The following is a 116650-nucleotide window of genomic DNA, read 5'->3' on the forward strand; positions in this document are numbered from 1 at the left end:
GTTTTTCTTTTTTTTTTCGTTTTAAAAAAAATGTAATGGAGGCTAACAGATAGGGTTTTATTTTTAACCCTTATGTGATGAGAAACGACGCCGTATTGTCTGATTCAGTGGCTTTTAAACGGCACCGTTTTAGGTTGCGACCCGATAACTCGACCCATATTGCGGCTAGACCCGCGTGTTTTGAAAGGGGAGGGTTATTTGCACTCCAGGTCCTCCTTTTTTAAAGTTAGTTTATGCTGCTTCTTTTAAATTTGGCCTATCATTTTATTTTTGTTTCATTTTGGCCCAGGTTGTACGCAGCGTTTAGGAGGGCTGGGAATATTTCCGAATTGGCCCTCCATGTTATTCGCGCACTGTATATTGGACCCTATTTTGTTTATTTATGTTTTTTCTGTTTAATTTTGTTTTAGTTGTAATTTAATTCCCCTTGTGTAATTTGTTTCTTTTAAATTCGTTTAATAGCTCCATTATTATTATTATTATTATTATTCCTATATATATATTCATTCACATGCACTATTTTTATATTATATTATATATATATATATATATATATATATATATATATATGCAAATTTTTTGTGTCTTGTATCCGCCTACCTATATACACATTTTACGTATGCTTTTTTTCTTTATTTTTTCCCTAACTTCAATATATATATATACTTTTATATTTTAGTTTCAAAATCTTTTTTTTTACTTTTGTACATATGTATACGTATGTTACTTTCTTCTTTTCTTCATAAATTTTTACAAACATATATGCATTTTTATTTTGTTTTGTTGATATATTCCATTCCTTCCCTTTTTACATGTATACTTGTAGATGTGTGTTAAATATGTGCATACACATATTTACAAATTTACTTGTATCTTGTGCTTATATTTTGTAAATACCTATACATATATAATTTAAATTAAAGTATTTGTTTCATGTTATACATTAATTTTTCTAGCATATCTTTCAAAAAGTATATGTTTTGGTTTCGTCTAAACATTAAAATCATCGTATTTTATAAATTTTCGAAATATTTGGCATTTATGATTCTCGAGGAAGATCGTGTCCTAACTTACTGGATTGCGATTATTTTTCGATGGATTTAGAAAGCCAAGTATTCATTTTGTAATGAATTCATAAATTTCAAATAAAAAACTCATTCTCGGGAATTCGACACGTTGTGTCCTAACGCATTGGATATGACATGTTATTTTCTCGAGACGTGGACTTTAAAAATAAAGGCAATGTTTGATATTTAGGAATTTTGTAAAATCGAACCCTAACTTATTGGGTTTTGATTTTCTCATTTGACCCAAATAACCGGATATCCTTCTCAAAATGCATAGGTTTTAAAAATCAAAGAATAAGCTTAATTTTGAGGATTTGAAATGTTGCACTCTAACTTACTGAGTGTAACAATTTATTTCTTTAAAATAAATGAGCTTTATCTTCCAATTCATTTTATTCAAAATAAAATGATCGTATTTTAAAATATTTTCAAAATTTCGACACTAAGACATTAAACAATCGATTCGGTACCAATTTTGGGCGTTACGAGGGTGCTAACCCTTCCTCGTGCGTAACCGACTCCCGAGCCTGTTTTCTCAAATCTCGCCGACCTAAAATTTATTTTTGATGGTGAACCGATCACACCTCAATAAATGATCGGTGGCGACTCCCATTTCTATTTTCAAAATCGATACCCATTTTTCAAATTTCAAAAAAATGGTTTCGACACATGTTATATACATTAAGGATGTGGAATGGAGAGGAGGAGGAAAATATATAATTATTCAACTAGCATGAGTTTTCATTAAAAATGACTAATTTGCATGTTTTAGGTTCAGGGACTAAATTGAATAAAAGTAAAATTTTAAGGGTAAATTTGTAAAAATGTCAAAAAGTGACCAAATTGCATGAAATGAATTGTTTTATTATTTAAATTAATAAATTGAGTGAAATATTAATTTAGATCAAGTTGGGTGAAAATTCAAGGAAAATAGAATATTACCAAAATGTCCCTAAATTTTGGTATTTACGCAATTTAGCTTTGGTAAGTTCGTATGAACTATATTCGTATAATTTTAATTAAAGTGAATGTTATTTGGTGATGAATATTATATAAATATGTGTTTTATTATTGGTAATATGTATAATTATTAAATGCATTGAAATGATTATCGAAAGCTCGATTGGATTGGAAGCTTATCGAAGATATATCACACTATCCATTGGTTCTATCAATAATTTTGGATGATTTGATTCTAGTTATAATGGCATGAATAAGTTAAATTGGCCAACGTTAGCTCATTAATGTTTTGATTTTGATTGGTTATAAATATGAATGCTTGATGAAATGAAATGTTTGTAAGTTAATTTATAAACTCTGGTAATGCTCTATAACCCTATTCTGGCGATGGATATGGGTTAGGGGTGTTACATAAGGACATGAGGCAGCTGAATTTCTTCCTAGGCATTGAAGTGCAGCGCACGTCGCTAGGGGTGTTTCTTAGTTAGAAAAAATGCATCTTGGAGGTTCTTGCTAAGACTGACATGACAGGAGCTGCAGGTACTCCTACACTTATGGTAAATACTCTAAAATTGACTACTTCAGATGGCAGCTCTCTTTTCAATGATGTTCATTTATATCACAATATAATGGGAATGCTTCAGTATCTGTGTATCACACGTCCAAAATTATCATTTTGTGTCAACAAGTTGAGTCAATATATGAACCTTTCGAGTGAGATTCATTGGAGAGCAGTGAAACGAGTGCTAAGGTATCTTATTGGGACTGGTGATCATGGTTTATATTTCTCCAAAGGGCGAGTTGAGGTTGTTGGTTACTCGGATGCTGACTGGGCCTCTTCTGTTGAAGATTGACGTTCCACCACAGGGTATGTTGTGTACCTGGGACCAAACCTTGTTGCGTGGTGTTCCAAGAAACAAAATGTTGTGTCCAGGTCATCATCTGAAGCAGAGTATCGAAGCCTCGCCAACTGCGTATCGGAGCTTTTGTAGGTTAAACAACTGATAGATGAGATTGGTTTGTCAAATTGTCCGCCACTTGTGACCTGGTGCGATAATACTTTTACGGTATCTATAGTTGCAAATCCCACACATCATGCACCAATAAAGCATGTAGAGATAGATCACCACTTTGTTCGGGAAAAGGTTCTCGATGGAACCTTGCAGGTGAACTTTGTCCCGTCATCAGAACAAATCGCTGATGTCCTTACCAAGCCTATTACACCTAAGCAATTTGAATCATTTTGGCAAGCTCTTCGAGTTCTCACACAAAATGATGCTCTCAAATGTTCAGACAACAAAGAAATCGGGAGAATGTTAGAATAATAGCTTATCTAGGGACTAGCTTATGTTATTATCATGTTAAGTTTGTTGTTAGTTGATATTGGTTGTTGATAACTGTTAGTAGTTACTGTTAGTTGTTATTAGCAGTTATTGGCTACATGCTTTTCCATATAAGCATGCACAGTCTCTACTCAAGAAGAGAGAACTTTGATTTATCTCTTTTGAAGTAATACAAGAATTATTCAGGTTATCGTCTATTTGTCAAACTTAACAAATGCAATCTATGATCAAGAGAGCATGCAAAGATTAATATAAAATTATTTGGGTTAGGGTTTAGGGTATACCATGCTTATTTCTAACTATATATAATTATTTTCAAGAAAAATATGTTATAAATGAACAAAAATTTGACTTCCACTTTTTCTTTTTCTTTTTTCTCTTTTTAAATTCACTTTCACGTGTAAGTTTACTGCAAGAAACAGCGTTATGCATGTAAACCAAACACGTGTTTTTCTCAAAGTGCAATTCAGTAAATTTACCTGAAATTAGAGCTATACATGAATTAGAAATCCAAAACCTGATTGGGGACTTAAATAGGGGCATGATCGGAAATTTGTATCTTTAAATTATTATTTACGTCCACTTTAAGAATCCAACTCCGGCCGCTAGGAATTTGAAACCGTGAAGCGTTTTTCGTTCATTTAACAAGTGAAGAACTAGAGGAGAGCTCGAAACCAAAAATAACAAGACAGAGAGAGAAGGGTGTCATACATGAGAATGGAGATTATGTTTTGAGAAAATTAAGAAAGGTATCAAAGTTAGTGTGCTCAGCTAAATTAAGAGGTAAATTGATCTCGTTCTTCACGCATTCTTTTTTATTGTGTCTGTAAAGTTTTAATGCTTCTAAATAGTTTTTGACTTTATTCCTACTTTTTTCCTTTAAGTCCTTCGGTTTGATTCTTTGCCTGCTAACGTTGATTTTCATTAAGGGAATCTCTCCCCTGGAAGCCAATTTTTTCTCCTTTTCCTACCAAATGTATTCTGCTTGCCCCTGTTTTTTTGGTGATCTCTGTATTTTCATGTAGAATCTGTATTCGGTATTTTTTTTTTTTAAGTCTGAACTTTAGATCGTGTTTTATTTATTTTTTTCATTTTGTAAGATTCTATTAATTTTGTTTAATGTTGAATGATCTACTTGAAATTTGGCTACAATCTATCCAAAGCTTCAGTTAATTTCTTTGTTAAATTTGAGACTGTTCAATGTTTTGAAAGGTATAAAATTGGGGTCTTTCCTTTGGAGAAGACAAGGTATATCTATCCTCCTTTAAGTTGTTTCCAAACAACTGGTTTCTCTTTGTACCTCTGAAATTGTATTGAACTTTTGACTACAATTTTACGGAATTTTTTTAGCACAGTATCTCAATCATACAGGCGCTTTTTTTCTCTGGCTCGTTCACTTTACAAGAAATAGGTGCTTCCTCGTTGTGTGGTTTAGGATGAATTAAATTAAATTTTATTGTTTGATTATAAATTACAATTACCTTATATAATCTAGAATTGTATTTGGTTTGTTTGCTGTTTTATTTCTATAAATTCTTTGTTAGATTAAGAATTCGTTTGGAATTGTATATCGAATTAAATTCTCACATTGCTCACTGATTTCGTAATTCTCTAGCTTTCTGTATTATCAGGGTTTGCAGCTCTGCTTTCTCACATGGCTTCGCTAAGTGAATTGCCAGCTTTGAGAAATTATAGCAAGCCTTTTGGAATTCGTTTCCTAGAATACATTAAGAAAGGAAAGCTTTCCTATAAAACTCATCAAGCAATTGTGTTGATCGTAACATTTTTGGCTTACACTTGCTACCATGCGACAAGGAAAACAACAAGCATTGTGAAGAGTGCTCTCGATCCTCAATCACCTGATGTAGGCTTGAGGTTCCCATGGAGGATGACATACCTCAGTTCACCTGCTGAAAAAAAAAGATTTTCTTGGGTTTTAGGAGACGGTTGGGCACCATTTAATGGATCCGATGGTTCGGCCTTGCTCGGTGAACTAGACGTGGCTTTCCTCTCGGTATATGCTTTAGGAATGTACTTTTCCGGTCACTTAGGTGACAGGATGAATTTAAGGGTCTTTTTGACAGTAGGAATGGTTGGAACTGGCTTGTTTACTTCACTATTTGGTGTTGGGTACTGGGCTAAAATCCACAGTTTTTACTATTTCCTTATAGTACAAATGATTGCTGGTTTATTTCAATCAACGGGATGGCCCTCAGTTGTTGCAGTGGTGGGTAACTGGTTTGGGAAGAAAAAGAGAGGTTTGATTATGGGCATATGGAATGCTCACACATCTGTTGGGAACATTGCTGGTTCATTGATTGCTTCAGCACTGTTGAGTTATGGATGGGGTTGGTCCTTTGTTGTGCCTGGTCTGCTCATTGCTTTCGTGGGCTTGTTGGTTTTCCTTTTTCTGCCTGTCAGCCCCGAATCGGTCGGAGCTGATAAAGAAGAAGATGAAGTGGGTTCTCCTAGGAAGATCGGAGAGGGAGTAACAGAGCCTCTATTAGGCTCAGATGCTGAGATCAAGGAAACAGCCGTGGGGTTCATTGAAGCTTGGAAAATCCCTGGGGTTGCTCCTTTTGCTTTTTGCCTCTTCTTTGCCAAATTGGTCGCTTACACATTTCTCTATTGGCTCCCATACTACATTAGCCATACAGGTATTCTAATATATCTTTTTGACTTACAATTCTGACATTTTTTGTAACTATGTTCGTTTCTAAATCTCTTGTATATTCATCGATCTTGCAGCGATCGAGGGAAAATATTTATCGAGTGAGACAGCAGGAAACTTGTCAACATTCTTTGATATTGGAGGGGTTCTCGGAGGAATCTTAGCCGGACACATTTCGGATCGCCTAGATGCCAGAGCCATAACAGCAGCAACTTTCATGTACTGCGCGATCCCTGCTCTCTATTTCTATCGTACTTACGGGCACATTTCCTTGGTAATGAACATAGCCCTCATGTTCATTTGCGGCATGTTTGTAAATGGTCCCTATGCTCTCATAACAACCGCTGTGTCGGCCGACCTGGGAACGCACAGTTCGTTAAGGGGGAACTCAAAGGCATTGGCAACCGTGACAGCAATCATAGATGGAACAGGTTCAGTTGGTGCTGCAATTGGACCACTTCTAACTGGCTACATTTCTGCCAAGAGCTGGAGTGCGGTTTTCATGATGCTCATGGGAGCAGCTCTAGTTGCAGGGCTGTTGTTGACAAGGTTATTGGTGGCTGAGGTGGTTGCAAGGATTTCTGAATCAAGGTCCCAAGCAGGAGGATCCCAACCAACATCTCAAGATGAAGAACTGGGTGTATGATTTTATTTGTAGAAGCTCCAACTGTATAAAGCGTGTGTGATTTTTCATAATCAGTCTTTGCTCATGGATAGAACATGAAGGGGGAAGATCCTTTGATTATGGCCTTGGGGAAGCCAAGGTTTTTGTGGCAATTCTCCGTGATTAACATGGGCGATAAAAGAAAGGGCAGGGAGAGAGGAAGCTCCGTGCCCAATTTGTATATGTACATTTTGAACGCTGTGCCTTGTTTTAAGCAGTCATCATCATTGCTTATTCACAGCTTCTATTTCTATCTGAACGAGGAAGAGGCACTTACGGTTAAAAATAGTAAAAATAACTAAATAAGGGTAAATTACACCATTAGTCGCTAAATTATAAGTAAGTTTTCATTTAGTCACTTAATTAAAGAAAGTTATAATTTGATCACTGAACTATTTAAATAGATGTTAAGTTGTTGTTTTTTTTTTAAATTCTGCCAATGAGCTTGAAGTGACAATTCGACAACCGATACAGTGGAGTAGTACCCATCGACGAATAGAAAAACAAACTTTAGATCTAAGTCGATCTAATGATTATTGTTGGAGATCGAAGAAAAGAGATGTTTGAATTGTGATTAGCAAATTCGTGAAGCCCAAAGTTATTGCATAAAAAATTAATTATAGAATGGAATAGGAAAGTGAGTTTCCACTTGGTGCTCGCAGTGTGAACAAAGAAAACCATATTACATCGAGTTTAGCAACTCAATTATTTAAATAAAAACTTTGAATAGTTCAACAGTCAAATTGCAACTTTCTTTAGTTAAATTATCAAGACAAAAACTTATCAATAATTTAATGACTAATGGTATAATTTACCCTAAGAAATAATATCCACTGATAATGTAATTTAACTATAAATATCGATAAACGTGGATGAAATATTAAAACATATTTTATATATTTAAAAAAACACACAAATTCAAAGAAGTTATTAAAACAACAACTACAAATCAACCACGTAAACTAAACATAAAAATATAAAATAATAATAATAATAATAATAAATATGCACTAAGAAAGTCATCATTATGATTGATTTTGATTTTAATATTAGCCTAGTGATTTAGGTGGAAAATAGATGGAACGTACCTTTAGGTTTCCAATTGCTGGATTTGAATAATCTAATACTAAATTATGTATGGACCACTGACTTGGTAGTAAATTTGGGTTCCAATAATTAATAAGATATATAAAACCATCTGTACACCACAAAAGCAGAATAAGCACTCAAGTAATTTACTACTCATCTTTCCAAATCCTCTATTAATTGTTTTATTAATCTTAATCTCTGACCACATTTAGTGATTATAGAATATTAGAAAAACCTTACTTCACGTCTTATCTTATATAACTGTGGTTGAATTTTTTATTAAAAATCAATTAATTGAAATGATTAAATTGATTATTTGAAAATTATAATGTATCATATTGTACTAACCTTTTATAAAAATATTTTGTATCAAAATAAAAAGATGAAAATATCTTCATATTAATATTTATTATTTTATAAATTTAATAAATTAATTTTATTTATTTCTCAATTGAGTTGGTGTCTAATTGATTTACAGTACTAATTCAATTAAAATTTTAAATAATATTATGATTAAAAATGTATTAAACAGAAAAAAATATCAGAGAATATTAGAAAAATTAAAAAATGAAATCATATCATATACTAAAACAAATAAATTATTTAAAATTAAAATTATTAGCTTCAACATCAATATTAATATAGAGAGAGAATTTTTTGCATTGCACTCCCGTAGTCCTATGTGCATCTCTGTCTAAGATCATAACCTAAGAAAGGAATTTTTCAAATGAAATTTTTATTCTAAAACGTTTAATACCATAGCTTAGAAGAGAATTTGGTTAAAAATAGTATGCATTCTAAATTATGATAAAATATTATTTATAATTTATATTGATTACATGGGTCGGGTCGCCATGCAAGGTATCTAGATCAACTTTTTAAATTTAGGCTCGACTTGAAAAAAGGTTTACTTTTCTCCCAAACCCGACCCAATTTAAGAAAGGTAAATCTGGGTTGACTCGGCCCTTCAATATTTTATTTTTAATATTAGTTTTTATTTAAAATTAATTTTTTTTAAAATAAATATAATACAATAAATGTACTAAAAATATTAAAATAAATATTTTCTAACACATTAAAAATATTTATATTAAAAATTACTGCCATAAATATAATAAATATCTTATTTATATTAACAATATAAATAAATATAATAACATTTTATTGTATTAAATATAATTTTATATTTTATATTTCGGATTGGGTTATTTAGTTGGGTAAGTTTTATTTTACAGTTTAGGTAACGAGTTTAATTGTTATTGGGTTAGTGATTTAATATAAATATATATAATTAGTATTCAACATATATAATTAATACAATATTTTTATAACATAATATATTTGAGTTGAGCTAAACTTTGGGTAAGACATATAGAAAATAAGTCTTAAATTTATCCAAGTCCATTTTTCGATCCTCGTATTTTTGTTCGAATCCTCCCATTTTGGACAGGTGACTCGGTCCATGAACATGTCTAATTGTCATATAATTAAAATGTTAAGACTTATGTAATTTATATATTAAATTGAATTTTGCGTTGAAGATAATGAAAAGAAAATATGTATGGTTTTTAGATTGAAAAAAGGAAAATCAGAATTTATTCCAAACCTGCAACTTAAAATTATTGAAGCACAAAAAGTAAAATTAAAGAAAGCATTTGATACTGCCATTGCCTTTGCCTTATTTGTTACAAAAGATCGGAAGAAACACTAAAAATTGTAATGGTCAACACTAATGGAAATGTGAGAATAGACATTAGGAAGTCAAAGTTGTACATGCCACCTACATTCTAATGTTCTTAAGCTCTGCCAATATCAGATTCTTCTTCTTTTATAACCATTCCCACTGCATAACATAAAAACTAGTTGTTTAGCTCCACTCACTAGTACAAAAGTGTTTTTTTTTCCTACATATATTAACTATTAACTTAAAGCAACTGTTGGGGTTTTTTCTGTAAGAGTTATTTGTACCAAATGAATATATTTTCTATAAATTTTATCAATGAATTATATGTGAAAGTATTAAAAAAATTTGTACGTGAAAGTTTTAATAAATTTATATAAAATGACGGGCCATTTGGTTTCCAATATTTTGGTTTGATATTTTGATAATATTTTGTCCTTGGATAGCCACATAGGTTAATGATGGAATTTTCATAAAAAATTAAGAAAGCAATGCCAACCGGCCCACTCCAAAACCTGCCTGCCTGCCATTTGCCCATAAACATCGGCTTTAAGAAGAGATATTCACCTTTTTTTCGTGGATTCATATTTTTCATGGCCCATCTGTGGTGTGGTTTCAAATGAAATTGAAAATGAAAGATTATTACGGACGCTAAACGTTAAAGCTAAGTTGACGAGTACAGATAGAGGGCAGTTTTTTATTACTTTTGACAAGTGTTTTTGAGAAGTGTTTTTGAAAAATATAAGTGTTTCGCATTGCTGTCAAAAAATACTTTTGGAAAATAAAATGTCTATTTTAGACATGAGATTATAAATTAATAAATATGTATTTAAATAATGTTCAAATTAGTTAATATTATGATATTTTAGCAAAAATATAAAAAAATAATTTATTATAACTTATTGTTAATATTTTAATATATAATATTAATTTTAAATATTTCTAAGTAATTAATATTAATTATTTATAAAATTTAATTAGAATATATAAACTATATTTAAATATAAAAATTAAATATTTGTATTATTTTATTTTAAAATGTATTTGAATATATAACTCATATTATATACTAACATAACATAGAAAACATAAACCTAACAATTAAAATATTACATATATTTGGATTAAAGTTTTAAAAGGGATAACACTAAAATTTGTCAATAGCATTTACAATTTAAAGTGAATTCATTAAACTAGATGCTATATTTGATAAGCATATGAAAATGATTTGGTTATATTCAATAAATGATTTGGTTAATACAATACTTATATTTGAGGAGTTAAACAATCCATCAATATTATCTAAATCATACAATAACATTTAAGGAGTTCAACAATCCATCAATATTAAAATGGGAGTTGGCTTTTCTTTCTTTAGTAAGACCAATTTTTAACACAAGCACTGAAAACATTGAGTTTTGCAAGAACAATCAAAAGGTCAATGCATAATCTGTACCAAGAAATATCAAGTGTTCTGGAACATGATGAACAATACACATATAAAAGCAAATTCATTCCCAGATATCAGCAAAAACTGAATCATCAAGACAGAGGGGAAAGACAATTTTCTATATCTTCATCTACAAAATGTACCACGATAAAATCGGATTTCAAGGTCAAGCTTCTTGTTTTCTAGATCAGTTCCCAAAAGAAGTGTACAAATCGGAAAAAATTCTTCAAAGAATGACACCTACGAGTCAACTATACTAAAATAGCATTACATATATGTATAAAAAAAACACTATACCAAAATAGCCAAAAAAAATTTTACTCGACAGACTTTGTGTAGCTTCCTGGGATATTTACTAGCTTTGCATGATGAGTGTTTTGATCAACCTCCACTTTGTCGTATATCACAGCAGCTCCAAAGCTCCTAGCAAGGTTGATACCAGTCCCAGTGACTGGTATTGTGGCAAGGTGAACCATGAACACTGCAAATCCTATGGGGAGTGGTGCCAACACCTGGTTTGTTTTACACATGCCAAAATTTAATCACTCCCAGTTTTATTATTAATAATCGGATTTAAACCATAACTTGATATATACACATATAAAAAGAGATATTGAAGAGATGATGAGTGGATTAAAGAGTACATACAGGAACACGGGAATCCCTAGCATTCCTCTTGGGATCAGTGGTGGAGAAAATAGTGTAGACAAGAACAAAGGTACCAATGATCTCAGCACCTAAACCAGTGCCCTTGTTGAACCCACTTTGGAGATCATTAGCACCACCTCCATACTCGTTGTAGTAAGTCTTTTGGAAAGCTTTGACCAATCTACACCCGCATATGGCACCCAAGCACCCGTTGTAGTAAGTCTTTACTTCCCATAAAGAACTGGGAGAGGACGCCTCAGATGAGGGGGTGGAATTCGACCTTTACTTCCCATTTTTAGTGGCTACTGTATGACCCGTGCAAAGAAATACAACTCATAGGAACACTGCTGCTCTCCACTTTGATTGACTTCATTAAGAAACTTGAAAACTACTCATTCATCATGTGACATGAATAACAATCTGAAATCCAAACGAAATCCAATTTCATACCGATTTCATCAACTGAAATGCTGTAATTACTGTGCCTATTAAACAAAGCAGTTTTAACAGAATCCATGAGTTGGGGTTCGGAACCCAGAAGCAAATTCAATAGAGAGAGGGTGAACAATCGAAGAATGTAAAATTTTTGTAAAATTTTTGCTAAACCCTAAACAATCAGAAAACAACTAAAAACAAAGCAGAATGAATAATTAAAGAGAAGAAGAAAAGAAACTCACCGGCGGAAGAGGAACAAAGAACCAGAGGAAAAGAAAATAAAGGCAAAGAACTTGATATTTCAGGCAAAGAAAAATGGCAATTAACAGCCAAAAGCACTTTTGTCTGAAGAAAAAGAGAAAATTTTAACTTATTCATATGGAGAAAAGGACTTCTCCGATGGCGAATTTTTTTCTGAAATGGAAGTCGTTCTTCGCTCCTTTTAAGAGAAAAAGGACTTTTTATTAAAAAGTCCTTCTAAAACGCAAAGGAGACCGAGCCCATAGTGTTCGATACTGTTCGCATAATTAAAAATCTTAAAAACTTTTCTCTTTTTCTCTAAGTCGTTTAGTTCTTATTTTTTGTTTTGTCTAGCGGTGGTGCTAGTTTTTAGGTTAGTTATCGCCCGTCTTTTTCTTCATTCCACTAACTATTTTTTTCTTTTTTCTTTTCATTCACTCAATGTCTCTTCTCTATTTTGTGAGTATCTTTATTTTCTTCATAAATCGTGATAGTCGTTCGCTAAAACTTCATCGGCCACCAATAATTTTTATAAAAAAGTGGGTGGCTTTTTTGTCAGCTTCTTAATCTTTTTTTGTTTTGAGAATATTTCAGAATAATAGATGATTTCACAAGTCGATTTAAACCCATGTTGTCTTAAGTTTTATATTTTGTTTGTTTGTTTTTCGATTGTTTTATAAGTCTTCAATTTTAAAATTTTTTGTCTTCTTTTGTAGCACATTTTTTAGTCTTATTTATGCATATAATTTTCCTTTTACAAGTGATTTTAAAAATGATTTTGTTCTCGTCCTCTCTAGTTTAACAAATGCTTAATTCTTTAGTCGATTTTTACCCGTCGATTTGAACCATCCGGAACTAATTTTCTTATTGTAAAAATATCGTGCTTAAGTTGTAACAAAGCCAATTGCACTGTGTCATAATATCATATTGATGCTGGGGCTAAAACCTTTGTTGTGTTGATAAAATTTATCTTTCACCATCTACAATAAATGTTATTATTATTTTCCTTAAATTATATAATTTAATTCGTTAAATGAATTAATAAATTTTCCTTACAGATATTAATATTTCATCACCGAAAATATACCGATTTAAACTATTTTAACAACAAACGAAACCGAATCAATTATCATAACCGACTTAATTGAAGATTATCGGGTAAATCAACTAAAGTCGAATTGAACTGAATTTAATCACCCCAAATTCATCAGTAACAACAAATTAGGAAAAGTATGATGAGAATCTAATTTGAGATTAGGCAGAAGGAAGATTCAAGTAGCTATGAAATTGCTCAACATACACACAACTTGAATGTCAAGATACTGTACGCATAGACTAGAAGCATTATTGCCTACCAGTTTCTCTGTCTAACGTAATAATAGCAGGAAGAAAGGTCTCAGAAACAATGCCTAGTACCATGAAAGTTTCAGATTACATAATGCTCCTCCAACTAAAAAAGACAAAATAATTCTTATATAATAGATTAAAAGGTAAATTTCTTTTTCTTATTAAACATTTCTTCCATTTTTATTAAAAATTAGTGTCATATCTAGATATTTTGTAAATCACGCCATTAACATTAAAAATAGATAAAATTAAAAAAAAACAGTTTACCTTTTTATTTAACATAAAGAAATTATTTTATCTATTTTTTAATAAAAGAGTCAAAATTCAACCCCTACTGCACGAGCCTCCAACGGAGAAGCTATAGTTCACCAGTAACATCAAATAAAGTTAAAATCTCCTTCAAATTCAATTAAAGCAGCGGAAGGAACAAAATATATACAGCCATTGAAAGAGTCAAAAAAACAAACTCATCACCCGTTATTAAATTTAATACTACTTAGAACTGAAGAAATTTCATATGAAAACTAGAGATAGCTCCATCATTCAACAACATGTTCAACTAAAGCCTGCCATTGTTTTGAAGTCAAGTTAATGGTAAACTACTAAACTGTCATTTTCTCAATATCTGAAAACAACAAACGCTGAGTAGATTAGCGCCATCATATTTATTCCTCAACAACGAACAATCCAATTTCAACATAGTGCCCCCCAAAAATACAATTAAATAAAATTTCAATTGCAAGTTATAATTAACAACAAAATTTATCTTGGTTTCTGTTTTCAAATCCTAATATCGCCAGAAAAAAATATTGGGTAAGCTATTTTGTTGGCACCCAAAGATCAAGGTTCCCCTCCCCCAATTTGTAAAATGTACACAAAAAAAAAAAAAACCTCAATATCGTATTTAATCCAAAAAGATAACTTCCTTTTTTTTTTTCCATAATTAAAGAAGAGAAAACAACATTGGACCTGTTGAGTCTATTGATTCTTGGCAACAGCATGGTATTTAGGATCTAGTCGTCGTCCTTGTTCTTGGGCTTGCGGTACTTCTCTTCAACATGCTTGGCTACGAAGAAGGCGGAGTCAACCAGCTTTTTTATGTTGGGGACGTTGTAGTTTTGGGCAACGTAAATCCCGCAAGCTGTGCCTGCGATGAACGAAAAGCTGCTTCTTATTATGCCCATGATTTAACGTAATAGCTCGAAAAATTGGATGGAGTTTTAGGATCAGAAATCGGAGAATTGGGTTCCAATTTGGGGATCGGGGTTTTTTTAGGGATTTAGGGTTTTGTGAAAGATTCAAATGGCTTATGCGAGATCGGAATTTTGACGGAAAATAAGTTTGCACTCAGAGGGCCTAATTGTCATTTCATAAACGGCCACACTTTAAGCTTTTTCGAGCAAAACAATCCGAAGAAACTAAAAGGTTAAAAGGCATATTAGGTCCCTCCCAATTTCTATATAGACTAAATTAGTCCTTCAGGTAAAATTGGAGCAATTTAATCCTATTAATTTCAAATGTGATTAATTAAGGTCAATGAAGTTCAATTAATCACAATTTTAAATGATTTTTTCAATTATTCGTAATTTTGGCTAGTATAATAATAAATTTAACCCTTAATATTTACATATTCTATCAATTTAGTCATAATTCTAAAAATTCAATAGATTTAACTTCAACAATTATATATTCTATCAATTTATTAATTATTGATTCTTAAACACCATTTGAAAATTAAAAAAAAACGTATACCATTTTGTAAAAATTCAAAAATAAAAAATAAAACAGTAGCTTGAGAAACATAAGCACATGAGTTTACAAAATGTAGAGATCCAACATGAATCATAATGAATCTACTATTTTGCAATCAATGAAATAAATATGATTCAAGAGTACATTAGAAGCAGCAAATTTAATCTTTTTATTTCAAACTTTACATCAACTTATATCCAAGTATACAACTTATAATATTTTAAATATCTTCCAAATACATAAAATTTAGAAAAATAATAAAACATATTTACATTAGCGAATCCGAATAAACATAACGAGATGTTTTCTAAAGTTTAAATGTTACGCATTAATCTTTAGTGTTAGTTTTCTAAAGTTTCATATTTTAATTTTGAGAATTTTGTAAATATATATTTCAACCTTAAGTGTTTATATATATTATTTTATTTTTAATTTTTTATACATTTTCTATATTTAGATAAATTTTCATGATCAAGACTAAATTAATAAAATGTATAAATATTGCAGCCTATTTTTTAAAGCAAAACTAAAATGATAAAATGAATAAATCTTAAAGACTAAATTTATTAACATGTCAGTTAAAATTGAAATTTAGAAAAGTTAGTTACAAAATATTTGAAGAAATACAAGAAATATCAAAAGAAAATGTAAAACCCTAAAAAAAAATATCTAAGCTAAAACAAGAAAAAAAATAGCTATCAGCCTCATCTTTTCTAAATTGCTACACATTTACCTTCCATGAATCATAATTTCTTTTTAGAGAGTGGGGACTTATAAAGTTAAGGTCACCAACCTACCTAAAAATTTATTAGGTTACACTTTATAACGGCTTCAGATATTAAAAAGTGTTGCAACATTGAAAAAAAAAATTATTACGATATTCTATTAACTAGTCATGTTCTCATATTGATTACTTATCGTAACTTAAATACAATATAACGTTATGAAGCAATAGAAAACATTCAAAGACCATGTGGTTTTGGAGCGAGGGACTAAACCCATGCTAATTTCGATTAAGATTAATTGCAATACTTATTGGGAGATGACTTCAAATTTGTCAGGCATTGTAGCAATTGCAAGAGATTATTATAGGTGTCTGGTGGATGAAATCAATGAACTGATAAGCGCAAGTGCCAAAAGTCTTGGCTTTAAGGCTTGATTATATGCTTGTTAAAAAATAGCGATGGCAAATCGGTGATCCTCATATTGGGAAACAAAGACCTGCATCCTCTATTTGTCTGAGATATATAAAAATTGGCGAGGTTGGATTGAATTTTAGTTCGATTGGTATTGATATTGTTGACAGTATAAGAAGACGTAAGTTTGAGTGCATTAAAACGTATTATCTTCCCATTTAAGGGTTGGATAGTGACTATGAATAATTTTAGACATTATATAAAAAAGAACAGATATAATAAGAACTTATAATGAAATTAATATTAAAAAAAAAAAAGACTAGTGAGGTTGAGTCGAGTGAGAAATGAGATGTTTTTGTTGAATGAGTAGTATTGTTGTTTTCGTTATGTTTGCTAGGACCGTAATGGGTTTGCCAACTGCATTGCTAAAGGTGCCCAAATTGGGATTTGCCCTTCCAATTAGTGTTGTAACTTGTAACCACCCCATGCCCTTCTGTGAAAAGATCCATCTTATTATAATATCCTTCAAAATAAAAATAACAATGGTTTGGTTAAAATTAAAATACGATAAAATATGTTTCAAAGTTTTTACAGTTTTTTAAAATTAAAATTTAATCTTTATATTTTATTTTCAAAATTTATTTTATATATTATTTAGATTTTAAAATTTAAACTCAATTATTAATGCCACCTTAAATTCTTTTTATCAAATTAGTGGTGTGATATTTTGAAATTAAAAAAATTTATTCGATAATTATGTAACCAAAAAATTGTAATGAGCATGAATTTTAAAATTAAAATTTTATTTTAAAATTAAAAGGTAAAATGACTAAATTCTTTAAAATTGAAGTTGATAGACTAAATTTTAAATGTACAAAAAATATAGAGATTTAGAGCACATTTTAACTTTAAAAATATCAATATTTGATGAGTTAAGTAAATAAAACAGACATTTTTATTTTAAATAAACTAAAAAATAGTCTTTGGTTAAATTTACATTTTAATCATTGATATTTAACTCTTGTTACGATTTAATCATTGATATTTAACTCTTGTTACGATTTGATCATTAACGTTTTGTAAGTGAGATGTTATTTGACATTAGAGGTGTTACAAAAAGTATGATGTGGCATAAAATAACATCGTTAAATACAACGTGACTTCCATGTCCCGTCCTCATAATCTGAACACTTCTTTTAAAATTTTTTAACCTTTTTCACTTTTTTATATAATCTGAACACTTCTTTTAAAATTTTTTAACCTTTTTCACTTTTTTATATTACTTTATTTCATTTTTATTTATTTTTCATTTTCTTCTTATTTAGTCCTTTCTCCACAAAGCTCCCAAACACCAACCATCTCTACCGACCGCATCATTACCACCCCAAGCCATCTCACCACGGTTCACCTCTCTCACCATCACCTTTTCCTTAGCTCTCTCTCGAACCCTCAACAACCATCATCAAGCTAAGCTACTCTCAACTGTTAGAACCATTTCACCACTTACAATCAGCCCTTCCTTAAAAAAACTACACTTAGACCCTAAAATCTAAGCTTTCTCACCACCACCTTCATTTTAGCTCCTCATCACCCCAAATAAACCATCACCAAGCCCCACTTCAACTATTCTCACCACCACTGTAAATCTTTTTATAGAACCAATCCCCATTACCAACCCCAAAACAAATTACTTGTATAACCTGTAAAATTAATAAATGCAATCAAATTAAAAAAGAAAGTAAAGGATAAACCCCTTTGTTCAAACAACGACCTGCAAATCAATGAAAGGATAAAAAAAGAAGCAAAATAAAGTAAAAAAGAAAGAAAGAAAGAGGAGACTTATCTTAAATCTACCATGCATGACGCTCCGGGCATTTATCTTCCAATCCGGATGGTGGAAGGAACGAGCCGAACAAAAGGAGCAACTTACCATAAAAACAATCCAATCTAACGGTTGACGACGACATAGTGGCAGGAAGTTAAGCCGCTATGTTTATTTTATATCTAGGAAAATCCATGATGATTTTGATGAAATGGAAGACATATTCAAAAAGAGCATGAGAAAACGAGTTTAGAGTGTGAAGTTTGGGCTCCACTGACCACCGTGATGACGGCCGACTCGGTGACCCAACGTTGGAGTTGATGGATTCTGGGTTTGGGGTTTGGCTTTTACAGAGAGTAGAAAGCATTTAAGTTACAGAGAAATGAGGAAAGAAGAGAAAAATGAAAAAGGGGTAAAAGGGGGAGAGAAAAAAATTAATAAAGTGGTAGAGCCCGTTATATTAATATTAATATATATTATTTTTAAGGGTTAAATGGAGATAACATGGAAATTATGTTAGCATTTAACAGTATAATTTGTGTCATGTTAGATTTTTGTAGTAATTTTAATGTGGATTAATGTTTTAGTAATTAAAATGTTATAAATCAATTATGTTAATAATTAATTATTAATAAAATTAGATATTAATGACTAAAACATAAATTTAATCAAACATAAATGGTTATTTTTGTAGTTAACCCTTTTATTTTTTTAAAATTTAGTATTTTAGGATATAGCTTTCGCTTCCCCGCAAAATCAAACAGACCCCGCCTGCCTGGATACCCTTTTTTCTATCTACTATAAATATTATTTTATCAATTTTTTTCTTCTAATTTCTCTATTAAAAAAAAAGGGGGAAAAAAAAGGAGAAGAGCATGCAATTGCCGGTGAATATTTGTAGACACCTCCACCGACTCGTGACAACTTCCTTTTCATCTCCTCAGATGAGATCGAATCAGGTTTTTGATTCTTTCGATCTTTTTTTCTCTTTTCTCTATTACTTACTTAAAAAGTTATTCCAGAATTATTAAATTTAGCATGACGAATCCATGAATTCATCTGCCCCCCTTTTTTTTTTCTATATCTCCAATTCCCTAAATGTTTTTTTTTGTAACATTTCCGTTCAATTTCCTGATTTTATTTGTTCTTCAATGTTTTGAAATTTTCGTCTTAGGGTTTAACTTCTATTGTTCTTTGTAGTTGTTGAGTGTTTTCAAATTCTGCTTGAATTCCTTCTATAATTAAATCGTTCAATATGATTATGCTTATTGTGGATTCCATTGGTGTTTTACATTTTATCGGTAGCTGTTTTTTTAATCAATCCCTGTCTGTTATATCTCAAAGAAACCGATTGATTAGATCTGAAAAAGGACGCGATTATTTAGAAGCTGAAAGATGACATCAATAAATTTATTAACCGCTAATACTTCTTCTTCTTCTTCTTCTTCTAAATGCTGCCATGCTGGTATTTTTAATGCTGTTTATTTTTGGGCTTGATTTTCAGGTTCTTATGATTGCGAAATAACTGCAGTTGTTCAATTTTTATCATTGACCGTGCCAGTTTTGAAGCCTGAGCTACTTTTATTATCCGAAAATTGTTATTATTACCTGTGATTAGTGATGATCATTTAGCTCTAATGAAAATTTGGAAGTTCGTTTTTGGTGGAAAATTTGTATTTGTTACCGATGGCTGTGAGCTACTTGGCAATCTCAGCAGCGTCCACAGCTTTAAGCTTCATAGGTCTTCAAGTTTGGGCAGAATTTTCACTTGATAAACTTCAGAATGATGGGTTAATTAGCGAGAATTTCATTCATACGGAAAATGTTGACCGTGCACTTGAGCTTCTTTTAGGTTCTTATGCCTCCTTGGCTCTGCTGGCAAATTTTGTGCTCAATGTATTTATTCTACTCATCCTTTCTCTGAAGGTCAGTTTTCTCTTTTTCCACGAGCCTTAAGGTATTTGAAAATTTGACTTTACAATGAGATAAATTCCATGCTATGGTTAAAAAGGCAGGTTAAATGAAGTTTGCATATATATAAAATTATATATATTAATGACTATTGACTGTTGATGTACATTTGTTCTATTTTATTTTTACAGAACCTTGTCCCATTATTGTGGTTTCTTTTTTGCTGTGCAGACTGTATTTTTTGGCGACTTATACCCCTTAGAAACTCGAAAGTTAGTAGAACGTCTTATCAACTATGTTATCTACAAGGTAAATGTTTTAAATGATTTAAACAGTTTGTTTGCTTGTAGAAACCTTTCACTTCTTCCTGGAATATATCCAGGAAGTAACTACACCATCCCCAAGTTTTCTTTTGAGTACGGGTTTTGCATTTGTAGAGAACAAGGGGTACTACTGTATTGGTAGCACTGAATTAAGTACTTGAGCTAAATATATTGCTTAGCAAAAAATAAAAACAAAAACAGCTAAATATCTTGTGTCAGTTGGCATACGTTGCCTCTTACGGTGAAAACAAGTCAGGTTTGAAATTGCTATGCATTTCTGATCATTTTAATCTTAAGTTATCTTGACATGTTTCCAAGGTTATTTTCTTGTTGAGGTTCATGTTCTTTTTTTTTCCCTTCACAAATGCTGATATTAGTTGATGATTTTTGAAACAGGGGACCTTTCTACCATTAGTAATTCCACCAACAGTATTCCAAGCAGGTCTCTGGTCAATTTGGTTGATTGTTATATGTTGTCTAAAGGTATATTATGTAATTTGTGATGGAGGTATTGTTTTTAGCCCACATTGGAAGAAATTGAATTGCATTTTGTGCATCCTAACATTTTGTTGAGCAAATGACACAGATGTTTCAAGCTTTGGCCAGGGATAGATTTGAGCGTTTGAATGCGTCTCCTTCTGCTACACCATGGGCATACTTTCGAGTCTTTTCTGTGTTTCTGTTTGCCCTCACTTTCAATATATTCTGGTATTGCTCTATTTCTTACCTTTTTTTTGAATTAGGGAAAATTTCGACAAAAACCCTTTCTTTTGAATTTGCAAGCAGTGTACTACAAAACAATTTTCTCTTAGCAGCTTACCTAGCCTCTACCAGTGAATATATGATTTATGGATTTTATTACTTTCTGGATATCCTTTCAAATGTAGTGACTGATGGAAGTAGTGTACCTCTTTTTTGAAATCCTGCTTTAGCAATTCCTCATTTCAAGCAGGCAATTCAACTTTTAACATCTTAATTATTTAAGTTACTTTGTGGCTGTATTTCAGGATATGGCTGAGCCTTATGTTATACAAACAAGTGAATTCATCCATGTTTTTGCTGTTGTTTTTTGAACCTCTGAGTATCGCTTTTGAGACTGTGCAGGTATCCTTCTTGAATGCTTCTTTTTCTGATAAATGTTCAATCGGGAAGTTCTGTAACACTATTATTCTGTGAAAGTTATTGGATCATGGTTTGATGAGGTAGTCTGTTCTATCTACTATTCTATGTAGGCTATACTGGTTCATGGGTTTCAGCTGCTTGAAATATTGCTCCATTCAGTGGGGAACAGTGCAGATTGCCAAAGAGCAAAACTCTTTGATTTATCGGCTGCTGGTATTTACTTTTTCATTTGATGCATGAATGTGATTATTTAGTTTTTAGATAGGTTGGCTGGGTGTTTTCAGTGGTTCTCTAATTGAGAAGGTCATGCCTTGTAAAGTCTTGTTTTAAGCTGCAAATCAAAGGGATTTTATCATCTCATCATCATTATCTTCATCCTCATCCTCATTTAAACTATTTTAGCCTGTCTGAGAGGAAGATCGTATGAATAAATTGAAAAGGCATCTTTCTTTCTTATGTGTCTGAGTCTGATCCAATATCCAAGTCTTTCAGATAGGAATGTTCGTATCTTTTGGTTCTTTGTAATTGCTAAAATTTCTAAGCTTGAAGATTATTTCACTGTTTCACGAGTTTCTTTCCTCAGTAACTCATAAGTTCTTTGCATTCCTTTACTCCGCAACTTTTTCTTCTTTTAGAATGGTTGTTTCTTATTTGGTCATATGGCTGAAAAGACAAGGTTCTATCTTGTTGTTTTTTTCTAGTTGTTCTCTGCTCTATCTGCCTCCACTTCTTTTCTTTTAACAATTGCACATGACTGCAGGTTCATTTTGGGAATGGAAGGGCATTCTTATTCGCAATTTAGGTTTCTTCCTTGACATGGCAACACTGTTAATGGCACTTGGGCATTATGTTCTTATTTGGTGGCTCCATGGCATGGCATTCCATCTTGTGGATGCAGTTCTTTTCTTGAATATACGTGTAAATATTTCTGTTTCTTTAGGTTATTCTGCAGCTTATTACATCTATAATTTGGCATCTCAATGCACGTTACTTTTATTCACCAATTCAATAAATTTTTCATCAGGCTTTGCTAAGTGCAATTGTGAAACGTGTAAAGGGATTTATTAAATTGAGAATGGCATTTGGGGCTCTTCATGGAGCACTACCTGATGCAACATCCGAAGAGATACGAGCATATGATGATGAATGTGCAATATGTCGGGTATGCTTTGGTTTTTATTGTGCCTTTTTCAGTTTTTACTTATTTTTGAAGGTCTAACTAACCTCACAAAGCTCAGGAACCTATGGCCAAAGCTAAAAAGCTTCACTGTAATCACCTTTTTCATCTTGCATGCTTGAGATCCTGGTATGGCTATATGATATTATGAAACTTGGTTTGTGTATTTGCTAGTGTGTGTGGCAGAACCTAATGCTGGATTTAATGTACCATGGCAGGTTGGACCAAGGCTTAAATGAAGTTTACTCATGTCCCACTTGTAGAAAGCCACTTTTCCTTGGAAGAAGTGAAAATGAGGCAAATTCTCGCACTGCAGAAGCTTTAAGTGATGAGCAGTTGGCCCGTCAGATAAATTCTGGACTAAATCGGCCAAATATGCCTGGTCATGCCCTACCTGCCGGAGTATTCCCAAATCAAATGCAGAATGCAGTAGAAGGCAGCCCTTGGAGGTTTGATTCCTTCGAATTATACTTCCTAGCTTGGCTTGGAATAAAAGCCGATTATACCTTTTCATTTGAACAATCATTTAATTGAGAAGCTAGTAATATAACATGAAACATTTACACTTAATGTCTTGATTATAACCTTGACGTTTAGTAGTTCACCCTTTGTTAGTGAGAATACGAAAGGTGGTGTCCTAGCTTGTGGGAAATAGCTGTGTGCTGTACCTTCTATTTGAACAATCACTTAATTAAGTCCATATTGAGATTGGAAACATTTACTCTCATTGATTATCAACAGAATTCCTGTTTTATGTTGGGTAATAAATAATGGTTCATGGTCAGCTAGGTTTGACGGAATGATATGGAGGGTTCCTGAAAGAGAAAGGTTCCTCCAGTTTGTGGAAAGGACTAAATGGGATCGTGTGCATTATTTCTTCCGTTGGTGTAGACAAGAGAAAAGAGTTTATAAGTTTCAGATGCCTTCATAATTTATTCTGATTTTATCGCAAACCAATAAGTCATTCAGCTATTTATAATTGTAAATTGTTGTACTAATTATTGTTGTTCAGTGTGCTCATTATCATATATACATATCATTTGCTCTTTGCAGGAGTGGAGGACTGGATTCTGAATGGTTGCATTCTTGGCCAAACCAGAATGTTGATGGAGCCGGTCCTTCTACTGATACCAGATCAGTTGGACTTGGGAGAGTTCATATGATGATGAGGCACCTTGCATCTGTTGGAGAAACTTATGCCCAAACTGCTCTAGAAGATACTGCTTGGAGCCTTTGGCCCATGAACCCATCTCAGGCTGCTGCATCTGCTTCATCTGTTCCTCCAAATGTTGGAGGAAGGTTTCCCACAAATACCGGTAGTTTACATATTAGGACTGCTTCACGCACTGCAAATGAGGGTGTAGCAAATATACTTGCCATGGCTGAGACTGTACGGGAGGTTTTGCCGCATGTCCCGGATGAGGTGATTTTTCAGGTATTGTTAGGATTTACTACAGTATATCAAGCTTTTCAATACACAGCTTTAAATTGTTTTTATTTTGCTGGTTCATTTCCCTTCCTTTTGAGAAAAAGAAAAACAAATTTCTTTGATTTTTCCCTCCCTATTAAGTCATATACAACGAATGGAATTTGCAGGACTTGCAGAGAACAAATTCTGTTACAGTTACTGTGAATAATCTTCTCCAAATGTGAGGATGCATGGAATTTTGTTGGACACATTGGGGTCGAGTTCAGTAGGCAAAGGTGTTGAATTAAAACAGATGATTGTTTCCTCTTATAACGTTTTATGTCTTGCTACAAATTTATTGAAGAAGGATGGTTCTTTCTGTATATACATAAAAAGGCAAGTTTTGCCGAGAATCAGATGGTATTATGGCAAAAGAGAAGGGTGAAAAGATATATATAATAGGTAATGTTGTTTTGGTGTGAAAAATAAAGCTGCTAAGTGCTAAGTTAAATATTGGTGGTCACTGCTTGCCATTTCTAGCCAGAGAAGGAGAGACGGGTGATAGGAGTGTGTAGATCTATTCCCTGCTGGTAATGGTACATCTGCCCCCACTCAAACTGAAATCCTTATCCTTCCCCTTCCCCTTGTAGTATTATTATGTAACTATTCACATTTTTTTCCCTTCATTCACTGAAATTTAATTGGATTTCATTTCAATTTCTCTTTTCTCGACTGTATAAATTACATATTTTCAATTTTAACTTTTAAGTAGCTGCTATTCTTTTGTCTTGCACTTCTAAATAAAATTCGACTAGTTTTCTCTGAACACATGAATTTAAAAGTCAAGTATGATCAAATTAGTAATTAGATTAATTATTATATAAAGTATGATCAAATTAGTAATTGGGTTTTAAACCAGAATAAATTAACACATAGTAGTGAAAAAAACTGTATTGAGAATGTACCCACGGTATTTACACATGAGATATCAAAATCTTTGTGCTAAAAGTTCTCATCACCGGCATTACAGTAATCTTGTCCCGCGTAGATAAGGAGACATTTTACTCATATTATTTAGAGAATGTTTTTGTCTTTTCGTATTTTATATAAAAATTAATTTAAAACACATGTTAAAATTGGAACATCATCAATTTTAGCAATTCTGAGCAAACTCTTGTTTGTTTTTAATTTTTAAAATTTTTATAAATATATTTGTTATAAATTTTTTCCACCCATGCCATGGTTGGTATACTTGAATACGGTTTTTCTCGTTTTTGTTTCGTTTGGTACCGTTAACAGCCACCAAAGTCTTTTTAACTTCTCGTCCATGTAAACGACGCATCCCATGAACACCAAAAATATAATTAACCCCAAACCCTTTCGCTTGATCCTTCATTTCCTCGGTGTTCATTGCAACAAACATAACCATACAGCCGCAAACATGACGAAGAGATGCACAATTTTGCAGAAGAAACTGAAAGAACTTGAATCCCAACTGAAGCAAGTGAATTCTCTTCCACTCGATACTCCCCATCACCACCGCTTCTCCCAAGACATCCAACAACGCTTCCTGTTTTTGAACAATCTTTTGTCTGCCGAAATCTCTTGTCGCCCAAAAAGGCCTTTCCACTTGCAACCTATCGCCAAAAGGTTGCATGAACTGGAAGCCGCTTTTCGGGATTGGGACAGCTTCCGATCTCCACCATCCGACCATGTTGAAAAGGGTCCGCCCTGTTCTTGCACAGGGTCGTGCTTCAATGATGAGGGCGAGGCGGCTTCTGAGTTGATCAGTTTGTCTGATTTGGAACAAGCAGCCGAGGCTTCTACAGAGTTGAGTTTGGCGGCTGGGTTGGAATGCGATGGTTTTAATGACCAGATTAAGGTGGTGGAACATGTGCCTGTGCATGAGGCTGTGGAGAACCATAAGAGCACTGCCACTGCCACTACTAGTGTTGTTGAGATGAGTTTGGCAGAAAATAGAAAAGAAGAGACAAAAGGGGTTTGGTTGGGGAAGTGTTTGGCGACAATGGCAAGCGGGGTACTGATGGGTATGGCTTTGATGGGTTTTCTTATGGTGAGATTTTTGGGCTGCTTTCACTGTTTTGACAGTACTGATTATACTTTCTGTCCTAGTCCTACTTAGATTTTTATATTGCGGTCTGTAAACCTAACTTGGGAGGGTGATTTACATATGACTTGATGATGATGTCGGAGTATAATTTGTCATTCCTTAGAACAACCATTATTTCTAGCACAGAGTTATAACTGATATTATAATATTAAGATACTACGAAGGTAACACAGGCTTTATCTTAAATTCTCTTTTGTTGACAATCTATTTGTGTACAACTTTCAATTGAAATTAATTATCCACTAAATTGAATACTCAAGAATTAATTAAATTAAAATAATTTTTTTGGAAAATTTCTTAAGCCTTTTAACATTATCATTTAACTAAATCATCATCAGGAATGCTGCTACATTTATTAATTGTGATTTTAATTATCTAACATTGGATTGATTATTAAATGTATATACTTTATATAGGAAAAGTAATCTTATAATTCTGAAATCATATACAAAAATAATGATAGATAAAGGGTTTTTTAATCAAAATATTACAAAAAAATAATAAAAACACCAAAATAATATACAAAAAAGATTATTTACCAAAATAATACAAAAAAAAGACGGCTGAATGGAGGGCACATACAGTGCAAAGACTTTCTTTGTTCAGATTTCAACCTTTGTTCGTATTTTTTCCCCGAATTTTATTACTTTTAAAAAATATACTAATTTTTAATTTATTATTTTATATTATTTTAGTACATTATGTTTGAAATGTATTCATTTAGTGTGTTTTTTTATTGAAAGTAATAAAATTCGGGGAAAAATACAAACAAAGGGCCGAAATAAGGGTTTTTTAAATTTATTTAAAAACACACTAAATGAATACATTTCAAACATAATGTACTAAAATAATGTAAAATAATAAAATTAGAAATTATTATATTTTTTAAAAGTAATAAAATCTGAGAAAAAAATACAAACAAATGGCTGAAATACGAACATGTTGGTGCCGCCTCTCATGTTGTTAATATGAGGATAAATGCTCAATTTTGTTTTTATTTTAGTTTTTCAAATATGCTTAGAGTCCTAGAGATACGTGCTATTGTATTACTCTATTATATGTAGCCTTCATTTTTCACCAATAATTTAAAATAATTACAAATTTCTTTTATCATTAATATTCATTTTACAATTTATATTCAAAATTCATAATTATCTCTTTTAATCATATTATCTTCAATATTTCAGTGTTGTTTCTCGGAAATGCAATTTACTTCAACTAATGCCACTGAATATTTACTATTACTTCAGCTAAAGGCTTGAACAGAAGTTAAGTCATAATCAACACGTACTGACATTTCTTTAAAAAAAGTTTTGTTTCGTCACATCAATTTTGAGTTGTTTCTGATAAAAGAATAGGATAAATCACTTAGTTGGTCACCGATTTTTTAAATGTTTTTATTTTGATCACCCAAATAATTACAGCTACCACATTCTTCTTCTTCCTTTGCTCCCTAGTTCCAGCTACCACATCCTTTATTGTGTTTTTTAAATAAATTTAAAAAAACCCTTATTTCGGCCATTTGTTCGTATTTTTCCCTGGATTTTATTATTTTTAAAAAATATAATATTTTCTATTTTTATTATTTTACATTATTTTAGTACATTATGTTTGAAATGTATTCATTTAGTGTGTTTTTTAAATAAATTTTTAAAAAAAACCCTTATTTCGACCCTTTGTTCGTATTTTTCCCGGATTTTATTACTTTCAATAAAACACACTAAATGAATACATTTTAGGCATAATGTACTAAAATAATATAAAATAATAAATTAGAAAATAGTATATTTTTTAAAAGTAATAAAATCCGGGGAAAAAAATACGAACAAAGGGCTGAAATATGAACAAAGAAGTGCCATCTCACCACAGCACCATTGGTGCCGCTGTGATGTGCCCTCCATTCATTGTCTTTTTTTGTATTATTTTGGTAAATAATATTTTTGTATATTATTTTGGTTTTTTTTTTTTGTAATATTTTGGTAAAAACCCATAGATAAATAAGATTCCAAAGTTTGTACAGTAATGCTGCTACAGTTATTAGTTGTTATTTAATTATCTAACATGGTTTGATTAATGATTATTAAATGTATGTATTATAAATAGTTGTAAATATTATTTGTGAATTGAGATTATTGAATATCTTAAATTGTTGAATAGAAGTAATGAATATGAGTCGAGAAAGTAATTAAATGGATTGTTCGATATATATATTTGAGTCGATGAACGTAGGATAGGATATAATTGGCATGTCAATAGCTTATATCGCGCACTGTATAGGAGTGATTGGTGGTGAAATGATGATTTCTGATTTATTATTGTCTATTGAATATATCAAACTCTAGCATTTGTTACAGACTATCATGTTATATTACAGTGATTCAGGTGTGTTATCTGGGGCGAATGTAAAGCTTTTGGGTTTGGCACTCAGTGCCTAGGTGTGTTTCGGAGGGATGTTAGCCTATGGGCTTGGCACTTGATGTCCAGGTGTGTCCTCGGTTGATTAGCTAATTTGAGTGTTCTGTTGTGTTCTAGATGGTTAACCGTGTATCCGGATCTGTTATATTGTTCATCGGGTATACTTTCAATGGTTATATGATTTGTAATTAGTACTTTAAGTGGTTATATGATTTTCTAATTAGTTAATATGAATTGATAATGTATGATCTAGTTCAATTGAGTTGATTATCTATAATGAGTATTGATAGTAGGACTCACATGTTAAATGATTGTGATTAACAGCATTTTAGTTTAACTAATAGTGTGTGATTTCCTGACATATATTGATGACCCCCCACTCAACTTTCTCTTATTTGGTAAGGGTGAACAAATTGGATATCCCCAAAAGTCCTCATTTCTTGTCCTCCATCCAACTCCATCTTTATCCTAATCTCATCCCTCGAATCATCCCTCAGCCATCTACTAGCAACCGGCGTCGCTTTTCATGGTGGAGCTCTTAGAGAATATCCCAACCAAACACCACCTCCTGTGATCCCTCCGTCAATCTAACTGGACAAAAACCTTCTCTCTAACCCAACCTACCACATAAAAAACAAAACAAAGTGATCTTCTCATATTGAAACATTGCGTACGTTGATCTATTCCGCTAAAAAAACAACACGCTTCTTCCTCTTCAACGAAATCTGAGCATCCAGTCTAACCTTAATAAACATAAACTTCTTCACACCTTTCATCACTAACGCATCATCATATTTCATGAATTAGCTAATGATGGTCCAGTAGCATACGAGCTCGATCTGCCCTCCACGGCTCGTATCCATGTATTTCACGTTTCTATGCTCAAGAAATGCCTCGGATACCCTGACCAGCAAGTCACTCCTTTGGACTTGGTCGACTCCACCAGCTTTATTAATTTGCACCTTGTTGCAGTCTTAGATCATAGGCAAGTGCAACGAGGGTCTGCCACCATGAACTAGTGTTTAATCCAATGGAATGGCCTAACCATTGACGATGCTACTTGGGAAGATAAAGAGAAGTTGCACCAGCTTTATCTTGCTTTCAACCTTGAGGATAAGGTTTATCTCGATGAGGTGGGTAGCTGCTGAGGGCTCTGCTTGGGAATACGCAACCCAAAGGACCCAAGAGGTGAGAAGAAGCTCTCGCATGAGGCACTTGCCTAAGCAATATAATGACTTTATAATAGTATGACACGTGGGCAAATGATGGGCGAACAGAGAATATTGGTGCACACACTCGGAGGAAGATTTTCTACAAAATGATTGCCTTGGCAGGGAATGGGGGATTATTGTTTTTCTGTTATGAAAATCGTTGTTCTTTCTCTCATCTCAACCTCTTCTCTCTGAGCTTCTTCATATTTTTCCTTTTTCTTTTAAAAGAACTTGTACGTTCCATTCATTAAATACCGAATCTACTCTATTTTTACCTTCAGAACTGTCATTTGAGAATTTATAATTCCCCTGCTATAATCCTCCTCAACCACATCTTCATTTCCTAGAGCTTGTACCGGTTCTTCCTCTTCGTCGACTATATTGAGATTTGTCATTTCTTCTTCCATCATTCCACACAGCAAAACCTCCACGCCCCCACTAAACTCTAGAAAAACCTTAACTAGTAGAAACACCACATAAACGTGCTATCAAGCAGACAGAGAGAACAACCAGACGTGCTACAAGACAGAGAGAATAGTGTATAAAACAGTAGTGTCTGTGGGCTGTCCAAAGTCCGAAAAATGGACAATTAAGGTAATATTTGGGCCAATTAAGTGGAAATAAAGCCCAAACTAATCGAAACATTATTTACTTACCAATACGCCCACTCAAAGAGCCCTTGCATTGCATGGCTGAATTTTTCATAAAAGTCATGCCCACTTCCGCCGTCTCAATGAAACAAACCTTTATTCCTTCGTTATTCAATGAAATCATAATTAATTTCTTTTTCAGTAAAAAAGAAAAATCTTAGAAGATAAACTAATTGGTTCAATCAATATTTGAGATGGCAGTCTCAGTGGAGCTCATTTCAGATTTCGCTTTACAAATGGTCCTACCTAACTCCCAGATTCCTAATAAAATGAATCCAGTTCCATTCATCTCCCACTATTATAATTAATGTTTCAGGGACGACCAGACTTGTAACAGGACTTATTTACGTTGACCAAACACTTTAATCTCCTGACTTTTCTATAACACACATGTTCTACAATGGTTCTGTGTCTCTCGACATGTTTACACAACAATATTTCGAGGACCCGAACCTTCCCCGAAAGGCCCTCCGCATTGCAATTTTTCCAACCCAAAGACTTTTCATCAAATGTACCAGGGAATTATGGGTGCTGTTTTTTTTAATTGAAACCAACCTCACACCGCGTGTTGTGTAACCTATTTTCCATCAACTTCTTTGTTTAGGGTTGGAAGATTCAGTTCAGATTCTTCCTTACTAAATAAAACCCTAGTTTGTTCGTCAAAATAAGACGCTTCACTTTCAAGCATGGGGAATTATTTTTTATTTTTTAGTTAAGTTTTCGTTAAAATTCAACCAATTTAATCATTAAATAATTATTAGAATAAGGTGGCGCAGTCGTGGGATTTTAAAGGAGTTGATTGGTTAAACATTATAGCATGTACCAACCAGCTGATTTGATTGTTCTTCCAGCAATTTATTAATGCCGATTGGTTAGCGTGAAAGGCCAATTATGTTTATTTTTTGCAGAATTGATGATGTTGATGGTGACGGTGACGGTGACGGTAAATAAATATGACCGCAACTGCAAGAAATTGACTGATAATAATAATAAATTTGAAAGGTATTCGATGGGATTTTAATTTATAGTCTCTTGAATTCTAGGGTTTTTTTTTTTTTACTAAAATAATTTGAATTCTGAATTATTTATCGAGGTGAAAGAGATTTTCAGTCTTGTATTATTTAAGTCAATAATTTATTTTTAATAATATTCAGGTAAAAAGCTTGAATTATGAAAATGTTTAGTTTTTATTAAAATTTAAAACAATAATTACGTAAAAAAAAAAAGGATGTCCTTGTGTGAGTCTCCCACTGCCCTTGATCTTACTTCCTTTTTTAACTTTTACAGTTTAACTTCTTTTTAATTAGAGTTATAAAATAGGAAAAGTCTACAATTTGCAGTAAAAAAACAAGTGAGCTTTGCTAGAAACTAAAATAAAAATGCTTATAATAATAGTGCAGTAAGTAAAAAGGGGCTTTGGGTTCACATGTTGACCATACACATCTGCGTTGAAATCGAAGATTCCATTTCTTAATGATGCAAATTGCAAATATTAATACTGCTTCAGAACCAATCAATTCTCTGTTTAGATTTTACTTTCCCTTTTTGAACTGTCGGCATCTTTGACTGCTCTGGGTAAAGTCATTAATACCTAAATTCCCGGCTCCCACTGCTACCTTCCTTTCTTAGCCTCCCCGACCAACAATTATTCAATTAAATTTTTTTATACAAAGTTTAAAATTATTTTTTTTTAATTTTTAATTAGAAAAATAAAAAAATTTTAATGCCTCTGTACCCATCAATTAAGTTAAAATTCAATTAATTTGTAAATTACAAAATAAAATAAATCCATAAATTTAATACGTCTAAGTTTCTATTTTTGGGAAATTTTATCACTTTTTTGAATTTTTAAACAATATTTTAATTTTTTTAATTTTTTCCAAAACCTTGGAGGTTTAATTAACTTATTGACATTTATATAATTTCCAAAATCAATCTTTTTTTGTTAACAATAAATAATTATTTGTAGTTTTAATGGATGCTGTATTGAATAAAAGACATTTAGGCCATGCTCCCGTAATCGGGAGGCGAATAAATGTTACACGGTCGTTGATGCTTCCATTATGTAGAATGACAACACAATAATCGGGTATTACACTACCGGACTTCGCTAGACCACCTCTACCACAATAAATATGAATTATAGTAAAGCAAAATCAAAATTTATCTATATTTAAGATATAAACTTATTTTTTTTACAACTGAATCTCATATGATAATGAAAAACTTAATTATTATTTGTTGAGACAAATGTGGAACCTTAATTGTTATAACTTGAAAATTTAACATTTTATATATTACTGTTTTAATCCTTTTCCTATATTTATAAACTTCAATTCTCAATATAGTATAGTTAAAGAAAAAATTGATAAATGTGATTTGAAATAATATAAAATATTTAGGGAATATTGTTGCAACTGTAGGAGTTGACTCGTTTGTTGCTGCGGTGGGAGGAATGGCCAGGAACAATGGGGGATGTTGGTTCTAGGGGTGAAGTTGAGTTATGGGGGGCTTTTGAGGGAGTTAAACTAGCATGGGAGAAGGGAATTAAGAAAATTGTCTTGGAGATAGGCTGTATAGAGGCAATTAACCTATTGAGTGGTCAGACTCGAGATCAAAACTTGTTAGGGGGAAGAGTGAGGGATTTATTGAAGTAGATGGAAGAGTTTCGTGTGATACATATATCAATATAGAAGAACAATATAGCGGATGGTATGGCCAAACTTGCTATGAGAATGAATGTTAAACGAAAAATCTTTGATGAATCTTGTTGGACGGTGCATGACATTGTCGTGGTGGTAACTGAGACTTCCAATCAAATGATAAGATAAAAAGAACAAATTTATGTTTATAACAAAAAAAATAAAAATATTTAATTCCATTCAAATAAATTAAATATGTAACCAGCCCAATAATATAATAAATAATATTACATTATAATATTAACCAGCCAAAAAAAATGCACCGAATCAAGTTGATTGGTGCAACGTATCCTGATGGATTTCATCATTCACCGGTCTTATTCCAAAAACCATGCGTGTAATTTCTTAATTATTTCCCAAAAGCTTCTCCCACGTAATTGCTGCGTGGATTACCGTTCTGGGTCGAAGATGGTAATATGAGTGGGCCCACCGTCAAATTGCAACGTGGGACCACATGTTTGGCCCAAATTAAAGCCACGACCGACGCCCTACCCCAGCAGTGATTGAAAGTGACGGCACGCTGACAACATGTCCAGCACATCCGTGCCCAGGGCCCGCTCTCCAACGCGGCCACGTCAGACACAAGTCGATCACAGGTGTCCACACGCGTATTGGCTGCAAAGTCTTCCACCACGTGTCCCCCCGGCGTTCCGTCAAGAATCAAAGATCCCCTGTGGGCCCCCTCTTTATCCTTTTCTTTCGCCCCAAAACTCAAAACCACCTCCATTGTTACTTACCAAACTCGCATTATATAATACCAAATACATCAACAAAACCAGCTTCTAAACTAAAACCTCGACTATAATTACGCGCTTCTCACCCCTTATTTTCCCATCTACTCGCTCCTCTCATTTTACATTTCCAAACAACAAAAGTGGGGAAACACAAACCAGTTACAAGGTATTTTCTCGTCTGCTTTTCCATTTTTGGTTCCTAATTCTGCCAACTCATCGCTCAGAGTTTTGCTTTTAATTGCACTCCCTCGAACTCCGAACCTAACCGAAGCTCTATAAATACCCAAACGGCCATAACGCATCTCTTTTTCTTTCTTCATTTCTTTTAAATTCTTTTGATCTCTTATCTGAGTTAAACATCGATTCGGTATTATACGATTTTTTTTTAGTTTGATTCTCCTTCTCTGCGATTCCTTCTCCTGTTCAGGTGATTATAATCTGACATTTTCTTTGTTTCGTTTTGGCCGTCGAGAAGATAGACTAAGGCAGTGGTTTACTTCATTACGGCGTCGCAAATTTATTCTTTTGTTTGTACATTATAATATCATCACGGCTTTTCTTTCGTTCTTGAACAAGTAAAATGGTGCATTTGTAGATTAGTTTTCTTTCTTTCTTTCTTTCCAAGTTTTCTCTTTTCGCTCCTTTTGCCCTCAAAGCTTCCTGCATTTCTCGAGCGGCCTTTCTGAACGCGTTTTCTTTTTCGTTGTCGAGTTTTTAAAATTAGGTGTGGTTTTGACTTTTTTTTCTTTTTTTTTGCCTCTCAGAAAGCTGTTTTGATTTTGTTAAAAATTACCGTACCGTTGACTGACTTTTTGTTCGCTGCTCAGTTTCCGCTTCTTAATCTGACGAGTTTTAAAATCTCTGCTTTCCAGAGTATTTCTTCAATGCCGTTGTCTAATGGTAACCAAAGGAAAAAGATTGTTTCCAATTTAAAGATTTTATGTGCATTCCTTACATTTTCAAATTAAATTCTTTTTCTCTGTTTTTCGAATTGACTTGGTTTGTGCTCTGTTTTCTTCAAGATTTTTTTTTTTGGTCAAAAGAATCAATTCCTTAATTTTCTGATTGGTTCGTTGTTTTTTCTTTGAATTGCTCGTTACATGATTGACCGTTCAGTTTGTTTTTTCCTAACCGCAAAGCGGAAGCTGTCAATGTCTATTCCAATTTGTCTATCTCTTCTACCTGTGTTTGCTTGCAATGATGTTATAATATATTCATTTTGTTTTCGCCTCAAAGATATTTTTCAACAGTTGAATTTTCAAAGAAGAAAAAAGAAAAGACAATAAAAATCTGTTTAACGTAGCGCAGTCGATTAATTAGCCGGTAAGATGCTTAACCGTACTGATTAAACAATGACAGCAAGTTACTGATCTTGGAAAAAAATAAACTATAAGTCTTGCATACTTTTAGTGGTAATTTTGATGCTGATGGATGGAATGTATGATAGCAACACGAGTATGGTGAAACCTGAAGTTTCTGTTTTGGGTTTTCCAATAATGATTTTAATTCAATTGATGGATCTTTTATGTGCTTGGGGGTCCATTGTGTGTTTTCCCCATTTTCACTGTAGGCCCGTAATGTGTGGTTGCCTTTAACTTGGTTCCCTCTCCCTGAGTGGGGGCAAGGCGTCATTTTTATCAAGCAACTACCATTTACTTATATTTTGCTGTACCAGATATCATTTTTTTCACGTGGGCCAGCTTTATTTATGAATGAATGCTGCTCTTCACTTCTTTGGGTTTCATGTAATTTCAGGCTTTGCTACCTTTTGCATGCTTATGGGGATGATGTAGGTGATTGTGATTGTGATTGTTTTTGTCTTGTTTTTTTCCCCTTACAGTTACTGTTTGAGTTATTTTGGGTGGTGCTATTATTTGTTTACTTTTTCTGTTCATGATGTCAATTATCTAATGTATGTGAAATCTGTAATTCTGCATAGTAATGAAGTCATCAATTAGCCTTTTTTCCTAAATATTGAGAATGTTTATGGGCTTTTAGTTTATCTTGCTTTTGCTTTCAAAAAATATTCCCTGTATGTTTTGTTTAGCGCTCAAGTTTGCTTCTATTTGTTTTTAGGTTCTGCAATTTTGATTTTTTTTATATCCCAGGAAAGGTTGTTGAGCTATGGAATATAAATCATTGTGATACTGAACAAGAAAAACTATTCATTGGCAACAATGATATTTTAGAGGAATTTCATGTAAAATTGCAGTCTAGTTGCTTAAAAGGAGGATAAGGACACAAGTTATTGTCAAGTGCAAACCTTTTGCCCTTGCAAATTAACTGTCTGGTAAGAAAAGGACTGAACTTTAAAAGGAATCTGAGGCTGTGAAGGGCCATAGAAAGTAGAATTTACTATATTTTTCAGTAATGTCTCGATGCGTTTTTTAGGAAATTTTCATGCTTATAAAGTCCCTTTCCTTGCAAGTTGTGTGGTTGCTTGCCAGTTCTGACTGATAAGATGTTTGTCTTCTACCCAATCTGAGCTGTCCATTTTCATCTGTATGTCATCTTTGTGCATTTTCATCTTTCAACTGAATTGCACTACATATATTCGACACCGATATATCTTTTGTTTTCCTGCACCTCTTCTGCCCCCAACCTTTTGGTTTTCTGAAGTTAATTGTTTATATTTGTTTCGTGAGGCATGTTTTGTATCATTGTCCTCCAATAATGAATTTGTCAAATTTGTTTACTGTTTCTTCTTGGCCTTTATTCATTGTTCATTTTCAGTTTTGAAGGATGTTATTCTGGATCTGTACATTAATCATAGTTCTTAAATCAATTCCCTGCAGATAGTGTTCGCTTACATAAGCTTTAAGCAGAGTAACCAAAGGATACGAACAGGTTCAGTTCCTATATCTGGTTCTTTTGAAAAACAGTGATGGTCTTTAGCTTCATTTGTCTCTTTTGACACATGAAATCCGTTTTCAGGTCCCTTATGCTTGATGAACTGCTTGCTTAAGAGCATTGACAAGAAAACTTTAAAGAGGTGGTTCTTCAATGATAAAAGGGTTGGCTGAGTAGAATATCTGAGGTTGAATATTAAGGTTTGCTTCTTTGCACTTGAGTGGAAAGTTTGCTGAGGAGTCTGTTAGCTTTGACTTTATAAGTAGTGTTACAAAGCTGGATCAAATGGACCTGAAATCCAATCACACTGCTCCTGTTCTGGCTGATCCTGCACCGATAAGCAAGTCAAGATTAGTAGCTTCCAGTCTGTTTCCATACTCATCCCCAGCACCAGTGTTTTCTCCAAATCTACTTCTAACTGTTCCCAGGAAGAAAACTGGAATTCTCGATGATGTTCGTGCCAGCAGCTGGCTGGATGCTATGAAATCCTCATCCCCTCGTCAAACAAGCACGAGGGATTACAACCATGAGATTGTATCAACTGATACAGATGTTGCGTATCGCACATGGATGGTATTGTTTCTCTTTTACTTCTACCCGAGTTTAATTTTGATACAAGTGGATGAGTTATTGATCTGCTCTATGTACTTTACTCTCTGATTTTACAGGTTAAGTATCCCTCTGCACTATCATCTTTTGAGCAAATTACAAATTTTGCCAAAGGCAAGAGAATAGCATTGTTTTTGGATTATGATGGGACTCTTTCACCAATTGTGGACAACCCAGATTTTGCCTTTATGTCTATTGATGTAAGAATAAATGGTTTGCCTGACAAAACCATATGTAAAATCTTTTAGTCAAAATTCCTCTCTCTTTTTGGTTGCTCATGATAGACTAACCAAAGCCATTTATTCAGATGCGAGCTGCTGTAGCAAAAGTGGCAAAATACTTCCCAACAGCAATAATTAGTGGAAGAAGCCGTGACAAGGTGATTTAAAGATCAAGTTTTTTAATAATTTTTTGATCAAAAAGCATTTTAGTAATTCTGACATCTTCCTTGGCACTGTTTTTCATGCGTACTTATCCAACCGCCACCTTCAATATATTTAGTTTAATTTATGTGTTTGATTGCCTCTTTGTTGGGTTTTAGTTTTGACCATATCTTGTTCTATGCCTTTGTATATTCAGGTATATGGTTTTGTAGGACTAACAGATCTCTATTACGCGGGAAGTCATGGAATGGACATCATGGGTCCTGTTAGGGAATCGTCCGATGATCCTCCTAACTGCATTAGATCTACTGATAAGCAGGTTTGGGGCTTGAAATCTCGTATCTTTTTATTCCCTGTGACTCTACATTCTCTCTTAAATTATATCTTAATCTTGTTTCTCTTTAATGCACAGGGCAAAGGAGTAAAGTTATTCCAGCCTGCTAGTGAATTCCTACCTATGATTGACGAGGTATGTATGGCTCCCGGGTGCCATACTTTGAGCCCTTCAGCTTTTCCTCTTTGTTCTAACGTGGAGTTTCATTCATCACAGGTTTTTAACTCACTTGTTAACAGCACCAAAGAAATTAAAGGAGCAAAAGTTGAAAACAATAAGTTCTGTGTCTCTGTCCATTACCGTAATGTAGACGAGAAGGTAGATACTTTCCTTGGTATAAGAAATATTTATCTTTTGGAAGTGATGCTCAGTGGCATGTCCATTTTCCTTGCGTACTTTATTAACTTCTGCGCACATTCTTATATTTGTTTCCAGAATTGGAAAACAGTTGCACAATGTGTTCATGATGTCATCAGAAACTACCCTCGTCTGCGATTGTCTCATGGGCGGAAGGTGATCTTTAAAGACAATATGATTCTCCTATTTTTGACTCATTTTCTGCTTGTGGCTTGTGCTAGATATGGATGTTGTGATTTCTGGTTGTGTTATTTTATAATATTATTCATTTATGTTTTTTAAAATTTATGCAATTAGGTTTTAGAGGTACGGCCTGTGATCAACTGGGATAAGGGGAAAGCTCTCACATTTCTACTTGAATCACTTGGTAAGTATGTTTTCTAGACTGTCTTCTTATTATTTATTATTTTCACTGTCATGGCATATGTTGTTTTTCATGCATAATAATGAATTAATTGTGAGCAAAATCAAATGCTTTAGGGCTTAGTAATCATGATGATGTGCTTCCCATTTATGTTGGAGATGACCGGACAGACGAAGATGCATTTAAGGTAAGATATAAATCACAACACCATTGACACTCTTGAGAGTTGTGTATGCGTTCAAAAATAATTAACAGAAACAAGTTCATTGGTTTAAAAACAGGTTCTGAGAGAGGGAAATCTGGGATATGGCATTTTAGTATCATCCGCTCCAAAGGAGAGCAATGCATTTTTCTCCCTTAGGGACCCTCAAGAGGTATAAAAACAAATCTGTTTGTTCTCATACTGGAATTGTTGGTGTTTGAAATTAATTATGCCTCTGCCTGTGAATGATGCAGGTGATGGAGTTTCTTAAATCACTGGTGAATTGGAAGAAGACAAGTGTTCTCTGAATACAACAAATAACATAGAGAAGAAAAATACACTGATAAAAGCATAGAATAAAGATAAAATTTTACTATATCTAGTTAACACTGGGAGGCTTTGGAGTGGACGTGGTGGCGTTTCTCCAGGCCTGGTGGCCTACCATTGCTGCTCATTGCTTCTTGTCTTAACTGTATATTCCTGCTTCAGTTATCTTTCTCACTGGTAACCGGTGATGAATGCTTCCATTTAATATTCATGTTTCCCATTCTTGGCATTCAGTTTCGGAAAGCAGCCCTCTTCCATTGGACAACACTAAATATTTTTTTCATTCTTTTAAGCATGGATATTCTTTTATATGTATTTTTACAGACTCCTGATGGAATGTTATTTTTCATGCATTCTTCTCTCTCATTTTGCATATTTCTTTTAATTGAAATACGCTCAACTGATTTTAAGATAGAAATTAGTCATTTGATGTATCAAAAGTTGAGTGAACCAACTTGGGGAATTTTTTTCTGCTCATTATTATTATTCACAGCATAACATGAAAATTTAATTAATCTTGTGATGTAGAGCAGTTAGTCGCTGAAATGAAGCTTAGTGACAGTAAATCACCATTTAAAAAAGCTGCTTCAATACAATGATCACAAAACAGGGGATTGAACTAGCTACTAGTGTAACAATAAGTAACATATGGTAGCTGGTTTTCTTTCATTTTACTTTTTGTCAGTCTATAGTTAGTAGTTACCATGTGGAGTATTATTTGAAGTAGCATAGCATTTAAATCGAATTAAGGAAGCAGCTCCTTTAATTTAGTTTTGTTGGTTGTCAATGCTAATAAAAAGGAGACAGGGTTTGAATAATGCAATGCAATTCAAGACCCAATGATACTAACAAACATTCAAGGAGTACACTCAAATCCCAACAACCATTCCATCCTGATGGATGTGGAAAAACAAATTTAATTAAGGAGCCTCTCAAACTTAGAGCTCTAGCCACAGCACATGATGCATTTTTCAACAGATCAGAACAAGTACAAGGACAATTAATCCTAGATTATCTCAACAGCATGCCACATGACCCATGTTCCATTTCGTATACATATGTCTGCCATTTAATTTAAAGGTAAAGATTTGTGATGCCAATGCCAATGCCTTATACACCTCACAAATCAGTTTCCATAAACTAGCTGTTTTCAGGCCAGGAGGACCAACATGCTCAAGACTTGGCATTCCCTAATGCTGTGTGTCCATTGGTCATTGCACGTAAATTGGCTGTCTTCATGCTTCCAAATTATTATTATTAATGAAGAAAAATAATTTACTCTCTGAAATCTTGCAACGCAAGCAACAACCCAAAAGCTAGAGAAGACAAGTAATACGATGATAATTTATAACTATATGTATAGTAGTATAGTATGCTGCTGTAAATGGCAATATATATTAATATAAAATCCTAACCCCCAAAAAGCAAGTAAATGAGTTTGACTACCAGGTGCAGCTGCATGCATGCATTGCATGGGATGCCCTTACCTTTTCAACTGTCCCTCTTTGTTTCACTGTATAGCATTCACCAGATCTGATCTAATGGGACCACCTCTCTCTCCCCAGCTAAATTGGACAACCACCAATCCAAGCTCAAGACATATAAATCTCTTCTCTTTCTCTCTATGTTGTTCTCTCTTTAATTTTACCTACCATTACCCTTTTCTACTTAATCTCTCATTGCTTACTTATATTGTAAGTGTGACCAAGTAAACCAAGTACAGAAGCTCAATGCCCAAGATGGAGGCCAGCAGCAGCACCTCCCATGACCCGGCATTGTTCCATGCTCCCTTGCTACACCACCCTCGGAGAAGGAGCAGCAGACCCTTAAAGGGTTTCGCAGTGATAATTGGGTCCGTCGTTTTCCTACTCTCACTGGTCATATTAATCGTTAACCAAAGCCCGGAGCCATTAGCAAGTAACCCCAGTAGTGTAACGGAGGCAGGGTCGTATTCAATGGCGGCGCAGCCAAGAGGGATAGCTGAAGGTGTTTCAGCCAAGTCAAACCCATCACTTTTTGACAAAGTTGGGTTTAATTGGACAAACGCTATGTTTTACTGGCAAAGAACTGCCTACCACTTTCAGCCTCAAAAGAATTGGATGAATGGTAGGTTACCTAATTACAATTTAAGTTGCTTCTTTTGATTTTCGTCACTAAACCTTTCATTTTAGTTTACTATTTTTAAACTTAAATATGATTTCCTTTTAATAATCGAATTTAATTTGTTGTCTTTTTCTTATTATGCTTGCACGTTGGTTCGGCAACTTACGTATCTTGCTTCAGATCCTGACGGTGAGTTCTCATCATCTAAATTCTTGTTGTTAGTCAACCATTTCATCAATCAATGCGTAAAACACAAAAATATCGAATCAGAAAATTGTGACCAACCCAATCTGCCAGTTCTTCCAAATTTGAGCATTTCAACCTTGATTTGCAATTAAAGTTGGCTTCTACATTGAATTGAATCACATCTTACCCTTTTTCTTCTACTAGATCCACTTATAAAATTATTTTTCAATACTCATTTAATTAAATTTAAAAAATTTACATAATTTGTTTCATATAAAAATTCAATTCTTTAATATATAAAAAATATATATTCTACATCAATAAGATACTAATATCGAATCCACCATTTGTGGTATAATAAATGCAATTATATTACAAAATTTTAATAAAATATTAATAGCATAAAATTAATTAATTTAAAAAATATATGATTTTTTAACAGGATTAAATAGGAAAAATATCTTATTAAAAAAATAAATATTAAAAGGAAAAAGACATGATAACCCTTAGTTTACAATCAATGGTTACTTGACCGTATGGTTTGCTTACCTGTCGTTCTAACGTTTAAGTCCTAACTAACTAGTTTTGCAAAACCTTGCTTCTGTGCATACACCATGTAATAGCATGTGATTTTTTTAGTAATTATATTAAACTCTAATAGTTTAATTAAAGTAGCACGTGACATAATGGAACAAAAATACGATGGTCGCAGGTCCGTTATATCACAAGGGATGGTACCATCTTTTCTATCAATACAACCCCGATTCAGCCATATGGGGCAACATCACTTGGGGCCACGCTGTATCAAAGGACCTCATTCACTGGTTCTATCTTCCACTCGCCATGGTCCCTGATCAATGGTACGATATCAACGGTTGTTGGACGGGGTCGGCCACTCTCCTGCCAGATGGCCGAATCGTAATGCTTTACACCGGCAGCACCAATGACTCCGTGCAAGTCCAAAACCTTGCATATCCCGCCAACCTATCTGATCCCCTCCTCCTTCAGTGGTTAAAATACCCGGGTAACCCGGTTGTTGTTCCCCCAACCGGGATCGAAGACGAAGAGTTCCGAGACCCGACAACAGCTTGGCTTGGACCCGATGGTTCCTGGCGGATTGCTGTTGGTACAAGGTTTAATACCACCATAGGAACAGCCCTTGTTTTTCAAACGACAAACTTTTCTGACTATGAATTATTGGATGGGGTCTTACATGCTGTTCCGGGTACGGGTATGTGGGAATGTGTAGATTTTTACCCCGTTGCAATAAACGGGTCGGTCGGACTGGACACGACGGCACTTGGGCCTGGAATTAAGCATGTCCTGAAGGCTAGTTTGGATGATACGAAAGTTGATCATTATGCAATAGGGACCTACGACATGATAACGGATAAATGGACACCTGATAACCCGGAAGAAGATGTAGGCATCGGGTTGAAAGTGGATTATGGGAGATACTATGCCTCCAAGACATTTTTTGATCAGAGTAAACAAAGGAGGATTCTTTATGGTTGGGTTAATGAAACTGATTCTGAAGCTGATGACCTCGAAAAAGGATGGGCTTCCATTCAGGTAAATTACATACATACATACATACATTACCACTACGAGTACTACAACATACATAACATACTTTTCTACACGATCGTATTTTGTTTTCGTAATTTACAGACAATTCCCAGGAGTGTGTTGTATGACAACAAGACCGGAACCCATTTACTACAGTGGCCTGTGGAAGAAGTGGAGAGCTTGAGACTGAATGCTACAGTGTTTAAGGATGTTGTAGTTGAAGCAGGATCAGTTGTGCCCCTCGACATAGGCACCGCTACTCAGGTTTTGTAACTTTACCACCTCTAATAACGACTCACCCCACCAGCACTAATTTATACTGACAACATAAAATTATTAAATGCAGTTGGATATATTAGCAGAGTTTGAAATAGAGACGTTGGTATTGAACAGCACGGAGGATGAAGTCAGTGATTGCGGTGATGGGGCGGTTGATAGGAGCACTTACGGGCCATTTGGGGTCCTGGTTATTGCTGATGATTCACTTTCTGAGCTCACTCCTATATATTTCCGTCCACTTAATACATCCGATGGGAGTCTTGAAACTTACTTTTGCGCTGACGAAACAAGGTTTGCTTTGTTCTACATATGTATCTAATTGCGAGTTTCAGTTAACAAGTGAAAGAACAATATATAAATGGTTTGATGCAGGTCTTCTAAAGCTCCCGATGTCACGAAACGAGTGTATGGAGGCAAAATTCCAGTCCTTGACGATGAAAACTACAATATGAGGGTATTGGTAAGTCATAAATAATGTTGTCTGCTTGAAGATATGATTTTGGTGAAATTACAAAAAATGTATGCTACTAGTAGTCTTAATTAGTTAATTCGATAAAAGATTATTGTAAATTAAAAAGTTGAATGAAAACAGGTGGATCATTCAGTAGTGGAAAGTTTTGGAGAAGGAGGGAGGACGGTGATAACATCAAGAGTGTATCCAACGGAAGCCATATATGGAGCAGCACGGCTGTTCTTGTTCAACAATGCAAGTGGAGTGAATGTGAAGGCCACACTCAAAATATGGGAGATGAATTCTGCCTTTATTCGTCCTTTCCCATTTGAAGAAACATTATTTCAGGAAATGGTTGCTTCCACATGATTATCATTTGGGAAGGGTGGATGCCCCCAGTCTACAAAACATATTAGTATTATGTTTTCAGTGCATAATTTTTTTTATTTGTTGGGCATATCCATTCATTTTGTTTTGTCGCCTGGTATTTGGTTGAGAATAAATCGATAAAATTTTGAGATTCTTATATTTTTCGTCTTTACCTTACCTAATAATATAGGAGATTACCTAATAATATACGAAAAAAGGGATTTTATGATATTATGATTTCACATCATCTTTTATATCTTTTAATAGGAGAATGATAAATTAGATTTTTCTCTTGATTTTAAATTTTTTCCTTCTAAAAAGTTCAAATCTAACTAAAATCGCATTAACTTAAGATTAATATCCAATTAACCCAAGAAAACAATAAAAGATCGTCACTACTTATAACTACATGATAAGAATTACGGACATCAAATCCTAAAAAAAAAAAGTATCATAGAGGCCTTATATTAATCTGTACACATTAGATTAAAAGTAAATTAGTTTTATTAAAATTCCATCCATTTCTACTATTAAAATTTAGTCATTGTATGTCAAAGATAAAGTACACATAGCACATTAGGTGTCACTGTTTAGTTATTCGTTAGCTATTCTAATTTTTAACAGAGAAATAGATAAAATTTTAACAAAATGACCAATTTGCTCATTAAACTAATGTACAAAACTAATTTATTCATTTTTTTAATACAAGAACAAAATGCAATTTGACTCTTAATACAAAAGCTTTCATGGTATTTTTACCAATCAACATTAGTTCATCTATCTTTAATTAAGCAACAACGAGTAGACATATTTCTTTATGAGCATTCATGCATTCACAACCAACAAGGCTTTCATTATTAAGCAATTGATAGTTTTGAATATTAACAGTACACAATTTATACCAATCAACCCTTAAAGTTATTCTGTAACAGTTAAAGCCAGATACTCTACTACTTGCATGTTACCTATGTTAGGAACCTTCCACACCATTATTGTACAAATCAAATGTTTTTTTTAGAGGATGTACAAATCAAATGTTGATATATAATGGTAGCCAAAAAAATCTCTGTAACCACATCCACAAGCCCCACACTGATTTGCTTTTAAGGCCCTCCGGCACAAAAGCTTTACCAATCAAATTTCTTGAGGTGAGCTTTCCACCTTTAACTATTTACCACTAGCAGACAAGTCTATACTATAATCCTCTATCCAACATCAATTTTCTAACTCTTTCCGCATCCTCCACCCTCCCTGCATTGCTATATATCTTCATCAATAACTCAAAATTATGTTGGTTATCCGGCTCCAGCTCGAAAAGTTTTTGACCTGCAATCTCTCCTATTTGTATGTTTCCATGAACCGAACAGGCATACAGCATTGCTCCCCACACGGTTGGCCCTGCCTCAAACTCCATTCTCTCCACTATCATGTTGAAAGCCTCATCTATCAGCCCTGCTCTCCCGTAAAGATTTATCATGCAAGCGTAGTGCTCCATTCTTGGATCAATCCCGTACTTCTTTCTCATCAACCAAAACAGCCGCTCTCCGTCCTTAACCAAACCTAAATGAGCACAAGCCGATAGTATTGCTACAAACGTGATGCTATCAGGTGAAGTACAGCTCCTCACCATCTGTTCGAAGTACAGCAGAGCGTCTGGGTTTTTACTATGACCAGAGATTATTGAATTCCATGACACAATATCCCGCTCGGGCATTCGTTGAAACAACCAACTTGCTCCATCTAACTTGCCAAGATTAGAATACACAACGATCATAGCATTAACGACAGATGTATTCCACTCAATTCCTCGCCGGAGAACCCATCCGTGTATCTGTGCCGCAGTCTTCAATGAACAAAAACTAGACAGAATAGTGGATATAGTAACAGAGTCAGGCTCAAATCCCTCTTGAATCATCCCACGGAATACCTGCAATGCCCCAGCCAATAACCCCTGACGAATATAACCCGTCAACATGGAATTCCAAGAAATGTTATCCTTACAAGCAATGCTATCAAAAACCCGCCTAGCCTTAACTATGTCTCCACATTTTGCGTACATATCAATAAGAGCATTAAGCACAAACAAGTCATTTCCAAAACCCTTACGCACCACATCGCGGTGAACAGCCTGCCCAACATGAATCGACCCAATTCCCGCGCAAGCCTTCAATGCGCGAGGAAATGTGAATCGATCAGGTTCAACACCCTCTTCCTCCATTTGAAAGTAAAGGGCTAAGGCATCTTCATATTGTCCCAGTTCTGCGTATCCTGAGATAAGAGAATTCCAGGGAAAAGCGTACTCGTTTCGTTTAGACATTTGATCAAACACTTGATGGGCACTTTCCATGCGTCCAGCCGTAGCATACAGCCTTAACAGTTTTGAAGAGATGCCCGTGTTTTTACGTAATAAGTTCTGGGGAACAAGACGATGAATTGCGATGCCGTGGTCGATGGATTTTAGTTGGTAACATGTTTCTAACAGAGAAGAGAATATCTCTGAATCTATTATTATGCCTTTTTTGACAGAGGCTTCGAGGTCTTTAACGATAGAGTCTACGGCTTGGAGTTTAGTTTGGGGGAAGGGTTTGTTGTTGATAAAGAGTGGGGTTGGCGAGGATCTTGGGAATGGGAGGGCAGGGGCAGTGTTTTTATTATGCTCAAACTGTCTTCGCTTTTGCTTCTGGTTCTTCTTGCCTTTAGAAGAGCAGTGAAAATGGAGAGTCAATGGTATAGCGTGTGGCTGCGCTTGTAAAAGAGCAACCATTTTCAGAGAACGAAGACCGTTATTAGCAACACCCAAAGTCCCGATAAGAATTTTTACGCATGCAGTGGTTTTTAAAGTCTTTATTTACAATTTGGACCCTGAATTATACATTTTCTTTATATTGGTACTTAATAAACTTTGTTTTGTCCACTTTCACAATTGAACCATCATTTTCATCCCAATTTACCCAAAAAAAACAAAGTTGGCAATAAAAACATGACTTACGTCCACGTTAATAACTTTTAGAGTAAAATAGGAGGAAAATTATAATTCAGGTACTAAAGTGAAAAACGAAAAGTTTACATTCCAACGTGAAAAAACAACTACATTTCAAGAGCCTCTTGAAATCATGAATAAAGCCATTTTTAAATCATAGAACAACTTTGAAAACCTAATTGAGATAGACTACCGCAAGAGGGGGTTTGATTTATTCTGCACTTGAAAGCTTCAATAAGTATTGAAGCTCATATATTTATTTGCATGTTATTTAAGTAAACTGAGCTTTAAGGTAGCAATCGTTCAAACTATCATGTATATATGAAAGTAATGAAAAGCATCTGTTTTCAAGACATTATTTTAGTACATCATGGGCACCCTTCCTTTTTTTACCTCAACCAGATTTACATCCTTCTTTTCTTTTCATTTCCTCATCTTGCTAGAAACTTTTGAAGGTCCTGTGACCCTCAGCTGGCCTTGACTTTGCCCTAAAAACAAGGTAAAAAGGATACTCCTGTTTTTGTGATGCTCTTGTTTCACAAGAATCTTACCCAACAGTCTGCTGCAACAAAAAATAAAATCAAATAAGAAATCAACAAATCATTTCAAAACCCAAACCTATGTACTGCATATTGGTATAGACATTACAATTGCTGGAGGACAATAATGTTGTTCTTGCGACTATTCTCCCTCTGGCTCATATCTATCACTACCACCAGGGCAGAAATGTTCCAGTTCCACCGGGTATTTAAAGGGATGGCCTTTTCTATTGTTACAAGTAATTATATATTCAATAAAGTTCACAAGAAGCATAATCTTGTTCTAGATAAGAAACATAACAAAAATGCCAAAAAGGTTCAATAAAAACAATGCAGTAGTCATGTTTTCTGATTCAAAATGTAACAAAAAAAAAAAAACAGCAAAGCTGGATAGAAAGGATCATTGCACTCACAGAACATACCTCAAACGCAGCAAAGATTGGACGAACTTGTTCAAATATTTCATCTTCTGTTCCTATTGCCTTGATCTGCAAGTATTTGCTTCATTTACTATAACCAATATGCTATGTAAGCTGCCACAAATTAGAAAGGGAAAAACATAAAGCCCCAAAGGAGACAATTTTATATATATACCGTATAGAGCTTTCCTTTCTCAGAGTAGTAGTTAATAACTGGAAGACTCAATGCCTGAAAAACTGTAAGACGTTTTTTGATTGTTTCTAAGTTGTCATCAACTCGACCCTGCAATAAGAAAACATCATACTTCAAAAAACAGGTTTAATGTGATTCAAATTAAGCCAAAAAGTTATCAACATGTACCTCATTACGATTCAGCACACGTTTCACCATTTCTTCTTCTGGGCAATCAAAGAAAAGTACAACATTTGGCTCTACACCAATCTGAGATTGCCATTCAGAAAGCTCTATTAATGATAAAAAGGTCTTTTCTTCAAATATTCACACATATCTCATCACTTTTTCAGAGAATTTTTTCAACCCAACAAGCAAACAACTTTAGGAAACACATAATTAACAGCTTTGGAAGGCAAATAGTCAAATTTATTTACAGTTCTCACACACACACAAAAAAAAACCCATTAGGGGAAAAAGGAAGGGAAAAAAAGAGCTCACAATTCGTTCAAATGATACTCGGTTCTCCTCAGTACGTGGGAAGCCATCAATGAGAAATTTGTGATTGTAACTTAATTCCATCTCCTTTTGTATCAGTTTGACTGTCACCTGTGACGGGACAATTTTTCCTTCTTTAATTGTGTTAAGAATCATGGCACTGGAATCAAAGATATATCATTAGAGGATAAGGATTACTTAGTCACTTGGCAATATGATTTGTAAACAATGATGAGAAATCATTACCCATCTGCACTCTTAGAAGCTATTTCCCTTCTCAACAAATCTCCTGCACTCAAATGTGCGAATCCAAATGTCTCAACTATCTTTATACACTGAGTCCCTTTTCCACTACCAGGGCCACCTGAAAATTGAAAGGCAGGTGGAAAACTCTGAATAAATGTAAGCTCCAGATGAAAAATTTACTAAACAAACGATGTCTTTTTGAACACTTCAAAAAAGCAGTATCGCACATACTGTATCAAAGCCTGGTGTCACAAATGGTTTCCATGTGAAAGTAGGGTGCAAAAATCTGTCCAAACATTTATACAGGATATAGTTTTTGACATCACCGTTCCCTTTAATGCAATAAAAGATAAATGTTGATCTATCAAAAGATTTACAGCAGTGGTATATCAATAAATAACCTCAAGTATCATTTGCATACTAACCATACAATAAATGGCAAGTGACATCTAATATAATTAACCAAATAATACAATTATATTGTGAACTATGTAACCCATGATGTTTTGCTGCACTCAGAAAGCCAAAAGATTCAAGTTGGGTCAGAAGCAACCATTCCTTTGGTTAGGCAAAGAATCAAGTATGCTGGATGTGCAATTTGCATCTCTAATTTTGTTTTCTTCTTGAAAATAGAATTTAAAATATAAATATATCAAAACAAGAGAAATGAACTTAAGGAGAAAATAAGGTTTAAAATTGTGCAAAACTTCCCAAGCTCAAAGAATTCCAAAGCCAACACAAAGCATAGCAAATAAGTGTGATTTTGCATGATACCATATAAAGTAAGAACGGAGCATTACTCATTCATGCTAGCAATACGCAAGATTTACCTAGGACAAAAGTTATGAATGGAGTTTTCTCTTTGGGGGCTATTACACCTTTTGCCTGCATGCAGATAATGATGAACAAAAAAAAAAAAAACTCATTTTAAGAATATATCACGGAATATTTACTGGTGCTGTAAGCAAGTAAGCATCAGAAAATTAACAAAACCAACAAAAGTAAAAAGAATTAAAATGTAAATGAATTTGAAACAGACAAAACTTATCTGACAAACAATCACAGTAGCACAAGGATTAACATGAAATAAGTGAATAAGTCGAAATCCTGGGGCTATAGGATCAATATACTAAATCCTAAATTATTCATATCAAACCAAAGGTGGTCAAATTGATACATGACTGATAACAGGATACATTTCAAATGCTTTGGCACCATCTCCATCTAACATATTTATGTTGAATTGATCTGTCCAAACTCAAACAAGGTGTCTCAAAGTAAGTTGCAAAATTAACTAGAATCTACATTTTCCCTCCTAGGCAATACCCACATAAGAAAAGGAAAGTAAAAATAACAGCACACTCTTAAAAGTCAACCCATAAACGAGGGCCTTTTTTTGGGCGAAGAATCAGTCAGTTTTGAAGATTCAATCTGTCCAAGTCTAACACAAGTCCAAATGCAACAAGAAATGTTCTTCATTTTGACAATTGGATTACAATACCTGTTGGGCGATCCCTGTTGTTAATGATTCCCAAGTGTTGAGCCTAGACGCTGTCTATAAAACAGAAACAAGAAAACGAGTGCTAAAAGTGATGAATAACAGAAAAAGTAAACTAAAAAGAAGAGAAGAACAGAAGAGAGATAAATGAAGACACTTTTTTTTTTATTAATTTGCATTGATTTTCAATTGAGAAGAGGTAGAAGAGAATCGGAACCTGGGCAAGAAAGGAGGATGAGACGGAGGAAGAAAGCGAAGCCACGCGCCTCCACATCTCTGTCAGACTTGGTCTTCGTCTTTAGTTGCTATTTCTCTCTTATTCGTTGTTTATTCAGGTATAATAAAAGTTTTGAGGAATGAAGATGAGATGGGGTTTGGGGGGTTGTTACTGCTATGGAGACATTATGTCGAACAAATAACGTGCACCATGTGAGATGTGTCGTGCGGAGGAACGCTAAGCGGCGAGGCAGCAATTGTAGTAATGAGAGAGTGTATAGTGCAGTGTGTTGTCTTGTTATGGGGGCCTGGCGAACGAATCAAATTCCCCTTGTTTGTTTGAAAATTGATTGATGCCTCACTCCCTCCCTCGTTTCTTTTTCGAGGAAGAATGATTTGAGATTTCGGGATTCGTCTTCTAACTAACAACTTGACTCATTCTTAGATCATAATATGAATATAATTATGAATAGAAATTACGCAAATAAGATGCTATTTTATTCCTACAACGTCTAAAATTTGATCACGAAACGGAACTAACTACTTTATCAAAACTGGAATTACCCACCAAACCCAATAATCAACGCAAGCAACACAAGAATCGAGTGTTTTATATGTTACGATATTTGATTTGTAAATTAATGTAGGTAAATGCGTCTAAACAAGCATTTCAATTTTTAACAAAAAATTGATAAAAAAAAACAATAATTTACTAGAAAATTGTTGGAAATTTTATAATTTTTGGAAATTTTGAAATATATTATCGATTGGTAAAGGTAGAGAGTTGAATCATAAAATTACGGTTTTATATTTTACTCCATGAGACTTTTACAACTGTATATCATATGCTCAAAATAGTTGAGTGATGAATGAGAAATTAATACTTAAAGTAAGTTACTTGTGAATATTTGTTGAGGAGAAGAGAAGTTTAGATCCTACATTGTTTAAATATAAGTGTAAGATTTGTCTATATATGAAAACCCACTTGAAAAGTGATTTAATGATTAAATTTGAAATCTTGCCTTGCACCCAAGATGGGGGTGCAAATCTAAATCCATCGGGGTTGGGGGCACTTATACGACATGAAATGTTGGGCTCAGCCTAGACCTGTCCATGGGCCGGGCGGCTCGGCCCGGCCCGACAGCCCGCCCGAAATATGGGAGAGTTCGGGTAAAAATATAGGCCCGAAATATGGGCTTGGGCAAAAATTGAGGCCTGTTTAAAAATGGGTCTGCCTCGGGCTCAACTTTTTGGCCCAGTGCCGGCCCGAATATAATAAATATATATTTTATTTTTATTTTTTAATTTTAAAATACTTTAAAAATATTTTAATTTTAATTTTTTTATTTTTAAAATATTTTTTTTGTGTTTATTAAAAATCGGGCCGGGCCGGGCCGGTCGAGCTCGGGCTTATTATTTTTTCCCAGTGGCTGCTGGGCAAAATTCAGCCCATATTTCGGGCGGGCCGCTCGGCCTAAGAGTCAGCCAAAAATTTTCCTGCTGGCCTACCATGGACGACTCTAGCTCATTTCAACACAAAATTTATTTTTTTCTCTACAAATATACATAATTTATTTTAAAAGTACATATATCTTGATTTTATTTTTTCTTTTTTTTTTTAATGAGTAAAGGAGGGGAGACCCTAAGCACTCAAGCCCTAATCCACAGATGGAATTCTGATGGGGCGAATTCTGGGAACACGCGAGGCGTCATCATCGAAGACCTGCTTTAATAACTCTGGGCATTCCTCCAATGTTTGGAGGCCTCTGATATTGACATCAGCCATACGAGCTGGACCATCCGCAAGCATGTTTTCCTCTCTAGTTCCATGAGAAAAAGTAACACGCCAATCACGATTGATAAGCTCCATAATATTCTGGAATAGACGGTTGGCCTGACGAAACTTAGATCTTCCAGTAATGCTACGGATGATGTCAGAATTATCACTCACAACCTCCAATCTACGGAAACCTTGGTTCCAAGCAAGGACCAAACCATCATATAAGGCCCAAAGCTCCGACATGAAAACAGAGCTAATACCCACATAATGATGAAAACCGATAATCCATGCACCATTCTCACTACGGATAACACCTCCAGCTTTCCCAAGCCTTGTTGCCGAATCCCAAGCACCGTCAACGTTGAGTTTCCTCCAATCCCTTGCAGGGGGTTGCCATCGGAAAACTCTCTGCTCAGTCCTTGTCATCTGGTGACGCCGGATAGGCCCTCCTACATCTGCATGTCTTGCCCAAGACAAACTAGATTCATATATGCCCCAAGATTCCTGCGTAACATCATTAAAAACAAAATCATTTCTTTGTTTCCAAGCAAACCAACACACTATACTAAAAATGGTGTTCCAATTAAAAGTTTCATTGTTGAATTTGCTATTCTTATTGATATTAGCTAAGAACCAATTAACAAAGTCATAAGCAAAGAAGACTTCCTGATTATCCGGCGGTATAAGCCGTTTCCACACCAAAATAATCGCCTTACAATCACGGAGGATGTGGAGTATACTCTCCTGAGGAGCATGACATATCTAGCACAATTCATCCTTTGTCAAAGTCCTCCGTTTCCTCTCCACGTTAGTTAAGAGTTTTTCCTTACATACCAGCCAAAGAAAACTCCTAACACGCTGCGGGCACTTTAGAGTCCAAATCTGCTGCCAAACCGGATCCTTATCGTCCCAAGTAGATTCCATCCTCCTAGCGTAAGCCTCAGAGATAGTCAGGACCCCATCTTTCGCCCCTTTCCAAGCTATGGAATCCGCACCTGCAAAAGGATTAGGCGGGCAGACATTTGAAATATAAAGGAGGCCAAATGAGAGAGATACATATCAAGCCTACGCCAGTCCCACTCATAATTTTGGTTAATGGCATCCACAACTTTCCACACATGAGGAATCATGACTTCGGGTTTTTTATGTTGCACAAGGGGGCCCAGCTCAGGGATCCAGTTAGCATACCAAAAACTCGTCTCCTTCCCATCACCAATGGTAGGATAGATGTCAGGGCGAAGATCATCCCAAATTTTGGCGAGGGATCGCCAGAAGAAAGAAGCGCTACCCTTAATCACACTATCCGGAATTATATCACCAACATGATACTTCTCTCTAAGGATTCTAACCCACAAATCATTTCTATTAGCTAGAACGCAAAACCCTAGCTTCGAGAGGAACGATTTGTTATAATCCTTCAGACGACGGAACCCCAGACCCCCATTGCTTAAAGGCTGACAAACAGACTTCTATTTAACCAGAGAAGTCTTAGCATCTCCATCTTTCGTTCCCCAAATGAATCGCCGAATAAGTTTCTCAATTTCCTTTATGATGCTGACAGGAAGCATAGCAGTTTGCATAATGTAGTTTGGGATAGCTGCAACCACCGACTTGGCCAGAGTAATGCGCCCCGCAAGGGAGAGAGAATTAGCATTCCACCCTGAAAGTTTACTTCTGACCCTATCAATTAAAAATTGGAAAGTCGCATTCGTGACTCTCTCATGGAACAAAGGCATTCCCAAATAAAGACCAAGATCATCCACTTTAGAGAAACCCAGCCTGTTACTAATAGCAGAAGCCACCTTCGATCTCGTATTAGGAGAAAAGTAAATATGCGTCTTAGAAGCATTAACCTTATGACCTGAGGCTATACAAAAGCGATCAAGGATATCCGCAATCACCTCCGCTTGACCAACCTTCGCCTGGCAGAAAAGGATAAGATCATCAGTAAAGAAAAGATGAGATAACGGAGTGCCATTCTTAGTAAGCACAATAGGTTCCCAGCTTCCACCCGCAACGGCTTGCAAAATACTGTGACCAAGTCTTTCCATTCCTAACACATATCTTGATTTTATTTGATTCCAATGAATTTGATTTGATTTTATTCAAATTATTTTAAATGCTCATTAAATGCAAATTTTGTATCTTTATTCATGGAATTTTTCAAAATTCCACCATATTGAATGTCTATAAAAGCTTAAAGAATTCTTCAGAATTTTTTACACACACAACAAATTTATTTTACTCTTGAAAATTCTTCTCTTTTTTCTCTCCATATTTTCCAACGTTTCAGTGATACAATAAAGTAAGGTCTGTTTGTTGATCACTGCAGAAGTGTTATTGCTTCGATTATCTTGTTGTTGTATCCTAAGAGACAGTCGACCAACGTTTCTCCAAGTATCATAAGAGCAGTCAAATTTGTCTTAAGGAAACTATGTAAAACATGTCTTAATATCTAGTAAAACTCAATTATTTATTTAATTAATTTTTCATATTTGATATTTTAAATATAAATATTTATTTATTTATATTTATATTTGTTCGCTAACGTGTTTTGTCCAACAATCTTAAGATGATTTTATTATTTTACAATTCTCTAATTTTAGACAAACTAGACACCAAGACGAAAAGAAAAAAAATTGTTGTATTTTATTTGAGAATAAAAATTAAAATTGAATAAAATTTGTTTCGTGATTTATTCTCGTGCGTTTAATATATTTTATTCTATTTTGATTTTGTTTCCAATTCGTAATTAAAATTAAATAATTCTATTTCGAATTTATTCATGACGCTTAATGATTTTATTCCATTTTGATTTTGTTTTCGAATGAGAATTAAAAATTAAATAAAATTTATTTTGGAATTTATTCCGCCATTTAATGATTTTATTTGATTTTGATTTTGTTTCTCATTTGAAAAAGTAAAATTCTTGTTTAAAACAAAATCAAAATGGAATAAAATCGGTTAAACAATGAAAATAAATTCAAACAGATTTTATTCAATTTTAATTTTTATTCTCAAATAAAATACAACAATTTTTTCTTTTCGCTTGGTCTCTCATTCGTCTCGGATTAGAGAATTGTAAAATAATAAAATATGTCTTAAAATTGTTGGACAAAACACGTTAATGAACAAATATTTATATTTATATTTAAAATATTATATATGAAAAGTAAATAAATAAATAAGATTATAAAAACTAGAAATCAAATAAAATAATGGAGTTGAATTAGAGAACTCATTCCATCCAAATTGTAAGTGAAAATATTGCTACAAAATATTTTTTCCTGAGCTTGTCAATGCATCATTCTAGTTTAGAACAATCCAAAGAGTGCAACATACAAATTGTTCAGTTCAAGTAAAAACATTGTAATTTGAAAATTATATTTCTTAATTGTTTTGCATACGAAAGGGAAATAATTATTCTCAAAAAATTCTAGAGACAACCTTCGGTGGTGAATGTAGGGATATGCATTCAGTTGGTATGGTTTTTATATCGAAAATCGAATAAGTAGAATTATAATTTGGTTTGTAAGTTTTTTATGTTGTTTGAGTTGGACAAAAATATTTTCTAATTGAGGTACGTATTTTATTTCCTTTAAATTTCTTTTCACATAATTGGCTTCTTTCTTCCACTTTAATTGTAGTCCTTTTAGATTCCTTCTGTTTCTTTAGAATTTTATCGTATCACTTTTAAATTTTTTTAGGAAAAAGTCATAGAATAGATGACTTGAACTGAGCATTTGAAACAATGATTTCAAATAATAATAAAATTTTTTATTGCTCAAGCCAAAATTTTTAACTTTTGGAAAATATTTTTCAATGAATTTACATTTTATCTCCTCATTAAATATTTTATTTTATAACTTTATGTTTAAAATAGATATTTTATATTCTCATAAGCACTTTTGACAATAACAATAAATACTATAAAAAACACCTTTTCATGGCATTTTTAACCTTAATGTGTTTAGCTTTTAAGTTTTTTATATTGATAAAATGAATATCACAAAAAATTATCATTTCAAATTGGGTTTTAAATTTACTTGGATATTGAGTTATAAAGTTTTAATGGGTTTCGCTTTTAAGAATATTAAATTTTAATGTATATTTAAGTTTAAGATTTAAATTTGGATTTAAGTATATAAATAAGTTATGGTCTTATGGGTTTAATAGCTAAAATTTTAATCGATTTATTAGATTTAAAATATCAAAACTGAAAATCAATCGAATAAACTAATTAAACTGAACTTTAAAATCAGTTAAATAAAAATTTGAAAAATTTGAATTTTCATTTCAGTTCACTTTAATTTTTAAATTTAAAAAAATTGTACACCCTAAATGAATGTAGCTAATGCCTATTTTTTGTATGAATCACCTTCTTTAATATATGAAAATTTTTGTTTTTGTTTTATTTTGGTGAAAACAAAACGAAGTTATTACATAAGTCTAATCAAATCTAAAGGAGTTTCTTCAATTAACTGAACAGTGTCATTCTTGTCAAAAGTCATCTTAATAATATAATCTGCTTCTAAGTTGTATTTGCTTCTTTCATTCTTTCTTTTGGCATGAGTAGACATGAAAATTAAGGTTTCTAAAAGAAGAAACGTTGATCTCATTACTCAAGCTAGACCTGCCCATGGGTCGAGCCACCGGGTCCGACTCTAAGGCCTGCTCGAAAATTGAGAGAATTTGAATAAAAATATATGCCGGAAAATGGGTTTGAGCAAAAAAAAAAAGACCCGTTTAGAAAACGGGTCAAACATTGGGTAAGACATTTTTGGTCCAAGCTCGGCCTAGCCCAAATTCACAAAAGGATAAAAAAATGTTTTTTTTTTGTTTTAGTGTTATTTTCTTGTTGTTTTTTTCCCTATTTTACTACTATTTTACTATTATATTACTATTATTTTATTGTTATTTTTTTTAAAATTGCAACTGAGATATAATAAAAGAGCCAAATAGGCTTAGTAGTCCAGTTAAGCAGACCTAAAACAAAACTAAGAAAAAATAGAACAGGCCTCCAACGTATTGGCCCATAATTCAAAAAAACAAACTAAAAAAAGAAATAACCCTAATAAAATAAGAAAATACAAATAAATAAAATAATGCTTCTAGAAATCTTAGTTGATCAGAAACAGCTGGCCTCTATTATCTTTTCATTTCCCATCACCAATCCAGCCATTAATAGTAGCAGATTTCCCCAAATCTTTTGTCGTTTGCTACTCCTTCCACCAGTCACCTCTTTGCTCTTAATCTTAATATCTTGGATTTATCCTCTCCGCTGCTTATCGGACGGTATTCAGAATCGCCCCAGCCAGGTAATGTTCTTCTCCCTTCTTTAAAGCTTCTATTGCAACCAAATGGGCAAAAATATTATCAGTTCTCGGAATATAACAAAAACAGATACTATTAAAATTGATTTTAATCTCTTGAATATCTTTGATGACCAATATGTCTTGTTCTGAACTTTGACACTTTTTGATAATCGTTTTCGAATCTCCCATTATTTGTAAATCTTTAAGCCCCATAGATCTTCCTAACTCTAAGGCTTGTAACCCTGCATGTGCTTCTGCCGCGAATGGAGTTGCAATGTTGGTATGTATATTGTATAACATTTGTTTTATTGTTAAATTTGTTATTGTTTTAGAGGCATTTACTTGTTAAGTTATATCTAGTTTACTGTTATTTAAGTATACATATTTTTTAAAATTTATTTTCAATTTGTTGAAAAATATTTATTTTAATGTTTTTAGTATTTTTTATATAATATATATTTAAAAATTAAATAAAAATATAAAAAAATACCTACGAGCTGGGTTTAGATTTTAGTATTTTTATTCAGGCCGGGCTTTGACAAAATTTTAAGCCCATTTTTTAGCCAGACCTAAACCTAACAAACATACCTAAATTTTTTATTGAGCCCGGCCCGAATCCAAACTCTCAATAACCACCTCTAACTCAAGCCAGGCCTTACAAAATCATTGCAATAGTGAGCTGGTTTTATTTATAAAAATCATTTTGAATCAAATTCATAATTAAAAAATAAATACAGAATTTGTTAAGGACTACATATAATTAAGAATCATTTTTCTCTCATATATATTTTTTGAAAAAGACAAAATTATCACTTCATCATAGATGTAGCCAGACAATCTTTACATAAATAATGATGTAATCTGCACTAACCAATTTTGAATCCGTTCGTTCCTCGTCAAAACACTATCCATACCCTTGTTTAAAGAAAAGTGTTGAGCAGGGAGGTTGGCAAAAATGGAAGTCTATTAAAATTTTTAAAATTTTAAATTAGTTACACTTTAATTCATTTAAAAATGATAAAAATTAATTTAATTCTTTAAAATTATAAATATATAAAGCATTAAAATAATAAAAATCTTAAAAATTATAATTTAATTTTCATCCACTAAAAAGATGTTAGGGAAAAATATGCTCTCACATCGGTTAATTAAGGATATTAAATATATATTAAAAGAATTCTCTTTCATTCCCATTATTACGTGCATGTGTCACGGACTTAGAGTTTTCCCACGGATCCGTGTGGCCTTAGGCAGTTTCTTTGCTTAAAAACGCCTAAGTCAGCCTAACTTGCAGTGATAAAGGATTCAACAGTAAAAACGCCTAAGTCAGCTTAACTCGCAACGATAAAGGATTCAACATAATTCCCTTAAGGTTTCCACGAAGAACAGCAGAAGAACGAAGTAAGAACGAGCCTTGAAAGATGAACAAAAGCAAGAACACTTGAGAGAAAAGTTTGAGTGAATACTCTAAAAATTCTTATTAACAACTGAATGAATTACAATGAGTAAAGAGGTCTCTATTTATAGTTGAGCCTCCCTAAAATCAACGGTGTAAATCACAGTACATCAATGGCTACAATTAAAAGCTGTATACAATTAGAACTCTAAGCTTACATAATCAGCTATATAAAATTAGAATTATAAGATTCCATAATTATATCTTCTAGATCACTTCACATTTTTACCGGGCTCTTAAGATGGGCTTTTAATCTCTCTAGGCACCGGGCCAGTTTGGTTGGGCCAAATGACCTCCCTCGAATACGATGGATCGCACAAGTTTTTCATGGTTGCGTGCTCCCATGCGTAACCCATGGCATTCTCCCCCACTTGTTCTAGCGACACCCTCGTCGCATCCTCCTTATGGAACTGGTCAATCTTCCCTTGGAACTGCCACAATGCCTCGGCAGGTTCCCAACTTGCTTCGCTATCAGGAAGTCCTTTCCATCGAACTAAGTATTCATGCCGTGGTCAGTGGTACTTTTGTCTAATTACCCGATCTGCATTAATGTTCTCGACTTCACGATCATACGACACCTTTACCCCCATCGGTGCTCGTTCGGACTTGCAGCGATTCAGATCCTCTTGATCCTCATGAAATGGCTTAAGCATGCTTACATGGAAGACTGGGTGGACTTTAAGTTTTGCTGGCAACTCAAGCTTGTAGGCCACCTTACCTACTCTCTTCACAACTTTGAACGACCCTTCATACCTTCGCACAAGACCCTTGTGCAAACCAGTATATTGTAAAATTAAATGTAGTTTAGCAAGGACTGAGTCACCCATTTCAAATTGTACATCCCTTCGGTTCTGATCGGCCCACTTCTTGCTACGCTTACTTGCCTTGTGTAAACAAGCTCTAGCCAAGTCATTCTTCTCTTGCCAATCTTTTGCGAATCGATAGGCTGCTGGATTTGGTCCTGTATAATGGGTCACAACAGCGTTGGGTGTGAGTGGCTGTTAACCCGTCACTATTTCAAATGGACTTTGATTCGTCGCCCCACTTCTCTGTAAGTTGTATAAAAATTGGGCCACATCCAATAACTTTGGCCAATCTCTTTGTGTGGCACTCACATAGTGTCGAAGGTACGTCTCCAACAATACATTTACTCGTTCAGTTTGCCCATCAGTTTGTGGATGCATGCTCGTGGAGAAATTCAAATCTGAGCCCATTGACTTGACCAACTCCGTCCAGAACTAGCCCGTAAATCGCCCATCTCGATCACTGATAATAGACAGTGGCACTCCCCAATATTTCACCACATGTTTAAAGACCAACAGAGCTGCTTCCCCAGCAGGGCACTCCTTGGTAGCCGGAATAAATGTTGCATATTTTAAAAACCTGTCCACCACAACAAGAATACTCGCAAACCCGTCAGACTTAGGCAAACCAATAATAAAATCCATGGATAAACTCTCTCATGGCCTTTCCGGAACTGGCAAGGGTTGAAGCAAACCGGCTGGAGTCTTTAACTCAACATTGTCTTGTTGGCACACTAGACAAGTTTTCACATAGGTTTCTACATCAGCGCTCATGTGAGGCCAGTAATAACGATCCTCCAAAAGTGCCAGCGTGCGATGCATCCCTGGATGGCCTGCCCATTCGAGTCATGACATTCCTTCATGACTTCCTTGCGGAGTTTCCCATAATGGGGCACATAGAGGCGGTGCCCATGAGTATATAACAGCTCCCCATCAAGCCAAAATCTTCTCGTTTTTCCTTCTTTGGCAAGCTCAATCAAATTTTTGGCCGTGAGATCACGGGACAATCCCTCTCGAATGCGTTCCAACAAAGAACCCTCAGGTTGACTAATTGCTGCAAATTCCATCTTTCGACTGAGTGCATCAGCCGCAATGTTAGCACTTCCTGGTTTATACTCCACTGTAAAATGAAACTCCGCTAGTAAAACCTGCCAATGAGCTTGCTTGGGAGACAACTTTTTTTGGGTTAGAAAGTAACTATTGGAGACATTATCGGTAAGGGCCACGAACCTGGAACCCAATAAATAGTGTCTCTATATACGCAAGCAGTGTACTACCGCAGTCATCTCTTTCTCTTGGACCGTATATCTACGCTCCGTCTCATTAAGCTTTCGACTCTCGAAAGTAATTGGGTGTCCATCTTGTATCAGTACTCCCCCAATAGCATAATCTGATGCATCCGTGCGTACCTCATACGGCTTCGCAAAATCTGGCAAGGCAAGTACTGGTTCCCTCGTCATTTCTTGCTTCAATTGATTGAAGGCTTTCTCACATTCTGGATTCCAATCCCATACCTTCCCCTTTTTCAACATGTCTGTCAAGGGAGTGGTAATTCTGGAGTAGCCTTCGACAAAGCGTCGATAGTAATTTGCCAACCCAAGGAAGGATCTCAACTCTGTTACCTTGGTTGGAGGCTCCCACTCTGAAATGGCTCGAACCTTGCTCTTATCTATTTGGATCTTACCACCTCTTACAATGTGGCCTAGGAATGACACCTCTTGTTGGGCAAATGAGCATTTCTCCTCCTTGATGAACAGCTTATTTTCCCTCAAAGTTTGGAACACCTCCCTCAAGTGTCCTATGTACTCTTCAAGAGACTTGTTATACACTACAATATCGTCAAGGTAAACAACCACAAAACGATCAAGAAAGGGTTGAAGTACCTGATTCATTAGGGTGAAGAATGTAGCTGGGGCATTCATGAGTCCGAAAGGTATCACAAGGAACTCATATGAACCGTACCGTGTCACACAAGCTGTCTTTGGTTCGTCCCCCTCGGCTATCCGAACTTGGTGATACCCCGATCTCAAATCTAACTTGGTAAACCATCTTACACTACCAAGCTGATCAAACAAATCTGTAATAAGAGGAATAGGGTACCTATTTTTCATAGTGATCTTGTTTAGAGCTCGATAATCGATGCACATTCTCAAGAACCCATCATGTTTCTTTTGGAACAACACTGGCGCACCATATGGGGATTTAGATGGTCTAATGAATCTCGCATCCAAAAGGTCCTTCAATTGTTTCCGTAACTCTTCTAATTTTGGCGGAAACATACAATAGGGGGCTCTTGCTGGCGGCACCACATTGGACATTAACTCGATTTTGTGGTCCACCTCCCTCTTGGGTGGCAAACTTTTAGGCAACTGTGCAGGCATTACATCTCGGAATGATTGTAACAATTGACCCACTTCTTTCGGGGTTTCACTAACAGACTCAGTGGTCACTTCGATCTTCAAGGTGGCTAAATATGAAACTTCATTTCTACGTACACCTTTAGCAAACTGAATTGCTGACAGTGTTTTTCCCTCAAAGCTTCTTTTTCTTATCACTTTCACCATGCATTGATGTTTTGCGTCTGAAATCATCATATAATTGCTCGAAGGGGCAATAAGAGCATTAACCTGATCAAGGAAACTTAGTCCCACCATAAAATCATAATCATCAAGTGGTATTACCTTAATGGATACCTTCCCGGACCATTTGCCGAGTTGAAGATCCACTCCCTTTGCAACCCTCTTAATTGGAACACTTTCTGAGTTCACTGTTTTGATCCAACCCACTTTATTTTCTATCTTTAGGCCTAGTTTACAAGCAGCCTCCTCGGATATGAACAAATCAGAAGCGTCTATGTCAACGAGCGCATTCAATTTTCTGTCAGCCACAACGATGTCTACAAACATCAAACCAGGGCTCATTCTATCTTCGACACCCCCTAGTATCGAACCAAGATTGTTATCCTCCACATCGGACTCCCCATTTACTTCCATGGCAATGAGAGCGGCCTTCTTTGGGCAGTCCTTGATCATATGAGGACCATCACAGTGAAAGCAACTTATAGGCCCACTTTCTCTTGTCCCAAGGTTTCTTACCATTCCCGTTCCTAGTGGGCCTTTCTTTATCTCCCCCACTATTACCCTTTTGATTAAATCTGGGCTTAGAAGAATTGGGATTATCTTTCTTCCCACCAAATTCAGCAAGCGATTCTGCTACTGACATAGCCTTGGTGAGTTCTTGAACTCTTCGGCGCTGTAACTCTTGCTTCGCCCACGGTTTTAATCCATCCATGAAGGAAAAGAATGCCTCTTTCTCCCCCATATCTGAGATTTGGAGCATAAGCTCGCTAAACTCCTACACATACTCCCTCACAGTACCTTGTTACGCAAGCCGACGCAACTTTGCCCGAGCCTCATCCTCGGCATACTCTGGGTAAAATTGTACTTTGAACTCACATCGAAACTCTTCCTATGTTTCGATTTCGGTCCCACCACGTCTCACATCAGTGGACCTACGACGCCACCACAACAAAGCAACGTCAGATAAATACATTGCAGTAGTAGTTACCTTAGTGACATCCTCCGTGATGCCTTTGGCACAGAAGTATTGCTCGATTCCCCACAAAAAGTTGTCCACATCTCTTGCGGACCTTATTCCCTTAAACTCCTTGGGCTTGAGAACACTAATATTGGGCTTGGGAACACCAATATTGGGCTTGGGTGCGACAGCTGCTAACCCACCATTGCCCAAAACAACCTTGTAGATTGTGAGTTCACCCTTGAGCTCCGCAATCTCTCCCTTCAAGGCCGCCACCATAGCCTCAATGGCATCATCTCTACCAGTCAACTGTTCCACATTATCTGTCACATACACTTTGAGCTGCTCCTGCATGGACTGCAATCCATCATGGAGCCTATCGTCGACATAATCAATCCTCTCCTTGATATCCCCCGCGAAATTTTCGAGAGTGACGACACGATCCTCTAAAGCTGACAATATGTCCCTCGAGCGACTAACTTTCCTTGCCCTCCCACAAGTCTCCATTCCCTCACATATCTGAGATTTGGAGCATAAGCTCGCTAAACTCCTGCACATACTCCCTCACAGTACCTTGTTACGCAAGCCGACGTAACTTTGCCCGAGCCTCATCCTCGGCATACTCTGAGTAAAACTGTGCTTTGAACTCACATCGAAACTCCTCCTATGTTTCGATTTCGGTCCCACCACGTCTCACATCAGTAGACCTACGATGCCACCACAACAAAGCAACATCAGATAAATACATTGCAGCAGTAGTTACCTTAGTGACATCCTCTGTGATGCCTTTGGCACAGAAGTATTGCTCGATTCCCCATAAAAAGTTGTCCACATCTCTTGCGGACCTTGTTCCCTTGAACTCCTTAGGCTTGGGAACATCAATATTGGGCTTGGGTGCGACAACTGCTAACCCACCATTGCCCAAAACAACCTTGTAGATTATGAGTTCACCCTTGAGCTCCGCAATCTCTCCCTTCAAGGCCGCCACCATAGCCTCAATGGTATCATCTCTACTAGTCAACTGTTCCACATTATCTGTCACATACACTTTGAGCTGCTCCTGCATGGACTGCAATCCATCATGGAACCTATCGTCGACATCATCAATCCTCTCCTTGATATCCCCCGCGAAATTTTCGAGAGTGACGACACGATCCTCTAAAGCTGACAATATGTCCCTCGAGCGACTAGCTTTCCTTGCCCTCACACAGGTCTCCATTCCCTCAACTTCTTTCGACATCTTTCAACGATAGCTATGAACCTTAGCTCGGATACCAACTGTCACGGACTTAGAGTTTTCCCACGGATCCGTGCGGCCTTAGGCAGTTTCTTTGCTTAAAAACGCCTAAGTCAGCCTAACTTGCAGTGATAAAGGATTCAACAGTAAAAACGCCTAAGTCAGCTTAACTCGCAACGATAAAGGATTCAACATAATTCCCTTAAGGTTTCCATGAAGAACAGCTGAAGAACGAAGTAAGAACGAGCCTTGAAAAATGAACAAAAGCAAGAACACTTGAGAGAAAAGTTTGAGTGAATACTCTCAAAATTCTTATTAACAACTGAATGAATTACAATGAGCAAAGAGGTCTCTATTTATAGTTGAGCCTCCCTAAAATCAACGGTGTAAATCACAGTACATTAATGGCTACAATTAAAAGCTGTATACAATTAGAACTCTAAGCTTACATAATCAGCTATATACAATTAGAATTATAAGATTCCATAATTATATCTTCTAGATCACTTCCCTTTTTACCGGGCTCTTGAGATGGGCTTTTAATCTCTCTAGGCACCGGGCCAGTTTGGTTGGGCCAAATGACCTCCCTTGAATACAATGGATCACACAAGTTTGTCATGGTTGCGTGCTCCCATGCGCAACCCATGACACATGCATTGATTCGTTAGGTTGTCTATGACCATTTTTTTTGTTTAAAGGAAGCAAGGTATATAATTATTATTTTTATTAATTATTCCATATAACATAAATAAGTAGAATTCTTTAGAAGTTGAGATATCTATAATGTAATATAAATATTGGTGGTACCATATGAACTTCAAATGAGAAAGAGGAAAGTAGGATCAAATTCTTTCATTATTACACCAATAAACCTTATTATTTACGAGCATGGACAAACAATGGTTATCTATAGAAAATACAAACATCATTATGATTTTACAATTGCAGAAATCCCAGAGATATAAAATAAATAGTAAGATAAGAAATAATAATGCAGTCCTCCTCCTGAATTAAACTAAAACATGGTAAACCAACCTAATGAATGTTATATTAGGACAAAACATTGAGTTTTAGGTGTGCAATAAAGATAGGATAATTATTTGGTTCATTCAGCTTTTTATTGCATAACCTAAGAAAAAGCTTATGCACACTGAATTAATGAAATATAATGCAAGTTTTATTACATTAACCACTTTCCACACATTTCTTACATTCTTTATGCTAATAAAACATGGTAAATTGGACAAAGAATATAATAAAAGAAAGGCAGGATGGGTAGGTAGAGGAGGCTAAACTGTGAACTCATTAAAGAGAGGGATAAAAACAGATAATCAATTATTTAATACATGTGGGTCGGACCAGGAGTGCTTGATTCCCCTTTGCATGGATGAATGATATTGATCACCAATATTCCATGTTCAAACAAATATTGCAACCTTCTTCACTGAACAAACAGTTGGCTCTCGTTCTTATAAACGAAACAGAAACTTAACCTGAAATCCTGCATGGATGCAACCCGCAAGAATGATGATGAGAACTGAAAAACACCCATTTGATTATAGGGAGTTTACATGCTAGAAAGTATGATTAAGATGATGATGAAGAAACCAGAGAAAAGTATAAATAGGGATAGGTAAAGGGGGGGGGGGGGAGGTAAAGCTTTTGAGGTGAGTGGGCGAGGCCTGAAATATGATTTGCCGTGCAACAGCACCACTGCTGTGCTGTAGAGTTGAGGAAGCTTAGTGTAGACGTATGTAGAAAGGCTAATCTTAGATTCCCGCATGCACACGCATGTGCACGTTACTCTTTTACTCATGACTCAAATTGTGGGGGGCATTCTTTTGTTTTGATATTCCCACTATATCCACAAATTAAGAAAAAGAAAACACAGACAGTGAAAAGTAATATTGGCTTCTTAATTTTCATGTTTTGCTGAATAAATCCACTTAAGTTTACAAATTGTGTTGCCGATGACCTTAAAGATACATGCACTCTGTTTAATGCCAATGGTATTTATATGTGATTCACATGATTATAACTAAGCATACCATAATTCATATATATATTTTTGTTGATTATATATAACTAATCATTTCAAGGGGTCTTTTTAAGAGAAAAAGAAAATTGTATACAGGTTAGTTGGCAGTGGGCACGCCGGGGACAAAGGGGAGGTGGACGTTACAATCTTGGCGTGGAAGAGAGTGGGTCCAATTGTAACTGACAGGACAGGACAGAACAGAACAGTACAGGAGATGGCGTTAAGAATAAGCATTTTATTTATTGTTTTCTAAGGATTGCCTCTCCTCAGCTCCCCTATTTTTGTCTTAATTTGCATGTATGCATGAATGTCAATGTTATCCCAATCCAACCAAGTTTAGAGTTGTAGCACAACCTCACCCGTACTATTTTAATATATATATATACAACCAATAAAATAAAATAAAAAATCATAAATGAACGTGCCCGTCTGTAGCCAAATTCTGATATAAAAATTACTAAATGCAAAGGGTATCCAAAATTTATGGGGTGCCATTTAGGCCAGTGCGTACTACAAAGCATACACACTAATGATGATGGAAATAAATATTATAAATAAATAACAAGGTTTCTTCCCAATTTATTTTCCTGCAATCGAGAATCTCAATCAGAAGAGGTAGAAAATTTGTTAGCTTTTCAACCATGGAAATGAAGCTTCGAGGAAAGCTGAGGAAAACTTGAATAATTGAAATTGGCAGCAAAAGTGAAGGTGAGAGTAAAATCATCGCTCCTCGTCCAGAATAGGGTCCGTAGGACCAGCAGTTCCAAGGTACCCTGATACAGTCTCACCAACCACTGAAACAGAGCGCTTCAACCAAGTTGTACTGCGTGTCAACCACCCATTCTCTTCCTCTTCATTTACTTCTATCATGCTCTTTCTTTCTTCCTCCGCAAGCTTGTCGGCCCACCTCTTTGCCATGAAAAGCTTCACTGCATCAACCCCTTGCTCTACTACTTCCAGAGGAGGAATGACAAGAGGATTTTGTTCCAAATTCAGTTTCTTCAGGTTGTCAAGCCTGCCAAATGTATCAGGAAGAGCCTGGATTTGGTTGTTACTGAGATCAAGCTCTTTAAGGTTGGTTAATTCACCAAGCGTCTCAGGAAGTTCTGTTAGATCAGAGAAATTGCTGCACACATTGAGGACCTCGAGATTTGTCAATCTCCCGATTTCATTCGGAAGTCCACGAAGTTCATTGAAGTGGGCATCCAGAAAACGCAATGACCTCATCTTACAAATAGAATTTGGTAGGGATCGGAGCTTGTTCAAATAAATTGAAAGCCTTTCTAGATTTCCTAATTCATTCCCAAGATTAGTTGGCAAGTATGCCAGGGAGTTAAAGCTCAAATCCAACTCCACCAAAGACCTGAATTGATGAAAATCATATTTTAGGACGAATAATGACCAAAAACAATTTTTTTTTTATAATAATAAAACTAAAATTACCTGCAGTAACAAATGGAATCAGGTAAGGCATTCAGTTTATTTCCCGAGACATCCAAGATTTTCAAGTTCTGAAGCAATCCAATAGAGTCTGGAAGAGATTCCAGAAGATTCGAGGAAACATTTAGCTCCTCGAGTTTTTCTAATCCAGCAAGTGAGTCAGGAATAACCTGTATCAACATGCAGGTATAGTCAGATGAAAGACAAAATCTTAAAAGGCTCAAGATCCAGATTTAATAAGCCTATACAAGCACCAGTAAATTGCTAACTTATCACTTTTAATTACAGAAACAAGAAAACAGAGACAATCTTACACATCATTGAAGTTAATTTTTATCTGACAAACATGTCTGAATTAAGTTTTCTTTCTTTTTTTGGTAACGAAACAAGCATACAAATTCCACTATGGGGGAACGGGAAGAGAGCTTACACCTCTGTCACCAAAAATCACTATCTACCCAACGATTTTCGAGTTGGTACATACATTCCCTACCGGGGAACACGAGTGATCTAATTCAGCAAAACTAACGATCCCATTAGCTTATAGTTTATTACATAATTATTGAGTAAAACAAACAATTCAAAAACTTCGGAATTTATTTACTTACAATTACATGTTTATATAAGCACAAAAACTATATATATAAGATCCAAAAAAATGTTTCATCTTACAATTAATTGTATTTCATTCCTGCTAAATAAACCGGAGAAGGCTACCCCTGTCGAATTACGTTTTATAAAAGTAGCACATTGTGTTTTAGTTTTCATTTCTCATACCCAACCGATCAGTGTTCTAGGTAACAAAGGTTTACAAAAAGGGTTAGAACCTGGAACATGAAGCCAACAGACTTAGAACCCAGTCTGAGTCGAGTTCAAAGTTTCATCTCTAATGTCTACAGACTAATTGTCAAAACAAAAAAGTGTAGGATTGTTTCCTAAGAATACTGGATTCACAAGTCCAGATGATTTTTTACAAGGGACATGAACTAAAGTGTATATATCATGAGAAATAGAAGGCGATATAACACTTATGCCAGGATGCAACCTATTCACAGCATCAACAACAACATATGAACAATATATTAGGGAAACTGCAAAATAGAAACTACATAGTTCTTACACCATTGTAGTTCACTGATCACTAAATAACCCCATCAGCATTGTAAGCACTACCAATTCATAGTACCAGGAGCTGACATGTTATGGCCATTCCTTAAAAACAATGTTATCAACTTTGTTTCCTTCTAAGTGAAAACAAATATCTAAAAATGACTGATTGTGATGCTGATTATGTTACTTTTGGGTTCACTCTTCAATTCATCCACAGCCTTATCCAATCACTTTCTAAATTCAAATAACTATGATTGCAACAGCAAGATTAAGAGAAAACATACCTCAAACTGATTACCGGAAAGATTAAGGGAAAGCAAGCCGCTAATCTTCCCAAAGGCTTCGGGCAAATACCTGAGCTTCCTTCCACACAAATCAACCCTTTCCAATCCTTTGCCTTGCGCTTCCTCCAGTATCCCAACAACCTCCGGATTGGTCTCCTCAACTGGCTCCGAATCGTCCGCCACTTCTCCCGCCTTCTCATAAATCTTAACCAACCTCTCCTCGGCTTGCTTCACGAGCTTCCCGTACGCCTCGTGCATTTCGTCCAATTGCAGTATCGACTTGCACATAGATTTTTCCTGCTCAGCTTGTTGTCGAATCTGTTGCTCTTTGTCGGCCAAGTTGGCACGCCATTCGGCTTGATCCACACCCTCGGGTCGAGGAGAGAGGACGAGTTCTTCCAGGGATTTGGAGAGGTTGGAATCGATCTCGGCGAGCTTGTGGTGAGCCATGTCGACGGACTCGTGGTCGGGTCGGGGGCCGAGGGTTTGGAGGACAGAGCGGGTTTGGGCGACGTCGTAGATGGCATGGGTCATGGAAGCGAGGACTTTGGGATGGGAAAGGTGGGGCATCTGGTCGACTATTGGTGGCGGAGCAGTGGAGGAAGAGGCGGCGTCGATAGGCGGTGGTTGTTCGAGGTCGAAGGGGGTATCAGAGGAGGGTGAGGACTGGAGCCTGGATGAGATGGAAGGAAGGCGGGACAAAACATAGGAGAGGAGCGGGTAGCTTTTCAGGTTTGGATCCATTTTCAGGGCCGGAGGATTTCCAATGCTGATTCTGGTTTTCCAAAGCTTTTTACAAGCTTTACGGTAGAGATTGGAGGAGATTCCCAAGGTTTCACTTTTCAGCTGGTTGTTTTGTGGCTTTCGGTTAGTATTATTATAAATGTTAAAATGTGATCAGGTCCCTCCACTTTTTGTACATTTAAAATTTAGTCCATTTCCTTTTATTTTAAAGAATTTAAACTTTCTGGTTTTCTTTTCATGTTTAAAATTGTAAATGCAATTATTAAAAAATTAGAATTATTCTATTAAATTCAAATACATTATAACATTTTTAGTTGTTATATAAATGCTAAGTAAAGATTTTTTTAATTTCAAATGTCAATAGAATAATTTCAACAATATTAACAATTTGACCTAACTTTTAAAATTTTCAAAAATAAGTAAATAAATTCCTAAAAAATAAATTTAAAATATAAAAATTTAAAATTTAAAGCATATTTTAACATATTTTCAATATATTAATTACATATGATTAAATAAAATGGGTTTGCCTCTTATTATTGGTTTAATCACAATATAATCATTATTTAATTTTAGTAATAACAATTAGTTTATTAAAATAATTATACTCTATAAAATGATTGTTTAAAATATAAATATTTTACTATCAATTATTGTTTAAAATGCTTTTCCATCCAATTTAATTTATTAAAATAAATGAATGAAAACAATAATACCTTCTCCTTACCTTTTTAAGCAAATGCCTTTCCTTCGTTTATTTTATTGTAAAAGTAAATGTTTTTTTGTGAAAGTAAATGTCTATCTTTTATTAAGATAGTTAATATTGCACCGGTAATTATATTTTACTGGAAATTTATTGATATTTCTGAAAAATCTTAATATTTTTATATAAAATATTTACAAATATCAAATGAATTATATTACATAAATTTTCAATATAAAACATTGATGCACAGATGAATGCTTAATGTTCCACTTTTTTTCACTCAAATATTTAATTTTAACTAAATTAAGTTGGGAAATATTTAGGTTTTTGAGGTAGATGATATGACCAAATTGAACTAAACTAAAGAATCAAAAGATCCAATACTTAAACCAAAATTTTTAATAATTTATTGGATAAGAATGGATAACCTAATCAATTTCCTTTCGGGATGCTGAGATGTGCTGTTATAAAAAAGAATTTGACTACTTGAGGGAGATGAACAAACTGAGAATAGAAGATAAAAGCAAAAATACTTCGTTGCAAACAATCACCAATCTCCCTGCTTGTTTCTGTTTCTATAATTAATACCCTTCTTCAAATTACAAACATCTTTTTCCTCTTCATAGTTAAACAAACAATAACTACTCACCATGTTCATCACAATTCTTGTAAACCCTAAAAGAGAAGAAAAAAACAGAGTGAAACACTCTTCCCTTTTCTCTTTCTTCCTCCTATCAAAACTTTCTTTTAGCCAGAAATGGTACAGAAGATCGTTTGTGGCAGTTGTTGCCTCCTCGAGTTTCATTCACTTTCAACATTAATCTATCCTGCACGCTATTTTGTTGATTATTTGATCGATTGATGCCACCGAGTCTTACAACTCAGAAGGTTACCTTCTGCCTTTCACCACCCTCATGTTCAACCTGTGATAAACAAATACAATACAAATGGCATATCTTAGTACACCCATATTCTGGAAAGAAGATGTTCAACATCACCAGTGATGGTAAATACTCAAAATTGAATGTAATTTTTTCGTAGAAGGGGGGAACTCCATAAAACGGTACACCAAATTAAGTCTTATTTCCGGAACAGGTGGCAGAGAAAAGATGTAATAAGATGCTATATACATGTAAAAGAAGCATCTCAAGCTACAGAATTAGATAGTAATTTGACAACTAAAACCATGAATGATTACCAAGCCATGAACCAAAATACTTGGCACTGGTGGTATATGGCTAATTCCAAGCACACCAGAAACCAGTACAATGTTTCTTTCCAGATGTGACAATTGACCTAATATTAATTAGACAACAAAGTTTGTCATTTGAATCTTCTGCCCAACGCTTGTAAGAAATTTTGCAAGCCATATAATGTATAGTCACCATCTTTTAAAAAGAAAAAAGGGTAAATTTTCACTTAATTGAGGTATTAATGCTGAGGACCATCACATGAATAAAACATTGTCTAAAAATCAAGGATATCCACATGTGAAAATGACAAAAAATACCTACATGATAGCAGAAAACAAAGTTGGATAATGATTAGGATTCTTACCTCAACATGGATTCTTGGTCGCTTTTTCAACTTTTTACCAAATTCATCTTTCTCAGACTTTTCATGTGCAGACTTGGACTTTCTTCTGACTCTCTGTTCTTCAACTGCATTTACTTCATCATCATCATCATCATCATCAACTTCCTCATCTGTACAGAAATTTCAACCTTAGCAGAACTAAATAAGCAGAATTTCTTATCAGGCACATGGCATGCAGTTTGCGTGATAAGAAAGTATCTTTCTCAAACAAACTGCAATATGTTCACAAAAAAGTAACTTCATACCATTTTGAAAGTCAATTAGATAGGAAGAAGAACAAACATGGTGTAGTATACATGCATTTGTAACATTAAGCATGCACATTGAATGCAATATTGCATCATGCAAAAGTACCGAGAACACAGAAAAGAGTCATACCATTACCGATATGATAATCCTTCATACCCAAATCTTCTATATCATCTTCCTCTTCAAGCTCAAAGTTATCCTCAACATATTCAACTTCAGATTCCTGCTTATTCGCAGAAAATAAGCAGTGAGAAAAAAGAAAAAGCCTCAGACTATATACAACAATATGTAGTATAAAACAAACCTCTTCATTTTCATCCTCGGCCTGCAGATCATCTGTGTCAAGAGTTTGGAGGAATTTATTGAAGGGGAGGTTGTATATGCCATCATAAATTCCATTTTCAAGCCTTGCAAGCAACTCTTTCTCAATTGCCTGTAGAGGTATTAGTTAAAACCGATTTAAAGATACTATAACAAAGGGTAAGCAATTAAGCAGATAATAACCTTATCCAGAACTGCAGCTTTTTCAGCCTTTTCCTCCCTTCTAGCCTCTCTTTTCTTCTCCTTTCTGGGTGTAGTCATTATCTTCTCCCTATGGGAAAAAAGAAAGTAAACAGCTGAGGATGGCAAAAAGAAAATCCAGCATACAAAAAAAAATGTCAATTAAAAATAAGTTTAGGAATCAAGAACAAAATTGCCACTATTGACTATATCATGGATCAGAGCTGAACTTAATAATTGTACTTCAATTTTATTAAATTTAGCCACTATACTTCTAATTTTGTTGATTTTTTAATCCAGAAAAAAAAGACAGAATTTATGAAAAATTGCCATTTACATTACTATTGTCCAAAAACCAACGAAATTAGAAGTATAGTGGAAAAATTGGCCTTAATCCCTTGAAATTTTCAAGAATGGTACAAAAATTGCAGGCTTACATCCTCACTGACTTCAACTAAAATGCTCACAGTTAAGCCCAATGCAAAGTACAGCAAACATATAAACAAGACATGATGAATGAAAATGAAATTTAAGACAGAAGCTTTTAGCAAGCATCATTGTTCTAGGAAATAAAGTTCTTTTCTATGACTTTCATCTACTAAATTCAACACAAACATCAAAACCATATAAATAAATAAAGTGAAATCAGAAGGGAACCTTGTTTTCAAGGCAAGTTTCCTCATGCGGATACGCATTTGGGTCATTTTTGTGAGACGCTGCTTTATTTTGTGCACAAGGAGCTTAGGCCAATACATCTTAACGAAAAGAGAGAGAAGGCAGGTTAAGCAATAGAAAGCCGTGAGCCAAAGTTAAAAGAAAAGAATTAGGCATTAGTGAAAGTGTAAAACATGAGAAGAGATGGAATACCAGATGCTTGTCAATAAGTTCAAGTGCTTTCTCATAATTTCTGGGCAATTTTACTCTTTCCCATAAATCATTGGGTTTATGAGCTCTTTCTATAGTCTTCATATATAAGTAAAAGACCCCTGCATAAGAGCATGACAGTAAATCCACTAAAGTTAACCACATAACAAACACTTGAATATAAATATACAGCAATCAGACTACCCAGTTAGGCAGTTAACTCTCATTCTCTAGCAACCGATCATAAAGCCAAATTACAAAAAAAAAAAAAAAGATGCTTAAATTTTGATTATCATAACTAATGAAACAGATATTTTAATGAATTTAACACATTTGTATGGTAACCGATGTAACTGAGACTAACACAGCAAAAAACATTACCATTAATTACTGTCTAATCCAGTAACACCCTCTTCTCCTTTCTCTATTTTTCTAAGCAAGATAAGTGGCAGATAAAATTAATAAAGAATGAAGAGTAAATTGAGTTACCATCGTGGTCACGGATAGTGGCGTAGCGACTGTTAGCGAGAGGGCAGGAACTACGATTGCAGATCCCAGTGACGTTATAAGGGTTTCTACAGAAAATACCGGTAGTGATTCTGCGAAAAGCAAAAAAAAATCCATTAAAAAAGACGATCCCCAGAGCTTTAAGAAAAAAGGAAAATGGCGGCTTTGAAAGGGAGAATTATACTTGGACATGAAACTGCAGTGCTTGTGCCTGATGACTTGCCATATCACCTCGTCGTGCTGCATCTCTTTTCTTTAACTAAGCAGAAAAGAAGACCACAAAGACTTTGATATTTGGTTTTCAAAATACAGAACAAGAAATTTGGAAGGGTAAGGAAAAGAGATCCGTAATTTGGGGTTTAGGGTTTTTGAAGTTTTATTTAGGTTAGCTTTGCTGCGGCTGGGCTGGTAGGAGGCGACACTTCTTCTTTTCGGGGTGAAATTTGGACTTGGTTTCCCTATAATTTTTTTTTTCTTCAGAAAAGAATTGGCCCAAACTAAAGTCAAATTTTCGATTAGATTTGTATCCTTAATTGGGCCTTATGAGAGATGGGTTAAGTAACTATTTATAGTAATTTCTAAATTAAAGGGAAATAATATAAAACATTTTTTAATTAAAAACTAACTTTTTGTACCTTTCTATCTTTGTGGGTTGAGCTGGGTTCGGGCAAGTCTAAGTAAAAAAATTAGGTCCATTTTCTAGACTTGGACTCGGGCCAAAAAATGGATTTAAAATTTTGTTCAAACTCAGTCCAGATAAAAATGCTAAACCTCGAGCCTGACTCACCCCACCCATATTAAAATTTTTTATACTATTTTTATATAAAAATAAATTTTAAAAACATAATACATCAAATGCACTAAAAATATTAAAATAAATATTTCCTAACAAATGGATATACTTAAATAACAATAAGATAAGTGCAACTTAATAATCAAATACCTCTAAAATAATAGCAAAATTAATAATAAAACAAAAGTTATATAATATCCAAACAATAACAATAAAATAGTAGTAATATATAGTGAAATGATAGCATAATTATGAAAAGCAATGACAAAACAATAAAAAAACAATAACAATTTTTTTTTTTTGTAAATTTAGATTAAGCCGAGTCTAAACTAAAAAAAGTTTACCCAAGGCCTGGCCTATTTAGAAAACGGGTATTACTTTTTGGTCCAAACCTATTTTTCGGGTCTATAATTTTGCTCAAACTCTCTTACTTTTCAAGTAAACTTTTAGATCAGACCAAATAATTCGACTCATGAACAAATCTAATTTCACGTATGCCTTTAAAGTAATTCGAAATTATACCAACCCCTTGATCAACCTCTTAAATTATTTAACAACAAAATTTTGGAAGAACAATTATGAAATATTGACCCCTAAATTGATTAATATTTTGAACACCAAAATCCGAAATTCTCGGAGAACTTCAGAAAAACAATAACGAAATATTTCCCTGTGGTTAGAGAACTAAAACAAATATTATAAAGGGTGGAACATAAACTCTTAATTATAGAAGAGCTAAAACCGTTATTATAAAATAATTAGAGATTATATGCAAAACACTCGGAATCATTGAAAAGTTGCAAAATAAATAAATAAATAATTTCTCTCAAATAATATTTCTCAAAATTCAATATGACAAGAGTAAAAATAAAGATAATTTCAAAATAAATTTTAAAACAAAGATAATTTCAAGATAAATTTTAAAGAATACTATTTAGATTTTTAATTTATCAACCTACTTTTAAAAATTTAAACTTGATCTATCTTTTGTTTTGCTTGTCAGTTTTTAAGTTGGTTATTGTCCGTCTTTTTTCTTCTCATTCATTATACATGTATTCTCTTTTTTCAGTTTGGAGATTTATTTTGTGTGCATCTTTGTTGTCTTCATAGGTTGTGATAGACAAATGACGATCCCTGCCGTTCGCTAAAACTCTACTGACCACTAGTTGTTTTTTTCTTAAAAAGTGGGTAACTCTTCATCAATTTCTTAATCTGTTTCTGTTTTGAACGTATATTAAAATAATAAATAATTTTATGTATCGATTTAAACTCGTATTGTCTTAAGATTTATGTTTTTTTTGGTTTATTTTTTCATTGAGTGAATTAATGAATATATTAAACTTGCTCTTATATAAAAAAATATTTGATCTAAACTTATAATCAAAGTTTAAAATTCATATCATATATATTTTAATTTTGATTCACCTAAGTATTATCAAATTTATATTCGGTGAAGTGTACCTTGAAAGAAAGAAAAGAATTGTTTCATTACAAGTAATAAGGAAACTTTATCAAACGTATATCACAACTATGTATGTAATATCTATCTTGTTGAATTCCAAGTTCCAAACAGAATTTCTCTTTCGAGAAATTCAAATCTCTCTTTCACTCGATGAATAAATTTATCAGTTATGTTTCGCGTTATTCTGAGCTGAAAATTGATGCTTTTAACTTTAAGCCACTTGATTCCGATGTATGCATCACACTTGCATGCATTACGAGCGAGACTCGACTTCTCAATATGATACCTAAGTTGCACCTGCATGCACACATACATGCAATTACTACCTTTGGAAAAAAAAAATCGTAGATAATGAAAAAAAGCTTAGCCAGAAAGCATACACGGAAGTGATCACTAAATGGAACATCGTGCAGCAGCATCACCTCATTCACAATCCACCCCACATCACCGTTTGCTATCCGATATTTTTGTTGTGTGCTGGTGACTTCCCCTCCAAAGATTGAAACATGGCGATTGAACTTGTAACGGACTCGTCTTTCATAAACACCACTCTTACACTTTACCTGTTCCCAACTGGTCGCTGCATAATTCAGACAACCAGATTTCTCCATAATTTTGTGCTCCATTTCTCCTCCGTCAAACGTTTCCATCACTGATGTTATCTGCAACAATACCAAATGCAGTTGCTCGTGTCAACTTCATTTGAGTTCCTAGATGCATAAAAGATTAGGGTGAAGAAAGCAAGAATTTACACAGATGGGAAGTTCAGCAGTGTAAATCTTTGACATCTTTGTATTTTCTACATCCACAACGGATCCGGTGATCTCTTCGGTTACGATGGGTATTTCCTCTTGTTCATGCTGCACCAATTCCGCAATCTCTTCTTTTTGATCAGTTGTTGAAGTTCTTGTTCTCCACAACGCCATTATCGTCCTATCGTTAATCACGTAGGGACGGTCTTTAAGAAGAGAGAATACCATAATGGGAATCAGAAGATAGGAGGCTATTATGTTACATTAATATATACCTGCTGGTCTCATTGAATGACGCAAAAGATTGAAAATAAAATCTTAGTCTTCCTTCTTCATCTTGGGACTTTGCGCCGTGCCTTGCATCAAGACCTCGTCCCTTTCGAAGAACTATGACTAGAGTAGGGCTAACCACTGAAGCCAGTGATGGAGGAAGCACTTGGATGTCTTCTATATCTTCCCAAAGGAAGAAAAACTTGGTCTTGTGTCCAAACAAATTGGCATAAAACCCCACAATTCTGGCTGATAGAAAGAGGCGCCCCTGCATCCACAATTTTATTTCCTGTCCTGTTTCAAGCTATGTGTTGCTTCTAAGCGACAAAAGGAATTGGAGTCTGTCATGCAAGTGCAGTGATAACATGTAAAGACATGGAAATTGTAATTAGCACCTGCACAGGCAGTTTTCTCCTGAGGTAACATGTGAAGTCACTTATAAGAAATTCTTCAGGTGGCAATCCAAACAGTTTTTGAAACGTTGAGTTCTTGTGAGGTGAACGAAGATTCAACTGCAAAATACCAACTATAACGCGTTTATTTTCTGTGAAAATATCAAAAGTTTTTCTCTCGAGGCTTACCTTTTTGCCTACTTCCTTTTCCATCTTTGTTAAATATTCCTTAATAGTTTCAACTCCTTTGTTATTGTCCAAAAATACTCTCAAGTGCAACTTTGACTGAGAAGTCTGAGCAGGCTTTCCTTCAAGGGAGATCCACAAATTACTTAGTTCCGCGGATGTATGTTTCAGAAAATTGATCTCAGTATGCCCGAGTGAGGCAGCCTGGTCGAAAGGCCCATCGAAATCGAAAACTTCGACATCCAACACCGATGGAGGTTCTTCCATGGCGTCAAACTCAAGTATTTCTGCATAGCATCAGCATTAAAACAGGTTAGCAGATATCTTGAGAATAATTTAAAAGAAAATGCCCTTTCAAGAAATTACCATTCCATTGAGGATCATGAGTTTGAAGCTTGACAGAACTTGTTCTTGTCTTGCCATTGCAGGTAAAAACCACGTAAGGGTCTAAATCATTTGTTGAATCCAGGGATGCCAAGTTAGCACCCTCGATCAAAGCTACGGTGAGAACCCATCCATCACCTTGAGCTTTGACTCCATGATCGCTTCCTGTTTAAAGTATCGGGTTATACATGTAAGTTTAAGTACGGATAAAGTAAGGTAATAGTCACCTCTTTGCAATCTAGCCTGGATGAAGTGAGAAACCATGTTGTAAACACGCTGCAAAAGTAAAACTAAGATTCCGCTTGTGATAAGCTCTCCAAAACTATCAGGCAAATCAAGTCCATCAATTTCCAGGCCTTGGACTTGGGAAGAATCACAGAGTAGAACATGCACCATGAAAAACAAAACCATGAAAATGGTTAAAACGACAGTGAAATTCCAGAAGTACCCAATTGCCAATTCCCAATCGGACTGGTGTTCTGATTGCAAAGCTGACAGCATATGATCCTTGTCTGATAATTCCATGAGATCCAGTGTCTTCAAATTCTGAGCTAGTAAGTTAGAAAACTGGTCAAAACTCTCCTTCAATCCCTGCTTAACTCCCCCTTCGATCATGCTCCTCATCATCGTGCTCTGATGGAAATTAACTCTCCATGATACTATGAGATGACAAGATTCTTCTCCTGTTTGTAGCTCCGGTCCAGGCATTATCTTGTAAAGTAATTCGATATTAAATGTACTTCCATAAGGAACTTCAGGAGTACTTACGGATACCAGGATGGCAAATTCCTGACCATTGGCTTTGATATAGGTTTGCTCTTCTGTTGCTTTAACAGCCTTTACTAACTTCGTCGCGGACTTCGTGTAAGTAATAACTCGTGTTAAGCACAAAACTTCCCCGGATTTCCACGTCCAAGGCCCCTCCTGAACATCTGTTGCTCCCTGTAGTTGTGCCAGATCTTTCCTAAACTGTGAATCAGGTGCGAACAGAAGCTTATTTAGATCATTTGGGGATAATGCGTACATCTGATCGAGAACGATTCCTCCCTCAAGGTTTTCGGGAACATCGTGCTCGTTGTGCTCTAACTGCATCGATTCAACTGCTTCTTCAAAGCTGCAGTCACAGGAGTGTCCCTCCTCATGATCAGATCCAGTAGAGGATAAGTCCGATGGGGAATCATCGGTTCTCGAGTTTTCTTTGTTCTTATTGAAAACCTTTTCAAGCTGCCCTGCAATAGTCTTCACTATCCCTTTGGTGATTTTTAGACATGGAGCTTTGGCATTAAATATGTCTTGAGATAGTTTGCAGGTGCTTTCAAATTGGTTGCAGTCCTCGTGGTAAATGTCAGATTGTGAATAAAGAAGATGGTTGGTTGAATTATCATGCCCTTTTCCATGCAAAGAAAGGGTTAGAAGAATTTTTCCTGCATTTATTGAGAAAAATATACTGTAAATTCATTATTGAAAAAACGAATCCTTTCTGCCTAAGTAGAATGCGAAGCATAAAGAAGCAGTCATAATTACATACTTCCATTGACAGATTCAACAAAGCAAAAAGGTATATACGGAAATCCATCCTAGTTTCAGCTAGGAGACTAAACCAATATATATTTTTATAAGTTCACTGTGTCCTGGAATGGATTAATTCAAATTTATTGGCAAGTCATAACACATAAGAGATCATTATAGCATATGCACACACACACACACACACACACACACACATGTATATATAAATGAATAGTGGCACAAATATAGAAGAAGATAAAAAGAGACAAAGTAACAGGCAAAGAGCAGTAACCACCAGACTCGTGATTAATAAACTTCCCAGTATTGGGCTTGTGAAGAGAAAACCAAGTGGGAGGCAAGGTTTGATTCTGTTGATCAGAGACCAAGTACAGGGGAACAGCAACTCGTCCAACCAAGTCCTTGGAAGCATTGAAGAAAGCAGAATCGTGTTGGTGAAAGAGGGAAACAAGAAGTTGATCACCGACATCGTGCACTCTAAAAACGAATTCCTCGTTCCAGACGGGGTTCGAAGTATTGGAGGAAGTCTTAGTCTTGGATTTGAACCTGCCAAGTTGTAGTTTGACGTAAGTGTCGTGAATAGCCAAGTCCTTGGCTTGCAACACGTAAACGTAAAGCCTCATGGACAGTAGTAAAGAAAAAGATTAAAATTTAAGCCAGGGGTTACGAATTTGAAGGCTGGTGTGTATTTATAATTTAAACTTCAAAGCGGTGGGGACTGGGAAGAGATAAAAAGCGAAGGTGTGAAGCCAACCATGAAATAGTCCTCAGCCTGAGAAACGTGGATACACCAGGAAAAGGACACGCAATTAGTCTGGTGTTTTTTATGCTAAAAAGTATACCGTAAGCAATAGATTAGAATGCTGTAGAGAGAGACTAATAAGCTCATAAAATTTTATTAAAAATTCGATAATCTTTTCAGTTCTGGAAAAAATAATTATCTCAATTCAACTTATTGAACTAACAGAGGTATTCGTGGTGCTGGGTGGTATCCTCCCTATGATGATTCGCTGAAACTAAACACCGACGGAGTAGTTTCAACAAATAATTCAGGGAGCACTGCCTGTGGGACGAGCAAGGGAGTTGGATAATGGAGTATGCTAGAAGGTTAGGAATTTCCATGGTGATGGCGGTTGAATTATATGTAGGATTCTCGACGAGCTGAAAATGGCTTGGCAAATGTATGAGGTGAAGGTCACTGTTAAATAATTAAATTATTTAAAAAATTTTATTTAAGTTATTAAACTATTTAAAATTTTTTATTTAAGTCATTAAACTTTTAAGTTTTTTTAAAAAAATTTTGACTAGCAAATTTTAAACAATGGTTCGACGATTGGTACTTATTAACAAGTAGAAGAAAGTTCTTTGGATTTTTTTATAGATTCATGGTGTTTAAAGTTATTTCATAAAAAATAACGGAATTATAGAAGAGAAAAGAAAAAAGAAATTTCGATTAGTGCAAATGGTACAAACAGAGAGACTATAACGGCTCAATGACTTAAATAGAATTTTCTAAATAATTCAATAATAATTTTATAATTTTTAAAATTAAGTAATCAAAATGTAAATTAGTGATATTTGGTACCGTTTAACCAAAGAAAAATAAAATTGATGGATCGGTGAGCTTTCAACCCAAATTCGAACAAATTCTGCTCTGCTTTGGACAAATTAGCAGGCTAAATGAGCCGAAAGGCATACTAGAAGGCCCAAAAGACAAGCAAATTTAAACCGCCACGCCAGTGGCACAAGTTCATAATTTGAAAATTAATTAAATTTAAAAATTAAAAGAAGAGAAGATGCTACAGTTCCCGGCGTTCATGACGCAGTTCCCGTCGACGATGAGGACTATTCCGTCGTCACTTTTGCTTCCTTCTCAATGGCCCCAACCCCACAACGAAGAGCTCCTCCTCGCCATGGAAGAATCTAATCTCGAAGACAAGGTACTTTCAAATTTCCCAATCCCCTCTCTTCTAGGGATTTTCCCCTCTCACATAAATCATACAATTAGTATAATAAAAAGTAACTGTGCACTAATCACTTTCTCGGAAATAGGCAAACGATTTTTTTATTGCTGAAGAATTTATGAAAAATAATCACTTAATTTAAATTACGCATATTTTAATGAATGCCCATCCTTCATACTGTGTTTATAAGAGATTTGTAATGCTAAATTAGAGGAGTGTCCCCCCCCCCCCCCTTGAAAGATCAAATATGAAGTATTTGAAACATGGAGGTCCTCTTTGCTATTTGAATTGGAGCACTGATAGAGCTATGCCTGTCTTTCTGGTGATTTAGTGGATGTGCTATGTGATGGATTTTGTAGAGACAAGCTACTCCATAAAATTCTTAGCCTCTATTTGAACAAGAATTTAATAGCAACATTCTTTTCTTGTTTACCTAAGTTGATGATAGAATTTCATGTAGTAATGCTGTGCTATTGATATGATCAGTGTTTAAGTTTTTAAAGGAAATAGGATGCTATTGTAATTCATTAGAACAAGTTACAGTAAGGACATTACAGTAAGGACAATAACTCCACTTGCTCAAAAGGAGCACTAATAATGTTAAAAAAAATGCCTTGTTTTCTAAAAGGTTCTATGCTTCGGGGTTTGAAACTTGACGCTGAATGCATGTCACCGAACCAGGATTTAACAGATAACTTGTGTCAAAGACCATGCTTTCATATACTCTTGGTTTTCCTAGTCCTTCCCTTTATAGTTGCTAGGTTGCTAGGATAATGGTTTTTTGCTGAGAAGTGCAAGTACTAAGAAGTGCACTGGACCTTGGATATGCCGGAGCTTAACTTGAAAATGGTTTAGCTGGTGATTACATGTTTTGCAGTTCCCTACACGGTTGAGTGCAATCAACTGGAGAAAACTTTTTTCCTCTCACCCTGTCATTGTGTTGTTTCTTTCTTAATTCTAATGTTAGATTACAAGTAGTTTATGACATCACTAACGCTCATCTCCTTACCATATAACTCAACTTGAGCATGTAATCAGATTGTCAGAAGTTTGTAGAAGCTGATGTTTATCTAGGTGGGTTTCATATGTTTGCCGGTGATGGTTTTGTTAACGCTTGTATAATTAATTTGTGCAGTTGAACGAAATCAGGGATACTAACAGAAATTTGGTTGTGATTGGGAAGACAACTGCTGATAATGATAAAGAAGACGATAATGATGCGGATGATGATGATGCTGACAATGCAGAAGAATCTGAGGGTGAGGAGTTTGAGCAAGAAACTGGTTGAAAACTATACTCTCTCCGGTTGTCTTGCTTACCTCTTATTTAAAAATCCCAGTCGTTAGTCTCTGTAAAAGGTCTAGTAAAGACTTGAGAATTAAGATAACCATTAATGCTATGTTATGTTCCCACAAAGCCAGTTTCAGGCATGTAGTTCTTGCAAGCTTCAATCAGAGTATTCGATTTAGATTTTCAATTTACACATATTTTGAACCCTTTTTTAGTCATGGAAAACGATTTTAATCTCTATTATAATTTGATTATTCCGAATCCTTGTACTTAAATGTGTATTTTCAAACTTCAATTTTTTGAGGTTAATTCTTTTAATATGTGATGGTCTAATTTAAGAATGAGAACAAGGTATAAATTTTTTTAGGTATATCAAAAAACCAAATTTAATGAAAAAAGTTGACTTTTATGATTAAAAATATAGAGACTGAAGGAATAAGAAATATTGACCAATGAAAGAAATGAAGTGTTCATTTTGACATTGTAGAACACAAAATCAAACCGTACCATAATATCGTTTTAAGGCTACTTTGAGACGCAAAACGGTTTAGAGTAGGAAGTGATTTTGGGTGAGAAATAAGACAGATCCAGCAAAGCAAAGACCGAGCCTGCAATAATGGTGATATGTTGAGGCGGCTAATGCTAATCTAACCAAATCAACAATTAACAGACTGCACACCTTTTTCTTCTATTTTATTTTACAAATAGTCATCGTCAGCTTATAGACTTTGGTTTTTCAGAATCACCCAACCATCACGGGACACCCATGAAGCTGCTCCAATGTCCCCACTCCCAGCCTCTCCGTCGTCCACTGCTCCTCCTTCTCCTCCTCCTCATCATCATATTAGTCTCCCCCACTTCTGCTCTCGACTTCCTCTTCAATTCCTTCACTACCGCCGTCAACGCCACCAATCTCACCCTCATTAACGACGCCCGAATCGACACCTCCACCATCCGCCTCACCAACGACTCCAACCCCCTCTCTTATGGCCGCGCCTTTTACCCCACCACCCTTCGCATGATCCCAACTTCTAATTCCTCAACCCTCTCTTCCTTCTCAACGGCCTTCGTTTTCTCAGTCCTACCGCAAATCTCCACCAGCCCCGGTTTTGGCCTCTGCTTCGTCCTTTCCAACTCCACTTCCCCTCCAGGCGCTCTCGCCAGCCAATACTTTGGCATCTTCACCAACGCCACCTCTCCTACCGTGGCTCCCCTTCTAGCAGTTGAGTTCGACACCGGTCGAAACCCGGAATTCAATGACCCTGACGACAATCATATCGGGATCGATTTAAACAGTATTATATCTGCTCAAACAGCTACAGCTCAGTATTTTAATTCTTCCAATGGAAGTTTCGTTCCCCTTAACATGCGAACTGGCCAAAATGTTCATGCTTGGATTGATTTCGATGGTTCAAATTTCGAGATCAACGTCACGGTTGCTCCCGTCGGCGTTTCCAAACCCTCTAGGCCAACGCTTAATTATAAAGATCCGGTTATTGCTAACTATGTCGCTAGTGAAATGTTTGTTGGGTTCTCAGCGTCCAAGACTCAGTGGGTTGAGGCACAGAGGATTTTAGCTTGGAGCTTCAGCGATACGGGTGTTCTTAGAGAGATTAACACAACTGGTTTGCCTGAGTTTTTCATAGAATCATCATCATCTTCTTTGTCATCTGGGGCTATTGCTGGAATCGTAATCGGCTGTGTTGCTTTTGTAATTATCTGCGGATCTGGGTGCTATTTTGTTTGGAGGAAAAAGTTCAGGGAAGAAAGTGAAGAAGAGATTGAAGATTGGGAACTCGAGTATTGGCCTCATAGATTTTCTTACGATGAGCTTAAACAAGCCACCAATGGATTTTCCAACGAAAATCTTCTAGGCGCTGGTGGGTTTGGTCGTGTTTTTAAGGCGACGCTTCCAAATACGACGGAGGTCGCGGTTAAGAGCGTGAACCATGATTCCAAGCAAGGATTAAGAGAGTTCATGGCTGAGATCGAAAGTATGGGAAGGCTCCAACATAAGAATCTTGTTCAAATGCGAGGTTGGTGTCGAAAAGGAAATGAACTCATGCTTGTTTATGATTACATGCCTAACGGAAGCCTTAACCGGTGGATTTTCGACGAACCGGAGAAACTCCTCGGTTGGAAACAGCGGCTTTTGGTTTTGGCCGACGTGGCCGAGGGTTTGAATTACCTGCACCATGGCTGGGACCAAGTTGTTGTTCATAGAGATATCAAATCAAGCAACATTTTGTTGGATTCTGAAATGAGAGGAAGGCTTGGAGATTTTGGATTGGCTAAATTGTACGAACACGGACAAGTTCCCAATACAACGAGGGTGGTGGGAACTTTGGGTTACTTGGCACCTGAATTGGCCACGGTCGCGGTTCCTACGGCGTCTAGCGATGTTTACAGCTTTGGGGTAGTGGTTTTGGAAGTGGTGTGTGGGCGACGACCGCTGGAGATGGCATTGGAGAAGGAAGAAGAGCAAGTGTTGATTGATTGGGTGAGATGGCTGTATGGAGAAGGGAGGCTGAGAGAGGCGGCGGACGCGAGGGTTCGAGAGGAATACGAGGGTGAGGAAGTGGAGATGATGTTGAAGCTTGGGTTGGCTTGTTGTCACCCTGATCCTTCGAGGAGACCCATGATGAAGGAGGTGGTGGCGGTTTTGGTTGGGGAGGAAGTGGGTGCTGCTCCGGCTGATTTGTTGAATGAATTAGCTCGTGGTGGTGGTAGTGGCAGCGGCAGTGGCCGAGAAGATCTTTGAGAGGAAGCGCCACCAGTATGAATACGGTTTTGGGCTTTTCTTTTCTATCAACTCGAATTAATTTTTGGGAATAATAATGAGAGCGGGTGGAGCATTGTTGACTTTTTTATAATTATTGTAAATGATTTTTATTTGTAGGGTTCTTGTACACGCGGCAATTTGATTAAAGTTTTGTCATTAATGATATTTTATTGAAGTATTATTTTTATAATCTATTGAAGCAATAATTTATGTCTGGGTCATTATCTTTTATTAATCAAGAGTTTGGAAGGTTGGGAGTTTTATAATTTTTTTTTGGTAAAAAATAAAAGATCAATTATCAAATGCATCAAAGCAGCACTTTCTTTAGTAATAACTCTAAATTTTTTTTGTGAAGACTTGCTTTTCTTATTAGACTAAGTTTAGCTACTTTATTCGCAACCAAATTTTGTTCTCTTGGTATATGTTTGATGCTTCGTTGCCCTTCAACTCTCATTATTCTCATCTAAACACAGTAGTACCTGAATTTTTTAATTCAAAATCAGTTAAGGCCTGACTATGTACCCTTTGTCCAGTAAAATAAAGAGCCCATCAAGGATACCCCATACTTCAACCTCGAAAGGAGAACAATTACCCAATAAGCAATTGAAACCCAAGATCCAATTGCCAAACTGGTCTCATAATTTAGTTGTATAAATTCATGTTTTACTAATGAGCAAGTCACTTAAAATTAGATTAAACTAAATTATTAAGTTAATTCATCTATCATTACATCTACATTATATATAAAATTAAGGCATATCACATGAATCATTCTACTTTCTCATTTCATATTCGAATCCATTATAACCATATCATCCTTCAAGGCTCATAACAACTAAATCACGTGGTCTTTCACATGCTATTATCAATACTATAATGTTTATATACTAATTCAAAATCATCATTCAATATTCATTATCATTTATCAATATACATATTTTATAATCATTGTTAACCGGACACAAACTCAGAACGGAGACATGGATCATTCAACCATCACACTAATATAATTAGCATTCAATGCATCATCGGTATGTCTGAAGTATATTGTGCTCTACACCTTATTAATATAAATTGAAGTAAATATATAAATGTGCGGAGCACTCCATTAATATGTCCAAAGTATAATGTTCACTTCACACCTCGTCGGTATAAACCAAAGTAAACCTCGTACACTAATTTTATAGTATGTCAACTATACTCAACTTAACCCGAAATTATTAATAAGGTATTCACTATTACATAGCATATCATATTTCTCATGTCACAATTGTATAACAATTTCATGTAATATTCAAATCATTTACATATTAATACTCATCATCTCATATCTTTATCATGCTTTCGTATCTAATCTATCTAACACGTACATCCTATACTCACATTCTTGCTACAATTCATCATATGTAGATCGTCATATATATATATATATATATATATATATATATACTTTTATTACATTTCATAATTTAATCATAGTATAAATTTACTCGTACACAAGCATATAAACATTATCTTAATTAATTTAACACTTATGTATTGAAAACAAATCATGAAAGCACAATCTGAAATAGGTTACTCGTCTACGGCCTTCATCTTTTCTTTATCTTGAGACAGCTAGATGTCGTCTTTCGTTTCATACGATAAATTCAATAATAGAAATAATATTAGTTTCACACAAACACATAAAAGCACAACAATTTAACATAATTTGTATTTTATTTATTTCAATTCCTATATCCGAAATGCTCATATCTTTTAATATTTAGCATCAAATCAAAATATAATTTGATATTTATTCACTAGGGACCTGAACTTTTAATCTATGACATAATTTTTAATATATTTCAATTGATTCAATTTAATATCTAAAATTATAAAACTTATTTGAATTCTAACCAAATCCATCAAATTTCACTGCCTTCTAATTTAATTCTATCATAATATAAACATATCATTCACAGCTTATATTATTCACAATCTGATTACTGACAAATTTAATTTCATCAAATATGGCAATTTGTATTTAATTTAATAATTTAAATTTCAATATATGGGTAAGACATGCTAGATTGAGATGATCATAATTTCACAAAAATCTAATGAAAAGCAACATTCTTACCTTATCAATCTTGGACCGAAAATGCCTAAAGAGACTTTGAATTTTTCTTTTTCTTTCCATAGCTAAGGCGGCGCAACTTGGGAGAAAGATGATGAATTGATTCACACATACATGCACTTAGATTAGTAATTTGATTAACTTAATTAATAATAATTAACTTACTATCATAAGACCATTATATATTATAATAATCCCTTACATTTTTTAAATTAAAATTTAATAGAGTTTGTATTTTTACAATTTAGTCCTATTATAATTAACGAAAATTTTTTATTAATAACTTGATATTCAACTTTCAAACCATATTTTTTTACACCGGCTAAAATTGGATCCTTTCAGAACAATTCAAAAGTTTTCATTTAAGTTACTAGGCTGTTAAAATTGATGTTATATGGCTTTTTTATTCGCACTACTTGTACCAATCAAAAACTCTCATCCCTTTTATTTTACAATTTAATTTTTTTATTAAATAACTTTAGATGTCAGAAATCTACTAATTGAAAAAGGTTTTTTTCTCTAATTTTCGACATTGATGTCATATCAATTTGTATTTAAGGTAATTTTGAAAATAATTAATTAAGTCAAATCATTTAGAACTCGCTAGTAAAACTTAACAGCTCAATAATTTAAAAAAATATTTTTAAACAATTTAATAATTTAAATAATATTTTTAAATAATTAAGTCACTAAATTGTACTAATAATGCGAAGTCAATACGCAATTGAAAGGGTCTTTTTCTTTTCATTTTTTTAAATTCCTTTTATCGGAAAAAAAAAAACCCAATTTCCGTGGAATTTCTTGCCATTCAGCTCAACCTTAAAAGCCAAGCAAAAAAAGAAAGAACACCATAGCTTCTAAAACAGCTTCTAAAGCTTTGCAAATCCTAAAGGGAAATGGGTAGCCTTACGATTGGGGAAATTTCTGGGGAACTGATAAAGAAAACATGTTCGATTGCGATGGCAGCACATAAGTCGCCGGAAAAGCCTTACCTTGTAGAAAAATCATCGGAAGTATTGATCAGCTTCCCTGGATCCTGGTCTGTGGGTGACTGGTTTGCTCAACAACCTTTCGGGGAAATGAAGATTGATGGGTCGGAGTTACTGTGTCCCAAGGGCAACGATAAAGTGGCCACATCTCTTAGAAGTATTGGACGTGATGAACTTGCAAGCGCTAATAAAGGGTTTTTGACAAGATTTGAGATGATTTTGGCTAAACCTTCGCTTCAAACTGAGGTAACCCCTTAATTACCATTGTCACATCTCTTTACTTTTTCTTTTTTCGCTTTGAATTATTCAAATATTTATGATATCTCTTTTCTCTGTGGCGCCTTCACTCAATTCATGGTTAAGAAGTCGATTACTACTTATATTCGTTAATCCATCTTTGAATCTGGATATTATGTACTCTAACCGATTTGAGTTGAGATTGTAAGACTTGGGGTAAATTTCATATCACCATTTAACAGGTTACATTTATGATTACAGCTTTCACCATAGATTTGTCAAATTTTAAAAATTTGATTTTCATGTGGTGACTTGTCAATTTACATGTTTTGAATTTGATATGCACATGGTAGGAACTCCAATATACAGGTACGAGTGAGAAAAAATTTGCTCAAAAAAATCAATCCCTCTTGAATAAAATAAATTTAATTTTTCAAAAAAGAGAGTAAAAGATGAGATATTTATTTGATAAAATTAATTACTAAAATAATATTTCATAATTATACTATTTAAAACTGTTAAAAAGATAAGATATAGAAAATTCTAACTAATTAAATATTTGTACAAAATTCCAATTTTTTCCTAAAATATTTAACTAATTTGTAATTTATCTTTATTATTAATAAAATAATATAACAATTAACTAATATTTTTCAGTTATAATGCTATTAAATAATGACTATTTTACAAATTAATAAATAATTGTATAAAAGTTATAAATTTATTAAATATTTTAACGTACAAAAATCTAAAATTTTGTAAGTATTTAACTAATTTATAAAATCTTTCATTTTGTTTTTATCTTTATTTTTAACTTAAAAATAATATAATAATTAATTACATTTTAATTATAATTTATTTACTCTATGTTGTATTGATTGTTGGGTAAAAAATTGCATATATTGGTAATCCATGTTATATGTATCAATGCATGTGGATTAACAAATTGCGATTATATTGACATTAAATCGAAGGTTATTATTGTTATTATTATTTAAAGATATAATAAAACTCTTACCAGTTTAGAAAATTAGAATTCCTTTAAAAGGTATACTAACTGTATTAGTAATTATACATTTTGCAATTAGTGTGTGATGTTTAACTGATAGATGGTGAAATGTTTTGAAAACATATGAATCATAAACGTGATGAAAACGACACAGTAATAAAAGGTGATGTATTAAGGGTAAATTTGATTCTGAAATTAGATCCAATTTACCAACTTAATGGTGCAAAAAGGGCATAGAGTTCTAAGATTGTAAAGATGGTGCATTAAAAGCAAACCATTGGGCCAAAATAATGGAATTGTGAAGGTATAAAAGAAGCATAGCTTGAAGTTGATAGTTATAGATTTTGACATTTCCCAGGTAGAAAAAGCTATTAAGGAGAAGAAGAAGATAGTGTTTACTGGACATTCATCTGGTGGCGCCATTGCTATCCTAACAACAGTTTGGTTCTTGGAGCACTACTTGAAACCTGGGAAAACCTTGATGTCACCTCTTTGTGTGACATTCGGATCCCCTCTTGTTGGTGATTTCATTTTCAACCATGCACTTATAAGAGAGAATTGGTCGAACTTTTTTCTGCATTTTGTGATGAGGTATGATATTGTCCCCCGGATTTTGCTTGCTTCTTTGTCTACCGTGGGGCAGGAACTAGACCAGATCCTTAAACTGTTGAGCCAGAAGACAATGTTTCCTATTCAGGGATCAGTTCGAGAAGCATCGACGTTTTATACAAGTGTGATGAGAAATGCATCAGCTGTTGCCAGCCATGCTGCCTGCCGATTAATGGGAAACACAAATCCAATATTGGAAACTGTGGCAAGCTTCATTGAGCTAAGCCCTTATAGGCCCTGTGGAACTTTTGTGTTTCTCCCTGGACATGGGAAGCTGGTTGTGGTAAAAAATGCCGATGCTATTCTTCAACTACTGTTCTACTCTGCTCAGCTCTGCTCTGAGAATCAACTTAATGCCGTTGCTGAGAGAAGCCTCAACGACCACTTGGGTTATCCAAGCGAGCTTCAAGGATGCTTAAATTGGCAAAATGTTGTTCAATTAGATCATTTGGAAGGGCTTCCACTCTCGTCGAGTGGCGCAGCTGCTGGGAATATAGCAACAAACATTGCCTTGGATGACCTTGGCTTGGTAAGTATCACTTGTTCAATTTGTCAAGAAATATGCCCTTGGCTGTGTTGTTTCTAACATGACCTAATTGCTGGTGTCTTGCAATTCCAGAGCACTAGGGCCAGGTTGTGTCTTCGGGCTGCCGGAGAGCACGAAAAGCAAAAATTAAGTAACCAGCAAAGAATGGATAATAAGAGGCAAGAAATTGAATTAGGACTTGCAAAACTAGAAGAGTACAAGAGCAAATCTGCATTGTGCAAGGTGGGCTATTATGACACCTTCAGGATATCAAAATACGAGGATGATTTCAAAGCAAATGTAACGAGGCTGGAACTAACAGGAATATGGGATGAGATTATTGAAATGCTGAATAGGTATGAACTCCCTGAACCATTTGAAAGCCGAAAAGATTGGATAGAGCTTGCAACCAAGTACCGTCGCATTGTCGAGCCTTTGGACATTGCCAATTATTATCGACACGCGAAAAACGAAGACACTGGATCCTATATGTACAAAGGCAGACCAAGACGCTACAAATACACTCAAAGATGGCGTGAGCATGGCTTGAGAATGCCAGTGGGATCAAGCGCAGAGTCCTGTTTCTGGGCTGAGGTAGAGGAGCTGCTGCTGCTCTATAGGACTGCCGACCCTGGAGCATTTGAAGTTATCAGGGAAAGAACTATAAATCTGGAAAGAAAGTTGGATGAATGGATTCGTAGTAACCAAATAAGCAATGATGTGTTCTTGAAAGGCTCCACCTTTACCAAATGGTGGATAACACTTCCTATCCAACACAAATCCGTCTCTCCAATCCAGGGGCAGATCAACAGAGAAATCTAAGTTATTTCTATGTATGCAAACTCTGGTTCTACGTGCACTAAAATACTTACTATGTTCAAACAAGTAGAACAACTTTGTTTCATTTTGATGCTTGCCATGAAAAACCCAAATCAGGCATTCACTCCTTTTAAAATGCTTAATTATAAAGATTCGGTGATTGCTAGCTAAAAGGAGTATTGGACTTTTAAGGCTGCCCTGCTGGAGACGAAAAGGAATATTACAATTACACACAAGGCCGTTAATTGAAATGTAATTCATCCTCGCAGATTAACTACTAGAACTACTACTATATGACATTATCAGTTCATATTTACTAAGAGAGGGTATTTTGTTAGACCAATATTTGTTTCTACTACTGCACAAAATGACTGTTGTATCTAGAAACGCAGTATTCCCTAACACGAGAAGAGCAAGAGCCATCTCTGGCCAGAATCCCTTCCAGGTCTCCTATAATTCTGGCCAACCATATCTCCAAGTTTCTTTGTACTTCCTGTAAGTTGTTTCTAATGGAATCCATGGATCGTTTCGTGCCCGCTTTGGCTGACCCTGAGCTTCCAATATCATCCTTGTAGTAACTCTTCCCTATCTCGGTTTGTAATGCCATTAGCTTTTGACCAGTTTCAGATGCATGCTGCTGAAGCCGAAATGCTTCCAGCAAAAACTCCGTCTGCCTCTGTGTTCGAAACTCTACACTGAGTGTAGGTTCAGAGGGATCACTAGCCTGCTGCAAGATTAAGAACAAATATTAAGCCAAACAACACAGTATGATGGATCTACTTCTGCTATCATCTTGGCAAAGAAATAGTAGCCTGACGACCACAATTGGCATGAGAGAAACAGAAAACAGATATTTTACTCTCCAACTGACATGATCAAAGTCAATGGATTCGCACCCCAAGCTTCACCAGAGCAAGTTAGGCTCAACTGGAAACAATTGTGTCATTCCTTGTATGTATCATGTACAGTGTATAATAAGATAAGAGTCCAAGTCTAATATTGGTTTCTCTAATATCTCATTTCCCTAGTTTTTGTCCTTTAGTAATCCCTACACTTAAACAAGAGCTGATTTAAGACAACTCGTAGCAAAATACCCAAGTTAACTTCGTGGGGCATCGCATTTTGGTTTATGACATGAAATGTCAACTTGAATTATTTGGTCATGTGGCCTAAACTAGCCACAAAAACTTTAGTTATAAAAATACTATTCCACTTTAGTATGCCATCTCATCACCAAAAGACTGGTCATACGAGTTAAAGTCAAAATTTTAATATCATAATCAACTGCAATAAAATCAACTTTCATTAAAAGTTTAGGAATTAGATTCATTAATTGAAGAAAAAAGTTCAGGACATTGTTTTCTTTTTGAAAATATTGAATGCCTCTATAATTTTCCATACCCTAGAAAACCAAGTCCTAATTGGTATTGAATCATTGGGTTCCTCACATAATCCGGAATAAAAATCTAATTACATGAGTTTCAATTTTAAACTTTGTGGTATATATATGGTTCTCAAAAGCCCAAAATTCACAAGTAGAAAAATGGACCACAGAAAAATAAAATCTAAGGCAGACATGTCTTACCATTCTTCTGCAGAGATCATCAATCTTTGCAGTAAGAGCTTGATATCTTCTGGCCTGCTTCCTCATTAATGAAGGTACCCTTGAAAAATCACTTTTGCCTAGTTTTTCCAAATTCAATAGTTCCTGTTCGAGCAGCTTTAGTTTAGAGGAAACTCCAGTTGATTCACCATCTACCTTCCAAGGTGATTCCCTTCTGATGAGAAAACATAAGTTGCGCCTTCATCAGCCTCAGCATTTCATATAGACATATTTCAAGAACCAATAACAAGACTGTTATACTGTACCTTGCAACAAAATGCTTCATATGATACAAAGATTCAAGAGATTCACACTGTATATCCTGCAAGCATAAACAGACGGCAATGAACCTTTAACAGTCACAGACATAGCAAATTATTCAGGAAGCAATTAAAAAAGGGCAAGCCCAAAATATCCAAATACAAAGCTGATAAATCCTCACCATCTGTCATGCTGAACATAATTTTTTTTTTAAAGGTTTAAACAGATATGAGAATACTTAACAATCTGATGAAAGATGGCAATATTAAACAATTTCTCACAAATGGCATTCAATTTCACATTCTCATCTCTCAGCTATTCATTCTCTCCCAAAAGCCAGTAGACCAAGACCAGAATCAAGATAAGAGCACTCAAGGAGAGTTTTAAAAGTTGTAGTGATCAAATTCATCCAAATAACGGAAAGAAAAAGAAAAGAAAAGAAAAAAGTAGCCAATGAAATGAAAAAATTTTCGGAGATCTAATATCTTCAGATGATACTAATAAATAGTGCCTACCACACACATTCTAGTTGATTATTTATCGGTTGTAAAACTATACTATTTTTCACTCTTTTTTTTTTGTGTGTGTGTGTGTGATAAGAATCATAGTTGATTGATCTGAGGTAGAATTACGAATTTTGAAGGATATTGAATTGATTCAAAACCGTATATATGCTTCTTGAAGCTGCTTTGGTTGCAACCAATAGAAGCCTTAAAGGAAATTGTGTAGGTTATGATTTTGTCTTGTCTTAGATAAAGGTGGTCCAACCACATGCTCCAACGAAGGGCCTAATCAGAAACTAAAAGCTACTTTTTGAGTGGGCACCAAACCAACATATCGTGAAAAGGAACAAAGAATCAAGTAAAGAGAGGGATGACTTTATGCATTAAGTGTTAATGATACATGAGCCTAATACACAACTTAATTAAAACTTCATTGCAGATTCAAACTTCTAAATGATAAAGATGCATGAGCAAGACGACACTAAGTTGATTTTTCATTCTCAGCTTTAAGCAGAAAGCTTCTACCAGTACAAGGAAGACTAGTAGTCAGCATGCGAAGCAGAGGTAATAGATAGCCTAGAACCGGTCTGAGTGGCCATTCAGCAGAAGGATCTTGGATTTATTACACAGTGCGCTCATGTTTTATCAAATTGAAGAAAAGCAATACATAGAGCAACCCTTCTAAGTTCAAAGCTGCAGCTTCTTTATACCAAAAAATAAAAATAAAAGAAGCAAAGCAATGCCTTCTCTGCTCAAAATTTCAACAAGGATATAATACATAGTGTGAGAAATTTCATGTGGGAGAAGAGAAGGTGTCAAAAACAAAGAGTTGCGAGAAAAGCTATAGTTTTTTCTCCTACTGATTTAAGGTTTTTCACCATGATTTGTCTCCTTTTTTTCCACACAATTAATAATTAAAAAAGAGAGAAAAGCTATGAGATCATTCACAGTCCCAGTCATAAGAAATAATAAAAAAATGTCTTCTAATCTAGTATTTGCCTGGCAACCAAAAATAATAAAAAAAAAAAAGAGAAGATGATGATTTAGAAGAAGAGTGAAACAAACCTGCCAGACAGTAGCTCTGTCGGCCCAGAACTTAGAAGAAGCAGAAGCTAATAGATCGGGAGTGAAAGGGAAATTCCCATTGTGAGCAACATTAAGGACACCATTAAACTTGAGTTGGTCATCCCTGGTGTCTTCCGCAGCGAATGCCTCCTCCATTTGTTGCTCTTCTTCTTGTTGTTGTTCTCCACCAGCAGCTCCGCTAGTAGTAGAGATGAAGCCGATAATGTCCTGGAGCTCCTCAATTCTCCGCTTGGATTCATGGGTCTCCCTCTCCAACTCCTCGATCTTTGCTCTCTGATCCCGGATCTGCTGCAGGAGCTGTTTCTCCTCCGCTTGCCACGCGTTCCTGTGGGTGGCAAAGATCTCGACCACTCTGGCATTAGCTTTGGAGTCCTCTTTTCTCCTAGACTTCATTTGCCTCAACTGCTCTTCGGCCGTTAAAAGCCTAGCTGTGATATCTCTCGTTTGGGTTTGCAACTTGGGCAGCAAAGCGAGGGAAGACTCGGGAAGGTATGCCAAGAAAACACTGAAACTAACACCGAGATATAAAGAAAGCAGCTTCTGGGTTTGTTGAAATAGAAATTGCTCCCCATTTTCTTCACCATCACCTTCACACTCACCTGAGGTTGCCATAAATGGAGCCCAGTACCCAAGGCAAGAACAAGAAAGAGGAAGAGGCAAAGAGGCTTTGAGTGGCTTCGAGTAAGATGGTAGCGTTAAAGAGCGTGAAAAGAACAGAGAGGAGCAATGACTGGACGAGTGAAAAACTGAGGAAAAAAGATTTGGGAGAAATTCCCGATTGTGGAAACGACAGGAGTCAAGACGCTAGCCTAGCCTAAGGCACTGGACTGCCAGGCTGCCCGCCCCGTTACGCATCATCAATTTTTTTTCTTCTTCTTAAACTATTACTATTTGTTCAATTATAAGAAAATTAGCAGATGCTAGTTATATAGGGAGAGATTTTTATTTTTGGATTTATGAAATCAGAGGCTACATATGTAATCTCCCTTCTCGACCGGAACAAAAGTTCGATGTTTTTGTTTTTAGGGTATTCAACTGCTGAACCATTTTTCGGTTTAATCAATTTCATTGGATAAATTATTAAAATTTAAAAATTTTTAAAAATTAAATTTAGTTTAATTCTTGTTTGTTGCCTTTTAAAAATTTTATTGAATGTTTTTAAATATTTTTTAATAAATAAATTTTATGTTAAAAATATTCCATTAGTGATTTAATAGATGAGTGATCAAAATATTAAATTTCAATAACGTTAATGAATAAAAGAGAAAATTTAAACTTGAGTGACCAAAACATAATCATATTAATAGTTGGGTGACTATTTATACAAATTACCCTTGTTTTTATTGTGTTTTTATGGTAAACTAAGCACTTAGTTGTCCAACTTTTGTAAGTTTTCATTTTGGGTATTGAAAATAAAAATTTGCATTTTAGACATAGACATTAACAATTGTTTTCATTTTGGTCTCCCTTAATTTGGGGTTAGGCAATGTTGTTTTACACTAATTTTAGTCACCCAACTTTTGTAAATTTTCATTTTACTCACTCATTTCCTTCTTATAAATAATTTTAATTAAAAAAAGAGAAAAAAAACTTGAGTTTTTACAGGAAATTGAGTTATTCAGATGCAAAAATGAAACCCAAGTTTCTTCCTATAACCCAACTCCATGTAAAAACTCTATTTTTCTCTTTTTACTTGAAAAAATTAAATTTAAATCTAAAATGGGAAAATATAAAGGAAATTAAAAAGATAAAATGTTTTTCCTTGTAAAACTCAAGTTTTTCCTATAAAATTAAGACAATTTCCTTAAAACCCCAGGTTTCTTCCTTTGACTGGGAAAATTAAAATTAATTCTAAAAATTAAAAATAAAAGAGTGACCAAAATGAAAATTTATTAAACTTTGGCAATTAAATGAACATTGAATTAACGACGGATGACCAAAATGAAAACGGTTGTTAATGGTAGTGCCTAAAATGCAATTTTTTAATTTTAATACCTAAAATGAGAACTTATAAAAGTTGGATGACCAACTATCTAGTTTACCATTTTAAAAAAATTATCCTCTTGAATTTTGTTTTGGTCACCGATTTTATTTTTAATTTCATCACTTCATTAGATTAATTTTAAATTCTAATCACTTTACCCAATTATATTAATTTCAAATTCTAGTCACGCCATGAATAAAATATATTTGACATCAAACGAAATGTAGGCATAGTCTTCTTTTAACCATAATATTTTATCAATTTATTCCTTATTCTGAAAGAATTAATAAATTTAACCCTTAACTACTGCAATTTTGTCAATTTAATATCAATTCTAAAATTCAAAAAATACAATTTTAAAAATAAAAAATATATAAAAATATTATAAAAATGGATAAAGTTACTCTTTTTTCTTTTCTTTTCTTTAATTCAACCTTCAAGCATGAACCCATCATCAGCATTAGCGGCTAGCGGAGATCAAAGGGCGATGTCAAGCCCTAAAATGGAAAAATAACACTTTTGCTCCTTTAAATTTTATCATGTTATGAGTTAGTAAATATTTAAATTGCACTTTATCTCTCATAAAATACATTAAGTTAATTCCGATCCTCACAAATGATTTCTGACTTCACACCCTTAAATGATAATAAATCCATTCGACTCTAAACGCTTAAATAATAATGACTTTTCCATTAACAATGGTAGAGTAGATATCAAAGTTGATGCATTTGATAATGTGTTTAATTCACTTCCTATAAAAACCCATTTTCAACATAATTGCTTTTTAAGGAAATTCCACTTAATGTATGCTTTGTTCATGGCTGACACGAATAAAGCATTTTTGTCTCTTTTCCGTGATTTCATGCTATGGATTAACTGGCATGCCATCATCACATTGTTAGCAATTTGTTTCGCTAATACGTTGTTAGAACGAGGTTGAATTTGGTGTTTACACAAATTGATTGACACGAGTTGAGACAAAGACGTCAATATTTAATAAACTCAAATATAATGTGCATTGAAGTGCGACTTTAAAAAGTCCTAACCAAGCCATGTGTATATATCACATTATACCAAACACCCAATTGTCAGCTGCACAATTAACGACTTACTTGTCATATATTGATTAAAGATCATCATATCACACACTTTTATTTAATCACTGACGTATTTATTTAGGTATCGAGTCCTATGGATTTTTGGTGCAATCAGTTGGCGTGAAGGAGACAGATCTCTCTTCAAGGTCGTAACTGACCAAGAAATCCATCTGAGACAGGTTCCCAAAAATGGCTATATCATTGGAAGGTACGATGGTGAAGCACACCATATGATCTTGGACTTGCGCGAATGTATTCCATGGCTGCAACTTCACATCCGCACCGCTAAAATGAAACGTGATAACGGGAAGATCCATGTCCTTATCGGCTTCGAAACATGGGCTGAGAAGCCCCTTGGGATCACTCACTCGTTTCGCCTTAATTGCTTCCTCCAACGCTGATTCAAGGCTGTTGTAGAACTCTGATTCCAGGAACGTCAATGTCGTCCCGGAGTCGATGATGATGTTGCCTTCCCCTGTTGCCGATGAAGCTGATCCGCTGCCGTAGGCCAACTTTTTGTCTCCTACACTGATGGCCTCTAATGTCACGTAGTAATACGTTGAAGGGTCTCTGTCAACTAAGGGAGTTGAAGTTGAAACAGCATTGGAGTCGGTTGCCGTGCCGAATATTAACTTGCTTGATTTCGCTGCTGAATCCGGAGCCTGCAGACAGTAGGAAAACTTGCCATGGATGGACTTACTCAATTGTTTGACTAGAGAAAGGGGACCTCCACCAAGGCCGATGATACCTGAACCTACATTATCAAATGTGCCACCATTTTTGTGTCCACAGCCGAACACAAGGTTCGGAAAGGAAACCGGACTGTCTATGCGAGTAGAGTTGGCTGCACCGATGGTGAACTTCTCGAGAGCAACATTTCCTCTGGTGAAGGAGCGGTCTCCATAGGAGTAGCTGTATTTACAAGTGTTCTGCTCTTGATCACAGACTCTGTCGGAGCTATCCAATGCATTGCAGGGATCAGACCCGCATTGAACGCTCTTGTAGGTGGAGGATTTCATAGGATCAAACAGAGGAGGCTTCTGCAGGTAACATTCTTCACAAGGCTTACACTGAACCCATGTGAGATCACTGCCGGTGTCGGCTATCCCCAGCACCAAAACTGGTGGGGTTCCAATGGAAATATTCATGAAATACTCTCCACCGCTCGCCATTATATCCGACCAGACTGCCTTGGAATAACTTGGCCTGAAACGATTAATGCGAGAGATAGAGCGGTTGTAAGCATTGTAGAAACGATCAAACGGGGTTTCAAGAGGGTTGTAAAGCGGAGAGAGTGGGGAGTCACGGTGTATGAGGTCCACCGAAAAGCCATTTGGGATGGTTTTTGCAACTGGAAACACTAGCAGCCACTGAGTCAAGCATATGCACATTATTGGTAGAACCACAGAAGATAATACTGAACAGTTTCCGAAAGTTGAAGCCATTGTTTTTGAGAAATATTACGAGCTAAGTAGAGAGGGGAGGGGGGCTTAATTTTTCTTTAAGCTTTACAGAAACATATTAATTTATAGCTTAGATGTGGATCAAAAGTTAGCTGCATTAATCAGCTGAAACGAAAATAGGGAATTTCATTCGATCATTGTGGCATTTAATTTGTTGTATTCAATCATAAATTAACTTTGTACGTTATGCTACCGTTATCTCTGCGGGGAAGTCATTTAGTTAAGACACTAAATCTAAATTTGATTTGATGCATGATTTGGAATGACTTTTTTTTCTTAAACTATAATAAGGTAGAGCAACGTGACTAGTGTGATTCGAATCTAGATCACATCTAATGCGATGAACACTCTAACTAAAATCGGGTTCAAATTTCTTTTTATTTCAAAAAATTTGTATATCTAATCTAACAAATTATAATTTTTATATTTATAATCTAGTAAAAGTACCTTAGTTGTTTCTTTGGAAAGATTAGTAAAGGTTTATTATTTAAACCAAATTTAAACATAAAGAACCCTATAGGTTCTGGTAACCGCCCTAAATGTCTTCATTCTTCAATCTAAATAAGTCTATTATTTATATAATTGCAAATACAATGATGACTGATGAGGAGCCGAAATGAGTAAAGGAAAGCCACGCTGTTCCATTAAATATAAGGAACCATTTCTAACTTCAAAACACCAAGATGATCGCTACCTATAATAGAAAACCAAACGTAAACTGTAATAATTTATATTATATGCTTATAAAATATATATTTTTTTGGTAACATGCTAAATTATTCATATTTGAATCCGCCAAAAATTTAGGACTAAAATAAAATTTTTACTATTTATTAATTAAAATTTACTAAAATTTAAAAGCCTAAAAAGAAAAATACATCAAGAGGGGTCAAGTCCTTGCCATTCGCTTCTGGTGCCGTACTTGTTTGAATGATTCTCATTTTATTAGGATGTTCAAACGGTTAATGGAACCGAACAAGCATTAATCAAATCGAATTTTTTTAAAAAAAAATTTAAACGAATCGAAATATTTCAATTAATTTGGTCAGTTAACTCAATTAATTAAAATTTATATGTTTTTGTCTTTTGGTTAAAACAAATATAAAAGATATTAAAAATACATTAAAATTAACCAAAACATATATTTTTGTCTTGAAAGTTAACCGAATTAATGGAAAATCTATATCTTGAAACACTATATAATTAAAAACACTACATAAATATTAAAATTAACTCATAACTAACACATAATATTAATTATTAAGTTCGGTTAATTCGATTGATTACTCGATTTCGAACCGAATTAACCAATAATCAAAATTTCAAAAAATCATTAATCAACTTCTAATCGAACTAAATTTAACAATCAACCAATTGACCAAATTAAATCAATTCAATTTTAACCTAAATACATTAACTGACAGTGGACCACATAAAGGAATCAAAAGTGTCATTACTGAAAACCGTTGAGGACTAGCTCGGTTTAAAATATGTTATGAATAGTATGTTGTATTAAGTTGTTTTCTCTTTATTTACCCAAAAAAAAAACCAAGTTTAACCCACCAACTAAATTACAAATTAACCACTACTCTAGGCTTTAGAGGTAAGTTGCTTTAGCTTTTCAACTTGAAGCAATAATGTAGGTATTTTCGTTCTCTGGGGAACACATAGACAGCAAAGACATTGTATCTAGCATCCTGTCGTGTCTTCTTGTTTTTGTTTTGGCTTTCGGTGAATTATATAGCACTCATTTATAGATGCAACTTGGTTCTGCCTTTGATGACACTTTGTCCTGTCTAATTCGATGTTATGTTACTATCTAGTGCTTGAATCATCAGTTTCACTAAAGCTTGCGGTTAGTTTGGATATTACTGATGAGATATTCTTCTGGCTTCAGATAAAAAAAATCCACCGAAACCTTTCAACATCAAGTTGGCCTAGTTTGTCAAAGTTGATATACTTAGCGTTGGGTCGGCGTTCAAACTTCAAATTTTCAAAGGACCACGTGTAGCAGCAACTACAACATCGATCCATCCATTTGACATTTAGACCTTTTTTTAGGTTTTAGTTTCGGAGCTGCCTAGCAGGGGCGTGGTCGATAATCCAAACTTCCTACCATCTCTTCTCGTGTTTTTTTTCTTTTTTGCATTTTAGGGTTGGCTAACAGGTAATAAAGCATGAAGTGCGGGCCGGAAAAAGCGAAAGATAACTGTTGTTGCCACGTTATAAATTTTTTGTGAGTGGCACTGCCACGGCCAAGTTGAGTAGAAAAACAAGCATATAGTTTAGGATTTTATAATGTGAAACCAATTTGTTATATGTGTAGAAACGTTATGAAGATGATGATAGCACATTTTTTTCTGTTTAGAGGAGGCGTGAGAAACGCACTTAGTTCTGAAAAAGGAGTCCAATATTTAAAAACCAATAAAGGCACATTGCGTTGCTTGCTTGCCTGCTTTAGGTAGTGCGTGCCTAGTGCTTGCCCACAGCAAACTTTTCCTTCTTTCCTTCCTAATTGTCATACCCCAACTTTGCATTTTGGATCCCTAGCTAGCTGGGGTAGGGTAGAATATATGCATACTGGAATGAAGTGAATTAGCCAGAGAACTTTTAAAAAGTGATTATTACTAGATAGAAAAAGATAGGATTGAATAAAAATAGTATGGCCTTCAACAACAAACCCAAGAAGCCTCATCTCATCTCATTCCATTCGAATGTCTTCGCTACGCTTCTCTTCATACTTGCCTTCACCGTTCCTCTCTTGTTTCTTATCCTTCATACCTCTACTTCCTACCTCTGCAAACCCCCTTTTGCCTCCAACAAAGTTAAGTCTTGGTCTGGCGACCTGCGGAATGCCCTATTTGCCTGGAATCGTCTTTCTTTCCCCCATATTCAATCTCCCCCTGTCACGTTCAAAATTGCTGTTTTTTCACGAAAATGGCCTATTGGCACCACCCCTGGCGGCATGGAGCGCCATGCTTACACCTTGCACACCGCTTTAGCTCGCCGCGGCCACCGTGTTCATGTGTTTACGTCCCCTGTAGTCAATAACAACGGACACCCCCCTGATGTCCTGACAACATCTTCTAATGATTCCCCACGAATTCACTGCCATGAAGGTGAAGCTGGCAAGTGGCAATACAAAAAAGCTTGGGAGCTCTTTAATGATGAAAACCAGCGTCAACCATTCGATGTCATCCATTCCGAAAGTGTGGCTCTTCCTCATTCTTTGGCTCGCAATCTCAAGAATCTTGCTGTTTCATGGCACGGTATAGCCCTTGAAAGCTTACAATCCAGCATATACCAAGATTTAACTCGTAAGCCCAATGAACCCATGTCGCCTGCTTTCAACGCTAGTTTATATGGGGTCGTCCCAAAAGTGCTTAACGAAATAAGATTCTTCCACAACTACGCTCATCATGTGGCAATCAGTGATAGTTGCGGGGAGATGTTGAGGGATGTGTATCAGATCCCAAGGAAAAGAGTTCATGTCATCCTCAACGGTGTCGATGAAAATGGCTTTGGAAACGACTTATCCCTGGGCCTTGACTTCAGGTCCAAAATCGGTGTCCCCAAAAATGCTAGTTTGGTGCTTGGTGTGGCCGGAAGATTGGTGAAGGATAAAGGGCACCCTTTGCTTTACGAAGCTTTCTCCAGGCTCATAACAAAACACCCCGATGTGTATTTGCTTGTAGCGGGGAGCGGACCATGGGAGCAACGATACAAGGATTTAGGGGCCCGCGTACAAGTTTTAGGTTCAATGAGCCCATCCCAACTGAAGGCATTTTACAATGCTATTGACATTTTTGTGAACCCAACGCTGAGGCCTCAAGGATTAGATCTGACACTGATGGAAGCAATGATGAGCGGGAAAGCGGTGATTGCATCGAGGTTCCCGAGCATCAAAGGCAGTATTGTCGTTAATGATGAGTTGGGTTTCATGTTTTCGCCAAATGTGGATTCACTAGTAGAGGCGTTAGAGGAGGTGGTGAGAGAAGGTCCAAAGAGGGTAGCACAGAGGGGAAAGGCATCTCGGGAATATGCAGCTTCCATGTTCACAGCAAGCAAGATGGCATTGGCGTATGAGAGATTGTTTCTTTGTATAAAAAATGACACATTTTGTGTCTATCCTTAGGATATACATAATACATATATGCAAGTCTATACGACTATTGCTTTTTACTCTCGTGAATTCATTGCTGCATTTTATTTTCATTTAAAATTAAGATTTCAGACAATTAATACAGGAGCTGGATTGAAGACACTGATGTGTGTTACCTATGTTGCGATATAACTATGTTTTCGACTCAAATCTGAATGTTGTGGCACTTTGGTCTTGACTCTTGATCCCCTCTTATTTGACTAACTTATTGACCTTGACCATAGCGTACACGAAACTTGCCCCTTATTTATTTACCTAATTTATTTGACAAATGCAGTTTTCAGCCTAAAAAATAAATCATAGCTAGTTGAAAATTCTGGTGAAGAAAAGATTCTGACCTGAAAATAAGGGATTCTGACCTCAAAATAAGGACAGCAATAGAGTTGGATTTGCATTTTCATCCTCCCTTTGCAAATAGGTTGGAAGTATTCATTATCCTTTCGAGCTATTTTACATCACTCCATCTCACCTTTTTTTACTAATAATTTTTAGTTTTATATAAAAAACAGATTTATAATTTGTTTATGAAATTTGAATATGCTTTAGATTAATTAAATTATTTGATGATATCCAAATTCACTAAAAATTTAATTTCATTTTTTTAAATATAAAATATATTGTATATTCGAATATCTTAATAAATTGAAAGGGTTAATATATATTTTGTTCCTTAACCTTATTTATTTGTACATAGTTGGTCTTTTTTTTATTATCTAGTTTGTACTTGAATTTGTATTCGTTTGCATTAGCACTATTAGTTTGTGAAGACGTGACACTACTTGCTAACCTAGTGGTGCCATGTAACAAGTACAAATTACAAAAATTAAAAATATATAAATTTAAAAAAGCACAATCTTTTATATTAACAAAGAACCTGGATAAGTAGTTGTCTAAATACATTTAAATCGGACAATTATATGTCCAGCGTCATTCTTAATGTAAATTTTTATATTTTTATTAATTTATATATATTTGAAAATTAATATATTTTAATTTAAAATAATAGTAATATAAATAATTTGATATTTTATAAAAATATATTTATTATTTACATATTTTAAAATAATTTTTAATTTATATTTATCTAATGGCATATCGAAAAATTATCACATGATATCATCGAATTGGTTAATAATATCATATCAAGATAAAGTAATTATGTTAATCTCAACCTACAAACCGAAAATTACCAGAGATTCAACAATAAAATATCTATTAACCCAAATTGAAATAATAACATATAAAGTCGAATCAATTAGCAAAAGTAAATATATGCAAATATTCGAATTTACGCTCTATTAGCTGTTGGACGAAAAAGAAAATGGACCCAAGAAAATAAAAAAGCAGTGGAAGGCGGTACTTTTATATTATTTAATTTTTTTTTAAAAAAACCGAAATTCTTCGATAGAGAAATTGAGAGAGATGAGTTTGGTTTTAGTTATCATGAGTATTTACTGTTCAGAATAGAGAGAATCTAGTGAGAATAGAGGGAAATGGAAGGATGGGATCCTCAAAATCTAATTCTACCGGAGGTGGGTAAGCTATGTCGATCCCAGTCAGAATACCTGGACCAACATTTCAAGACCCAGAAGGATGTTTCCTCATCTTCTACCTCTTCTTCTTGTCTGTTGTCTGAATGGACCAAACATTGTTCTGATTACGACAATCGTCTACTACACCTCCGCACCATCCTCATGGATCGCACCCTTTCATGGATCTCTTCTTCTTTTCGAGCTAAAGCTTCCCTTTCTAATCTCAATCTCACCCTCTCCGCTTCCTCTCAGTGTTAGCACTCTGCATAAGATTTGTTGGTTGATTTTGCTTAATCTCTCCCTTCTTTTTTTTAATTTAAACATGTTTGGGGCTTTGCAGATGGGACTGCTTTGAAGAGGCTTTTGGGTGAAGAACTGCGGCTGCTGGCCCTTCAATTGCACCGGATTCACTTCATCCGCCAATATGTTGGTCAGCATTTTTTTTACACCTTATCGCAATAATCCCAAGCAGATAGTTTCTGGCATACTCATTCTTCTTAATTTTATCTACATAATAATACTGGGTTTTAATTCCTCATGACAATGAAAGACTGTTTATTTGTTCTTGCATTCTATGGCCTTTGTGTATGTAAGAATGTTCCTTTATGCAAGTTTTCTTCAATTGCCTATTAGCTTATGTCTGCATTCAATTTGAAAAAGGAAAAACCTGCTGTGAGGTAACGACAGTGATTTCATGCAGCTTCAGAATAAGAATGCTCAGCTACTGCTAATGCTTATATTCATAGTTTATTGCTTAGATTTTGAGAATGCTCCTTGATGCATATTCATCTGTTATTAGAATAACAACACATATTTTCGGCTTTTAGGCGTGCTTGGTTGGGTAAAAAGGTGGAGGGATAGAAGGAGGGACTGAAAAATTGGAAAAAGGAATTTTAATTGTGCTTGGTAGGTGAGAAAAGTGAGAGAAAAAAAAACATTTTACATTTTAATGCATAACCTATAAGTTAGTTCAAAATTATGCATTTTAAAATGTTTTGTTTTATTTTCTTTATTTTCAACCTTATCAAGCAATGGAGGGAAAGAATTTTTTTTTTTTCAATTTTTACATCTTTACTACCAAGCACACCTATGAAAAGTACAAATTTATTTTCCATCCACCTTTCCAATTTCCTTTCCACTCAACCAAGCAAATTTGCTTGGTAGAGTGGAAAAGTGGAAGGATGGAAGGAGGGAGTAGAAAAGTGTAAAGAAAATAAATTTTTAGTGTACTTGGTAGGGAAGAAGAGTAAGAGAAAAGAAAATAGTAGAGATAATCATTTTCCATCCTAATGCATAAAATCCAATCTTTCCAAACTGAAATGATAAGAGAAGAGAAATCAGAGGGTTTATGTTAGCTCAAAATTATGCATTTTTCGAAAGTTTTATTTTTTTCCTCTCATTTTTCAACTCTATTAAGCAGTGGATGGAAAGAGAATTATTTTTTCGTTCAATTTTTCTATCTTCCTGCCAAACACACCTATAGAAAGAAAAATTATATTTTCTACCCTTCTATTTTTCTACCCCTTCAATTTTCCATCTTTCCACTCTATCAAGCAAAGGCTTAGCGTGCAATGCTTTCTTTGTTTTTAGAATATGTTTACATGTCCTTCTTTGTTCTTATGTTCATAGCTTGTGTGACCTTTCCCCAATATTTTATGTACTATGCCACCTGGCTATGAACTTAGCTCGTCTTTAACTATTACAGAAACTGCACTTCGCTTAGAAGCTTTGGTAGGAGACCTCGAGGATGTAGTTTTCTCTTCTGGGAATCATCGTCCAGGGAATATGTTCGCAAAGTTTTCAACTTTACTGACATCACAAGTAATAACTGTGATCCTGTTTTCCCCTATTATTTCAGAATGCATCGCCAACATTATATCCAGACATTCTTGCCATGCAGGATTTTGGAGTAAAGGAAGAAAGATTACTAAAAGCCATAAAAGCCACGAATGATGTTGAGGAGATAATTGTCAATGTTGAGAAATCCCAACAATGGCACCATCTTTTAAAGTCAGTTGATCATAGAGTAGATAAAACTTTGGCTATACTTCGACCAGAAGCTCTTGCAGAACATCGTGCTCTTCTTGCTTCTTTTGGGTGGCCTCCAAAACTCCTAGCATCAAAAGTGGAAAGTGGAGGGCTCTCTAAGCTCCTGAACCCACTACTTCTAATGCACGGAAATGAAAAGAAGTCTTATGCTCAAAGTTTTCATGTGCTTTGCGCTTTGCAGCAACTGCATTCACGTAGAGAAGCTCGAAAGTTTAAAACTTTAGGTCAAAAGGAGTGCGAGATACGACTTTGGGCTATTGATGAACTGGTGACTCCTTTAGCTGTAAGAATGGAATATCACTTCGTGAAATGGGCTGAGCAGCCTGAGTTTATGTTTGCTCTTGTATATAGAGTTACTAGGGACTTTATGGAAGGAGTAAGTGATATTTTGCAGCCTCTGATTGATGCAGCTAGATTAACGAGCTATAGTGCTAATGAAGCTTGGATTTCTGCAATGGTGCATATACTTTCTGGGTCCTTAACAAAAAATGTTTTTCCTGCCTTGGCTGAAAGATACAAGGAGAAAGACATGAAATTAGAAGTTATCTCATTGTGGCTTCATCTAGTCGACCTTATTGTTGCTTTTGATAAACAGATGCAGTCGTTATTGAGATACGAAACTTGTCTCTTGTTTCCAGATGCTCAAAGGAGAGGGATATCCGTGTTGATAGTATTTTGTGATAGACCAGATTGGCTTAAGATTTGGGCAAAGATGGAGCTCAAGGACGGCTGGAAGAAACTAAAAGCAGTACTGAAGGATGCTAAAGCTTGGCAAATTGACGACAAACATAGAGTTGACTTTGATGTTAGTACAATATGCGAAACATTTTTGCTCTCTTCTAGAGAAGCCCATAAAGCTCCATTTGTTGCGGAATCTGCACTTAAAATTGCGCAAGAAATGATTGATAGATGCCAAACTTTACCAGATATTTTGTCTCGTGCCAAATTTGTTAGATCAACTGTAGCCAGATTCTTCTGGTATTTTTCCAATGTGCTGCTTCTGCATTGCCGAAATGCCGAATTGCCACCTGAAGAGCTTGATGGTAGCGCAATTGTTAGAGCATGTGAATCAATCAATGCTGCTAGATATGTTGAGTCTAAGCTGCAAGAATGGAGTGATGATGCAAGTTTTTTGGAGATGAAAATTGCCGAAAGCAATTCTAACATGCAGGAACAACACCAAGGGTTTTATGATGATTGCTTCTTTGAAGAGGAAATAAAATGCTTGGCTGAACTAGAGACCAACTGGCTTATGGAAATCGGCGCCGTTCTTCTTCGTCAGTTTGAAAATCTAACTCTGGAATACAACCATACTGAGGATTCCAATGCTTTTATTGAAGCGTTGCAGAGTTTGAAGAGCCAGCTTCATGTTCTTAAGAAAAATCTCAACGGGAAAGACTTCTTGGACTTGTGGCGAAGTGTGGCGGATGGGCTGGACCATTTTATATGTGGTAGCATTTTAGGAGGTGATGTTAAGTTTTCAAAGAAGCAAAGCAATGAGTTCGGAACTGATATGCAAGCATTGTTCCTTGTGTTCCAACCATTTTGTGCTCGTCCTGAAGCATTTTTCCCCTGTATTAGGGACATCCTGAAGCTGTTAGCAATGAGTGGAGAAGAGGTCAAGCATTTGCTGGTAGGTAAGAAAAGTGAAAAATACATGCAGTCTTATGGAATTTCCCACTTACGTTTTGACCAAGTTGAGAAAACTTTGAGGAAATTGAAGTTTTGAGTTTGCTTTGTTACTTGAAATTGATTGAAGATAGAGGTTGCCTCTTTCTTTTTGGCTTTTAAAGCGATTCATTATTTAACATATAGTCGTTGTCCATTGGCATTATTACGAGATAAAACTTTTAAGTATAAGGTTGTGCCACATGAAATTTTTTTACCTAATAAATATCTTAATAAGTTAAATTATTTTTCTATAAAAATTAAATAAAATTTTGATTGAAATGTTTAAAATTTAGTAAGTGTCGGGTATAAATATCATCATATATGAGTTTTATATAAAATAATATTTTAATTTTTTAAAATTAACAGCTATTTATCCGATCAATGCAACTATAATTGATAACATTTTCAATTAATCAAATTTGAAACAATAATATTTTAAAACTTCCAAAATTTTAAAATTACTCCTTCAAATTAAAGTCTTTAACTTTATTAATTCAGTTAAAGTTTGTGAGTAAATTTTTATAATTTTATAAGGGTAAGGTTAAACTAATAGTCGTTTAATTACTCCGACTTTCAAAATATAATAAATCAGTCATAGTAATAATTTTTTGTTATAGACGTAATGACAAATTGGCCTGGCATTTAATCGGCTACATTAAAGTCTATGTTGTCATTTAAACGACCCCTAAAAAGCCAAAAAGAATAAAGAAGACATGGAGATGCCGCCCAATCCCTCACTCTTAGAAACCAGTCGTCGTTCGAAAACGAAATTGAAGACAATACCCTAGCAATGGCTATAGCAAACATTCAATTTTATTTTTCTAAAAAAGGAAAATTCGTAGATCTATCCTCATTTCATTATTTTAGCAATTTCCAACGAGTGCATAATTGAGAACTTTTGCTGTTAGACGGTAAACATTAAAAAAATACATATACAGACCAAACTAATACAAAAAGAGAGAAGTAACCAACATTTTTACCAGAAACCATAGACTTGGAAGACAAATAATTGGAGAGATTGTCTCATTATTGAATCTTCTTGATTGGGTTTCCTCAAAAATTTAGTCTTTAAAGAAATGGAAGAGAAAGTAAGTAGAGGTGGAGTTTGCTTCGGTTTTGCAAACTCAAAAACTTCTCCAATTTTTTCTTAATAAAACCCAAATCATCTACTTCAAAATTAAACTCTACCAAATGAGATTATTCAAGATATAGAACACAAAACCAGAAGAGAAAAATGAAGAAAAAAGGAGAAAAAAAAGAAGGGACCGGTTTTAGAATTCAGGTTTCACTTTCACCACTACTACAACTGCTGCTTGGGTTTTTTTTTTTTTTCAATTTTACTGATTAATAAGGTCTGGAAATGGAGGGAAATTAAAATGAAAAATGAAAATAAAAAATAAAGAAGAGAAAAATAATGGGGGATAAAGTAGAAAGTATTATTGAACGTAAATAAAAAAGAAACTATGTTGTTGGTTTCTCGGGGAAGCGAGAAGAATTGCAAGAAGAGGAGAAAGAAGAAGAAAGAGAAAACAAAGGCAGCAGGTAGAGCAGCGGCAATGGCAGTGGCAATGGCCGTGGCAAGGGTTAGCGGCCTTAAAAGTACCATAGGTTTTGTTTGGCAATTTTTTACTTTTGATGGTTAGCCGAAAAAGAAGAGGAGAATAGGATCACCCTTCTACTCCTCATATCTGGTCATGTCACTTATTCTGTTATGGAAAATATTAGTGAGTAACTGATTTCTCACTTTTCGATAATATTAATGAATGGTTTATTAATTTTTAAAAGTTGAGTGTTTATTTTGTTATTGGAATTAAAGTTGATTAACTATTGGTGTATTTTTCTCTTTTTTATAATTTTTTTTACTCGATTTGCGTGATTGTGATAATTTGGTAAGAGTTTTTACCTTTGCTTCTTTTTTTCGATGATGACGGTTTAATTCAAGCAAAGTTTACTCTTTCTACAAGAAACGAGTTTCAGGCCTTTTAGATATTGTCTCTATGGTTTTATTTTGTATTTTTGTATGGTTTGTCTTGTATTAATTATATTTGTGTACGAGCCAACAATCTCTTGGCTTAATGACAAGAGTATTATGTTGTAGATATGAGAATTTGAGTTTAATCCCATACAACTCCGTTCCCTACCTCCACTTATAAAAAAATAATAATAATTGTATTTGTGTACGTGACTTGATCCTTGGTTGCTCGTAATAGTGTAAAGATTGAATTTTGCTATTAGTCTCTGTATTTTGTGAAAATTATGGATTTAGTTCTAATACTTTAATTTGATCAATCTTAGTACTTGTACCTTTCAATTTGATCAATTTCAATCCCTTTACTTTTTAAATTTGAAAATTTAGTCATGACCCAAACGAGAATGATTAAACTTATTGGTTAAATTCAATTACTAGTCCTATACTATGCATATAGTTGTAAATTTAATCAATATTCTACAATTGAATTATTTTAGGTCCCTATACTTTTGAATTTTTAAATTTTAATATTGACGATATGATGTCATTAATCCATTAACTGGATTTTTAGTGTGTAATATGTTGAAATAACAAGCTAACACAACATTAGGTATATGATAACATGTTGCTCCATCATATTTGATGAGGTCAAAATCACAAAAAATAATTCCTACAAAATAACTTTAAATAGTAGTAAAAAGTGGTAATAGGGTCGAGTCCACAAGGATTGAATGTTATAATCAACTTCCATCTTTAACTTGTGACCGTAATTTTTGTCGTATCGAAAGTCGTTGCAAAAGTCGTGCCCACGACTCTAAACGGACCTGCTCAAAAATAAACAAATAAATCAGTGGAGTTTTGAAATGTTTAGAAACTAAACAATTGAAACAACATAAATAAATAATTAAATTAATTAAAAATTAAACTGGAAATTAAATTCAGATTTTGTAATCAAAGATAATAAGCCTTAGCCCTAGACTCGGTGGATTCTGGATTTCTGAATCGATCCTTGAAAATTAATTTTCTCCTTCAAACAATAAGCTGGTTACAGTAGTTAAGAACATCCTAACCACCAATTCTTCCTCTCGTAGCTGGTCCCGGTACGACTTGCAAACCAACCATTACTGATAATCTAAGCGAGATACATGTGTTCCTGATTCAAGATTCCGACAGCCTTGCGCTCTGAACTTGAATCAACGGCCTCAACCGCGTGAGTCGTTTAAATCCAATCACTTCTTCCTTGATTTGTTCTCAGAGATCCAAATACAATACGACCAACTCATTTCTCTAACTGTTAGCAAACACGACTCCAACTCAATGTAACAACCCAGTTTTGACCCTAATCGGAACAGTGGTTTCGGGACCACAAATCCGAGTCTGAAAAATATTTTAATATTATTTTACGTGTTTATTATGTGTGAATTTACTTGTGTGAAAGTTTCATGAATTAATTTTATTGTTGTGTGCTTAATTTGAGAAAATGGCTAAATCGCATAAAATAAAAATTTGATGGCTAAATATGAAAGTGCTTAATTATTTTTGTCTTTATAATTTGGAGGTTTCATGTTGAATTTAGCCAATATTAATGGACGGCAATGATGGCTATTATATATATATTATATATATATTAAATATAAAAGTAAAATAATAATGGTATAATATATTGAAAATAATAAAACTTAAAATAAACAAAGCCATGCATGTTATCTTTCTCATTGCCGAATATACAAAAGAAAAGAAGAAAAAATAGCAAGCTAGGTTCGGCACTTATTTTGCTTGATTAAGGTATGTTTAGGTTTTAATTTTAATAATTTTTACGTTTTGAGATCGTTGCTTTGTGTTCTTCAAAACCCATGTTTTAATTTTGTGAATTGTTGATGATTTTGAAATGTGCCGTTGATGAATGCTTGGACTTTGTGATAGTTGATGATGAAAATGAAAGATATGTGATAGATTAATATGTTTTGTATTGGGATTTTAGTGAAATTGAGTAAATAGGGCTAAATTGTGAAATTAAATTTTTGGGGGACTAAAATGTGAAATAAATGAAATGTGTGGACTAGTATGAAGACAAGGAACATTCGGCCCTAGCTTAGTGAGGGAAAATTTTGTGTATTTTGTGTTTTGTGCAAAAAGGACTAAATAGCAAAAAGTGTAAATATTAGGGGCAAAATAGTAATTTGCCAAATTATGTGTTTTTGGATTAAATTGAATGTGTTAATAAATAAATTATCTTATTTTGAATATATTTAGATCGAGAACCAAAGAAATTGGAATTAGATCGGGGAAAAGCCAAATTAGTCGAATAATCGTCCGACTTCGATTTTCCATCTTCCGAGGTAAGTCTATTAGCTGTTTAATGACATAAAAACAATATATAAGTATGTATATGTATTTATTTTTGATGAATTATAATTTAAAGTATATCGGTTTAATAAATTAAAAGTATGATTGGCTTATATGTATTTTCTTTTATATTCGAACCTAGAGGTTTATACTTATATAGGTAATTGAATTTAGCTAAAGTGCAAAGGTAAATAAGTATATACATAAATGTTAATGAATCTAGTTGAAGTATAAGAGTTTTATATATATATGGGGTTCAAATTCATACACATATATACATGTATAAATTATTGATTTAATCAAATATATGTATATGTATATATGTGTACTTAGAGATTCGTAAATATACATAGATATAAGAGTTTTATTATTAAACATGTAAATATACATGTATATATACACTTTTGAATCAATTAAGATGTGTCATTATAAAAGTATATGCGGTTTGAGTGTATATGTATGCATGTATAAGATTTAGTTTTGAAATTTGTTATTAGATGATATTTGCACATGTTAGTTTTGATCATGTATATATATGTGTAAAACTTTAATATGTTGGAATGTAAAGTGTATATTATTCAAGAATATTTTTAGTTAAATAGTATTATATTTGTAGTAGGATTTGAAGTATAAGGTTATGCATAAATATGTTCAGTTGATTTATTGAATTGTCAAATTGGATTTGGTGGTTGAGTTTTATATATATATTCATGTGTTTCTATGATATAAATTTTGAGTTTCGAGCTGAATATTTAAGCATGGAATTTATATACCTATATAGTTCAAAAATGAGTAATATTTGGGTGAATTGAGTGTTTGAGCTTGGGGCCTAAAATGATTATTGTCAATGAGATAATTCAGACTTTACGTCTAGCAGGCTTGATGCTGGTGAAATGTTTCAGACTATACGTCTAGCGGGCTTGACGCCGTGAAATATTTCGGACTTTACGTCTAGCGTGCTAATTGCCGTGTATTGAATCGTGTTTTAAGCCTAGCGTGCTAAGTGCCTATGAATCTGTTGAAATTGTGTGAATTGTTCGATTTATGTGTTTGAAGATGTTGTGCATAAACTCGACATAGGTGGTTGATATATATATATATATATATATGGATGCATTTGGTATAAGAAACCGATGAGTAATCTTATGTGCAATTGCTAATACATATATGTGTAAATATTTGTTTATAAGTAAAAGTTGAATGCGAATGTATTCGGTTATAGGCATAAATATGAGTTAGGTTAAAAGTTTATGATCGATATATATATATATACATGTATAATGAGATATGAAATGTGATTGATAAAGTTATATATATATTCGATTGTATGTGCATGATAATTACATATATGACTTTGGATAAATGTATGTGGTAAATACATGTACACATTTGGTTATAATATTTGTTAAGCTTATGTATATATGCACTCGCTAATATGTTTAAAGTGTATATACATTTGGTTCTAATATTTGTCATGCATATATGTATATATGCATTCAATTTCATGGTTGTAGATTATATGCATAAAATGTATATACATTTGTCTGCTTTGGGTGTATTAGATAAATACACGTCCTTTTAAAATTTAAACAAATGTTTGATTAGTA

General features: G+C 34.7%; 18 protein-coding genes and 1 long non-coding RNA gene across 34 annotated transcripts; 9 read left to right on the forward strand and 10 right to left on the reverse strand.

Annotated features, from left to right (window-relative positions):
* Positions 1-3961: 3961 nt before the first annotated feature.
* Positions 3962-7092, forward strand: LOC105764896 (putative glycerol-3-phosphate transporter 1). 2 transcript variants are annotated; one of them, XM_012583691.2, is made up of 3 exons: positions 3962-4153; positions 4986-6027; positions 6119-7092. In XM_012583691.2, the coding sequence occupies exons 2-3, from the start codon at positions 5025-5027 to the stop codon at positions 6685-6687; spliced, it is 1572 nt and encodes a 523-aa protein (XP_012439145.1). In that variant the 5' UTR covers positions 3962-4153; positions 4986-5024; the 3' UTR covers positions 6688-7092. The 2 variants fall into 2 exon arrangements, with proteins under 2 accessions (XP_012439145.1, XP_012439146.1); XM_012583692.2 differs by having other exon boundaries at positions 5002-6027.
* A 3799-nt stretch (positions 7093-10891) lies between these two features.
* On the reverse strand, positions 10892-12399 carry LOC105764898 (uncharacterized). 2 transcript variants are annotated; one of them, XR_001124747.2, is made up of 3 exons: positions 12251-12399; positions 11574-11993; positions 10892-11437 (listed from the first exon to the last, which is right to left on the reverse strand). It is a non-coding gene; the product is annotated as an uncharacterized LOC105764898 (long non-coding RNA). The 2 variants fall into 2 exon arrangements; XR_008191807.1 differs by having other exon boundaries at positions 11574-12058.
* A 1822-nt stretch (positions 12400-14221) lies between these two features.
* On the reverse strand, positions 14222-14958 carry LOC105764899 (hypothetical protein). Its single transcript, XM_012583693.2, has one exon. It carries the CDS (start codon positions 14777-14779, stop codon positions 14609-14611), a length of 171 nt encoding a protein of 56 aa, XP_012439147.1. The 5' UTR covers positions 14780-14958; the 3' UTR covers positions 14222-14608.
* A 4139-nt stretch (positions 14959-19097) lies between these two features.
* Positions 19098-24963, forward strand: LOC105764900 (E3 ubiquitin protein ligase RIN2). The gene is made up of 13 exons (XM_012583694.2): positions 19098-19264; positions 19810-20231; positions 20448-20525; positions 20936-21022; positions 21126-21247; positions 21547-21643; positions 21772-21874; positions 22422-22579; positions 22686-22823; positions 22900-22967; positions 23057-23287; positions 23892-24273; positions 24435-24963. The coding sequence occupies exons 2-13, from the start codon at positions 19992-19994 to the stop codon at positions 24489-24491; spliced, it is 1761 nt and encodes a 586-aa protein (XP_012439148.1). The 5' UTR covers positions 19098-19264; positions 19810-19991; the 3' UTR covers positions 24492-24963.
* A 9162-nt stretch (positions 24964-34125) lies between these two features.
* LOC105764902 (trehalose-phosphate phosphatase A) lies at positions 34126-39881 on the forward strand. Of its 3 annotated transcripts, none has more exons than XM_012583697.2 (13): positions 34126-34255; positions 36885-36936; positions 37024-37512; positions 37608-37748; positions 37856-37927; positions 38128-38250; positions 38344-38400; positions 38482-38583; positions 38701-38778; positions 38920-38989; positions 39103-39173; positions 39268-39360; positions 39443-39881. In XM_012583697.2, the coding sequence occupies exons 3-13, from the start codon at positions 37225-37227 to the stop codon at positions 39494-39496; spliced, it is 1149 nt and encodes a 382-aa protein (XP_012439151.1). In that variant the 5' UTR covers positions 34126-34255; positions 36885-36936; positions 37024-37224; the 3' UTR covers positions 39497-39881. The 3 variants fall into 3 exon arrangements, with proteins under 3 accessions (XP_012439151.1, XP_052480927.1, XP_052480926.1); XM_052624967.1 differs by lacking the exon at positions 34126-34255 and adding an exon at positions 36047-36379; XM_052624966.1 differs by lacking the exon at positions 34126-34255 and adding an exon at positions 36631-36738 and having other exon boundaries at positions 36889-36936.
* A 1256-nt stretch (positions 39882-41137) lies between these two features.
* Positions 41138-44631, forward strand: LOC105764901 (acid beta-fructofuranosidase 1, vacuolar). Of its 2 annotated transcripts, XM_012583695.2 has the most exons (7): positions 41138-41621; positions 41799-41807; positions 42517-43376; positions 43476-43637; positions 43720-43943; positions 44025-44112; positions 44245-44631. In XM_012583695.2, the coding sequence occupies exons 1-7, from the start codon at positions 41246-41248 to the stop codon at positions 44470-44472; spliced, it is 1947 nt and encodes a 648-aa protein (XP_012439149.1). In that variant the 5' UTR covers positions 41138-41245; the 3' UTR covers positions 44473-44631. The 2 variants fall into 2 exon arrangements, with proteins under 2 accessions (XP_012439149.1, XP_052480925.1); XM_052624965.1 differs by lacking the exon at positions 41799-41807 and having other exon boundaries at positions 41139-41621.
* Positions 44632-45304: 673 nt separating this feature from the next.
* LOC128035553 (pentatricopeptide repeat-containing protein At4g25270, chloroplastic) lies at positions 45305-47586 on the reverse strand. The gene has a single exon (XM_052625549.1). The coding sequence runs from the start codon at positions 47234-47236 to the stop codon at positions 45668-45670; it is 1569 nt and encodes a 522-aa protein (XP_052481509.1). The 5' UTR covers positions 47237-47586; the 3' UTR covers positions 45305-45667.
* A 152-nt stretch (positions 47587-47738) lies between these two features.
* Positions 47739-51621, reverse strand: LOC105764903 (probable UMP-CMP kinase 2). Of its 7 annotated transcripts, none has more exons than XM_052625551.1 (10): positions 51042-51621; positions 50828-50881; positions 50157-50211; positions 49327-49444; positions 49084-49240; positions 48772-48852; positions 48586-48693; positions 48414-48479; positions 48101-48213; positions 47739-48011 (listed from the first exon to the last, which is right to left on the reverse strand). In XM_052625551.1, exons 1-10 carry the CDS (start codon positions 51096-51098, stop codon positions 47876-47878), a joined length of 945 nt encoding a protein of 314 aa, XP_052481511.1. In that variant the 5' UTR covers positions 51099-51621; the 3' UTR covers positions 47739-47875. The 7 variants fall into 7 exon arrangements, 5 of the variants coding, with proteins under 5 accessions (XP_052481511.1, XP_052481510.1, XP_052481514.1 ...); XM_052625550.1 differs by having other exon boundaries at positions 47739-48014; XR_008191996.1 differs by having other exon boundaries at positions 47867-48011; positions 48101-48218.
* Positions 51622-59827: 8206 nt separating this feature from the next.
* LOC128035524 (uncharacterized) lies at positions 59828-61039 on the reverse strand. The gene is made up of 3 exons (XM_052625307.1): positions 60835-61039; positions 60128-60552; positions 59828-60022 (listed from the first exon to the last, which is right to left on the reverse strand). Exons 1-3 carry the CDS (start codon positions 61037-61039, stop codon positions 59828-59830), a joined length of 825 nt encoding a protein of 274 aa, XP_052481267.1.
* A 6597-nt stretch (positions 61040-67636) lies between these two features.
* LOC105764905 (plant intracellular Ras-group-related LRR protein 9) lies at positions 67637-70896 on the reverse strand. The gene is made up of 3 exons (XM_012583706.2): positions 70041-70896; positions 68650-68816; positions 67637-68569 (listed from the first exon to the last, which is right to left on the reverse strand). The coding sequence occupies exons 1-3, from the start codon at positions 70782-70784 to the stop codon at positions 67927-67929; spliced, it is 1554 nt and encodes a 517-aa protein (XP_012439160.1). The 5' UTR covers positions 70785-70896; the 3' UTR covers positions 67637-67926.
* A 1112-nt stretch (positions 70897-72008) lies between these two features.
* On the reverse strand, positions 72009-75608 carry LOC105764907 (uncharacterized). Of its 2 annotated transcripts, none has more exons than XM_052624721.1 (9): positions 75392-75608; positions 75190-75299; positions 74704-74822; positions 74494-74591; positions 73840-73927; positions 73640-73768; positions 73471-73558; positions 73048-73196; positions 72009-72413 (listed from the first exon to the last, which is right to left on the reverse strand). In XM_052624721.1, exons 1-9 carry the CDS (start codon positions 75451-75453, stop codon positions 72372-72374), a joined length of 885 nt encoding a protein of 294 aa, XP_052480681.1. In that variant the 5' UTR covers positions 75454-75608; the 3' UTR covers positions 72009-72371. The 2 variants fall into 2 exon arrangements, with proteins under 2 accessions (XP_052480681.1, XP_012439162.1); XM_012583708.2 differs by having other exon boundaries at positions 73465-73558; positions 75392-75604.
* A 1859-nt stretch (positions 75609-77467) lies between these two features.
* LOC105764908 (C2 and GRAM domain-containing protein At5g50170) lies at positions 77468-81621 on the reverse strand. The gene is made up of 9 exons (XM_012583712.2): positions 81251-81621; positions 79674-80870; positions 79429-79611; positions 79066-79349; positions 78880-78996; positions 78490-78752; positions 78215-78395; positions 77843-78124; positions 77468-77759 (listed from the first exon to the last, which is right to left on the reverse strand). The coding sequence occupies exons 1-9, from the start codon at positions 81594-81596 to the stop codon at positions 77544-77546; spliced, it is 3069 nt and encodes a 1022-aa protein (XP_012439166.1). The 5' UTR covers positions 81597-81621; the 3' UTR covers positions 77468-77543.
* A 1100-nt stretch (positions 81622-82721) lies between these two features.
* LOC105764909 (uncharacterized) lies at positions 82722-84422 on the forward strand. Its single transcript, XM_012583713.2, has 2 exons — positions 82722-82913; positions 84073-84422. Exons 1-2 carry the CDS (start codon positions 82770-82772, stop codon positions 84223-84225), a joined length of 297 nt encoding a protein of 98 aa, XP_012439167.1. The 5' UTR covers positions 82722-82769; the 3' UTR covers positions 84226-84422.
* A 268-nt stretch (positions 84423-84690) lies between these two features.
* LOC105764910 (L-type lectin-domain containing receptor kinase S.1) lies at positions 84691-87199 on the forward strand. Its single transcript, XM_012583714.2, has one exon. The coding sequence runs from the start codon at positions 84994-84996 to the stop codon at positions 86986-86988; it is 1995 nt and encodes a 664-aa protein (XP_012439168.1). The 5' UTR covers positions 84691-84993; the 3' UTR covers positions 86989-87199.
* A 2702-nt stretch (positions 87200-89901) lies between these two features.
* On the forward strand, positions 89902-93402 carry LOC105764911 (protein EDS1L). Its single transcript, XM_012583715.2, has 3 exons — positions 89902-90363; positions 91722-92501; positions 92592-93402. The coding sequence occupies exons 1-3, from the start codon at positions 90025-90027 to the stop codon at positions 93318-93320; spliced, it is 1848 nt and encodes a 615-aa protein (XP_012439169.1). The 5' UTR covers positions 89902-90024; the 3' UTR covers positions 93321-93402.
* Positions 93403-93519: 117 nt separating this feature from the next.
* On the reverse strand, positions 93520-97679 carry LOC105764913 (uncharacterized). 3 transcript variants are annotated; one of them, XM_012583717.2, is made up of 4 exons: positions 96750-97679; positions 95187-95242; positions 94903-95095; positions 93520-94041 (listed from the first exon to the last, which is right to left on the reverse strand). In XM_012583717.2, the coding sequence occupies exons 1-4, from the start codon at positions 97380-97382 to the stop codon at positions 93673-93675; spliced, it is 1251 nt and encodes a 416-aa protein (XP_012439171.1). In that variant the 5' UTR covers positions 97383-97679; the 3' UTR covers positions 93520-93672. The 3 variants fall into 3 exon arrangements, with proteins under 3 accessions (XP_012439171.1, XP_052480685.1, XP_012439170.1); XM_052624725.1 differs by having other exon boundaries at positions 93520-94044; positions 94903-95092; positions 96750-97678; XM_012583716.2 differs by having other exon boundaries at positions 93520-94044; positions 96750-97675.
* Positions 97680-99854: 2175 nt separating this feature from the next.
* Positions 99855-101535, reverse strand: LOC105764914 (probable aspartic protease At2g35615). The gene has a single exon (XM_012583718.2). It carries the CDS (start codon positions 101294-101296, stop codon positions 99944-99946), a length of 1353 nt encoding a protein of 450 aa, XP_012439172.1. The 5' UTR covers positions 101297-101535; the 3' UTR covers positions 99855-99943.
* Positions 101536-103428: 1893 nt separating this feature from the next.
* Positions 103429-105578, forward strand: LOC105764915 (uncharacterized). The gene has a single exon (XM_012583719.2). It carries the CDS (start codon positions 103977-103979, stop codon positions 105447-105449), a length of 1473 nt encoding a protein of 490 aa, XP_012439173.1. The 5' UTR covers positions 103429-103976; the 3' UTR covers positions 105450-105578.
* Positions 105579-106861: 1283 nt separating this feature from the next.
* On the forward strand, positions 106862-110867 carry LOC105764916 (RINT1-like protein MAG2L). Of its 2 annotated transcripts, XM_012583720.2 has the most exons (4): positions 106862-107261; positions 107349-107438; positions 108714-108829; positions 108909-110867. In XM_012583720.2, exons 1-4 carry the CDS (start codon positions 106970-106972, stop codon positions 110784-110786), a joined length of 2376 nt encoding a protein of 791 aa, XP_012439174.1. In that variant the 5' UTR covers positions 106862-106969; the 3' UTR covers positions 110787-110867. The 2 variants fall into 2 exon arrangements, with proteins under 2 accessions (XP_012439174.1, XP_012439175.1); XM_012583721.2 differs by lacking the exons at positions 106862-107261; positions 108714-108829 and having other exon boundaries at positions 107351-107438; positions 108867-110867.
* Positions 110868-116650: the final 5783 nt, after the last annotated feature.

Source organism: Gossypium raimondii, chromosome 12, assembly GCF_025698545.1.
Source record: "Gossypium raimondii isolate GPD5lz chromosome 12, ASM2569854v1, whole genome shotgun sequence".
NCBI classification, from domain to species: Eukaryota; Viridiplantae; Streptophyta; class Magnoliopsida; order Malvales; family Malvaceae; genus Gossypium; species Gossypium raimondii.

Bases quoted from the DNA above. Each gene is read 5' to 3' on its own strand.
- LOC128035524 (XM_052625307.1), bottom strand. From the start codon at position 61,039: ATGGATTTTATTATTGGTTTGCCTAAGTCTGACGGGTTTGCGAGTATT. The intron at 60,553-60,834 runs GCTAGTTCTGGA...CCCATTATACAG, and splicing joins TCGAGATGGGCGATTTACGG to GACCAAATCCAGCAGCCTAT. The intron at 60,023-60,127 runs GTAATTAGACAA...GCATTGTGGCAG, and splicing joins AGAACATTAATGCAGATCGG to TTCCAAGGGAAGATTGACCA.
- LOC105764909 (XM_012583713.2), top strand. From the start codon at position 82,770: ATGCTACAGTTCCCGGCGTTCATGACGCAGTTCCCGTCGACGATGAGG. The intron at 82,914-84,072 runs GTACTTTCAAAT...TAATTTGTGCAG, and splicing joins AATCTAATCTCGAAGACAAG to TTGAACGAAATCAGGGATAC.
- LOC105764907 (XM_012583708.2), bottom strand. From the start codon at position 75,453: ATGCAGCACGACGAGGTGATATGGCAAGTCATCAGGCACAAGCACTGC. The intron at 73,559-73,639 runs GTTTGTTTTATA...GCGAATAAGCAG, and splicing joins CCGAGGATGAAAATGAAGAG to GAATCTGAAGTTGAATATGT. The intron at 72,414-73,047 runs GTAAGAATCCTA...TGTTTATCACAG, and splicing joins GACCAAGAATCCATGTTGAG to GTTGAACATGAGGGTGGTGA.
- LOC105764902 (XM_012583697.2), top strand. From the start codon at position 37,225: ATGGACCTGAAATCCAATCACACTGCTCCTGTTCTGGCTGATCCTGCA. The intron at 38,990-39,102 runs GTAAGTATGTTT...CAAATGCTTTAG, and splicing joins ATTTCTACTTGAATCACTTG to GGCTTAGTAATCATGATGAT. The intron at 39,174-39,267 runs GTAAGATATAAA...GTTTAAAAACAG, and splicing joins CAGACGAAGATGCATTTAAG to GTTCTGAGAGAGGGAAATCT.
- LOC105764910 (XM_012583714.2), top strand. From the start codon at position 84,994: ATGAAGCTGCTCCAATGTCCCCACTCCCAGCCTCTCCGTCGTCCACTG.
- LOC105764905 (XM_012583706.2), bottom strand. From the start codon at position 70,784: ATGGATCCAAACCTGAAAAGCTACCCGCTCCTCTCCTATGTTTTGTCC. The intron at 68,817-70,040 runs GTATGTTTTCTC...ATGTTGATACAG, and splicing joins TTTCCGGTAATCAGTTTGAG to GTTATTCCTGACTCACTTGC. The intron at 68,570-68,649 runs GTAATTTTAGTT...TCATCAATTCAG, and splicing joins GATTCCATTTGTTACTGCAG to GTCTTTGGTGGAGTTGGATT.
- LOC105764908 (XM_012583712.2), bottom strand. From the start codon at position 81,596: ATGAGGCTTTACGTTTACGTGTTGCAAGCCAAGGACTTGGCTATTCAC. The intron at 78,997-79,065 runs GTAAGCCTCGAG...GGTATTTTGCAG, and splicing joins AAAAGGAAGTAGGCAAAAAG to TTGAATCTTCGTTCACCTCA. The intron at 78,753-78,879 runs GTGCTAATTACA...TTGTGGATGCAG, and splicing joins GGAGAAAACTGCCTGTGCAG to GGGCGCCTCTTTCTATCAGC.
- LOC105764911 (XM_012583715.2), top strand. From the start codon at position 90,025: ATGGGTAGCCTTACGATTGGGGAAATTTCTGGGGAACTGATAAAGAAA. The intron at 90,364-91,721 runs GTAACCCCTTAA...GACATTTCCCAG, and splicing joins AACCTTCGCTTCAAACTGAG to GTAGAAAAAGCTATTAAGGA. The intron at 92,502-92,591 runs GTAAGTATCACT...TTGCAATTCCAG, and splicing joins CCTTGGATGACCTTGGCTTG to AGCACTAGGGCCAGGTTGTG.
- LOC105764913 (XM_012583716.2), bottom strand. From the start codon at position 97,382: ATGGCAACCTCAGGTGAGTGTGAAGGTGATGGTGAAGAAAATGGGGAG. The intron at 95,096-95,186 runs GTACAGTATAAC...TTTTCTCATCAG, and splicing joins ATGAAGCATTTTGTTGCAAG to AAGGGAATCACCTTGGAAGG. The intron at 94,045-94,902 runs GTAAGACATGTC...TTAATCTTGCAG, and splicing joins ATGATCTCTGCAGAAGAATG to CAGGCTAGTGATCCCTCTGA.
- LOC105764900 (XM_012583694.2), top strand. From the start codon at position 19,992: ATGGCTGTGAGCTACTTGGCAATCTCAGCAGCGTCCACAGCTTTAAGC. The intron at 20,526-20,935 runs GTAAATGTTTTA...TTTTTGAAACAG, and splicing joins TCAACTATGTTATCTACAAG to GGGACCTTTCTACCATTAGT. The intron at 21,248-21,546 runs GTATTGCTCTAT...GCTGTATTTCAG, and splicing joins CTCACTTTCAATATATTCTG to GATATGGCTGAGCCTTATGT.
- LOC105764914 (XM_012583718.2), bottom strand. From the start codon at position 101,296: ATGGCTTCAACTTTCGGAAACTGTTCAGTATTATCTTCTGTGGTTCTA.
- LOC105764896 (XM_012583691.2), top strand. From the start codon at position 5,025: ATGGCTTCGCTAAGTGAATTGCCAGCTTTGAGAAATTATAGCAAGCCT. The intron at 6,028-6,118 runs GTATTCTAATAT...TCGATCTTGCAG, and splicing joins ATACTACATTAGCCATACAG to CGATCGAGGGAAAATATTTA.
- LOC105764915 (XM_012583719.2), top strand. From the start codon at position 103,977: ATGGCCTTCAACAACAAACCCAAGAAGCCTCATCTCATCTCATTCCAT.
- LOC105764903 (XM_052625550.1), bottom strand. From the start codon at position 51,098: ATGTGGAGGCGCGTGGCTTCGCTTTCTTCCTCCGTCTCATCCTCCTTT. The intron at 48,694-48,771 runs GTACATGTTGAT...TTCTTATTGCAG, and splicing joins GTGTGCTGAATCGTAATGAG to GGTCGAGTTGATGACAACTT. The intron at 48,480-48,585 runs GTATATATATAA...AAATACTTGCAG, and splicing joins AGAAAGGAAAGCTCTATACG to ATCAAGGCAATAGGAACAGA.
- LOC105764899 (XM_012583693.2), bottom strand. From the start codon at position 14,779: ATGGGCATAATAAGAAGCAGCTTTTCGTTCATCGCAGGCACAGCTTGC.
- LOC105764916 (XM_012583720.2), top strand. From the start codon at position 106,970: ATGGAAGGATGGGATCCTCAAAATCTAATTCTACCGGAGGTGGGTAAG. The intron at 107,262-107,348 runs GTTAGCACTCTG...GGGGCTTTGCAG, and splicing joins CCTCTCCGCTTCCTCTCAGT to ATGGGACTGCTTTGAAGAGG. The intron at 107,439-108,713 runs GTCAGCATTTTT...TAACTATTACAG, and splicing joins CTTCATCCGCCAATATGTTG to AAACTGCACTTCGCTTAGAA.
- LOC128035553 (XM_052625549.1), bottom strand. From the start codon at position 47,236: ATGGTTGCTCTTTTACAAGCGCAGCCACACGCTATACCATTGACTCTC.
- LOC105764901 (XM_012583695.2), top strand. From the start codon at position 41,246: ATGCCCAAGATGGAGGCCAGCAGCAGCACCTCCCATGACCCGGCATTG. The intron at 43,638-43,719 runs GTTTTGTAACTT...TATTAAATGCAG, and splicing joins ACATAGGCACCGCTACTCAG to TTGGATATATTAGCAGAGTT. The intron at 43,944-44,024 runs GTTTGCTTTGTT...GGTTTGATGCAG, and splicing joins TTTTGCGCTGACGAAACAAG to GTCTTCTAAAGCTCCCGATG.